The 144,179-nt window shown below is 38.3% G+C and overlaps 4 protein-coding genes across 12 annotated transcripts in view; 3 read left to right on the top strand and 1 right to left on the bottom strand.

Annotated features, from left to right (window-relative positions):
• The first annotated feature begins 12,075 nt into the window (after positions 1-12,075).
• On the top strand, positions 12,076-35,667 carry LOC129768600 (molybdenum cofactor biosynthesis protein 1). Of its 3 annotated transcripts, XM_055770350.1 has the most exons (8): positions 12,076-12,219; positions 12,526-12,783; positions 24,199-24,742; positions 24,816-25,250; positions 28,328-28,337; positions 29,044-29,075; positions 31,576-31,590; positions 34,845-35,667. In XM_055770350.1, exons 2-8 carry the CDS (start codon positions 12,631-12,633, stop codon positions 35,456-35,458), a joined length of 1,803 nt encoding a protein of 600 aa, XP_055626325.1. In that variant the 5' UTR covers positions 12,076-12,219; positions 12,526-12,630; the 3' UTR covers positions 35,459-35,667. The 3 variants fall into 3 exon arrangements, 2 of the variants coding, with proteins under 2 accessions (XP_055626325.1, XP_055626324.1); XR_008741696.1 differs by lacking the exons at positions 28,328-28,337; positions 29,044-29,075; positions 31,576-31,590 and adding an exon at positions 25,316-25,475 and having other exon boundaries at positions 34,845-34,984; XM_055770349.1 differs by lacking the exons at positions 24,816-25,250; positions 28,328-28,337; positions 29,044-29,075; positions 31,576-31,590.
• An 18-nt stretch (positions 35,668-35,685) lies between these two features.
• LOC129768601 (B9 domain-containing protein 1) lies at positions 35,686-36,354 on the bottom strand. Its single transcript, XM_055770351.1, has one exon. The coding sequence runs from the start codon at positions 36,295-36,297 to the stop codon at positions 35,704-35,706; it is 594 nt and encodes a 197-aa protein (XP_055626326.1). The 5' UTR covers positions 36,298-36,354; the 3' UTR covers positions 35,686-35,703.
• Positions 36,355-49,790: 13,436 nt separating this feature from the next.
• On the top strand, positions 49,791-81,190 carry LOC129769441 (retinoblastoma-like protein 1). Of its 4 annotated transcripts, none has more exons than XM_055771723.1 (9): positions 49,791-49,886; positions 64,276-64,415; positions 64,475-65,792; positions 73,065-73,248; positions 73,329-73,559; positions 73,836-73,978; positions 74,042-74,536; positions 74,599-74,769; positions 80,743-81,190. In XM_055771723.1, the coding sequence occupies exons 3-9, from the start codon at positions 64,515-64,517 to the stop codon at positions 80,908-80,910; spliced, it is 2,670 nt and encodes an 889-aa protein (XP_055627698.1). In that variant the 5' UTR covers positions 49,791-49,886; positions 64,276-64,415; positions 64,475-64,514; the 3' UTR covers positions 80,911-81,190. The 4 variants fall into 4 exon arrangements, with proteins under 4 accessions (XP_055627698.1, XP_055627695.1, XP_055627696.1 ...); XM_055771720.1 differs by lacking the exon at positions 49,791-49,886 and adding an exon at positions 50,352-50,772; XM_055771721.1 differs by lacking the exon at positions 49,791-49,886 and adding an exon at positions 50,352-50,772 and having other exon boundaries at positions 73,356-73,559.
• A 23,612-nt stretch (positions 81,191-104,802) lies between these two features.
• Positions 104,803-144,179, top strand: part of LOC129765169 (synaptic vesicle membrane protein VAT-1 homolog-like) — a 127,774-nt gene continuing 88,397 nt past the window's right edge. The window contains exons 1-2 of one of the 4 annotated variants that reach the window (XM_055765088.1): positions 104,803-104,959; positions 105,341-105,808. The gene's annotated coding sequence lies outside the window, so the exon portion shown is untranslated. The remainder of the gene's footprint in view (positions 104,960-105,340; positions 105,809-144,179) is intronic. The other 3 variants (XM_055765091.1, XM_055765089.1, XM_055765092.1) reach the window with 3 other exon arrangements.

The following is a 144,179-nucleotide window of genomic DNA, read 5'->3' on the forward strand; positions in this document are numbered from 1 at the left end:
AAAAGAAAGATATCTATCATAGAACACTCATTGGTTTCACGCAGAGCGACAGATCCTGCCGAAAAAAGGTGCCGTGCGTTTGGCGTTTTTTCTTAGATCTGCCGTCTTCCTTTGCCTTGGAAGGTCCAGAAGATTAATTGGAGATGCGTGACTGAGGATTGATTCATCGGGTGACTAAGAGAATGCACATATGAAACAAAGTCGGTTCTCATAGATTTGGTATTTTGCCGTTAACCCATTTTAGGCCAAGCGTTCGAAAAATCGAACAGCAACTTTGATAATTTTTCATGTCTTTGGAAAGGAACCATATGTAATGTTTTTGCACCAAAAGATAGCTTAATTTATTAGCTACCTCTTATATCGATTTCATTCAATTTTGAGTAACTTTATTGGATAATAAATTCGATTTAAAACAAGTATGTTTGGGAGGTGTTTTCAATTTCAATTGAAAAACCCAATAAAATACAAAAATATTTGAACTTTTCTACAGCTTTGATAAAAGGACATACATTGTGATTATTATGTGATTATTCGAAAATTATTCGATTGAGCCACCTACAGGAAAATAACAGCCGGGGAAATTGAGTGTTCGAAAAATCGAACGTTGGCCATAACGAGCATTTTTTTCTGCTGAATCAACACCAACACATCTAACCTCCGCTGCGCATTTTGATTTGTTTACTTTAGAAGACGGAAGTTTTTCATTTTCAAGATTTTTCATTTTCAATTGTGAATGTTTGCAAATATCGATTAATTTAGCAAATATTATTGAAAATCTGTATGATTTTTTGTCCATAATAACCTTAGGTGATGGCGTCCCGTAGAATTTCTTTTGTGGAGAAGCTGGAGGAAATGATCAGTACGTTTAACGAGGATTCTAATGAGATTGTTTGTGTGAATATTCTTCCGCCGGACCGAATATTAACCTCCCAACCCTCTATGCCATTGTTTTTTCGCAGTACTCTGGTACTTTGCAGGTTTTGGAAAATGTTCGTTTTTTCGGGAAATGGATAATTGGGGAGACTAATTTTCAAGCATTGACATTTCTTCACAGTTAACAATAAAAATAACAGCAGTTTGAAAGAAAAAGCCTGCCAGTAATAAATTGAAATTACATGAAATAAGAAATGCCACATCTCACCTTAGGTGGAATAATTTGGGTTTATACTTAGAGACCTCCGTTCTCCTGTTCTTGTTCTTCCCGGAATCCAAAATTGATGCATTTATGAATACCGTATATTTGCTAATTGAAGTGAGTTTTAGTTCGCAGTATGTTTGTACTTGCAAAAAAAGTGCGGGTTTCGGCCAATGTTCGATTTTTCGAACAGTGATTTCCAGGAAATGGAAGATGGAAAAAAAAATCTTGAACATTGGAGTTCCTTCAGCGTCAATAATCGAAATTACACCAATGGCTTTCGTCAAAAACATATTTTTTACAGCTTGGTCGTTAATGGGTCAGTTAATGGTTAATGGGTCATCAATTTTCTCATCGCTTTACGGCCTGAAAGTTGATATCAAAATGTAGTCGTTAACTATTGTTGGTGGTAACACTCCCGATATAATCTCCCTTCGCATTGAAGCAGGTATAATTTTACGTTCGATGAAACATGCCATAGTTTAGTATTTTTAATGGGGTCGAACAAAATTATAAAGTTAATGTACCTAGTCTTATAAAAAAAGATAGTTATCATATCCTACAGTAACAGCTGAACTCTATTATAGATGAATATAGGATACTCTAGGTAGAAGGAAAGCTTATGCATATGAATATAGATTTAAATGTGTCTTGCAAATATTGATAACGTGTCCACGTGGAAAGGGTTGCCGACTATAGTTTAAAAAAATCAGGAAAAATGAAAATAAAAATCAAGAAGATATCAGGATGGCTCATTTGGGTTTGTCGGAAAAGTTCGCGCAGATTTTTGGGAAAATAAAAGCATTATTTCTATAGACAAACTTAAATTCATTAAATTTTATATGCATAGTTTTGTTCCATGATCTTTCCCCCATGAATGTGCTTGCTTTCTCGTCGATAACGAAACGTATTCCCCCCGATTCTACATTCCACCAGATTTCGTGATTTTTAATTTTGTATATTCTGTTCCGAACGTTTTGAACTGTTCAAAGGAAATTCGATCAGAAGTAGAAATTTCAAAATAAGCAAAGCAAGCCGTGTGCTGAAATTTAAATTTATTTAAATTATCTTCCATTGGAATAGTCATCACTCGAACGAAAACAAGAATGAGTTTCACATTCGGGTAGGGTCGAAAGAAAGATGCAGAATCGAGCAGATTTTTTACACTGTCTATAGAGTCGAAGTTATTGCCCTTTAGAGATGTTTCCAGGGACCTGAAACTATATTAATCTAATTTTCCAGTTGCGAACAGTACTTTTTTGACTGGTTACTTGGTAGATGCCAATAATACAAAATTCATTCCCAATTCCATCAGACACAGAGTATGATATTCTTAGGCTGAAGAATGGTTTTGGGGTTAGTAAATGGCGGTTCATTTCACTTACCTCAAGTTCTTTGCTACTCAACATTGTTATGAATGAACCATTTTCATCACGCGATTTGTGCAATTCCAATTGAAATCGAACTAAAAATGCAGATTTTAAAAACTTGTATTTTTGATTCGAACGGAGGAAATATGTGTTTTCCACAGCATTTGAAATTTTTGTGACTTTTTCAATTCTTTCATATAAAAAAGAAGTCATGTAGAAAATTGAAAAAACGGGTGCAGGATGATAAAACTATTTTTGAAGAACTTTGAGGAACATCGAATTTTCGTGATTTTTGGAAACTTCGAATTTTTTTATGTTAACAATCATTTTTAGCCGCAAATTATGAATTCTGATATGATTTAGAATAAAAAAGCTCTTTATCAATCTCCTTATTCTCGAGATATTTGAAAAAAAAAACAATTTCTAATATATTGTCTTTTTCAATTTTATTTTTTTTTTAATTTATATATGTATTTTTTAATTTTTTTCAATTCATTCATATAAAATAAAAGTCATGTAGAAAATTTTAAGAATGGGTACAAGATGGTAAAACTATTTTTGACGAACTTTGTGGAACATCGAATTTTCATTATTTTTGGAAACTTCGAATTTGTATATGTTAACAATCATTTTTAGCCACAAATTATGAATTCTGATGTAATTGAAAACAAAAAAGCTCTTTATCAATCTCCTACTAAATGCAGCCATTCTCGAGATATTTGAAGTAACATTTCTAATTTATTGTCTTTTTTATAGTAAATAGGCCCTTTTAATATGTTTGTCCTGTTATACCGCTATGTTCATGAAATTTTATGAATTTGCTTATAGTTTTCAACAGGATTTCCGAATACATCATTATGGTAAAAATATATGTTTAGGAGTTACGTTGAAAAACATTTGAAGACATGTGAGTTGATACAAAACAGCGAAAATGTCCAACCCAAAGGAGTACAAACTTTCATTCGAATCAAAAATACTCATGTTTTGTCATTTGTCCATTTCATTTGGAATTGCTCATTTGCTTCAAAACGGCATCTTCGTTTCGTTTATTAAGCGAGTCGCAGATGCAAATTCATACCATTGAAAGTTTTTCGGTCGAATTGTGTGGAACTGTCACAATAACTGATTCCTGTCGATTCGTATCTTAATCAGAATCGACTCTTCTTCCGAAAGCGTCTGACTTGGAAGATTTCCTTTGGTTCGAGACTAAAGAATGAACTCAGCTTCAATTGCAAAAAAAACATGCAGAAACGCCAGACTTTTCTCAAATGCCTGCATTTCAACTGTGTGTTTGAATAAGAATATTACATATTCTTATGTGGCTCTTAAATTATATACGCTAATATATTATACATATAAAATTTGCAAAATGTAAATGCCATCCTTGAAGCTAAATTCTGGAATGGAAGGAAAAAAAACCGCAACACTCTCATCAATGTACATTCTGACGCGTTGACGATTCGTGTTAACGGCATTGAACTTCGTGTTCTGTCATAATAAAGGAACATGTTCTTTCGCAAATTGCATCAGAAACGAAAATTGTATCAGATAATAAAATAATTATAATGATGAGTTTTTGTGGAAATATCAGAAAATTTGTAAACGAATGGTTATGTAAGAATTTGGACTACGTGTTTTATGCATTCCAAAATCTGATGCTAAATTAATAGAGTATTTTCCTTTCACGCCTACTTCAAACTTTAAGAAATGTCGATAGTGTACCGTGAACGTCAATTGCTTCAAAATGGATGAATAATAAACGAAATAATGATTTAGCATTATACAAGTGTTTGGAGCTTTTCGAGTTTGTGGGTTTTGGTCGCATATCTTCAGAAAATTATAGTTTGTATTGTTTGGATATGCTTTTCAAAATCAGATTTACCTGCAATAGTTCATCGTTGATATTATTACATATATATTGACATATTGATATTAAAATTCTGTTTCACCAAAATGACAAAATGCACATACCGCTTTTGATCACATGTGCACGCTTAGCCTTTTAATCATTACGTCCTTCTGGGAAACAAAGGAACTCCCGGCGTAATTCGTCCGTAAAATTACATTTCAGTTTAGGCATTTTAAAAATCAACTTGGAATATCAATACAAAACACAGAAAAAAACACCGTGGCAGGTTAAATGAAAACAGATCGTGGAAGTTACATCTGTCACTCTTTACACGCTTGTAAAATTTCTGTCTCCAATTGAAAGGTTTTTACTCAAATACACTAAGAAAAACTATGATCCTTCAACAAAATTTAATTTCTTATAAAAATCAGGACAAATGCTAAAATATGGAAAAAAAATCAGGACGCTCCGAAAGGATTTCAAAATCAGGACATGTCCTGCTAAATCAGGACGAATAATATCCCTAGTGATAGGGAATGTATCGATTTCTCGATTCGATTTACATAATAGGGCCTTTTATGTAGGCTTTCATGACAGTTTTCATATCTATCCAGGAAAACTTTGTATATTTATTATGGATAATTTTCATTTTGATAAAATAAAAATACAAAAATCTGAAAAAATCAGGAACATTTATGAAAATCAGAATAAATTCAGTTTTTGTTAGGATACCAGGGAATATGCCAGATCTGAGAAATCCTTAAAAACCAAGAAGGAAGAATCTGCGCACCCCCTTATCTACGTGGGATGTGGACAACCGTTTATATGTTCGAATCAAATGGTAAAATGATTTGGGAAAAAACTGTACTTATATTTGTGTTCAACCGCATAACAAAAAACTGCAAAAGCTAAGTGAGTTCATTCTCAATCTTAACGAAAACATTCACGTGTGAGTCTGATTTTTGATACAGATATCCAATAGTGAAACTTTTTTACCGTGTTTTCCACTAGTTGATGTGGTGTACAAAAGGTAGGGTAAATGATTTTGGTTTGTTCGATTTGGGGTGCTTTCACCTAACTGGTAAATGCAAATCGATTTTTCTTCATGAAAATCACATATAATCAAGACGAGTTTGAGTTTGATGCAAAGCCCCAAGTCTCTAGTTGCTAACAATACCAGAAAGCATTCAAATTATCCAAATTTTTATGTTTCTTAACAATTTTCTTCAACGCGAAATTATGATCATGGTTTGTCCATTCATAATTTAGGCTTTTTTCAGAATATAGTCTTTTCTTGGGCATTTTCAAGGTGAACATCACTCAACACAGAGAAACTTTATTTCTGCTACGCACGAAGGACAAACTGCAGCGCGCCAAGCGCCACCGGTCGGCCCAAGACCACTCTCCCTTACTTAATTTTCAAATTTTTCGTCTTTTCAACCAATGCAATCATGTGCTGTGAGCGTCTCCGTTAAAGCATTGTTTTCGGTTACCGTTGGCTGTTATTTTTTTTTTTATCGCCCGGGTGTGCTTTTTTCGCGCGTTTTCGAACTGTTCGAGATATCGTAAAACGCAGTGTGAACTCGGAATTAGTGAGAAAAGCAGAATCATCAAAGCCTGGCAAGGCCAGCCGGCTTTCAGTTTTCGCCGATTTGTCGCCATCGCAATCGAAGTCGGACATCGGTGCTCAGTTGCACGCACACAATACCAGCGCGATTCGCTGTTCACTTACAGCAGTGTGAAGGAGAGCATCACTTCTTAGTGGTGTGTGATAGTGCCGAGCGCTCAAGCGCTCCGATTGAGAAGCAAGCAGCGGTTGCCAGTTCATCAGCACTGGGTGCATTGTGGTGAATAGAAATAAATAAGATATAAGATTTTTTTTTAATTTTTTTTTTTTAATTATTATTATTATTAAAACAAAATATTAGATTATAAGTACCAATTACAGAATGGCAGAAGGAGGGGGAGGATCTCCAGATATGGAGATCTCTGATGATGACTCCCCTCTGGTTGAAAAAACAAATAAAGGAACAGCGAAGACACTTAAACGCGTTCCTACATCAGAGGATGTTTCGTCCGGGGACGAGTCTGCTAACTCTAGCAAGCCCCCCTCTAAAAAACCTGCAAATATCTCCTCTCCAACCCCCCTCGCTCCTACCCCAGCTCAGATTTCGCCTCCCCATCCTGTTGTCCCCGATCCCCTTCAATCCTCGTCATCTCCTTCTCCTCCTGTTGTCTTCTCTCCACGTGTCAAGGTCTATCCTGAAGATGCACCTGGAACTGGTCCGTGGGTTGTTTTCTTCAGGCCTAAGCCAAACGGAAAAGCACTTAATGTTATTCAGATCATGAAAGATCTGGCAAGATACTCCTCCGTGACAGAAATTACGAAGGTTAGACCGACCAAACTGCGTGTTGTCGTGGCTGATCGGAAAGACGCAAACGGTATTGTCGTCGACCAGAGGTTTACCCTGGAATATCGTGTCTACGTGCCTTCCCATGACGTAGAAATCTCGGGGGTGATAACCGAAACGGGTCTGACGTGCAAATCAATTATGGAAGGAGATGGCAGATTTAAAAAGCTGCCTTTGATTAAGGTTAAAATCATAGAATGCCGACAACTCGGCAAAGTCTCCCAGGAAGGAAAAGAATCAAAATTTACGCCGTCCGACTCGTTTAGAGTCACTTTTGCTGGCTCCGCCCTCCCTGACTACGTTATGGTGGACAAATTGAGGCTACCGCTGCGACTCTTCGTGCCAAAGCCCATGACTTGCCTGAAATGCAAGTCAGTTGGTCACACAGCAGCTTACTGCGCCAACAAGGAGCGCTGTGCCACTTGCGGAGAGCAACATGTGGACAAATCCTGCAGTGCGATTGAGCAAAAGTGTCCATATTGCGGAGGAAATCCGCACGTGCTCTCGGCTTGTGAAACTTACAAGAGTCGCTGGGAGAAGCAGAAGCGCTCTTTAAAGGAACGCTCGAAGCGCACTTTTGCGGAAATTTTGAAGGGCGCTTCTCCATTGGCCCAACAGCAACAACCTTTAACCGCAAACAATGTCTTCGCTTCGCTGCCAGTTGACGAAATGGAAGCGGATACAGCTAACGAGGGCACACCGTACATCTTCCAAGGGAATCCCCGGCGCAAAAATGTGACCACTCCCAAAGTTCAAGGACATGCCCCTCCGGTTATACCCTCTGTTAGCATGCCTAAAAAATCGAGTGCAGCGGACAAGCAAAATCAGGTTCCTCCTGGCTTCCGTGGGAATAATTCACCTTCGAACGACCCAGCACTCGAAGGGACATCAAAAACCCCAACTGTCCCTATTTTACCGTCCAGTTCAACTTCCCAATCGGGATTTATAAAGTTGACTGACCTTGTGGCTCAAATCTTCACATGCTTTAATGTTTCCGACTCCATCAGAACCATTGTCATATCAATGCTTCCAGTATTAAAGACAATTTTGCAACAATTGATGCAAACATGGCCCCTCCTTGCAATGATTATCTCTCTTGATGTCTAATTCAAATAGAGAGGTCGGAGATATCACTGTTTTACAGTGGAATTGTCGTAGTCTTATCCCTAAATTGGATACATTCAAATTTTTAATTCATAACTTCAATTGTGATGTTTTTGCTCTGTCCGAAACTTGGCTTTCTTCGCGAGATGATCTCTCTTTCCACGATTTTAATATTATACGCTTGGACCGTGATGACAGATACGGAGGGGTGCTATTGGGGATCAATAAGTGCCACTCATTTTTTCGAATTGACCTTCCACCGATTGGAGGGATTGAAGCTGTTGCTTGTCATGCAAACATCAGAGGAAAAGACCTCTGTATTGTCAGCTTGTATTGGCCTCCGAGAGCTGCGGTTAGCCGCAAGCAACTTGTTGACATGTGCTCACTCCTTCCTGAGCCACGATTGATCTTGGGAGACTTCAATTCTCACGGAACTGCCTGGGGGGAACAGTACGACGACAATCGTTCACTGTTGATATATGATCTTTGTAACAGCTTCAATATGACACTTTTGAACACTGGGGAAACAACACGTGTACCTAAACCTCCTGCTAACCCAAGTGCTCTTGACCTCTCGCTTTGCTCGAATTCACTATCGTTAGATTGCAAGTGGAATGTAATCCAGGACCCCAACGGTAGTGATCACTTGCCAATCAAAATTTCCATCACCATTGGGTCGAATTTTTCTGAATCTATAAACATGGCATATGACCTCACAAGACACATTGACTGGAAAAAATATGCGGACGCGATTGCTCTAGCCATCAATTCCAGGGATGGTTTACCTCCATTGGAGGAGTATAACTTCCTTTCTCGTTTGATCTATGACAGCGCGGTTCGCGCTCAAACGAAACCCATCCCAGGCTCCACTATTCGTCGAAGGCCTCCCAATCCATGGTGGGATAGCCAATGTTCCAAGCTTTATCAGGATAAATCGAACGCATTCAAAGCTTTTCGGAAACGTGGAACCCCTGAAAATTTTCAGACTTATTTGGACCTTGAAAATCAATTTAAAAACTTGATCAAAGGGAAAAAACGTGCTTATTGGCGAAATTTCGTGGGAGGTTTGTCACGAGAAACGTCAATGAAAAAATTATGGAAAGTGGCTCGAAACATGAGAAATCGCTCTTCATCCAATGAAAGCGAGGAATATTCACATCGATGGATTTTTAATTTTGCACGGAAGGTTTGTCCTGATTCCGCTCCTGTGCAAAAAATTGTTCGAGATATACCCCAAGATAGGTGCGATCTTGATTCCGAGTTTTCGATGGTAGAATTCTCTCTTGCTCTGCTTTCATGTAACAATTCTGCTCCGGGATCGGATAGAATTAAGTTCAACTTGCTGAAAAACCTCCCTGATGTGGCGAAACATCGCTTGTTGAATTTATTCAATCGGTTTCTGGAACATAATATTGTTCCAGATGATTGGAGACAAGTACGAGTTATAGCTATCCAAAAACCCGGAAAACCCGCGTCCGACTTCAATTCGTACCGCCCAATAGCAATGCTGTCTTGTATACGGAAATTGTTGGAGAAAATGATCTTGTTTCGCCTTGATCGATGGGTTGAAACGAATGGCCTACTCTCAGATACACAATATGGGTTCCGCAGGGGCAAGGGGACGAATGATTGTCTTGCGTTGCTTTCTTCAGAAATTCAAATGGCTTACGCCGGAAAAAAACAAATGGCTTCAGTATTCTTGGACATAAAGGGGGCCTTTGATTCTGTTTCAATAGAGGTTTTGTCAGACAAATTACACTATCGGGGTCTACCGCCTCTATTGAATAATATGTTATATAACTTGCTTTGTGAGAAGCATTTGAACTTTTCTCACGGAGATTCGGCAGTAAGTCGGGTCTCTTACATGGGCCTCCCCCAGGGCTCATGTTTAAGCCCCCTTTTGTACAACTTCTATGTAAGCGACATCGACAATTGCCTTACACAAAATTGCAGCCTAAGACAACTTGCAGATGATGGAGTGGTCTCTGTCGTAGGATCAACAGAATCCGACCTACAAGAACCCTTACAAGATACTTTGAACAATTTTTCAACCTGGGCCATTGGGCTAGGAATCGAATTCTCCACGGAGAAAACAGAGATGGTGGTTTTTTCTAGGAAGCATAGACCAGCAAAACCAAAGCTTCAACTTTTGGGTAAACCGATCACTCATGCTATGTCATTCAAGTATCTTGGGGTCTGGTTCGACTCCAAATGCACTTGGGGGGCCCATATTAGGTATCTGAGTAAAAAATGCCAACAAAGAATAAATTTTCTCCGTACAATTACCGGCACCTGGTGGGGAGCCCATCCCGAAGATCTTATAATGTTGTATCGAACAACTATTCTCTCAGTGATGGAGTATGGCAGTTTCTGTTTTCAATCAGCTGCCAAAACACACTTAATTAAACTCGAGCGAATTCAGTATCTTTGTCTCCGTATTGCGTTGGGATGTATGCCCTCAACGCATACCATGAGTCTCGAGGTTTTGGCAGGCCTACTCCCACTAAAAGATCGCTTCAATTTATTATCTCTTCGGTTCTTCATCCGGTGTAAGGTCATGAACCTATTGGTGATCGGAAATTTTGAGCGGCTAATCGAGCTAAATTTTCACTCCGGATTCATGAGTTCATATCATGAATTCATCTCCATGCAGGTTGATTCTTCTTCGTATATTCCCAACCGTGTTTGTTTCCCTGACTACATCAATTCCTCTGTGCATTTTGATCTGTCCATGAAGCAAGATATCCATGGATATTCAGATTACCAACGATCGAGGATCGCTCCAACGATCTTCGATGAAAAATATAGGGGTATCAATTGTGATAATATGTACTTTACTGATGGGTCCACTATAAATGAGTCCACAGGATTTGGAGTGTTCAACGAATTTTTTAGCACCTCACACAGTCTTCAGAATCCTTGCTCAGTGTATATTGCTGAATTGGCAGCAATTCATTGGGCGCTGGACAGCGTCGCCTCACGACCTGTTGAACACTATTACATTGTAACGGATAGTCTTAGCTCTGTCGAAGCTATCCGTTCAGTGAGGCCGGAAAAGCACTCGCCGTACTTCCTTGAGAGAATACGAAAAATTTTGAGTGCTTTATCCAGACGCTGTTATGTCATTACCTTTGTGTGGGTCCCTTCTCATTGCTCAATTCCGGGTAATGAGAGGGCTGACTCATTAGCAAAGGTAGGTGCGATTGAAGGCGATATTTATCAGCGTCAAATCGCCTTCAATGAATTTTACTCTTTAGTCCGTAAAAATACCATCGCTAACTGGCAACGCAAATGGAACGAAGATGAATTGGGCCGGTGGCTTCACTCGATTATCCCTAAGGTTAGCCTCAAACCATGGTTCAAAAGTCTGGACTTGAGTCGGGACTTTATTCGCACCTTCTCTCGACTCATGTCCAATCACTGTTCGTTAGACGCGCTACTCTTTCGTTTCAATCTGGCCGGCAGCAATATCTGCATTTGTGGCCGAGGTTACCACGACATCGAACACGTTGTTTGGTCGTGTGAGGTGTATCTTGTTGCCAGATCGAATTTAGAGAACTCCCTTCGGGCTAGAGGAAGGCAGCCCAATGTGCCGGTGAGAGATGTGTTGGCTCGGTTAGACCTTGATTACATGTCCCAAATATATGTTTTCCTTAAATCTATCGATGTTCGTGTGTGATTATCCTTATATCCTTATACCCTCCATTTCTTCCTTTGTGAGTAATTGGTCCGCTTGCTATAAACAGAAGAATGAAATGTAAATTCACAACTGATGTACGAATAGATTTAAGAATTGAGTGTGTGTGATTATCAACATTGTAATAATTTCCTTATACCCCATCCTTTTCCTGAGAAAATGTCACCCTTTTAATCTCGAGTCCACCACGAGTAATCGGTTTCCCACATTACTAACCATAGATTTAAGAAAATTGTTCATATATATAGTTTTAAAAATATATTTAAGATTTCGGCTCCTTTAAACTTATGTAACTGAGCCTGTAAAAATAAACGAATTTATAAAAAAAAAAAAAAAAAAAAAACCAATGCAATAGATTGGAAACGATCCGTAATAAAGCTGTAGTATACATGCAGGCGTCATGAGCGATTGATACTTATTTCTTGATAGCTGTAATCGTGTTTATAAATTTCCATCGATGACTTCGCTAATACGCGCTGTTTTTAAATAAGCCTATGTTTGTAGTAGATTCATTCAGTAACTAACTAGAATTCAGACAGTTCGTATCGTTTCCATGCTGCTATCTAGCGTGCACATTTAGAACGTGCGTCAGTATCAGTTCGTTTCTTATTCGACCATGAACAGAGTGAAGTGTGTTCGAACACATACGGGAGGTAAACATGCTGAGTAATGAATGGAAGAATACGCATCAAATACAGTCAACTTTATCAGTTTCGGAGATAAATGATTGGTAGTTTATTCGTGGATAAGAAGTATCTTCTTCGTTTACATTTTCTTTCCCTTTCAAACTGTGGAACAATTACCAAATGTTATTGCGTGTAATCCAACATCCGGTTAACAAATACAATAACATGAAAGCTACTGTTTTTGCGCCAATTCTCTAGAATTAAAAGACTGAAGGCCACTGCTGGTACTCAATGTTTATTATGACGTTTCCTTTCTCTCCTCGTTCTCAACAGGTGCCACTCACTGAACTCGGATCCATAATTTGTTTGTGCTGGCGGTGTGTGGGTTAAGAGAGCTCGCGTAATATTTTTCAGAAACAAACAAACATCGACACCAGTATGTTTCGCGTATTGAGATTGCCCAGGAAAACAGAACATTTCCATCAAGTGAGAAAGTTTTCTTGTATCCAGCATGGAAACACGGTGGAAAATCCAACCAACTGCAGTGGGAGACGATTATCGACTAGTGCTTCAAGTGATAGTAAATGTGAGGTATGTAATATGTGAATGATATAAACGTTTGTTTTATCTTAATACAGTTTTTGTTCACTAACTCGGCTGGAAAGGCAACCCAGTTAGTCATCGAATTCCACTCGCTAACTGGGTTGACATGTTAAACGTCAAATAAAACTGATTGGAACTCCAATTAATTGTTTGGCACTGGAAATAAAAACTCATGTAGGGTAACACGGAGTGAGTTGGACATACGGGGTGATTTAAACCACCCCTTTATCTCGAGAAGTACGGCTCAACTTGAATTTTGACGTAGAACTACGTCTTTCATTAAGTGTGCCAAATCAGAAAACAGGTCACGTTTTTATGAAATAAAGTTAATGTTAATAACTATTTTTGCCGCGAACGGATTTAAATCCTCGTTAAATTTCGGACACCAAGATGATGCCAGTAAAACAAAAATTCACGTAATACAACCAAACCGATTCTTTATTTCAGTAAAATTGACTTATATCTAAAACAAGGAAAGCTTACTTCGATGTTAATTACGTTGTCTGTAAAATTCACGAACTTTCTTGGGAACATCTGCCATTAGGTTCCATACAGTATCCTCAGATATGCTAGCGGCGGCGCTTTTCCATCTCCTCTTGAAATCATTAATGCCATTCGTTTTCTTCTTAGTTTCGAATAGTTTTCGCTTAATCAGACCAAGTACTTTTTGGGAAATTTAGACTGCTTCTTGGTCCGGAAACACTCGGCTACGGCATTCCTTCGCATTGCAGTATAAAAAGCGAGACCCGGAAGCTGTTTGAAGTCTTCGAGTACATAAATTTCATCGTCCATTATGGTGCATGAACATTTTTGCAAAAACTGGATGTAGTGCACCTTAGCACGGCTTTTTGCGGTGAAATTTTGCTCATCATCACGATTGGGCACCTTTTTCACTTTGTACGCCTTCAGTCCATGCCTCTGCTTCACTTTTCGTACATATGATTTTGATTTTCCAACCTTTCGAGCCACATTCCTAACTGAAAGGTTGGGATGTTTCTCAATAATGGCAAACACCTTTCGATCCATCTGTCGGGAGCATACTTTTCGATTTGTTCCGCTTCTAACCTCCCGATCCACAGTTAAACGGTGGTCAAACGATTTGCACACACTAAACACGGTACTCTTCTGCAGTTTTAGCTTTTTGGTGAGATCACGTACCGACAGTGTTGGATTTTGCTGCCGTTCGCGCAAAATGCGTTTGCGTACTTCGACTTGATTCAACGCTATTATACCAAACTGAAGAAGAATGTACATATGCTGGACATCCAAATAAAGAGGAGGGTTTCAGCTGTCATGTAAGTGGAATATTTCATTGACTAGTGAAATATTTTATAAACTAAACTGAGAGAAAAGTGTCCGAAATTGACCGTGGACATGCTGTAGACGATTTACATACCAAACGAATCGGAAATTACCTAAGATTTGTTCTTATGCTATATATTATAATCCCCTCATGTGTAAACGGTTTAAATTGATGAAAACTAAAAGCATTTCCATTTTCCCATACATTTGCTCTGCTCATTCGTGAGCTTCCCTAGCCATGCCGTCAATAACGAGCAATTTATCTGCGATCAACGATGGGGAATGATTCAAAGTCACCGTGAACAAAGAAAAGAAGGACGAAGTGGAATACTTTCCTGGAGCATAAATATTTGAACTCGCTGAGGCAAACTTTCACCATCGTTCTAGATACGATGAACAATGCTACAATGAACAATGAACATCGCTTGTTCTTCCTTGATTTGCATTGACATGATTGAGCTGTGGACGTGATCAAATTATTAATGGCTGATGTCTCTTGCATTGCAATCATTACGTCAAACTGACGTCATTTCATTAAGGTTCTGAACTACTCAATTGTGTGGGGAATGATCAAATTAGACCATCATCGGCTCACCAAGAAAATAATTGTCCAGGAATTTCGTGTGTGATTTGGTTTCGCATGACAGTAGCAAGACTATTTCCACCAAGGATTACAGCTAATCGATGCCGGAAATATTAATAGAAAGAGCTTCTGTTGAGAAGAGTGCACATCGGAAATAAGTTTGTGTCTGTAAAATAATATCTGAAGTTATTAACGAGCGACTTGAACAAAACAACAGCATAGTTCTACGTCAACAAAGTAGTCGTGTCTTGGACACAACCTCCTATATTTTTTTTTTTAAATATCATTTCCTTCTATCGTTGAACTGTACGTACTCAACGTAAAAAAAACTTTGGTCAAATTTAACAGGTGGAGGAAAACGGTAGCATGAACACATCAAGTACTTTGATTGTCAGAAATTGGGAGTTTTTCGATCGTGGTTTTGAGTTTTTTTACGCTGATTAAGCAAACTTTTCGTGTATTGTGCAGTAAAGTTCTGTTCGCCTACAGAAGAGGAACAATCTGGTGCAGCGAAACTGTGAGTTTGGTGAAAATTAATTAAATTAACTGCATTTTAATTGTTGCATGTTGCGTGGGGTGACATAAATCATAGCCAAAAATGTGCTTCGTGCGATCCTGCGATAGTGATTTGAATTGCACATCACCAAACAAAGCTTCAGGATCGGTATTCAAACATCATTACCCAGAGACAACTATTCAATGGAATCGTTGGCTACAGACTATTGCAAATTCTGAACATATTTGCAACAATATTGACTCCAAACAATAAACAATTTGTGAATCCTGAGTGTGAGCCTAGCTTCATGCTGTCTACGCTCAATTTGTATTGGGTGGGATAGCCCTAAGAGCTATTGCTAAGGTTTATGCTCAATACATTATATACGGAAAAATTCATTTTTTGACGTTGAATTACGTCTTTCATTAAAGATACCAAATCAGAAAACAGGTCACGTTTTTATGAAATAAAGTTAGCGTTAATAACTATTTTCACCGTGAACGAATTCTCATGATTTGCATACCAATCGAATCGGAAATTCTCTAAGATTTGTTTGATATGCTATACATTGCAATTCGTTAATCTTTAAACGGTTTAAGTTCATGAAAACTGGAAGAACCTTCTTTTTTCCAATACATTTGTTCTGCCGATTTGTGTGCTAACCCTGCCCGTATTTCGAATGCTTATAACTCGACCATTTCTTAACAGATCGGAAAGATGTTTGCATCAATTGACCGGAAATATTTCTGCGTTAATAAAATGTAATTTTTCATTCGATAAACAATTGAATAACTGTAAAATGGAAAGCGTTATGTAAACCCCTAACTGTAGGCTCTTGTCCCTCGGTGAACAACATACCTGTAAACGCGATAACTATGCTACGAACGGTAATGCGAAACGAGATGTCAAGGACAAGAGTTGGTGTTGGTGTGGAACGGTGCGGGCGCGTTAGTGAGCCGCGGTGATTTATTGTCCAAATAAATATTGATAGTGCGAATCAATTTGTAGTGTGCTATTGTTTATTAAAGAAGGCCATCCCAACACTAACTGCTAAGGGTTGATTGGCCCGATTAACGGTTTCCCCAACACAGACTTCAAAATCGATGTACCTGTGGAGATCCGCATTGCAAATATATATGCAAGTCGAGGGTATTCTTGTTCCCATAGGGCTGTGTATCCCTAACACGGACTTCAAAATGAATGTGTCTGGGGGAATCCGCTTTGCAAATACATGCAAGTCAGAGGTATTTTTTGATGTTGAGTACTTTTGTACTCGCTTATCGTAGTGCAGACCGGAATATGTTTCTCTAAAACGTACTTTTAAACTGAGAATGTTTGGGAAAATCGTAATTTCAGATACTAGAGGTGAATAAACTTTCGTGGTTCGAGAACTACGTGAACATGAGATGTGCAATATTTTTAGAGGGAAATTTAAAATACAATGATCGTTTGACAGTTTTTCCGTTCACATATTTTGGTAGTTCTAGGCATCATATCAAACGTAAAAGGACGTTCATCAAATTTATTTGTAATGAAGAACATAATCTATTACAAAAATTTCGATGCATTCTAAAATAATATTCGAAGTGGTAAACAAGTGGATTGCATAATATGCGATCGTGTCCTAGATACAATCATTTACAATTTTTCTTTAGCAGCAGTCAATCTTCGAAACGTTACGAAATTATTTAAATAAGGAGAAACTGAATCATAGTGTTCTTCCCCTAACAAGGTAAATTTAAAGTCTACGCAAAAATCTGCAAGAAAGCACCTTTTACGCTAATTGACAATGGATACTTTATGATGTAAGCCTTTTTATCTCTTTCTTTTATTTCACTAATACTCAATAGCATTATCAACAGTAATCAGTGTTTGCCGAATGAACAATTCAATTTCGTTTGTTGTTATGTGCTACGAATCATGACACAAACGAGAACGAAAGAACTCTGCCTTGGTTAGCACTTCATGATACACAGTCAGGTGAACCTAAACGCCATGAGGGGTTTCGGTTATGTTCCACTTTGCCTTTCATTCGCTACATATCGAGACAACCCCAATTATATTTCGCTGGCGCCGAAAATATGTTTAAGTTAAATAAATGCGAACAAAAATAACGAATAACTCCATTAGTATCATTGATAGTGTGTTATTAGCTAAAATCACCAGGGAAAATAAATTTTACTAACGTTTGTATGCCGCGAACAAAATTAACTTTCGCGTGTCAGGCAATAGAACCACCGACAACTGTAGTATCTCTCTTGCGACACTATTTGTACTCATGTAGACCCAGTGGTGTCGAGATGTTCTTTCGCACCCGGCGTGGAAGTTTCTGGTTGCACTTCTGGAAATTTTCTTTGTATTGTGGTTGTACAAAAAAACTCAAATAATGGGTAAAAATTCAGCACATTAAAAACTTATCCAAAATCTACTGAATGGTTCAAAATCTACGCTCTATTAAAATGAGTTACAAACATATCAGAATTGTACTCTTCCGGCCTTAATTGACGCAAAATTCTCAATAACAATTTCAAAATCGATCACCTTTATTGATTCGTTTTCATCAGACAAGATCGACAATTCATTCAGGCGAGATTGCGACATAGCCGATCTCAAACAGTATCTAATGAGCTTAGAAGCTGCTTCAGACGTAGTGCTAATGTTTCTAATAGAGATGTGCCATCGGCTCATGAGCTGCTCATCCTACTCGCTTCATCATAGTGAGCGGATTTGAATCGGTTCGCAATAAAAAAAAACAGCTTTTTAACTCATATCGGAACTGTTGAATTGCTGAGCTGATGAGCTATTGAGCTGAGATGATGAACTGATTAGCTGCAGAGGTGTTGAACTTCCATGCGAAACAAACAGACTTTTAGAATGAAACAAATAGGGTAGATAGGGGCAATATGGTCCCCCTCGAGAATGAAACATCCTCAACCTACGTGGTTTATAAATTATGCTACATGTTAAAACCTCACGATTTGAAACCTTATTTGATCGATGTACATTGTATGAATATGCTTTAAAAAAGATTTATGTGAAAAATTTACACTTTTAAAAATGTGTTCCATTTCCGTCGATCGAGAACACTACGGGCAAAATGGGCCACTATGCGGGGCAATATGACCATGTTAGTTGATGCAATCTTTTACGCATGTTTTCGCTAGGAGATAACGTAACAAGTTCAGAAAAGGCAAGTTTATTCTGTTTTGCATCTATTACGTATATTTCGTTGGATTTCATTCAGTTTACATGTACAAAAAATTACAATGTGATCAAAGTGATTGAACTGCAATTTTACGTTACTCAAAGCAGGAACAGAAAATATCTGTGCAGTTATGTACCCACGAGTGACATGGATAACATTCGTTACATCCATCGCCGCCCGTAAAGGAACTGAGTTGTGCCCCACAGTAGCAACATATGGTGTCCTGCGGAAGATTCCATAATCGTCATACTGTGCTCAGGCCCCAGCGCTCAGCTGAAGTTCTAGAACTCATCTGCCTTTTCCCCGCGTTGCAAGGATTTTGGATTTTTTGGTCTGCACCTGCTGAATAAAGATAATAATATTTAGTTTACTTGTAGCAGCTTGGAAAAACTGGATTCCTTGATGTCTCATCGACGTTGTATTTCTGCTGTACGTCATCCAGTAAATCGTAGAATTTCCCGACTGCAACGCGATTGAATCCCTGTGCCCTGGCGGCGGAAGTTTCTTCTGGTGTCCGAAGTGAGGGTAGCGCTTTCCAAAACCAGCAAACTAATCTATTCCGGCTAATTGTTTTTGGCTATTGGAAGAGTGATAAATACCATTTCATACAGCCAAATCATACGCCAGCTTCCGGATTTCTTTCATCGTAACACCATAGAACCGTTGTTCCATAGAGAGAATATAATCTACAAGCTCGATCTCATGCTCAGTCGTAAAAACATTACTAAATGATCCGAACAGCTGGAGCTGAAAAGATCTGCGCAACGTAAATAACGTTTAAGTGTTTCGCGCGGGACACAATGCACTAAGGTTGCATGTCGCACTGACGTACCACTAATCACTGCTACAATGTTCTGATGTTCTGATATAATTCCGCATAATTCCACATCTAGCTATCTCCAACTATGTTTACAAATTTCAACAGCTGTATTTGCAGGTTATGTTGAAAAATACCTGGTCATACTGCCCCAAGCAGGTATGACCATTCCGCCTCTTGCATTTATGCTCAATAAAAATGAACAGATCTTTTACTTTTTTTTTCCGACAATTTTTTAGTTTTGTCGAATCTCCTGTTACGAAGTAAAATGAGAAATTGTAATGAGGAAATTCGATAAAGATGTTGAAGTCATGCAATTTTTAGAAATTAGTGTAGTCACAATTGACATGTCGTCTTCTTCCCTTACCGTATTGCTCCGTATTCCGATTTCCATATTGCTCTTTTAAGGCCAAGATCATCGGAAGTCGGAAGCGGTGGCCTCTCGCAAGCAAACCTGTGTTCCACCGATTGCCCGATTTGTTTGAAACATAGGAGACGATCCTTTAGTCAGATCCGACCGAGCGTTATCGAGCGTCGGACGACATACGTTTACCTGGTGCATTACGTTTGCCCGGTTAATAAGGCGTGTCATGTATTTTGATCTCACAATAAATTTTATTGCGAAATAAAAATTCATAATAAAAATTGCACTTCAGTGCCATACGTACATACTTATCCAAAATTGTTAGCTTTCATTTAACACGCGCAGGCCGCGTCAGTCACCGGTGACTAACAGCATAAACTATGATGAAAAACGGTAGAAATTTTTTTTTTCGCAGAATTTGTTACATTTGTTACATTCGGGTAAGTGGAATTCGGGTGAATGTCTTTCTGGTATCTGTCTTTCGGGTGAGTGAGTTTCGGGTGGCACAATCGATAACACATTTCTTGTTTCTATTCCAATGAATTATGAAATCATTAAGTTCATGGAACACTGTTCTAAGGCCAACGCATCATTTATTTTCTTTTGCTCTCTATGAGATAAAGTTGCGAAATATTCCAGCGGATAAACGGATGTTTCTCGACCTCGCCACGGTTATTTGCCATGTTTTTAATTATTTTCCCAAACATGACAACAACCGGCACCGATGGCTATATATAGCCGATGAAATGTGAGTTAGTAACGTGGTAACTTTTGCAATCTATCGAATTTTGCTCTGCATATTAACATGCTGATGACAATGCGAAGGAAGATAAAAGTGATAATAAACGCTATTAAGAAAAGAAAACAACATTGCAAGTCCCCCTTGTTGGCCAGGGAGAACGTTTGATGTGGATGTATGTTTACAAAATGCTGAGGGCGTATGAGCCGAATGTATCAGCGCGTTCAATGGCTGAGTGAACTGTACAAATCAACGCATACATCTTCGGGTTCAAAAGGACGTGATGTCAAGTAAAGATGAAAAATAAAAAAATCGCTTGTATTATCAGAATGAACAGTAAAAAATTGTTGCAATACGTCTAAATCCAGGGGATTGGGATGCGGTGATGATGCAGGCCATTCTTGTGATGATATGAAATAGGATAAATTATGATATCAACATTTTTATGTTGCTTTTTACTGATGAGAGTACCAGAATTCTCATTCACTAAAACGCGACGCGAGTCAAGATGAAACACTTATTGTTTTTACTATTTAAACTTTCTGTAAAAATCTGTTTAAATATTAACAACATTGAATGTTTTGCCTTGTTATGGTATTATCTCCAGAAGCTTTGACAAAACTAAATCACATGGTTGTTTCGTGATCAGGATTTATACATTCAGCTAAAAAATACAGTAAAAACACTGGTCTAACTTTTGTTTTTACTCTAAGAAAATGTATTCTTTAATTATCATTTAAAGCTCATTTGATACATTCTGTGTTTTTGTTCTTTTCCTTATGTAGCGTCTCAAATGCAGTGAACTGTAAAACTGACGGATAAAACCGGATTAAGGGCTGTGCGATTCCAAAGCTTATGGAGCACACTAGAAAATCTTCCTAGGTTCAAAACATCTTACACAACAGTTTAAGACAATTTCGAATCTGTCAAGCGCTCGAGCAGATGCATTCAAAAGTTATATATCTTCATACATAAAGTAAGGTAGAAGTAATGATTTAAACAACCATAACTTTTTTCATTGATACAAAATGATTAATTCGAAAATTTACGGTTGGTTAAGTGAGTCAACTTGACATCATTTATTCTTCAATAAATAGACTGAATTGGATAGTTAATATCATGTGTAATTAATAATTATTAATATCGATTTCAATGATAATCACATTTTCGTGAAAAGTGGTCGTTTTTTTTTACTTATCACAAAATATTAGACCCGTGTTTTTTTTTAATTTTTCCCCTTTTTCCAAAAATGACCTTTTCCAAAAATTCATATCTTTTGGATTTTGTTTTCGTTATCATTGATTGTATGTATTTGTTTTTGTCGTTTACATGGCTTTGGATTAAAGTAAAGTGGACTAAGGTTTTAAATTATTTTGAAAGCTGAGGCATTTTTACATAACATTCCCATAACATTCAAACTTCAGAGATGTGATTTCTGCCGTTTTTTTAGTTATGATTTGTCAAAATTAACCGATGGTTCGGAAAATCAGTTTTACCCTTTTTTACCTTTTCAAAAATTGATATCTTTTGAGGTACTGGACAAATTCAGATGATCGACATATCAAATTGAAGCCAATGAGCTAGTCTAGTCCTTGACAAAATATTACACTCGCAAAAAAATTGAACTTTATTTTGGTATTTATTGACTGTATTTGTATGGTCTATAAAAATATAAATACAATCTCTAAACCATAGAGATAGAGGGCGCCATATTTTTTGAATATTTTTTTTTCTTGAAAGCTTAGGACTTTTTACATAACATATCTAAAAATCAGAGATGTGTCGTGGAAATCAGGCAAGGAATTAACTCCAACTTCAGAAAACATAATCCTTTCATGAGGAAGAACACATATTTATCTAATAAAAATAAACTATTGAAACATTTAAAAAAAATAATAGTAACCTCACTTTATTGCGTCGTTTGTTATGCAAAAATTAAAACAATATTTCTGGTGCAGCGAAAAAAAAACTTTTATATATAGACCTACAAAGAAAAAGTAAAAAAAACAGAATTTTTCATCAAATACACCATTTATTTTATCGGAATAGAATTCATGATCTTTCACAGTAGTTCATAAATAATTTCAACATTTCAGCATTTTCAACGAATTCAAACAGAATTTTCTGCCGGCGCTCTAAAATCGCGGTTGTTTTACATAAAAATATAAATTGTTCTACTCCCTAATATATTAATATCGTACATTTTTAGAAGACCTAAAAAAATTGGAGTATTCCCAGATACCTTTAGAAGTTTTTGGTTAAGCAAGATATTGAAATAATATTCCAAGTGTGGCGAAAAAATATTTTTTGTGGGTGGCAATATAGGGTTAATGTGAAATACTTCAGTTGAATCGTAACAACGGGTAGAAATTCGTTTAGAATCTTACCCATCCCACGTTTGTCTCAATTGAGAAACACTGAACAAATGTCCAAGATAGAGTGGTCGATTAAAATAATCGCTAGGGCTCACCTGGGTCGTGCGAATGGAATCAAAACTGGTCGCCAAAAAGAATTCAATAAAAATGTCAAAAGAGATCCAATAATCAAGAGGGGAAAAAGTGTTACTTTTCATATAATAATCCACTACGTAGAGAAAGTATTGTTATCCCAGGTCAAAATAATCAAATTAAATAAAATAAATGAACTACACTTTTTTTAATGCAAGCGTTAAAACCAAAGAAGCACAACTGATATTTTGGTAGATATCAGTATTATTGACTTCTAAACTTCTCTAAACTTAATTGTAATTCAATTTTACTTCTAGCAAAATGTTAGGTTTTCATGCTTCAGAACACTAAAATTAATTATTTGATCTTTTTTCTTTCATTAAAATAACTTAAAAATATGAATTACATAAATTACAACATTTATTTCAATTCAAGTTCGGTCACAAAAGATAAATTAACAAAGCTCGAGTCACGGAATTTTTTGCTAATTTTATAGCAGAAATGTTTGACAGCATGGGAAAAACAAACAGCACGGGGAAAAAAGATTTTTTTTTTTTTGAGCAAAATGCAAAATCGATTGAGTCCGCATGAGACAGGGGTTATCTAGGAGGGTATTTCAAGCTTATTTCCTCATAACCTAAAAAAAATATTTCTCATATTTTTTTTTTGAAGAAGTCTTAAAAACCTTTACTCTAACACCTTAACATTTCAATTTCATTAAAACTCTCCCGAGATAAAACTGTTTTCTGCATTCAAAACTCAACTGAATCCAGTTTCATTTTAGCTACATTCTTTATTGTTGAATTCACCACAAATTAAAAAAAATAAACTTTTGAAACTGCATCCAGCTGAAGATCTAAAGTAAAATGAATTTCAGAAGTCTTGAGATTGACTAAACGATCAAATAAATTCACTGTGTTTTTTTTTTTTTCAAATAACACCAAAATTTATTCGTCGATGGATGACTTGCGTAAGGTTAACGCCGGTCTCAAAATATTCCTATAAGAAGAAAAAAAAACAAATAAATATTAACACCAATACTAACAGACAACTTAATTCCAACTCGAAACGTACTCACTCTAAAATCGTAAATACCGTTTGCTTGAAGTTGTGTGACTACGTTAAGATATCTCATTGATATATTGCAGCGATATACAGTGCCGTTCGAAAATATAATACATACGTAATATATAGCAATGAAGCATACACGCAACTTTTGCTGAGGAAGAAATTCGGCTCAAACTGATAAGGAACAAACTAAGATTGCGTATTTAACACTGCGATTAAGATGATCCAATTCACTACATCTGTTCGAGCATTCAATATTATGATCATAGAAAACTTAAGTTGTCAACGGTCGAACACCATTGATCATCACTGCTCGCTCCGTGAGCAGCGAACCCACGTACTTGAATTGACACTGTATGTGTTTTGTATTTCCTACTTCCAGATTCCATCGAACGTTGGCAATAGCGGGGAGGAGGGAACCAGCAGCAAAAACAGTTCGCCCCTGATCGACAAGTTTGGCCGATTTCACAGTTACTTGCGAATCTCGCTCACGGAAAGGTGCAATCTGCGCTGCAAGTATTGTATGCCCGCTGAAGGGGTACAGCTAACGAAAAAAGATAATTTACTCACAACCGACGAGGTGCTGAAGCTGGCCGGTTTTTTCGTCCAGGAAGGTGTCCGGAAAATTCGGCTAACCGGTGGTGAACCTACGGTTCGGAGAGACCTCAACGAAATAGTGGCTGGACTGAAACGCATTCCTTCGCTGGAAAGTGTTGGTATCACAACGAACGGCCTCATGTTGACTCGACAGCTAGTGGGTCTGCAACGAGCCGGCCTCGATGCGCTCAACATAAGTTTGGACACTTTGAAGGCAAACAAGTTCGAGCAGATTTCACGGCGAAAGGGATGGGAACGTGTTATCGCTGGAATCGATCTTGCCATACAGCTTGGCTACAAACCTAAGGTCAATTGCGTACTTATGAAAGGTGAGCATATTGTGATCTAAATCAAGAAAAAAATATCTGATGACCGGAGTTTGTGTTTGTGAATTGATGTTAGGCTTCAATGACGATGAACTTTGTGATTTTGTCGAAATGACTAGGGATCGTAACGTAGATATTCGGTTCATAGAGTACATGCCATTCACCGGGAATCGATGGGATACCAGCCAGATGGTTCCCTTCCGCGATGCTCTTGCCACAATTCAAGCCAAATATCCCGAGATTGATACCCTTGAAAATGGCCCAAACGACACTTCTAAAGCATACCGCGTGCGAGGTTTCCAGGGTCAGATTGGCTTCATCAGTTCAATGACGGAACATTTCTGTGGTACTTGCAACCGCTTGCGTATCACGGCAGACGGTAACTTAAAGGTGTGTCTCTTTGGCAATACGGAGGTTTCGTTGCGCGATGCGCTGCGTAGCGGATGCTCCGAGGACGATTTGCGCTGTTTGATCTCGGCAGCAGTTCGCCGGAAAAAGAAACAGCACGCAGGTTAGTGTTTGTGCGCGTCTGTCGATGTGTGTTTTTGTTTGGTTTCACAAGAGATTCTTTCGTAGGTATGCTCAACTTATCCCAGATGGAAAATCGGCCCATGATATTGATTGGGGGATAGTGAGAGAATTGTTTTTACAGTACCCACGAGACCGATATCAGGCAGAGTGCAAAATGATCGGAATAACAATACAGGATGTACACTAACATTTAAATAGATTCAGGGTAAGCGGAATAATTTACTAGCAACTAGATTACATAGTGACCATTTGCACTCTGGTATAGAAGTTATTTGTCCACGACCCCGGTCAATGGCATGTACATGTTAATCATCCGTTGGTAGCTAATTAAAGCACACAGCTTGTTTGCAATTGCGTTTTCCACAGTTATACTAAACTTTATAATGTCTCACCAAATTAACAGTGCAAGCTTCAGTTATGAGATCGTTTTTGACGACTGATCATAAGCACATTCCAAAGTAAATAGCACTTTTTGAAATAAGCACAGTCCAATGGTGACGTTAATGGATACTTGATTTCTTTTTTCTCAATATCAGACGATCAGAACTAGGGTTGTTGCCAGCTCCCTGCTACCGCCTATCTCTCCCCAAGGCGGTATAATAAGGTGGAACGTTATGTCAGAATTGCTGTTCAGCCATTACTTGAGTTCGAATTGACAGCGGCCAAATGAACGGCTAGCGTTTCCGAGAAAGAGGATAACAAATGGCATGCAATGAAGAATGCATACCGCTATGTGTTTGTTTGTTTACGCTGTTGGCATCATTGTTGTGTTTCGGTGACTGCTGCAAGTTATTGTCTTCATTGCTGTTTTACGGGACGTGAGGGTTGTTCCCGTTGCTGCTTGGATTGGCAATTCAGCGATTATGGGAGCTGTGCTAGTGGGTATATGAAAGAGCCACTACCGGCGGGCTTGTACCGTACTGCTCCTAGTTCCATTCGCTTTGATCACATTAGTCGTTGACGACCCATTACGATTGAGTGAGCGCAACGGTACGGTTTGGATATCCAGGCATGTCGTTTCCCGACGACTGCTGCTTCAGCTGGAGACTCACCTGATCGTGCGGGACACAACAGCTAGTTCGATTGAAACCGGTCCAGCGTAGGTAATTGTTGGTGTGCAGAAAACGCTATGTAGCATAAAAATTGGACCTGGTTTATTTATAAACAAAAATAGTCGCTGTCATTTTTCATCCCCTCTCGCATCTTCCATGCCTTATCCTCATACTGTCGAAAACGAACCACCTGTCAATTCCAGCTCCTTGTCTCTCCCTAAGTGTTCAGATAGTGCCACCATCTCAGGGTTCAAAACTTTCAAAGTGCCTGACAGAGCTGTCAGTAGGATATAAAACCAAGGGATTGCTAAGATGGCCGCCTTTTTGTAGCCAGCATAGAAGATCATGAGCATAGAAATAATAACCTAAAATTAAAAATGAAGTGCTCCGCGCGATTCTCCGGCAGTGATTTTAATTGCAAATCGCCAAGAAAGCTTCCGGATGGGTATCCAAACATCGCTTGCCAAAGGAAACTATCCAACGTTATCAAATATTAAAATACAAGACTCCAAACATCAAACAATACGTGAGCCCCCTAAGCGCGAGCCCTGTTTTATCCTGCCTACGCTCAATTTGCATTGGTTGGGATAGGGTTGCTAGAGCCCCGTATAATACCTAATACAGCCCCATGACAGGAGGCCAGGTTTTTGGTGCCAACATCTCAAGCACACCAAACGTCAAAATCTTTGTTTTGGTCGTCGCGTTGGAAAGAACAAGCTCTCCGGGAGTTGCTGAAACGCCTTCGTGGGCAAGTAAATGTGACCGAGAATTTACGTAATGGGCTGTAAATATATTGTTTGTTGTGGATAAGTTGGATATTCGCTGATATTTCACGTGTGCTCTCAGCTTGAACACAATAGAGCAATTTCTGCGGTGTGAACAGGGCCAGCACTCTTCAGATGGAAACACCTTCGCGAATCGATATTTTTAGTAGCGAAGAGCAAACGTAAATAACGACATCAACTGTTTTAATGGTAATTACTGTAGCGGCCGGCACAGCTTAGACTAAGCTGACCATACGTTACGCGGGACAGTCCCGCATTTCAATAAAATGTCCCGCATAAGATTACGTCTCGCGAAATGTCCCGCATTTGGCAAAAGAAACGAAAATGTTCCGCGATATCAATATATTTCAATATCACAATTTATTCATGTTGATTTTCTTAAATGGATGAACCTCAAAAAAACTTTTATTTAGCAGACTGTTCAAGAACGCTTCTAATGCATCCAAAGATTAATACGTTGAGCTGGTTTCATCTCACCGACAGTGGGCTTTTTGTTTAGAATATGTCAACTGGAAGCGACAGCAGCAAAATTAGAAAATTATTTTTATAAAAGTCCCCCATTGATCCACAGTGACCAACGTGAGCCGGACGAAGAGTTCATTTTTGTTCCCCTAGCTTAACGTTTTAAATAAGCCGGAAGAACTAGTGTATTCTCGACAGGAAAAGGCAGGGTTGTTTGCTGAAGTAACGTAAACGAAGCGCTGGGCAGTCTTACGGAAGTTGGCCGGAACCTCACCCATGGCCGATGAAAATATGTATGTCGACGTGTTCTTTTACCTTTTCGTGGCTTTGGTGGTCGACTGTCTCTCCATTTTGGCCATTCGCCCAAAAGTTTTCTATCGGTCGCAGCTGGGGAATGTTGGGAAGGTAGGCGGTCTTCGCGACATTGTTTATCTCCAGCCGATCCATCCTCCAGTGATCTTTTGGCATAATGGGTTGATCCCAAGTACAGCATAAAGACCACATCACCTTCTCAACTTCCGGCAAGCACTTCGTACTATATATCTCCCCGTTCACCATATGACTCGAAAGAAGAGCGACTTGGACATTCCCTTCACGCCTGTCAGAGAATGACCTTCGAGAACTTGATGTGGATGATATATTCGACATCATCGTTCACCTGGGAAACGTAAAGTACCCGGACCACTGCCATTCGTTGAACTCTAGCATCAAGTACGTCTCATCTTTCATTATGAGCACTAAAAGAAGTTTTTCACCAGTGAAAAAGAAGTTTATCACCAACACCTCCAGCTACTCCTTCTGGATGATTGCCTGCTGCTCAGATACTGTCGGTTTTCCGCATCCGCAAAAAAATGTCCATTTTAGCCAGATTCTCATTTACCGTTTGGCCGGTTGCTTCGATCTCCCGGTTGAGGGAGCTGCAGGGAGATGATGTTGTAAATACCAGATCGGCTATATCTGTCGGACACAAAGTGCCTCAGGATGTCCAACTCCTTCGCTGTGGGGTGGAGCTTGCAGTATGAAAAACTCATCAAGTTGCTTGACAGTGCTGCATCTGCGAATCAACAGTCTTGAATCATTTTTTTTTGTAGGCTTAATAAACGTAAGATTTATGGAAAATATGTTCCATTAAATTGTCTTCCATCGCCATCCGAAATTGGTCCATTTTTTTGAATGCATACGTTAACACTAAAATCGATGAAATATTATATTGAATTTTCGGTAATTTGAAGAAAATTGTAGAATTTGAATCGTGCTTACCAGGCGTAAATGCTCTGATTGGGCGATTGATTTTCAGGCGTAAACAAAATATAAACCACCGAAAAATCACAACTGAGTGCCGATACTTAGAAAGAAATAATACAGATCAGTTTAGACTTGCTAAACTTTGGTTTATATTAACATAACGTATATACATAACGTTTTGTTTTGTGTCCCGCGTTAGCCCTCTGACCATCTGGTCACTTTAGCTTAGACACATTCAACTTGAATCATTTTATCTTGTTGGTCATGTCTTTCATAATTTTATTTGACAGTTAAAAACTAAGAAATGAAATGTACAAATATGCCGTTGATTTGTTGATTTGAGTGGTTTGTTTACAAAACATCAACCCTATTGACACAAACATGCTGGCACTTTAAGAATGCAGGCAGTGAGATATGCAGTGCAATAGAACTGCACAAAACGCAACTCATCATAGCTGAGAAAAAAACGGCCATTTTCTGTGTTTAACTTTCCAATCAGATCCACACTACTTTTCCTGTATCATGTTTCAATTATACTCGACATATTATCGTACCGGCTGCGCCAATTGTAGAGTTCACCTCTGAATGCAACTTTTTTCGGAATCGATTTGTTTAATAAAAACAGGAAGTGGGTTATATCTATGGTATAACTGCAATGGTGACGTAGGACTATCGTTGATTCAGTGATCATTTGTTTGAAGTTTAATCTGAATCCATTCTGAATGAATGACCAAATGGATATTTGAGACACTTCGAAAACGAGAGCTCTTTCGCTTGCATGTTATTTTCAATGCCAAGAGGAACTGTCAGATTATTTTGCAGCAGCGATATCTTTCCGGATTCTTCTCGAAGTCCACCACCAGTGGTTAATGTTAACTCGATAACCACCTGTTAATTGCACATGATTGAAAAACCACAAAATCAATTGTATTTGGTCGCAATATTATATGGATAGAAAACGTTAAAATAAACTCTTTCGCTTGAATGTAATTTTCAATTCCCAAGGGATCTGGCAGATTATTTTTCAGCAACGATAATATCTTTCCGGAATCTTCTCGATGCTGGATGGGAACCAAACAAAAATAGTTCCGCGCGTGTATGTGTGTGTGGTGGCTGCTCCGATGTCTCAATCGGAACCGTTTTTCGGTGCTGATACTCTCTTGGTCACCTTCTTTTCTTCTCCTGCCTCCTGCCTCCTGGCTTTTCTGCCCTCCCTCACAGTTCCAAACAAACTGCATGTCTTTCAGGTCAGGTCAGGCTAGGCAATGAATCCCTCGATCCCTTGATTCCTCGCCGAAAAAGAATAATTTTCAGAAGCTTTCCTGTTAATTGCGATCATTTGAAAAATCACAAAACCAAATGTATTTGGTTGCATTGTTATATGGATAGAAAACATTAGAATAAACTCTTTCTCATCAATGTAATTTTAAATTCCCAGGGGAACTGACAGAGTATTTTTCAGCAACGATTAGTTCTTTCCTGATTTTCCTCGATACTCGAAGCCCACCAGTGGTTAATGCTAACTCAATAACCACCAATAAGCAAATATTGGTGGTTATTGAGTTATATATTTGGTCGCAGCGTTACATGGATAGAAAACATTAAAATGAACTCTTTCGAATGAATGTATTTTTCAGTTCTCAGGGGAACTGGCAGATTATTTTTCAACAACGATTGCATCTTTCCTGAAATTTCTCGATGCTGAATGGCGTCCAAACGAAAATAGTTCCGCGCGTGTATGTGTGTGTGTGTTGGCTGCTCCGATGTTTCAAGCGGAACCGTTTGTGGCATCACTCTCCTCCTGATGGATTCCCTTTCGGCCTAAGGTGCGATGATAAACGAAGAGCTTCACCACAACAGCGACAACATGCTCCAATCACTGTTCAATTATAACTGAGTGAATTTCCGAGTGGCGCTCGCTTATATACCGATTGGTGATTTCAATAGCCTGTTTTGAAAGCAATTTTAAGACTATTGAAACAAGTTTTTGGATCAAAAAGTAACAAGTATATAACGCGTAGACATTTTATCTTTAGAATGAAGTGTTAATCATACTATTTCGTTCAGCTGTTTAGGTGCTATTAACGCTCAAAATCTCGGTCTCCGGCGTAACGCTTTCGTTTTCGAAACTTTGATTTTACACCCCGGTATAGAAATGAAAGACGTAGTCCTACGTCAAAACGCCTTTATTTCGCGTTCAGCGCACTCGTAGATTTGCTCGTCCGCTCTCACTCACGTTTGCTACTCTACTGCCACATACATCAAAATGCTTGTCCCTTCTTGCAGCCAATTGAAATCTGTATTTCTGAGCTAAAAAATCTTTTTTATCTGTAGAGAAAATATAAAATCTGTATTGCGGATTCTGCACCTGATAACACTTTTGCGTTAGATTTAAGTACGAAGTAATAATTGTATACTTGTAGTAAAGTGTATATATTAGTGATGAAACGAATAGTAGTTTGGCCGGATACCGGATACCGGTTATCAGGTATTCTTCGAGGCCGGATAGCCGGATATCTGGCGGCCGGATATTCGGTTTTTTATTTGCGAAAAAGAAACTGGAAGAAACAGAAGGTGTGCATGAACCAAATAAATTATTACATTTCAGGGAGATAGATCGACACATTTTTGCATAAAAATAATAAACAATGATGAAATTCCCCGTTTATAATCAATATCTTTCAATAGAGTATCAAGTAGTCTACAAGGTATATTGAACAGATTTTTTTTCTGAAAATGATTTTTCTACCACAATGATGAGATTTTTGTGGAATGTGTCTTCATTTTGCTGCATAAAAAAGCATTTGGACTAAGACGAGACTGCACATGGAACACCGAACTAACCTCACATGAAAGTATATTTAGCATTATATTAGGAAGCTATTTCAACTATTTGGGAAAAATTCAAATTACTTAATGCAACATTTTTGGACCCGATGATCATATCAGACTATTTAGAAGTTCTTGAAACTAAGCAAAAAAGACGAAACCTTACACGACCAGCTGATGACACCTTTTTAGACTGTTTCAACAAAATCGCAAACAAAAATAATAGTTAGTATCGAGTTCAGAGAAACTATTTCATTGCAAACGAAATCGACTGTTATTTGAAAACATTTCGAATCGATCGCAATCACGATTCTTACATTTGGTGGCAATTCTATGGAGTATATTCAATTGTCAAAATTTGCTAGAAATAATGTTAATTCAGTTTTGGAAAAAAAATCTGGCATTTCAGTAATCAAACATTACTTTTAATTATGTATGAAGCTATTTGAGCTATTTTGTTATTTTGTCTTGTATTAATTAGAAATATTAGAAATATTGGCCAGATAGACCGCATACCGGATAACTACCGGATATCCGTTTCATCTCTAGTATTTATTTTGCTTAACCATAGTTTTAAGCTCGTGATCACTAGTAGCGCTTACCAGTAATTTTCAGAATAAGACTATTATCCAATTTTCAGGCCAATGCAAAAAGTTTACTGTGCAATTCTTTCTCGCACATAGGTCTAATTTGATCAGAAATGTGTAATATTTTAGATTGAGAGTTTGAAATACATAAAGAATTATGCAAAATAAAAAACATTTTCAAATGCATTTTTAGGGAAAACCGAATGAAAAAGTTTCTTTCAATTAGTTTCGCGTAATAAACATTCATTTAATCCTCACTTTCCTCGTGTTGTTTATACCACGATAGATACAATACGGTAGCGCAACTTATGAAAAAGGTCTTTCAGCCATCTTGGAATTTGTATGTAAACAATCTGCAATATTTTGCAATATGTTTTTTGCTTCTTGTGTGTGGAATTGTTTTGGTGGCAATAAGAGCATTCAAAAGTTGAAAGGTAAGTCTTTTACGATTAAAGTTAGGTTTGCAATATACTCTATCTTATTATATGTTTCAGCTCAAGAGAATAAATCGACTCTCGGTATCGGCTGGTGATGGAGATATTTTTCCCGCATTTTGCAGTTAGAGACGTCGGTTAATCGTTTGATAGATGCAAATAATCGAATATCGAAGGAGTTTTGTATCGAATAACGAAAAATCAAAATATGAATACATCGAATAATTATCAAAGTAATCGCGATTAATGAAAAAGGGAACCATTTTTTCTAAAAATTCAGTGCAAAATTTCTTGTAGCGTGTTTTTAGGGTCTTTTTTGATGAGAATAATGTATCTTCTAGATAGTTACTAGAGGATTTCTAGAAACTTCCTGCGTCTTGTTTTATTGTCGATATTGTTCCCGAAGCCCGAAGCTGTAACTGTAAAAATAACCATAAGCTACCGATTAATTTATAGTTTACAGTTTACAATTCTTTCGCAAGTGTAATTCTTTCACAAGTGTGTATATGTGTGGCTATTGTATTTAGTGAACAACTATAAGAATGTCAAACATTTGTACATTACTTTTGCACGTATGAATCTAACGACAAATAATGTATGAATCTGTTCAATCCGGTGACAAAAAGGACTAAAATCAAATAATAATAGTCCGAAAATTATATTATGCATTTTATTTAATAAGTATTCCACCCCACTGACATTAATTTATACATTTCATTGAACAATATTTTAAAATAGGAAAAAAAGTCACTTGTCCAAAAAAGTTACTCCTGTACGCGCGTCGGTGTCTCAGACCGAAGGTGGTGAAAAAGTGATATACGTCCCCTTTGTACCAACTTATACGATACGCTAAACGATAACGAACAACGAATGACGAAGCTAGAGAGAATCGCAATGTCGTAGTGTTGATGTTTTCTGAGAAATGAACGAATTATTGATTTCTTGGTCTCTCAGACCTATGCGCGAGTATAGGTGTGTTAACCGTCATGGTGTTTCGTCGAAATTCATCGGATATGCTAAATCATGTACGGTTGAACCATAAAAATTATTCCCTGGTGGTAGAGGAGACTGGGAAGAAGAATTCAGGGTCTGCAGGAGTAAAATGCGGACTTAAAGAAGGTGGTCTCAGCTCCCGTTCTAAAATAGTAGTATTCAAATTCAGAGTGCCGAGGAAAATATACCATACTAGTGGTCAATGATTCTATAAATGTACCTCTTTTGTACTAGTAGCTATAATGACCAAACAGAAATATTCAAACAAATCAGCTATTTCAACAACATTCAAAGAACAGGTAATTTTAAACAGAAAAATTTTTATGTTGGTGCAATAATAATGTTGTGCATCATTCTCATGGTGTGCTTTTTTTTCAATCGTCCTCATATGAAATAGTAAATTTATCAATATACTAAAATACCACTTCATTCAAAAACAATTATTCTGCACCATGTTTATTTCAAAATTATATTTAATGCAACTTTTAAAATTATGACATCATACTTTTTTATTATAAATATGGCTGTTCTTTTTGATTACAAGAAATAAATATTCGCTCGGTCAATCAAATACTGAAAAACAATTATTCGAATGAATCGAATATTTAAAAATGACCCCACGATTAATCGTCAATTGTCAATAAACGCAAAATATATTTATACCGTTTCCCCTCGCGCACTTATTGACGACTCGGTCACACCTTTATTCCACACATCTTGGTTTATACATGGTCTTCCTGAATTGACACAGTAGACAGTAACAAAAATAGTTCAGTTCAGTACTGTTCGAATTGTCTGATTGAGTTTGTGAATTGTTGCGTAAAACGATCAATTTAAAAAAAGTCTTGTTACAAAATCTGTACAAAATCTGCAACGATATCCAATAATTTGTAATCTGTATATACAGATTCTTGGTCAAAACACGTGCTGAAAATCTGTATCATTGCAGAAAAATCTGTATATGTGGCAACACTGCTTGCAGCCTCTCTTTCATTCGGTTGTCCGCCCAGGGGCGAGACAATACTATTTATGTTTATCTCTATTCTACACTATTTACTCAGGATACCACATTTATCTAGGTAGTTGTTTGTAAAATTGTTTGTCGGAAGAAATTCACCATAAATTTACTTTCAGACGGTATGAGAGAGAAAGTTATTCAATCTAATGGTATTTTTTATTGCTTTCAGCACCACCACGCACCCTAGGAATACGTCACTTCAGTTCCTTCAGTCACGTGGATGAACGCACTGGAAAAGCAACGATGGTGGATGTGGATGACAAGATAGCTTCGAAGCGAGACGCCAAGGCTCAGGCAACAATCTACGTGGGTCCTAAAATCTCCTCACTGATCGAGAACAACGAACTGAAGAAAGGGGACGTTTTATCAATATCGCAAATGGCTGGAATTGTGGCCGCCAAGAAGACTTCCGAGCTGATCCCACTGTGTCACAATATTCCTCTTTCGTCCATCAAAGTGGAGACCAGTCTCAACGCCGCCACTCACGAGGTACACATTTTGGCCAAAGTAAAATGTGATGGGAAAACTGGAGTCGAGATGGAAGCACTAACAGCTGTTACCGTGGCTGCTTTAACCGTTTATGATATGTGTAAATCTGTGTCACATGAAATGCTGATCAAAAATATTATGCTAGTGGAGAAGACTGGTGGGAAAAGTGACTATTACAAGCCATCTACGAGAATAAACAAAGAAATAAAGACCGATGATCCACCGATAGTGGTGCAACGTTATAAGACTGACCCAATAACCACTCGTGAAGAATTCGTTCCAGTACATCACTGAAATCATTTTTTGTTGCCTGACGTGCCTTGAATCTATGAAATATAAGTAAAATCCTACTGTCAGCATATGTTAGAACCATCTGGTTTGGCTGAAAACTACATCGGAAAATCAACTTAAAATATATATATTTTTATTATACAAAATAGGAAGCTACTCCAACTAATATTGTAACTCGTTTATGGCTATTAAAGGATCTATTTCTCTATTAAGCGCAAAAATTAAACACGTTTGTTTGACTGATTTATTCAATCATAGGATTGGCCCCAATCAAGGCCCATTTTACCACAACCACGTGACATCGCTTGCAGAGAAATCACAAGCTCTCCATAGCTCTCCAACGCCAGGCCTTTGTGTTTCGATCCATCTGCTAGTATTTTCGGTTCTCGCATTTCGGGATTTATACCCGTAATCCAACTCATTGCCGCCGACCATATGTTGGTAAACTTCGGAACGAACAATGGCGCCCGGATGGTGCGCCTCAAACCGCTCAGCGGACAATGGATTCTAGCGTATCCCCGGTTAGTCTCGACGTTCCAGAAGTTATTACCATACAGACAAAACACTATTTGTGGCCACCCATGTGGGTTTGTCGATTTCATAGTGAACTCAATTGGCATATTGAAAACAACCAACCTATAGTCACGATCGACTTTAGCGCTCTGGGTGATTCCCGATCGTAAGCCTGACACCAGCTCCCAATCAGGTCCCGCCACAATGTCGTAACGGCAGAATAAATTGCTTCCATCGGGCCCTAATGGGAAGCATGCCGCTTCCAACTCTCCCACTACGGTCAAATGGAAGTAGCTTTCACTGTCACCGCCACCAGAGATTTTCTTCATTTTATTCAAACTGAGAAATCTTAGAAGAACGCTGGACAGCTGTAGATAATTGTTTGCAACCTGGTTGCTAATGGGAACCTAACTATATGAATGAATGCAATTCTCCGTTGCAAACTTGTATGCTACATGTTACATTTGTAATGTTTCATTTAGCGAGAAACGCATCCTAGCGACATTAAAGTGCGATTCACATACAACATCCACGTCACGTTCACGTTCCGTCACGTCACGTTGCGTCAATTATTCTTCCATGGAATTCCTATTGAAGCATTCACATACACCAGCAACGGCAAGTCGAAGATCCCGTTGCCGGTGCATGTGAATGTTTGCATAAGAACTGCTTGGAAGAATAATTGACGCAACGTGACGCACTTAATACTGAATTTTTTGTTGCGTGACAAGGTGTGGACCAAGATGGTGGAGTTAACAGGTGGCTCGTAATTTACACTATTTAGAAAAGACGTATGAGGAATGGCAAGACGAAAAGTTTGGATTTGTTTATGTTATTACTTACGTTGGTATGGTTACATTTGATTTCGTCGAAGGTATTCGAAGCAGTATAATAAATAAATAGTTGTCGTTGAAAATAGTAACCTAGTAACCATTATGCATATGCTTCTACCAGCTGGCTCGGCTAATGTGATATGATTTATTCAGGGAATGTTTTGATCGTGGTACCGCTATTGGCGCATAATTTGCAGCTTTGTTTTTTGTGCTGGTTCAAAACGGCAATCAACCGTGCCGGCGAAACTGTAGTCAATGTTTAGTGTTGTTTGGATACCATCTATGTAAATAAATTCAAACTTACGGGATACGTCCAAACGGCAATTCTGACATTACGTTTTACCTTCCACTTCACTTTCCTTGGTGTGGACACGCTTGATATCCGAAAGAGGGAAAGACTTTGATAATGTTCTGTATACACCCGATTCTCTTTTTACACGATTACTCGAAATGACGCGTTTTCCCATGGTTTCTCAGAATTGGCTTTCGGGATGTTGCAATGTATGCATTTTATTCGAGAAGTAGAAGTACACTGAAGCCTTTTTTTACAAGGTATGAAATAAAAAAAATCAATAATATATTTTTTTTAGCAATGTTCCACAAAACTATGTTTCAATGTTGCGTCACAACCAAAACATCTGATAGCATTGACTGACCTACTTAAGCTCATCATCTGTGCAGAAGTGATCAACTCTTTTTGCATCGTCACATTGGCTTTTATTTGGCTGTGATATTGTAGGGATTTATTATTCATTGACGAATTTGCCGTTTTTTCATAATTGTACGGCGAGTCGCAGATAACGATAATTCAATTTATTTCGGTCAAATAGTATGGCGGTCAAATAGATGATTGTCATCAGTTGCGGCATAAGCATTCCGGGTCCCAAAGAAGTGAATTCCAAAAATTCCCTAATTCCAATGAAGAACAGCATCCCTGCTAAAAACTCTCCTCCAGAGATACGGCCCATGTGCCTTCAAAATAATTAGTTGTTCGTCTTCCATTCCCGCAAAATCTTTGAAGTTCTCGAGAGGAAGTGATTTTTACATCATGAACGGAAGCTGGAAGCCCACAACTAAGGAAACGACGTCGAGTATTTTTCATATTACAATACTAACAGTATTATGAAAAATTATAATTAAAAAAAAAACCACCTCTCTGATATTTGCATAAGTTATGTAAAAAACCTCAGCCTTCAAGAAAAAATACAAAATAAAATAGCAGCCTTGGTCCCAAGAGCATGTAAACTATAAAAAAACAAATACAATCAATAATTATAAAAACAAAATCCATTTTTTGCAAGTGTAATATTTTCTTCAAAAAGGCTAGCTCCCTGTCTATCATTTAAATCAAAAGTAGTTCAAAAGTTATGAATGTTAAGAATTTTTGAAAAGAAGTCGTTTTTGGAGAAAACAGAAAAAGTTGATTTTTCGGACCACCCGAAAATGGAAATGGGCACTCTAATGAAAAAATAAAAAATTATGGTATAATATTTTACGATGAAGAACAAAACTACCAATTTTCACGAAAATATGAGAACCACTATATCGGCTTGGCATAAAATGGTTGTATATACAGATCAGAAGCAACGTGTTCACGTAGACAAGTGTGTACATTTTCGTAACACCTGACAATCACTGTAATATGGAAGATCTTCGTAGCCTAACTTGTTGCATGTCAGCTATAAGCGGAGGGTCGTGAGCTCTAAACTCAGACCCCTCAACCTACCACCTTTGTGTGTTATTTTAGTTACTTCGTCCATGCAACAATTATCAAGTGACGGTGGTCTAGCCTCTCTCTGTTCAAACTCGCTCTGCTGCTTGCATCAAGAAACATCAGTAATTGGTGCGCTTCGTACGGTCCAACCATGAACAGTCGAATAATAGGAATACTCTTAGGCAGAAAAGTGACATTGTGTAAATTGCCATATGTTATAAAATAAGATATAAATGTACGTGAATAAATCTGGCTCTATTACAGTTGAAGAGCCAAAATAAAACAGGTGGGATAATAAAAATCAGTGTAATGTTGAACATACATATAAATATAATTGAAAGGGAAAAATATAAATTTCAAAATATTCTTATAAAAAAAATACACGCATCTTCAGGGGTCATTGACCTTCTCGAAATGGCTGTTCAATTTATGGAACAATCGGATTGATTTTTTTAAAACATTTAATTTTCAGTGAAATATGTATTTGTTCCAATTGGTTAGTATAAATTCTTTTAAGACATATTGCGGCCTGAGAAAAAAGTTATAGAAATGAAAGGATCCTAAAAACTTCAAATATTTCATCTCTGCCAGTGCAAGTACGTTCATTTTTCTGGTCAGTTTTACAATTACTGTAAATCTATGAAAACTGCTGTTAGAAATGCATTGAATACGTGATAAGAGTTTTAATACGATTTCAGTGACTCAGGCAGTCATCGAGGCTAAAGGAGGTTTCATCGCAGACTTATTTGAGAAATTTTCTAGGGTACCTATAGATAATGACAAAACGCTACTGGTGGTGTGTTGGTGTCCAATGATCATATTTCGAAGACTTATGATTTTTCTGTAAAATCATTATTTCATTTCAGATCATTTTCCATTTCCTATTTATTCTAAAATCAGCCCATTAAATTGTCAAGGCATCTTTTATCTGAATAAACGTACAATCGATTATTTCAGGCACACGTCCAGCAGAGCTAGGATAACGAAATAGCGTGTTCTCAATATATCCAAAAACATCTGGTTACTCGCGAGAAAGATGTGAAATTCACAATTCCATGTCCTAAATTTCTAGTTCATGTCCTGTTTTTGGTTTTATGCCGGCTATCTTGTCTTGAAAAAGTTTGAAAACATTTTATGCATGTTGGTTTTATGAATATTTCTTATGTGCAAGGCTATTTTCTTCAAATTTTCGATATTCCGTAAAAGCTTATCATTATAATATAAAGTTATCTTCAGGTACAATCTTCGTATAAAATTTGGTTTCATACTTGCAGAAAGAATACATATTGTGTACGGGAAAATGAATTTTCATCCATAATTTACATTTAAAAATTGTCGCTTCCCAAAAACGGGACACGAAACGCAATTAGATGAATATGAAGCGGTTGACAAATGTCGTCGTTCCAGAAGTTCAAAAGTGTGAAAAGAACATAAATACCATAGATCGTGTGTATGCCACTATCTTCTTAACCATACTTCAAGGCCTCGAAGCTCTGGCACTTATTGGTACTAGCCTTGAAGTCCGGAGATCGGACGGGTGATTGTTTGATGATTTTGACGTAGGATTACGTCTTTCGGGAACATATTGGGGTACAAATTGAAAATCGAAAATCGATCGCACCGTGAAAATTGTCCAATTTCAAATGCTTATTGCTCAGTCATTTTATGATGGATTGATGAGATTTTTGCGTCATTCAATTTCGGCACTCCATAACAATTTTTTACATTGACTAAAACAATATATGTCATGAAACTAACTATCGAACAATTGAAAAATCTCAACCCCTATCCTAACGGAAATACCCACTTCTGATAGGTCGAAATTGACGACACATGCGGCGGGTCCCTAACAGAGACATCAAAACCATGCTGCCTGGGGGAAATCGGCATCGCAGATACATGAAAGTAGGGGGAGCTTTTATTCTCACCGACATGTATTCCCTAACAGAGATTTCAAATCCAAGGTGTCTGGGGGAAATCAGCATGTAAATACCCTCGTGGTCGATAGTTTAACTAACGACGCGCACAAATTGATAGTGCTCATTGTAACTATCGTGGGCATTGCTGATTGTATACGTGCTGGCGGATAAATTGGGAGCGATGAACGAGTGTTTTTTTTGTTATTTTCGTTCCAATAAGAATCTTCCGATGGGTAGATTGAAGAATGATGTTTCAATGAGCTGAATAGAACTTATGCTAGATGGAATATAAATAAAATTAAAATTTGGAACTTTTATGTTGGTTGCTTCGTGAAATTTCATATCAATGACCGATCATGTATTTTGAAACTTTTAGCAGAACTGTAAGCGTAAAATTATGAATGGTAGCTATTGTGTTAAAATGACTTGAAATATGAAACGATTTTTTTGTTCCCAAGGAAAGTTCATGCGACGAGCAAAATTGGAAAAATGAAGGAGTATTCGAAAAAGTGATTTCACATATGCTCTATATATCGTATTGGGTGCTGTTAGCTCAATTGAAATTCGCCTTGAGGAATGTAGCATCGTGTTCCATTGGGTTTAAAGCAAAAAGGAAATGGGTTGAATAAACACTCAGAAAAAAATTATAAATGAAATTACCTTTTCCATTTCATATATATTTTCTCTATACTAAAGTAACACTTTTTTTCTGGTGAGAAAACTTGTGTTCGATGATGATTGATGAGCTTTTTTTTCTTTATTTCATCCATACATCACACAGGAGCCATCTCGTCCAGGAATACAGAGGGCGGCTTTGGTACGTGATACGCTCTATCTAATGACTAATCACCATCATTTTATCATTTATCATTCATTTATCATTATCATTATTATATGGACACTGGTGGAGTGAACAAACAGTACCTAACAACCAGACAAAACGGACCCAAATCATTATCGAAGAGTTTTACAATTTATCCAAAATCAGCATGCAGCAGATAGCCTAACGGAATCCTACGTCAACTATGCGGTCGTGTCTTGGATACAACCCTCCAGTGACTTTTTTTTATTTTCCAAAACATATTATATATTTTTATCAAGGCTCACATGGCGTTAGCCTGACGGGGCCGGGAGTTCAATATTTTGACAGTTTTTCTTACTATCTATGTTAGTAATATGTAACCGATTCTCGCGGTCGGCTCGAGGTTAGTGTTACAAGTGTTCTCGTAGTTGGGATGATGTGTTCTCCAATGCTCTGTACGTGTGCCCGACACGAGATACTTCCTATTGAGATGCAGCTGATCATTAATCAGCAACGCCCTCCTAGTATGTACCCCATATATAGCGTGGTGCGTCTTCTCGACTCGAGGAACCCAGGATAGAATGGTCACTAGCCTTGTCACTTGTTTGGTGATAATGACACATGGAACGTTGTTTTCAGCCATTTTTGAATAACAAGCAACTAATAGAGCGTAACCCTGTTGGAACGCCCATCTTTTTTCACACACATGGTCACGAGTCACGTTTCCATCCCATGATCACAAGTACCTCGTGCCACGCGAAGTGTACTTTAACTACACGGTTCAATAATACCAATGAAGGCAACATTGGTAATTGAAATGTCCTCCTTCAATCATGAGCTGCATATGCATATGTTACGTATAACGATATTTATGTGAAACAGTACTTTTGGTAAGTAATCAAATAATTTTTATCACCGGTATACTTTCTAACTTTTGTTTGAACTCGTCATCGTCTGCAAAATTCGAGTTTCTTATTTTATGAAAATGGTGTTATTATTATTATTATTACCATAATTTTTTGTTTTTTTTTTGGATTACATAAAAACTGTAAAAAATATGAAAAAGTCATTCATATTTTGACGTAGGACTACGTCTTTCATTTCTATACCGGGGTGTAAAATCAAAGTTTCGAAAACGAAAGCGTTACGCCTGAGACCGAGATTTTGAGTGTTAATAGCTCCTAAACAACTGAACGAAATGGTATGATAAACACTTCATTCGAAAGATAAAATGTCTACGCGTTCTATACTTGTTACTTCCTGATCCAAAAACTTGTTTCAATAGTCTTAAATTTGCTTTCAAAACAGGCTATTGAAATCACCAATCGGTATATAAGCGAGTGCCGCTCGGAAATCTACTCAGTTCTAATTGAACAGCGATTGGAGCATGTTGTCGCTGTTGTGGTGAAGCTCTTCATTTATCATGAAAGGGCGGATGAACGTTGTCACCAAGAGCCTGTTTGTGCACCTAAGGCCAGAAGGGAATCCATCAGGAGGAGAGTGATGCCACAAACGGTTCCCCGGGAAGATCTCGAAGCAGCCGCTACACACACACATACACGCGCGGAATTCTTTCCGTTTGGATACCATTCAGCATTGAGAAAGATCCGGAAAATAATCTGGCAGTTCCTCTGGGAATTTAAAAATACATTCATGTGAAAGAGTTTATTTTGATGTTTTCTATCCATGTAACACTGTGACCAAATATGTTTCAATCAAGTGCTATTAACAGATGGTTATCGAGTTAGCATAAAACACTGGTGGGCTTCCAGTATCGAGGAAAACGTGGAAATATCTAATCGTTACTGAAAATAATCTGCCAGTTCCTCTGGGAATTTAAAAATACATTCATGTGAAAGAGTTTATTTTAATGTTTTCTATCCATGTAACACTGTGACCAAATACATTTGGTTTTGTGATTTTTCAATCAATCGCAATTAACAGGATAGCTTCTGAAGATTATTCTTCTCCATCAGTAGGATATTTCCGTATCCAATATTGTATGCGCCCGCAATCGATTATTGCTCAGTCGCCGAAAGTTCCGAGCTCAGAGAGTTCATTCCCCTCTGGTTTGCCTTCCAAATTGCCATCGTAAACCACACCTTCTTTCGATTCAATCACGCACAAAAAGCATACTTAAGCGATATTCTGGTGGTGAGACGCATTCATTTTTCGTGAGGACATCGACAAGACAACATCGTTGCTGAGGGTGCTGGACGGCGAAGGATCGAGATCTGCCCTGAAACGCAAGCAGTTTGTTTGAAACTGTGAGGAGCACAGAGAAGCCGATCCTTCAGGAGAAGAGAAGGTGACCATCGAAGCAGCCGCTACACACACACATACACGCACGGAATTCTTTCCGTTTGGATGCCATTCAGCATCGATAAAGATCCGGAAAATAATCTGCCAGTTCCTCTAGGAATTTAAAAATACATTCATGTGAAAGAGTTTATTTGAATGTTTTCTATCCATGTAACACTGTGACCAAATATGTTTCAATCAAGTGCTATTAACAGATGGTTATCGAGTTAGCATAAACCACTGGTGGGCTTCCAGTATCGAGGAAAATGTGGAAATATCTAATCGTTACTGAAAATAATCTATCAGTTCCTCTGGGAATTTAAAAATACATTCATGTGAAAGAGTTTATTTTGATGTTTTCTATCCATGTAACACTGTGACCAAATATGTTTCAATCAAGTGCTATTAACAGATGGTTATCGAGTTAGCATAAAACACTGGTGGGCTTCCAGTATCGAAGAAAACGTGGAAATATCTAATCGTTACTGAAAATAATCTGCCAGTTCCTCTGGGAATTTAAAAATACATTCATGTGAAAGAGTTTATTTTAATGTTTTCTATCCATGTAACACTGTGACCAAATACATTTGGTTTTGTGATTTTTCAATCAATCGCAATTAACAGGATAGCTTCTGAAGATTATTCTTCTCCATCAGTAGGATATTTCCGTATCCAATATTGTATGCGCCCGCAATCGATTATTGCTCAGTCGCCGAAAGTTCCGAGCTCAGAGAGTTCATTCCCCTCTGGTTTGCCTTCCAAATTGCCATCGTAAACCACACCTTCTTTCGATTCAATCACGCACAAAAAGCATACTTAAGCGATATTCTGGTGGTGAGACGCATTCATTTTTCGTGAGGACATCGACAAGACAACATCGTTGCTGAGGGTGCTGGACGGCGAAGGATCGAGATCTGCCCTGAAACGCAAGCAGTTTGTTTGAAACTGTGAGGAGCACAGAGAAGCCGATCCTTCAGGAGAAGAGAAGGTGACCATCGAAGCTGCCGCTACACACACACATACACGCACGGAATTCTTTCCGTTTGGATGCCATTCAGCATCGATAAAGATCCGGAAAATAATCTGCCAGTTCCTCTAGGAATTTAAAAATACATTCATGTGAAAGAGTTTATTTGAATGTTTTCTATCCATGTAACACTGTGACCAAATATGTTTCAATCAAGTGCTATTAACAGATGGTTATCGAGTTAGCATAAACCACTGGTGGGCTTCCAGTATCGAGGAAAATGTGGAAATATCTAATCGTTACTGAAAATAATCTATCAGTTCCTCTGGGAATTTAAAAATACATTCATATGAAAGAGTTTATTTTAATGTTTTCTATCCATGTAACACTGTGACCAAATACATTTGGTTTTGTGATTTTTCAATCAATCGCAATTAACAGGATAGCTTCTGAAGATTATTCTTCCCCATCAGTAGGATATCTCTGTATCCAATATTGGATGCATAAAACCTTGTGCCTCCAACGTAACGCTCTCGTTTTCGAAGTTCTCCAAATATTCATTCATTCAGAATGAATTCAGATTCAACTTCAAACAAATGATCTCTAGATCAACGATAGTCCTACGTCATCCTTGCGGTTATACCATAGATATAACCCACTTCCTGTTTTTTTCCATTTGCTTTTTAAAGATTACTTCAAGTAAAAGTAAATGTTTTAGATGATCCATACTTTTGAAGTCCATTTTCAAATTACTTTCTAGAGCATATCGGCTGATATCTCAACGATAACTATAAACAGTACATTTTTCGGGATGCATTAGCAACATATTGGGCTATGTTATGCAAGTACACCACGAGTGCGACTCGATGCTGTACGGGAAAAGGTTAACAATCCAAACAAGCTGTGGAAGAATTATATGCTTTTAGTGAATGTGGACATGTTCGTGCCCGATTTGACCGCTCCGAAATAACGTTATCAATGCCTGCATCGAGCGCATACGCGACAGAATCTCTGTGATATTCGTCCACCGGCAAAACAATTTGCAACACTAGTTCGTACCTTAGCGCTCCAAAGGAGTTTATAGTAATTTTCTGCACTTTCTCCCATAATTTAGTAAGGAGAGGAAGAGCTATCAATCCATTGTGCTGTCCATCGACAAAAACGTGCGCTTTTCCAGCGGGAATGACGCTACGTTTTTCCCGAACAACGAAAAGTTTTTCCCTCATGGTGATGTGCGAATGTGGTACATTTAGCGTGTTTCAACGAACGTGTTTCATATGAATTGCGAAAAAAAAGTGATAGTTGAGCATAGCATTTTACGAAAAAATGAGTGGGTTATATCTATGATATAACCGCAAGGTTGACGTGGAACTACCTTAGCTTAGCAATCATTCGTTTGTATTGATTAAATTCTTGATTGAATGAAACAGTTTCCAAATTCAATTGAGTTCAATATATTTGCTCTGTGAGTGAAAAAAATGAACAAATGCCGTGTAAAGTCAATTCATTTATTGTGATTGATTGTTCTTCGTTACAATTAAATTTAATGACGGACCTTTTACGTTTGGTATGATGACTAGAACAAAATATATGTACGGAAGAATTATCAAACGTTTGATGAACCAGCCTAAGGCTGAAAATCTTTCCAATAAAGACAAAAAAAAATTATCAAACGATTATTTTATTTTACATTTCCCTCTGAAGTTTACATCCCAAAAGTGTACATACTTCTCGAATCTCGAATTTGCTTGAAACTGGGAAGTTCATTCGCTTCTAGTGTCTGCACGATTTTCCCAGGTTCCTAAGTTTAGAAGATCATGTTAGGACAGACATATTCCACACTGCACAAAGGCAAGCGAGGACAAAAGTACTCGCAGTTTTTCATTTATTTGCAGAGCCGATTTCCCCAGAAACCTCGGTTTTGAAGTCTGTGTTAGGGAAACACATTTCAATCGGAACAAAAATACCCCCGATTTGTATGAATTCGCAATGCCGATTTCCCCACGCGTCATGGATTTGAAGTCTGTGTTAGAGAAACACATTCCAGTCGGAACAAAAATACCCCCAACTTGCATGAATTTGAAATACCGATTTCTCCAGGCACCTTGGTTTAGAAATCTCTATTAGGGAACACATTTCGGTGGGAACAAAAGCTCCCCCTACTTTCGTGTGTTCTTCTTCTTCTTTTTGGCTTTAAGAGGGTTTAAACTTTTCAGTTCACTCGCCTCTAGGCTCTTTCGTGTGTTTGCAATGCCGATTTCGCTGCTTGGTTTTAAAGTCTGTGTTAGGGAACATTTTTCGATGAGAACAAAAGTCCCCCTACTTTCATGTATTTGCAATGCCGATTTCCCCAAGGCTGCTTGGTTTTGATGGCTGTGTTAGGGAAACCGTAAATCGGGCCAATCAAAACGATGCAGTTAGGGCGTTTAGATAACGCCTAATATTTTACAGTTATTCAATTGTTTATCTAATGAAAAACAATATTTTGTTAGTTGCGATAGATGCGTAGAAATATTCCCTATCAAGTGATGCAAACATCTCTCCTATCCAGTACGAAATGTTCGAGCTATTAGCATTCGAAATCTTTCATTTTTTCCTGCATGTTCTGTGTTTAGGTTTTCATTTTACCCTCCATATATTCCGGTTAGACGTAGTCCCACGTCAAAAAAAGTGATAGTTGAGTATTTTACACCAGCAAATATGTAATATGCAATATATGGCCATGCACTATAATCGCTGGTCCCTTAAGCGTGCATCGGAGCTAAAACAACATTCTAAAGCTAATGTCGAAAGAGTAAATCTTACCGAGAAAGAATGAGACTGGCTGTATCTAACAGCATTTGTTCTCCTGCTTGAAATTCATCCTTCGTATATACTTTTTTAACTCCATCCATACAGAACGCAGAAGCCATCTCGTTTGAGGCAACATACCCAGGTAACCAGTCGGCACTTAAAAATGGTCTTAAATCAGCACTGTATCCACATATAGAATACCGAATAAATGCTTATTACACTCTATAAACCAATATAGGGTGGATACAGTCTTCAGAATGCAACTCGGTGCTGATGCGCAACAAGATTTTTGTATCCAGTTGAGCTCCCTCTCCTTGCGCACACATGTGCTCTGGCGAATGAGCACGCTCCGAAACACAGATGAAATGTTTAGTTGTCAGCGCCTTAGGCGCAAGCCCAGTTTTAAGCTGAGTTTTACTCTGAGTATTACACTGAAATTTGTGTCGTGCTGCGCGCTTGAATCTGGATTGCTCTCTCTGTTGAGATATTTTTCTTCACACAAGCGTATACGGTTCAAATGGGGCGCGCTGTTGTTTTTATGCTTTGCTTAGAACGAACGAAGACATAGCGGGTGCTAGAATTTGATGTGTATGTGTGTGTGTGTATATAGAATGAGACGCGCATCACACAAAGGTGAAGGAATGTTTAGTATCTGAGTTCTGCGTCGGGTACATTTTGCGCTGAATTTTGTGCGCTTCGCACCAAGATAGAATACGAGTGTTCTATGAGCGCGCGCTGATGAAAATTTAACTCAAGCGCAGCGCTGTGTTTGTTTTCTGAAGACTGGGTGGATATAATGCTAAAAAGGCGAAATATAGGGCTTTTTAAATGCTTCAGTTACAGCCTTAAATAAGCATTACTAAAGCTTACTTAGGGCTAATTGAAAACGTCACTTGTGATGGCAGACTTTACTAAGCAGCGTTTTTTTTCTGGGAAAAAGTCATGGAATCGATCGGGACTCGACAGAAAAAAAAAGATCATGTATTTAGTGGGCCCACACAGATTTATTTCAGCCATTTTATGGATGATATTGATATATCATTTATTTAGATTTACGGCGCACTGTTTGGAATGAGAAATAATTGTTATGTGAAAATTACCTCGCGAGATTCGAACCGAGGTACTTCTGCAACATGTATGTTTCTCTGTTGTGTCTTTGCTATCTGAACTACTGTTGATACATATAAATGAATGGAAAATAGTCCTATTTCAATAACCGCGCTCAGAGACCTACTCGAAAAAATCATGTATGTGTGGATCTGGAAAAAATGGTAGCATTAAATGCGCATATAGGGCTTCCATTAAGGCCTACTTTCATATGTTTTATCCTAATGTTTGTAAACATTATATGGTAGCACTAAATGCGCATACAGAACTTTCATTAATGCTTATTTTCATCAATGTTTATATGCATTAATAATGTTGATATAAGGCATATAAGCATAAAAAAGCTGATATGCTGCCATTTGGTATTAGAGATGCTGAATTAGTGCTATAATAGAGCTATACGTTAATGCTTATGGTTACTTGGGTATATTATTCTACTCCAGCATCTATTATCGTAATATGCATCGTTCTAATTACCAGCCTTCTGCCATCATCGCGCGATTGTAACACTGATGGAGTGAACAAACAATTCGTCACAATCGAGCAAAACTGCAATTTCCAGGGCCACCAAATTATTATCAAAAAGTTCATCAATGTAGTTTTTCAAACATGACCAAAATCAGTATGCAACAGATAGCCAAACGTTATACTAAGTCAACTATGTGGTCGTGTCTCGGACACAACCTTTTTTGTAAATTTTATCAACGTACTCATTCAACCAAAAATGTGCCCTCTAAAAACAATTCTTCGATATGACAGAAAAGACATTTTTAACCCAGCACTGATTTCTTGATAAATCAAAATAATTTGGTGTCCGTTCATCACTAATTAATTCGAGCACGGAGCAACGAATTTGGAAGTCATTACCGGGTTTGATGCGTCTTAGTCTGCATCAGGTTTATATGCCAAAAACAACTATGGGGATCATTCGGAAAGTTGGAAAATTATAAATTTATAAAAAAAATTAAAGAAAAAATATTTGAAGGTTCTAATTATTGATAGAGAAAGGGTGTCATGTTCGTACAAATCTTCCATGATTCTTTCCAACTCTGTCAAATATTGTAGAACATTGCCATTAATTTATGTTCATTTTTTTCCCTTGAAAACATGCTCGAAACCCATAATAGACCCAGCAGACTCAACATGTTCGTTGAGTATCAAAATGAGAAAAACGAATCGAACCCTTGAGCACTCGACGCTACAATCACTGCGCTGTTGCACACCGACAAAAATCCCCTCGTTTTTCGAACAGTTGGCGGGCTTTAGCGCGTGAATTTTCCACCTCTCATCCAGCCCTGCGACGACACTTGACAGAGCACATGAGCTGGCGCGTCGACCCCACCGCCACCCAACCCGCTTGAACCTGATGAAATGATTACCCTTACACAATACTTCGTCTTTAAACTCGTCTAATTTCCAGCTCCCGATAAGATGATTCCTGCTCTAGACCCCAATTTACACTGATTTTGTCCCCCGAAAAAGGTACGTTGTACGATTAATAGCGCTAGCGATGTTGCAAATAGGTGAAATATGCAGAAAATTTGAGGACGCTGTGATTTTCCCGCCAGATTGTGGTAATTTTCGCGCGTTTTCTGCCGCGCCCAGTCAGAGATGACGTTTTGGTTCGTCCCGCTTCCCCGCACCCATCGGATGGTTGGTTGTTTTTATTTTCTTGCTCGGTGGGTAAATTCGTAGTTTTTTGTTGAAAATTGGATACGGTAATTTGCTATAGTCTGAGCTGATGGATGTTCACGGCTTCCAGATGAAAAAAAGCGGAAACGTGTTTTCTGTTACTCTGATTGATTCCAACTTATTCAGGGAACATTTTTTCGAGGATATAACAGGAATTTTCATGAAATTTTTCAAAGCTATCCATCTATACGAGTGCCGTTGCCCGCCTCGCGCCTTTCATTGTTGGCTCGGAAAGCTGTCAAAATAACTGGATTGATATCACACGCACAGATTTCATTTGCCGTTCGAGGCAGAACGAAGTCTAGTTCAAGAGTGCGGAGAAGTTTTGGTGTTTCAGCCTGTCGGCGTTAATTTCGACCATTTTCGTGGATAGTTTTCGATTGGTGAAACTACTGTGTAGTGTGCAGGTGTGCTTGCCATTGTACCGCATTCCAGATTGGTCCGGGGAAAATCCGATTTCTCGGGGGCAAAGAATCTGGTTGGTGATTCGAGCTTTTCGCTTGGCTGAACTTGAATCGTTCTCAAACAGTGAAGCGTGAACATGACGAACCAGAGCGACGGTGAAGCGCTCCGTGCCGAGCATCGAGCGATTTGTGAGAGGCTCAACATCGATGGCCCCACAGAGGAACGGTCCTGGAACTCGTTCCGCGATATCCGGAAGTCGTACAACCTGGATGTAAGTAGTGAACAGTGGTGCTTGTTTGGCGAGTCTAGTTTTGTTTACTAAGTCGTAGGTGACGACGTTTTCTTCGTGAATTTTTCTTCCTCGCAGCACTCGTTTATAAATAAAGCGTAGGAGTATATTCTATTGTATTTCATGTATTCGGTCGAAAAAAGACGATATTCGATTTTTCAAGGGCCTTGTATTGACATTCATACCAGGAACATAGAAGTTTGTTTGCTGATTAGTTCCATACTGATAATGGTTTTAGAGAATACATTCCTAATCATTCTCCACATTGAAGTGCTGAGACAAATCAAAGGTACATGTGCGAGTTTTCGATGTTTCTAACGCCGCATGCACCTTTCCCCAATCCACACGAACACGTTCGATGGGTAAGATGCATTTTGCGATAGTGATGCTAGCTGTTTTCGAGATTTCATGAAATATTGCGCAAAGGGTTGATTCGAAATATCATTTAATTCGTTTTTCTTAAGATTAATTTGAACTCACTGGTTTGAACAGATCCATCGGCAGTTTATTCTTCATCTATAGAATGCGTTGCAACAGGAAAATTATTATTGATTTCTGGTTTGATGCGTGGTATTGACACGCTTCAACATGTTTTTTCAACGTATTCAAATTGCGTAGGAATAAAATGTTGCTATCCACATTGTGTTAAGTGTGTTCATTGTTCAAATAATTTATCAATTTTGAACTATTTCCCCCAATCGGTTTTCGTCATGTGCAAAGTTCGACAAACCCTACCATGGTTAAATTTTAATAATTCCAACCTGTATTTTAAATAAAACATATAGAATGTCAAGCCAACTAACTTGAACTATTTTTTAAATATAGAAATATAGATTTGAAATGCTGAGCGATTTTAATTACTGCTCATCATCAGAGGATCCTTGTGGAATTTGGATAACTTGTTCTTGCCGTGGGTTTTCTTTCTGTTCAACAATGGCTTTGACAATATTAATTTTTATTGTGAGAGCTGACTTGGTGAGAAGTGAAAAAACGAACATTGCTTTAATGGACGCATTGCACTCGAACAGATGCTACCCAACCCAATTAATATAATTAGATTTGTTCTATGGATGCATAGAAGATACTTCGTCATTCTGTTTTCGAAATAATTAATATTCTCGCTGTCAGCATTGTAATATTTATAAACGCCCAAACTGTAAAAAATACATTTTGACGAAAGCCATTGGTGTCTTTTAAGAAACCTCAATGTTTAAATTTTTCCGCACATAGTTGCTTTGAACCGATTTCCTTGCTCCGTAAAGTTATACAAATTTGAATGAAATTGATGTTTAGTGGAAGCTCATGAATTAAGCTATCATTTGGTGCAAAAATCTTATCATACGGATGGTTTCCAAAGAGATGAATAATTTTCAAAGTGGCTGTTCGATTTGTTGAACAGTTGATCGTTAATTTGTTAACCAACAATGAATGATTTGAAAATTCTGTCCTCTCAGAACAGGTTTGCTTTCTCGTATTTTTCATGCTGGGCATAGAGCTTCATGAAATTATCAGGCACTGTTTTGAAAAGTCTCAAAACATTTGTGCGTAGTGCAAAAAATCGTAATTATTTATCTGGAAAACTTATTTTTTCGATGCAACGATCATAAATATGCCAAAAAAGCTTCGTTATCAGGAGAATTTAAGGTAGTAGCCCGGTGTGACGACCGAAATTTCGACGCTTTTTAATATTTTTTTAACAAGAAAATTCAAAAAATTATTTCATTTTACATAAATTTGTTTTTAATATTTAACGTCAGAGTGGAGTCCTCGAAAAGAAGATGAGCTGGTTCGTGGAAGCACACAGCCTTTCGAAGTCATCTGAAATAAAAAATTCAAAATGATTATTATTCTGCACACTTTATTTTAATGAACTAACCTATAATATACATAAAACAATAAAACAAAAAAAAACTAAAACAAAATGGCCGACTCGTGAAAAAAGTTCTCAAAATCAATTTTTTTTTGGTAAACTGTTTAAATAAAATAGTTTGTTATTAAAAAATTAAATGTTTTAAATGTTACGTATTTAGATACGTGTGTCTAGAATAACGGGTAAAATGTTTTAGCCTAATCGGTTGAATAGTTTTGAGTCAGTGCTTCCCCGAAATTTCGAAACGATGGTTTTGAGAAAAACGCGTTTTAAGTTTTATCACACGCTTTCATACACACTACGGCGTGCTCTCTTATATAATATTAGCTATAACTTCAAAAATATTTAAAATTTCAGGCAGAAAATTTTCGGTGTTTAAGATGTTTTTTTTTCCGAAAAATGTAAAAAAACGATTTTTTGAACCCGTCACAACGGGCTACTTCCTTAGCTTAATGTAAGCATTATACATGTGCGGATCGGAGAGATATTATGACGGTTCTCACTTTCAACCAGGAAATCTTTGACAGGGATTCCAGGAGGTTATGGGTCCGGTTTTGGAAATCACCATTTTTGAACGAAAAAAATCGAATTTTCAAGTAGATGTTGCATTTCTCATTGCTTGAGTTTACTGTCGTCTTATTGATCCATTCATAATTTAGGCTTTCTTCAGAATATTGCATTTTATTGGGCATTTTAAAAGTGTTCACCTCAACACAGACAAACTTTATTTCTGCTATGCGCGAAGGACACAATAAACAAACTGCAGCGCGCCAAGCGGATGTCATGGAAATCATGTGGACAAAACAACATTAGTGCATTGGATAACTAATGATCAGAATTGAGGTCATGGAAATGCGTTAATTACATGGTTTAGCTATGTAAATCTAATACAAATGGTGTGTAAGCATGTTTACCATATTCGTAAGTGTTATAATCCAGAAAAGGTCTGAATACGTACCAAATAATCATCTGGTGATTGATTAAAATGTTCAAATGAGGGGCGCATTGACGCCACTAGAAGGTGGATTTTATAATCTCTTAAAACATGTGAATCACTAAAAATATATCATAAAACTACAGTAAATAATGAAAAAGACCATTTTATTTATATGTTTTGAAACATAAGAATACCTGATTCGACATAGGTGCGCTGAAATAGAGCATCCAAAAAAGTGGACAAACCATAATCATATTTTCGACTGAACAAACCAAAATCATTTACCTTATATTTTTTATGGATAATTTTAAATAAAATCAGGAAAATACAAAAATCAGGAAAAAACAGGATCCTTTCAGAAAAATCAGGCAAAATTGAGTGTTTGTCAGGATATCAGAGAACGTACCAAAAAGTCTGGGAAATCCTGGAAAAATCAGGAAGGTTGTCACCTTTGCCCCTATCCCTTTATGAGGCATAACGGATATTTTTCACCTGACATCATGTTTCCTGAAACCATCGTTTTACAAGTACAGGTCGTATTCGATTATATACAATTCTAGACTCGAAAAAAGTTATAAAATTATTGGGAACAAAAATATTATTATTTAAAATCAAATAATTTAAATGTTTCACAACTATAAACTGTACTGAATTTCCTTATCCTTCGAATGATAACAACAGAATCATGTTAGGTAGCGTACTTTTTAAAGCAGAGCCAATTTAAGGCAAATAAAGCCCGATAGAAAAAAATCGATAGATCTGTCATTGGACGAATTTCACCATTTGCGCAGAAGTATTTTTTCCATCTCTCATTCTGAGATATTCTGGATAAATTTATTTTTTTCACACATGAAATTGGCGTTTTCAAAATATATGAATTCGAGATCTACTGTCGTCTCGAAACATTTTTTGCTGTCAAAAATCGACTCTCTGGGGCGTAGTCGCTTTTCCGGAAAACGAGGCAAAACGTATGGTTTAGGATGTCAATGAAAATACAGTAGTACCCCAATTATTTCGCGTTTACATCTCATTTTGAGACCATTATCGCGTTATTCGCGGTGATCTAGCCAGACTATTTTGCGGATAAACGGGGTTCTACTGTAACTATCTCGATTTTTCATACGAAACTTGCTGCGAAATGCTGATTTGCACGATAATTTGCCCATTGCAAAATATTAGCTCATTCGGACTTCATTAACTAGTGTCGCAGAAGGGCCGGTGATTTCATAAAGTCGGGGGTTGAAAAAAATGTATGCCAAATATCTTAAAATTAGATGAAACCTCGAGATTTACTGTTATCTCAAAAACATTTTTGTCTAATTGTTTTTTGTCAAAAATCGACTTTTCAGACAGAAAACAACCAAGTGTCAAAAAGTCATTTTTGACAAAAAAAATTAAAAAAAGAAAATTGTGTTATCAAGTCTCAAAAATCGAGTTTGAAAAGTGTTTCGGGGACGGAAAAAAGCGCTGGCACAAGTGCATAATATCTGAAGAAGATTACTTTTGAGGAAACATTAAATGAAAATATTTACACATTAACATAAATATTGATTACAGAACCGACTCGATTAAATATAGTTAATTTTTTTTTTTATTTTTCAAATATGACTTATTTCAAGCGAAAATGAAATATATCAATATTTGAGTGAAAGTTAATTGGCTATTCAAATACAGTGAGGTAAAAATCGTGATTTTGGTAGATTTTCGAAGATTCCTCAGGAATTGTTTAAAATGATGTTGCAGCGAACTTAAAAAAGATAAAAGTTGAGTGTCAAAGAACGTCAAAGAACAAATAATAGAGCGGTTATAGAGCATCAATGTGATTGTTAGAAACATTCTACTCTATTATGTATTTTTGGATAAAATTAAGAGTAACACCACGAAACTTTGAAATTTTTCACTTCTAAAATGTTACATAAATCCACTAATTTGGAAGCTCCTTAACTGTATCCTGTATAAAATTTTCTTATCTTTCAAATGGAAATAACAGAATTGTCCTACGTAGCGTAATTTTTGAATTAGAGCCTGTTTAAGGCAAACAGAGCCCGAAACAGAGAAAAAGTTCAATAAATCTTCCATTATTGGAATTCGAATATATGCGTAGAAGGATATTTATCACCAAGTATAATCCTCTATCACCTCCTGAAACCATTTGGATTTTTTATATGAGAAAGGTGTTTTATAGCTTTAAAGGGATGAATCAAAAATTCAATACGGAAATATTGAATTTCCGGGTCCCCTCTTAACTCAGTAACGACCAAACTGTAAAACATTTTTTGAAGAAAGTCACTGGTGTCTTTTTGACTATTGGCGTTAAAGAAACCCCAATGTTAAAATTTTGTTACCAATCTTCCGAAAAAGAACGAGAAATCGAAAAACCTCCTCTTTTCATGAATTGAAAATTCTCGTTATTTCCACTTGGGAATTATTAAGTCATTTAAAAAGTATACGCGGTTTTTGATAGAAGAATTTAGAATGATTTTTTTATTGAGAATCTATTCCAATCAAGAACAGTAGAACCTCGATTATTCGCGAGCGGATGACCCGCGGTGTGAATTTTTCGCGAAAGCGGGTTCCATAGCAATTCTCCATATGAGCAGGAATTATAGGTGGAGCAAATGGTAGAGTTTGCGACCGTAGTGTGCCATAGCTACTTCTCGAATCGTGACGTCAATATTTGTGTTTAAATTCAATTGCCTTCCACATTCATGTAAAAACGCTATTTTCAGTAAGTTTCTTATCAATTAAAAACATATATTTTATTGGAGTTCTCGTTCAATATGAGTACAATGTGGCATTATGTAGGAGATATTTTTAGAATCATGTCGAAGAAGATGAGCAAAAGCGATATTTTTGTGTGTATTTTTCACTCACTAACCTTCATTGAAATGAACAAATTTTTATTATTTCCGCGATAACTTGACGATGTTTTGAAGGCTCACAGTGTGATTTGAGGAAAAAATGTTGCTTTTCCAAAGGTCTAAAAATACGATTGTTGGACCTTTTTATTCCTTAAATTATGAAAATAAGTCACAATACAATTGTCATCTTTTTTTTCGAATTCATTTATTTGTAAGGCTCAATCGCATGACCTTTGCGGAGCCACTAATTCATGATTTGTTTATACAGAATTTCAACTTAAATCTATGTTTAGTAGGTTTCGACCGATTACTCGCGGTTTACTCGAGGTTAGAGGGGCAACAATATTTGTGGGACGGGTCAGGTTAGGGATATGGATATGAGGTATCGTTGTCTCAACCGAGAGTTGCCGCACGCACTGTAGCATTGTGCATAATGACCAGGGATTGCATCTGGTGTTCGACTAGCTGTCAAGGGGGGGCGACGGTGAGATGAGGGGACAAGACAAACAACACGTCTCTAACAGGAACATAGGGTTGTCTCCCTTGGGCCCTAAGGGCATTTCAAAGGGACTCTCTGGCTGCGTAGTTATCCGTATATTGCCAAACTGCGTAATCGATGTCATCGTAACCGATTCTACACCGACAGGCATTGCTTTGAACAAGATTTATTCTGTGGAGATGTACATCTAGCGATTAGTGGTTGGACATAAGTCTACTTAGTTACACGTTACACGAATGAAGTTACGACTTACGTCCAAACCTTTGAACCGCGCTCTTGAAGAAACATTTGGAATAATTGAATATATCCACCGCCCAAGACTTCCAGCGTCCCAATCGGATTGCCAACTCAAGAGGGAACTCTGACGCAGTAATTGGAAAAATCTGTCTATCAAACAATTCGCCTTCCTGGGTACCCACTTCTGCGAGAGTGTCCGCCTTTTCATTGCCAGGAATTGAGCAATGAGAGGGGACCCATACAAAGGTTATCTTATAAGATCTTTCGATCAGTGCGCTCATCTGCTGCCTTACTTTTGTGAGAAAATAAGATGGGTGCCTACTAGTTTTCATCGACTGGAGAGCCTCAAGCGAACTGTGACTATCCGAGAAAATGAAGTAATGGTCTGCAGGCTAGTTGGAGATCATCCCCAATGCGAAGTCGATTGCTGCCAGCTCAACAACTAAAAGTTTACGGAAGGCTCTCGAATTTTCATTGAAAACACCGAAGCCAGTGGATCCATTGAGGCGAGACCCATCAGTGAAGTATCTTTTCATGCAATTGACTTTTTGGTACATTCGGTTAAAAATACGGGGAATGATAGTTGGTCGAAGCTGATCTGAAATCCCAAGTATTGCTTGTTTTACGACAGATCGTATTCAATTGAACAATTGTCATCTATTAAAAACACAATCAGTCACAAGATTTCAAGAGCAATTTTGCTCATGGATATCTCACTATGTCCTGCTCCACTTGGTCTAACCAAGTTGAGTGATTTTGGTGGTTTATTCCAGTGATTTATTTGCCTTCCGATATTTCGCATCATTTATGAGTTTAGAAAAAAAATGAAATATTGCCTTGGAATATGGCTTATGGTGTAAAATTTATCGCCTCTATTTATATAAAATCAACTCAAATGCCGTTGAAATATGACAAATGAATAGTTATCTAATATATTCCCGTGATCGAGTTATTACCGTCATATCGGAGGTTCGGGTTTGATTCATGTTCTGACGGGGAATTTTTCGTCAAAGAAATATCTTCCGATTAGCTGCACTGTGGCCACGTTTGCCACTCAAAATACATTCGAGGCGAGGCGAGGAATACATTATCTGAGGAACTTTCGACGTCTCAATGTTAAATACGTCTTTTATTATTACTTAGTTTAGATTTCTTATGCCACTAATGTTTTCTGAAATAATGCTTATGGAGCAAATGTTTCTGGAGCTGTAAACAATCTCTCGGAACAATGAAAATGTTTTGACAAAAAGTGGCGGCAGATTCTAGCAAAACTCCTCAAGCAAATTGGTTCCAAATGATAATAAAATTGTAAAATGTTGGAAACATTATATAAATTCAAAAACTATTTCTGTTAAAAACATTGTAAAGCTAACATGGTCAAAGCAACCAGAGAAGACCCGCGCGTCAGAAGTAGCGCCACACGACGGCACTTGTTTTCCATAAATTTTTAATCAAATCCAATTATGTCATCGGCTCTTCAAGTAAGTCTTAAATGAACGCTTCAAACTTATGTAGATATAATTGGTATTTCAGCAGAAATAGCAAATAAATGAGAGAGGACACTTAAAACATTTTAATCAAAATGTTGTTATTTCTCAAATACGCTATATTCGAAGCTTAGTACTGATATGCTTGGACTTCTGAATTTTCATTATAAACCTGTATTATTCTAGACAGCGTTATACGTTATATATTTCCACCTAATATTTGATTTAAGATTTGAGAATAAGAAAGAATTCTAATGTTGGTTATGATGATATCATCATGATAATAAAAAAAAAGATACTATCGATTGAGGATATGAGGATATACTTGGAAAAAATCATGCCATTTACTACGTGTTTTTTCTCGAATAAGAACAAACTAATATAGCGATTCATCTGGAAAGTACCTGAAATACGCCCTCATCATGTGGCGAGTTGGAATGTCCCGTCCGGCTAGACAAATTTTGTCTGCGCACATGTCACGTCTCCGGAATGCGGCTATTCGCACCGATCATGTTTCGATAGCTTTCATCAGACGACGGAGGCGGCTGAACAGATGTCCGCAATTTGACCTTTTATTGTGCATAATCCCTTATATCCTTTTCACGTTCTCCTCGATATGCCATGGCAGGTATATTTCCGTACGTGATCGCTCCATGGAAACCTACACCCATTTTGCGTTTTTCCTTTTACTTCCACTTTCCACACGAACTTTTTTGGCGCGGCCAAAGTTTAAAGCGCTCGCGCGACAGCTGATACTTTATGATGTATTGTTCTCTGGTCCCTTTAAAAAGAAAGAAGTCCATCCATGGGTGTATCTCAATGAAAGGTGCCGTGCACCGTTGAATGTATGTATAATCCGTTTCGGAAAATGAATGGGATGTCACGAACACCATGCACTCGTCAGTTGGCAAACAAATAATTGGAACGAAAATGACCTACGACGATATAGTCACACGCGATCAATGAATTCGAAGGAATCAATGAATGCATAGATCGAATCGAGAGATTGATTGATTGTTGTTTTTTTTTGTTTTTTTTATATAGTTTGGAGGCCAATAAAACATGATTGTTTCCTTTTCGATGGTCCTTTTGCCTAGAAGACTGGGCGAATAAAATGGATGTAAATCGAGATTTCATTTGCACATTTCTTATTATCATTACTCAGATGGGCATCTAAAGCTTGACTCATTTAGAATCCGGGATCATAAAACCAGCTGCATCTTGGGATTGATTAAAGGTACTCGGATGATACTTTAGTTAGAGTTGTGTTTTTTGGAAATGTAGTCGTAGAGTCTCGGGTTTGCCTTCCTAATACTTCCAACCTTCTGGTGGTAACTTTGTCTACGACGCGTCCTCAATAGCTGCAGGTTCAGCACATCATACACGGTCGATTTCAATTTAGCCACTGCGATTTCGCGATTTTAGTACCTAACCACGCCAGATTTTCAATGTGGGTGTCCAAAATCAAATTTCTTCTCTCGGATTCCATCTCGTACAACTTTTTCAAAACAAAACGGATCAACGTGATTTTGATTGGAAGAGGGTCTTTGTAGCCTAATTGGTTGCGTGTCCGCTTTTAATCGAATGGTAATGAACTCATAATTCAGGGCCCTCAATCTTTGTGTGTTATTCTAGCTACTACGTCCACGTCCAATGGCTACTGTGTAATATACAACAAAATTATCGTTAGATAATAATGTAAACTAATAAATTCTGCTCTGTTACAGTTGAACTGCAAAATGAGCCTAATAACATAAACAGATGGTGTAAAAAACCTGATTTTTCTACCATCAGAAGACACAGGTTTTTCAAACAATTTGCTTGGAAGCATTCCTATTTTCCTATAGATTTGTTCTGCCAATTTGTGTGCTTACCTATCCATGCTGTCATCCACCAGCAACTGATATATCAGCAAGGCACATTATTTGTATACCACTGCGAATCCGATGCGCGTGAATCGCTCGCACGAAATGAAGATGCAGCGTTCGTTCAACGGACGATGTTGATAGAGAAAGTATTACAATTTAAGCTCCGCCCGTTTTCAGTTCATAGTATAAATAATCAATCCGCGATTTCAGATCACAACATTCAAGATTCATCAGTCATCTAGTTAGCGATCGGACGGCTTTTTTGTTTTTATAATTGTCATGCGATTGAACTGGTATATTTTGAAACCTCTATAATTTAAAACATCATTTGTGACTTAACTTGTGATTTGTGACTCTCGCTTCAGCTAGCAGCATGCAGTCTTTCTCAATGCTTATGTCACACACAGCGGTTTTACTGGACGCAAAGAAAGAATAGAAGATAGCTAGCGCACACTGTAGTGCAATTTTGTTCAGTTGAGGCACCGCATCGATGTTACTGCCGTCTAGTGGACAGTGGTTTCTGTATTTTTGCATCTGTACTGAGGTGTAAGTTTGAAGTTTCAAAATAAGAGCGTTACGTATAGGGTGCGAGATTTTGAATGTTATTACGTCTTTCTCTGCTGAACGAAGTGGCATAAAAATTAGTTAATTCGAAAGATAAAATGTGTATGAGTGATGTTTGTTACTTATTGTTCCAAAAACTGTTTCAGAAGCTTCAAAATTGCTTTGAAAGCAAATGATTGATATCCCAAAATTCGGTAAATATAGATGTAGCGTCTTAAATGCAGTGGACTGTAAAACTGCTGCTTAATCCTGCTGCGCGATTCCAAAGCTGCCTCAATGTACCTTGCCCATCGAGAGAAACCAATTTCCCCCCGTGGGCGCGATACTGACTGCCTTCATTGCTTAACACTTCCTTATAGCCATATGGTGGGTTGAGGGACTCGTTGCTTCGAAGACTAAACACAACACACACTTAAACTTAAACTATGTACATTTCATCTCTAAACTTTAAAAAATTCGAGGAGTTGTATCCGAGACACGACCGCTTGAGACGTAGGACTACGCAATTTTTTTTTTAATTTGTTGGTTTATCATTTCGGATATTATTTGCGAATACGCCGAAAGTGCATAAATAACTCTTTAGTGAAAAGTTCCGGGGACTCTGAAAAGGTTTAATGGCTTGCGTGGTTTTGTAGAAACATTTTGAGAAGCAACGATTCTTTCTTGCCTTTGCGAGAACAATACACTAATTGTTCATATGTCGCAATTTGTTTCTTTATATCAATGCACGCATTGCACTGAGTATTTAACGAGAGGCATCTTCCGTACATCGCCATTCAACAATCATCAAACACGCGTCTAACAGATGCACACAGTTGCAGCGATAAACTTCAAGTGAAATATTCGCTAGCGTTCACAACTCGAGGGGAAACATAAAACTTAAAACGAGCAGAATAAGTGATCTTTGTTGTTTCGAGCACAGAAAGATTCTAAGAATTTTCCTCAGAAGAGATGCAATACATATACGCTAGCGACAGCTTACTTACTTCGCAAATATTCTCTTTTCGCTATCCCCCTTCGTTGTTTTTATTTTTCTTCTTCTTCTTTTCCTTTGATTACGGAGACTTTAAAACCAACGATTCATTCGTCTCCGACTGTTTCTATTCCAGCGGCTGCATAAGTTGCTCTTTATTGACAGCTCTGTTCGGGAAAGCACACAAATGGACAGAAAAAATGTATGGGGAAATGGGAATGCTTCTAATTTTCATCAATTTAAACCATATACAGACTATGGGATTGTAATGTATAGCATATCAAACAAATCTTAAAAAGTTTCAGATTCGATTGGTACGCATATCGTTAAAATCCGTTCGCAGCAAAAATAGTTATTTACGTTAACTTTATTTCATAAAAACGTGACCTGTTTTCTGATTTGGCACCCTTAATGTAAGACGTAGTCCTACGTCAAAAAAATAATACATGAATTATACAGAGTTATATCACTTAAATTTCTTCTTAAATTCTGTTTCAATATGCCATCGCTGTTTACGCTTCGCTATTTTAATTCGAACTGTTGTGCTGTTCTCGTACAGCAAAACTATCATCCAACTCTTTGGCGGAGCAAGTTTGATCCTGTTTGCATAAGAGCGATGAATTGCACTTTAAGGTGTGGCGTCGAGGAATCGCATCGCATGCATTGGTTCTCTCTTCAGTGCCCTTGCGATTGAACAATAGGTAATCATATTTACAGATTTCAGGGATTTCAATAGTCTGCTTGAAAGTCCATCTCAGTCAAGATTGGCCTGCAATATATGCTTGTCATCCTGCCAGTCGAACGCACTATAAATATTGTGTGTTTTCCTGGCCATCCTCAATTCCCATTTTGCTACTGTGTTGAGCGGACGTGCAGAGCTTGACGGCCAGGAAAAAAGCAGAAAAGAAATGGTCAATAGAACGTATCGCGTCGGTTCCCATGCCGTTAGTTGGAGATTGTTTGTGTATGATTGAATCACACGTACGAATTGTTGATTGTTTGCGTTATCAAGTAGATAACGGTAAAGGTATATAATCTTCTGGGGCAGCACTGCGTGAGAAGAATTGCATTGACAATTGTGTATTATTCTCGCAAAAACAAGGATGAAGCATAAATCAACCATCTTCAACTGCTTCTACAAAACTACCCATCGGCCCTTTTCAGGGCCGCCAAAACTTTCGGCTAAAGAATTATTTCAAAAATTTCCATGTATTGAAAAATACTATCCCAAGTAATAAAAAGCGAATTGATGTTTATATTTTTTTTGTTGGAAGAGAGCTTGTGTGAATTTAGGAATATGGTCGGACTTATTGGTGCTGATGATCATGAAGTTTAGAGTAATAAAGGCTTCTAAATTTCTCAGTTCATTCGCCTCTAGCCTCGCTGCAGCTGGCTGGATGACTGATAAATCGTGAATGACTTATTGGTGACTTTTTTCCGATCGACAATCTAATTTTTGTAAATTCAAACATTGTTTCCGGGTTAAATGTGGCGACAAATTGCAGCGCATTTCAAGCCGGATGTGAAGCAGGTATTTTTCGGTGGTGGGACCTGTATTCTTCGGTGGAAAACAGAATGTGAAAATTTATTCTGCAGCGGATACCATCGCCACTATCACCACAACACAACCGATTCCGTTCGGATTTTCTGTTACCGTTTAGCGTGTTCTTGGAGCGTTGATTTTGGAGACGCTGAAGATGTAGCTTTGCTAAGAGATACTAAGAAACTACGTGAATATTCAATAAGTTCAGTGTTTCAATGTCGCTCTAGACAGCGAGCAATCAACAGTACATGTAAATTATTCGCTCAAATTAGCGTTTTATTGCTTCGCGAAACGTTCGCGTCCCTTTCTCAGTGAAAGCATTCATTCATCGGTCCTGCCAATGCTACCAAAAGGTTGTACTGAAGATTTTCGTTCTTAAGTTTATTTTGTTCTCGCCGGCAACAATTTCATAGCCTTACGATAACAGTGCCGTCGCGTCTTGGACACCACCTTTCTTTCTTTTTATTTTTTGCGGCTCGCTCGCTCGCATCATGATTAACGCGTAATTGATTGAACTACTAGAATATAAGGTGATTTTTAAAATAAAATAACCAAGCTACACGCTTTTTCCTTCAACCAAATTTTCAATTTCACCTTTTAATATTTGTAAAATATATATAACATGTCATTTTTTTTTCAATTCCAGGGCGAACAACTACACTGGCTGTGTTGTTCACTGTATGTCACCTGTAGACAGACCGTGACGCCCACCGTAGGCAACACCAACTCCGTGTTGCGAGGTAACTGCGTCTCGTTGACCCGACTCCTTCGACTGTGTAACATCAAGTGAGTAATTTGCTGTTCAGACTCAAACTTCTAACTCACCAGTCCTCACGTCCTTACAGCTTACACGAGTTTTTCAACAAAATTACACACTGGATCGAGATGGCTTCCCTGCCGGAAGAGCACCGGAGCTCGATTGGACATCTACAGCACAGCTTCGCAGTATCCATGTCGATCTACAACAAATACTGTGAGGTGTTCACCGGTGTGTTTCTTCCCCCAAACGCGGATGAACAGAAGCGCAGCAAGAAATCAAAACCCCTACCCTGCAGTCCGAATCGGCTGCACGAGTTCTGCTGGACGTTGTTCATATGTGCCAAGGCGGAATATCCAGAGCAGAGCATCGATCTTGTGACATCGTACAATATGTTGTTGTGTTGTTTGGATCTTGTCTATGCTAATGCGATAGCAGCCGGTCGAAAGGATATCGTGAACCCCGACTTCGAAGGGTTGCCCAAAGGGTTCGCAATATCAGGGGAGGCGCCAGAGCAGCCGGTCTGCATCATTGAAGCCATGTGTGAAGAAGGCTGCAGCTCGGATGTAGTAAACACAAAAAATACCAGCTGGAAGGATGTGATTGAGAAGCTGTTTCACACGAAAGTCCTCAAGGGTGATGTCAACAGTTTCATGGAACTTATTTCGGTGACAAACTTTGACGATAATCTGAAAGCCCTGAATGGCTTGTACGACACGTTCATCCTCAGTTGTGGAGAATTTGACGAGAGAATTGCTCTCGGACAGAAGCTCGTGGAGAATGCGTTGGCTTCGCGAATCAAATCGGAACAACCTGCATCGACCGGGACTCCGGAACGTATGCCGCTGTGTCGACAAACGCCGCTGAGCGGTCGCAACCGGATCAGCAGCAATGAGTGCAATAAGTTCACCCCAATTTCTACCGCAAATGCCTCGGTCAACAAGCTACGCATGAAGCTTATGGGATATGACAAAGAACCTCTGAGGGAACTGTTCAAATCTTGTGTCCAGGATCCGAAGCCTATCGTGATGGGTCGGGTTGCAGCGGAAAGAGAAAAGTTCCTCAATCGAATGCGGGGCCAGAACTGGAATCAAAAATCCACAGCGGCTAAATTCGATATGATCGAAGCGCTGTATTACAAGCTACTGGAGAATATCATCCGCGCGGAGATGAGACGTCGTCCCAATAATATTGTACGGGAGTTATGCTGTGAGGACATGTTCAACAAAACGCTTCTAGTGTGCAGTGCGGAGATCGTCATCTACGCGCACAATCTGCAGCAAAATTTCCCGTGGATTTTGAATGCCTTCGACATGCCCCCATTCATCTTCTACCGGATAATTGAGATGGTGATTCTGAATCACAACGATTTGCTGTCCCGTGATTTGATCAAGCACCTGACCATCGTAAGTATTTGAAATTGACTCGTGAACTATTGATTCAATGATAATGACACTTGATCTGATACTAGTCTAGATTCAGCTTGAGCTTTGTTCAGTTTTTGTAATTGATATGAACTAAGACATTAGCAAAATGTTATCGATGATGAGTTTGTGTTTTTTGAAAACTGAAAAATGATCCAAGGAGAAAGTGAAGTTAATCGGGGTTTTCGAAAAAAGCTAAATGTATTGTATTATTTTTTTCATTCTGAATTAGAAGCGCATTATCGGTTATCGGTAGTTTGGTTGTTTTATTGGGGTGTGTAGAATTACATATTAATTTTTCTAATGAGAGGGTAGATGCAAGTATCGTGTATCTCCCTCAGAAACACTGCCTTCTGGGTTCTGGCTTCTGGGTTCGTTGGGCTGGCTGGTATGTAACGCTAAAATGCGGTTTTTGGACCTCCTCCCCTCTCTATGTAACCATATGTAATGCAAGACAAAGTCTGTACAAAATATTAAGCAACATCATGACCGTTTTTGCCCACTGCGAACAACATCACATCAACACAGAAAACAGTATACAATCAGCGGATCCTCAGTATGGCATATATCAACTATATGAATGCATTCATTGCTCGTTTCACGTCCGGGTATTGGAGATCCATAAAATAAAATCTATAAAATCATTAGGTTCCAGCTAGTGATCCCCAATTTTTGAAATTAATCATCAGCTAATCGAATACTTTTCAGCAGTTTGTTATTCGATACGATTAATCGCCGCAAATAATCGATCAATCGTTACACTGAGAGCGGAATAATTAGTTAGACTAATATTTCTCATTTGTTAGAGAGCCATCTGGAATCAAAAAAGTGTTCATTCCATCTGAAACCAATTATTATCTTTGACGCTCCCCTCCCCTAACGAAGCTCAACGTCACCAACGCTTCGTTTACGAGTTTAGGAGAGCGTCAAAAATAATGATTTATTTTCAGGATAAAACTGCAGCAGCCGTACGTTTTTTTCTCGGGGTTGGATCGATTAATCGACGTAAATTATTCGTTCGCTTCGATTATTGGTTGCGCAGTATTCGTTCGATTAATAATCGATTTCTGTAGGAAGTATTCGAATAATCAATTAATCGAACGATTATCAGGGATCACTAGTTCCAGCAGCGTGCGATGAGGCAGTGGAGTACGTCTCGATACCTGTGGTGTTTCACAGTCTAGAAGGCTGCAGATAAAGAGGGGGCTATTCCAAGGCGACTCTTCCAGCTTACTTTGGCTTCGTCTGGGACTGAACCCTCTCAGTAGGACGCTCAAAGAAAAGGGTCATGGCTATAAGATAAGGCATGGCGACGTCGCCCACGAAGAGGTGACCCATACCTTCTACATGGATGATCTCAAGATCTACGCTGATTAACGTCAGCGTCTAGGTGATGCTATCCGGGTTGTCAAAGACATAAGCAGGGACATGTACATGGAGTTTGGCCTCGACAAGTGTCACTGTATACATCTGCTGTAAGGATAGCTCACCGAATCCGGAGGCTGCGAGGTCTATGACGGCGAGTTGATGAGGAATATAGTCCTAAAGACAAGCCCGGTTTCGTGTTTCTTCGATAAGCGTATTTTGGTCTTCTTCTGACCGTACGTCCTGCATGATAGATTGCCTTATTATGATTCTATAGGCATTAGCACGTCTGGATATAGTAGCACGTGGCTGCTAGTTAAAAAAAATCATGCAGTGATTAAAGGCAGGTACGAACTCACGTGTGTGCTCGATCCAGAAATGCCAGGTTTGAAGACATTTGACTTACAGTGAAGACATTTTATTTTGTGAAGACATTATAAAATATGCGAAGACATTTCAGCATGATAGCGTACTTGGATTTCGAGAGATAATACTTCCATAAATTTTCCAAACTATTGGCCAAAAATATCGTCAAATTTAGTAGGGTTTTGTCTCAGTGTCATTCGATAACTTTGTTATCAGTGTCACTTGTTTACTTTTGTTCTTAGTAATCAACGAATACTTTTGTCAACATTAAATAAGCTTTCAAACTTTATTCAAAAGTAAGTTATGTGGCATCCCTGGTTCGATCTTTTCGCCTTTTCCCAACTGTTGAGTCAAAGGTATTGCAATTTTTGCGAAATCTTTGATAAATTTTCGGTATTTACCGACTATCCTGAGGAAACCTTTCAGCTTCTTCTCGTTTTTTGGAAGCGGCCATTATCTGATCGCCTTGACTTCAGGGGGTTTGGCTTAACTCCTCGGAAGTAACCACATGCTCAAGGAATACAACTTCTCTGCGAAGTAATTCGTATTTGTCAAGTTGTATTCTAATTTTTTCAGGGCTTCTAAGAATAATTTTGAATTAACCAGATGGTCCTGTGGGCTGGTAGAGAAGATGATAATATCATCCATATATACCAGACAGCAGACTCCGATCCCCTAAGAATGTTATCCATCATCCTTTGGAACGTTGCGGGTGCGTTCATCCGAACCATCATCCGAACCATCATCAGGGTGCGAAAAGGCATCCGAACGAAATCATAGGGCTCTCCGTCGACACTAAACACTGTTTTTAAAAAAAAAATACTGACACTTGCCCCGCTTGTCAGTAATGTTAGGGATGGGGTATCGATCATCTATAGCGTTTTGATTGATTAAGCTTCCTATAGTCAATAACCAATCTCCATTTGTTCATGCCACAAACATAAATCTTCTTTGGTACTATCCAAATTGGTGAAGATCAGAGACTACTCGATGGTCGAATAATTCCTTGATCCAACATTTTCACAATCTGTCACTGCACCCAGTGTTGCCACATTTTAATCTGTTCCTTCTTCTTCTTCTTCTTCTTCTTCGTATTCTTCTTCTTTTTAAGCGGCACTAACGTTCCTAGAGGAACTTCGCTTCTCGAGTTAATTTGTGAGGAACGGACACCAAATCATTTTTATTTATATCATTTTTGACATGTAGACCTGACGCAGACTAAGGCGCATCTATCCTGATACTGACTGTTCAAATCCGTTGCTCCGTTCTTGGTTTGAATCGTGAGGAACGGACACCAAATCATTTTTATTCATACAGATTAGTTGAAATTTCTATGACGAATAACACGCCTTGAATGCATTCTGAGTGGCAAGCTCTAGAATACGCGTGATCACAGTGTATGTCGGAGGAAATTTCTCTGACGAAAAATTCCCCCGTCCAGAACGGGAATCGAGCCGGAACTCCCGGCATGTTAGGTGTGACGTTAACCACTCGGCCACGGGAGCACAAATCTGTACCAGAGAGGTTAAAAATCTTTCTCATTTGTACTTTTTCTTCCAAAAATCTGTACCATCGAAAATATTCGTTGTTGAAAAAATATATTTTAATGTTCGTCTTATAGTTGCTGAGCCGATTTCGAAGCTTATTTTTTTCTGATTATATTCAGAAAAAAATTGCCAAGGAGTGAGACGTAGTAGAAACGTGACAAACAAGAGATCGAAGCGCCAAAAATGCGAGCGAACCGCCAATTCTTTTTGGACATCAAATTTTTGACCACCGATCTTGCACATGCACGTTTTCTGAAACTATGATTCCCTTCCGAAGTAATTTTACCTTTACGGGACGGAATTCATTCTCCAGATCTTTTATATTCCCATCCTAGGAGCCTCGAAACGCCTCTAACACAACGATTTTCGTCCCTACGAAACTGATCAATTATTGCATTGTATGCAAAATTTTAGTCAAAGAATGAAATGTAGGAAATTGCTTAGGATTTTATTAAAAATTATCAAATAATTTTTTGGGAAAAAAAATCATTGTAAATTTTTTTTTTTGAAAATTGAATCATTTTTCTCGAAAACATATGCTTTTAAAATTCTGAAAAAATAGATATAAAAAGCCATTAAAATTTCCAACAAGTTTTCCATACTTTTGAGGATGCCCACATTTACATAGAAAAAGTTTTTCGAACAACAATTTTTTCATTTTTTTTTTTTGAAAAAATACTATTAATGTTTAATTCGTAACATTTTTATTTATAAATTATCGCAGTTTAAAGCTCTGCTAATTTTTCTCTATTTAGAAACATGTCAAACGTGAGAAATTTAACACAAAAATGTTACGAGTAAAACATTATTTTTTTCGGGAGCCTTCATACAAAAATGACTTGTATTCCAAAAACTATAACAGATAGAAAGTTGACGTCTTCGACAAAAGTTCATATATATCTAATACTTTGTCGAATACACTATATCGTTATCTTGACTTCAAACAAAATTGGGATTAGTTGTATTTTTTTTTTCAAAGAAAACATGAAAAAGTAGTTGTTCGAAAAACTGTTTTCCTGTAAAAGTGCCCATCTTCAGATGTATGGACGACTTGTTGGAAATTTTAAGGGCTATTCATATACAGGTCGGACTCGATTATCCGGAGTATTGATTTTTTTTCACTCCGGATAATCGAGTCAAAAAAAATTATTTTTTTTATTCGTGTTTTTTTCATGTATTTTTTGTTTTTTGAATATAAAAGAGGAATTTGATTTTTGATTCATCCCCTTAAAGTCAGAAAACACCTTTCTCACATGAAAAAAATAAATTTATCCAGATTGTCTCAGGAGGTGATAGGCGATCATATTTGGTGAAAAAAATCCTTCTACGCATATGTTCGAATTTCAACAATGACAGAGTTATAGAACTTTTTTTTAGTTTCAGACTCTGTTGCCTCAAACTGGCTGTACATTAAAAAGTACGCTACGGAAGACAACTCTGTTGCCTTCATTTGAAAGATGAGAAAATTTAGTATAGGATATAGTAGTGGAACATCTAAATTAGTGTATTTTATCAACATTTTGGAAGTGAAAAACTCAAAAGTTGATAATTTTTAATATGTTATTATTACTTTTATCCTAAAAATTGTACTAATTGGATTGTTCCTATCAATTAAATTGAAGCTCTCAAACCGCTCTACAATTTGTTCTTTGACACCCAAATTCTATCTTTCTTAATTTGGCTGCAATATCGATATAAAGAATTCCTGGTGAAAGATCAAGCAAAATCTCCAAAAATCACTATTTTTACCCCACTGTACATGTAATAGCAAAAAAAAAAAAGTAAAAAGTAATCAGTTATTTGGGAACTGCGGCCATCTTGGATTTGTATTTTTTATGATCTACTGTGTTCTACTAGTCAAGCCCTTACATTTGATACCCATATTGAAGGGGTTGGGAAAAAAATATGGCACCATCTTGTGGTGGCGTCCATCTTGGATTTGCATTTTTCATAAATAACTGTATTCTACTAGTCAAGCCCTTTCATTTGATACATATTGATGGGGTTCTGAGAAAATATGTAATCCGCCATCTTGTGGTGGCGACCATTTTGGATGTGCAGTTTTCATAAATAACTGTATCCTACTAGTCAAGCCCTTTCATTTGATACCCATATTGGCTAATCAATATGGAATTATTATACAAATTATTCAAATTTATTCCGAATTATTCCGAAAATCAAAAATAAAATACTCCGGATAATCGAGTCTAAAATTCCGGATAATCGAATCCCGGCTAATCGAGTCTCCGGATAATCGAGTCCGACCTATTTCAGGGAATTTTAAAAAAATTCCCTGAAATACATTTTTGAGAAAAACGAATTTTAATTTTTAAAATAACTTTTTTGTCAGCGAAATTTTGTTCAAAAAAATGTTTGGTATTTTTTTGTAAAAATTTAAACAATTTCCTACATTTCATCCTTTAACATGAATTTTGTAGGTATCATAGTTTTTAAGCTACAAAATTTTGTAAAAAATTAAGAAAAAAAATTGCCTTTACCAAAAAGTAGTCTAATTATTTTTCGAATATTTCAAGTATGCAAAGTTGCTTAAGTGACCCATTTCTTTACACCCACAACGTTTCTCTGTTATCTGAAATGATGCTACCAACGGCCAGTCGAGTTGACATGAAATTCGTCTTATTTCAAATTTTCACTGTCTAGGATTTTGCAAGTCAAGTCCGCATTGATAGATTTCGTATAAATTTTTCGGCATATAAATCCTTGTCACTGTGAACAGTTATCATGGCCTCCTAGATGACGTTTCGTCAATATTAAGAAGCAGCTTCTTACATTCGTGGTAATAAGATGTACATCCTGATTTTACATTTCGATCGACTAGAGATATTTCGATCGTCTTGATAAAATTCCATTCTGTATTCCGTTCGGGTTTATTTTTGCATTTCGTTAGATCTGTTTCTCTTCGAACATTAAAGGGGCAGAACGTTAGAAATAGGGAATGCAAAATTATAACTCAACGAAATAACGGTTTCGAACGAAATGTAATTCCGACGGAATGCAGAATCGGGGTGATCGTATCCTGACTGCCTTGTTCAAGTTGTGGAATTTTGGAGCTTAGCGTTGCTAAGTAACGCTTGTCTCCTAATTCTTCTTTGAGAGGTAATTTAATTTCATCCCATTTTAGATTTACTTGGTTCACTTCAATTGTTATTTTGTTCCGGATTGCTAAGAGCTATAACGGCATGACTTTTTCCACTACGGTCGGATCATTCACTTATTTTACGCTAAATTCTATGTTTTGATCGTATGTCGCGATCCTAGACGATAATTTTTCGTGTTCTCCCGCAACCTATCTGAACCTGTCAACAGTTCTGCCCTAAATTCTATCTTTTGATCGTATGTCGCGATCCTAGACGATAATTTTTCGTGTTCTTCCGCAACCTAAATGAACCTGTCAACAGTTTTGCCCTGAGGTTGAGGTACATGGGCTGGTATCAGCTATTTTAAGGTTTTATGTCTCTTCTTTAGAGACTAAATTATCAGCAATTTTCTGCATATCGTTGTTCATTTTGCCTTCGGTGACGTTGTACTCCCGTGTGCACCCGTGGCCGAGTGGTTAGCGTATCACATTATCATGCCGGGTATACGGGTTCGATTCCCGTTCTGGCCGGGGGATTTTTCATCAGAGAAATTTCTTTCGACTTGCACTGTGGTCACGCGTATTCTATAGCTTGCCCCTCGGAATACATTCTAGGCGTGTTATTTGGCTTAAGAAATCTCAACTAATTATTAATAAATGACGCTAGTTAATGCATACGATGAGACGGCAAAAGTTTCATAGGTAACGTTAACGCCATTCAAGAAGAAGAATACGTTGTACTCACGTTCCTTTGGATCGCGAACAAGCTACACAGCACATGCAACTCTTACGCTATGTGGTTTTGTTGTAGTAGTAGTTCTTGAAACTGCTGTTGGATGTGGCGGTAACTCACATATTAACCGAAAAATATCTTTACAGATCGAGGAGCAATGCTTAGAGACACTATGTTGGATCAGTTCATCCCCGCTGTGGGTGACGATGGATAACATAAGCTACAAAGTACCAACCAGTCAGGATGTGGAATCCTCCACGGATTTGTCAGGAATAACGCCCCACAAGCCAGGAGACAGTGTCTCCAAATCAAATGACCATGTGAGATTAGGTGAGTTGCTGATTGTATAATTTTTCTCTCGACATGAACTCGACAGAGACAGTTTGCGAACACAATTGATTGATCAGCAGATAATCTGATGCTCTCACAATCGTTAGACTCGACACCTTCGACTTCAACGGTAACGAATGCCGCTGGTTCAACTGGAAGGAAAATTCCAAATCCCGAATCCGCAAAGAAACGTTTGTTCAAAATGGACGACGATGAACCGAAGCCAACCACTTCCGGAGTGGCACCGGATGATCGCACCGGCAATAGTACAGATAGCGAAAGTTCTAAGGAAAAGAAGGAACAACCGAAAGGTTTGTGCGAAAGCTACAAATCATCAATCCGCTTCTGTTTCGACTATCTGCATAACAATACACTTCGTACATTAGAATGATATTTTACAAACTAACACATCCATAATTCTTTTCATTGCTGTCGGGAGAAGTTATATAACAATGTTAAAAATATCATCCCCCTTCAAACCTTCTAATGTTGTTCGAAAAGTTCATCAAATTTATTTCCTCACCTCTCATATTACTCATTTTATAATAAAAAGACAAACTGGCTTCAAAAATATTTTATATTTCCAGAAAGTATTGGACCCCGCTCAAACCTTAACCAACCATTCCTCGCTACGCTCGGATTCAACTCACCACTGAAACTTCCTGTTCCAAATGGTTCTCTCTCAAAACGTCGTCCTGGAGCTGGTTCTCTAGGGCTTTTCTTCAGGAAGGTACCTCATCCGCCTTTTGTCGCACAGTACAGTTGAACTGATCACTTGTATTCTATGTCATAGTTTTATACGCTGGCCGCAGTCCGCATGAAACATCTATGCGTAAACCTAAATCTAACGACGATGGAAATCCAGAAGCAAATTTGGACGATCTTCGAGTACTCGATCGTACACTGCACGAAGGATTTGATGCGCGACCGTCACCTGGATCAGATGCTGATGTGTGCAATTTATGTGTTTGTGAAGATTAAGAAACTGAACAAAACCTTCACCGATATTATGAAGTATTACCGCAGTCAACCGCAAGCAAACAGCCACGTGTATCGGAGTGTCTTCATCACGCGTCTGACCCCCGAGCAGGTTGAACAACAGCGACAGCAACAGAACGGTATCAACGGCAATCCGAAAGAGGAAAGCCATCGCATACCACCGACTGATCTGGCGGGAGTATCGGTGCAGCACGGTGTCGAGGAGCGAGGTGACATTATTCTGTTCTACAACACAGTTTACGTGAAACTGATGCAAGATTTTGCGATCCAGTTCGGCAATGTTGATGAGGTATTGATTGCTGCCTCGAAGTGTTGTGTAATTCAACATAGAATATATCATTTCCGTTTTAGCGATCCTTGATTCTGTCTCCACCGCCGAAAACGCCCAACCGAAGCGTACTGCTGTCACCGAAGCAGGTTGACGGACGAATTTCCCTCTATGTGACGCCCATGGACAGGAAATCTGACCTGAAAGAATCTCCCAACTCGATCACATTCATGTTTGATCGTAGTCCAGCTAAGGTAGGTGATCTGAAACTAAGATCAGTCATTGTCAATTCGCTATCGTTTTTGTTTAAATTCAAAATAGCGATACAGTGTCTTCGACAAAGTTTTAGATCTTATTAAAATATTAACTTTTGTCGAAGATGTATAGAAATATTCTTTATAGTTTATTGAATGTATGACATTTTTGCGTGTCAATTCTCGTGTTTGACATGTTCTTGACATGTTTCTAAGAGGAAAAATAATTTATACATAAGAATGTTATGAATTAAACATTAATAGTATTTAAAAAACTACAAGAAAAAGTTGTTGTTAGAAAAACTCTTCCCTTATAAAAATGCCCATCTTCCGATGCATGGGGTGACTTGTCGGAAATTGTAAAGGCTATTCATATAATTTTTTTTCACAATTTTGAAAAAAATTGAGAAAAATTAATTTTAATTTTCAAATTTTTTTTCAATCAAATTTTTCTTTAAAAATTTGTTTGATATTTTTGGATGAAAACATAAATAATTTGCTACGTTTCAAAAAACTAAAATTTTGATGGTCTTATAGTTTTTATTTTTAGGAGCCTCCATACAAAAATACCATCTATTCCAGAAACTATAGAAGATAAAAAGCTGACATCTGCGACAAAAGTTCATATTTTAATAAGATCTGAAACTTTGTCGAATATATTACATCGCTATCTTGAGTTTGAATGAAATTGGGATTAGTTGTAATTTCTTTCAAAGAAAACATGAAAAAGTAGTCTAATATTTTTTTTGAATATTCCAAGTATGAAAAGTTCACAATGTCTTTACACTCACAACGTTCATCTACAATCTGAGATGTTGCTGCCAATGGCCAGTCGAGTTGGCGTGAAATTCGTCTATAAAAAATCTTGGTGAGAATCCAATCAAAATCTTCAAAAATCGCGATTTTTACTCCACTGTGCTTATAAAAGCCAATTGAATTTCATCCTAACGTTTTTTTCTTGAAATAAGTTATACAAGTCGGACTCGATTATTTATATACAATGATGGTCCCAACTCATTCCCCTACAAAGGTTTGAGCTGGACCAGTTATCTTAAAGATAATTAAATGTTAGAATTTTCCTTTATAGCATCAAAATGAACCAGTAAGCAAGATAATAAAAAAATAAAAATAAAATTTCTATGTCACAGACATAGAAATTTTACCAAATGAACATTTTGAGGCATTGCGTGAGCGCATTTCATCCATGACATGTCAAGAAAATTTCCAAACCGAAAAAATCCTTGACTGATCGGGAATTGAACCCAATACCTATGTCCTTATCAGCCGTGAATTTACAAGGGTCTTCCCGCTTTACTAGATTCCCGATAACGGTCTGCTAATGCGATCGATATCAAGTCCAGACAGCTGAGCAAACCTAAGCCTAATTCTAGCCGATAATTCAGGCCCAGCAGCAAAACCCAAGGCATGTCAAGAAAATTTCCAACCCGAAAAAATCCTTGACCGATCGGGAATTGAACCCAATACCTATGTCCGTATCAGCAGTGAATTTACAAGGGTCTTCCCGCTTTACTAGATTCTCGATAACGGTCTGCTGATGCGATCGTTATCAAGCCCAGACAGCTGAGCAAACCCGAGCCTAATTCTAGCCAACGCTTCAGGCCCTTCATAATCGGGGTACAAACATGTATACTGGAACTCGCAATCAGATCTGCCACAACCCAGAAAAATCTCGTTATAAGCATCTACTTAACAGATAAGTTTACGAGTATTCTGGTTGGGCTATCCCCAACATTATCCCAGCTTCTTCATTAGACCCTTCAAATGAGTTTTACTGACGCTTCAGGTTCTACATAATTTAGGGACAAACGTGTTCATCGGAATCTGCAATCAGATCTGCCACAACCTTGAAAAATCTCGTTGTAACCTTCTACTACACAGAAGAGTTTACGAGTATTCAGGTTTGGCTATCCGCAGCTTCATTCCAATTTTCACATTGGACCCTTCTAAATGAAGTTCATTACTCTTGGAAGTTAATTTTCTTTTGCATTTGTTCAATCTCAATTTTCTATGCCTGCCAACGCGCGCGTTGCTCAAACTTTTGTAGACTTCACAATATTTTCAAATTAACTAATAATTAAAAAAAACTAGAAGTAAACTCAATACCATCATTATTTTAGTCAGACAAAAAAAAACAAAAACAAATGCACAAACAAATACAAAAGTAAGATTCTATCCGTCATCACTTCGTCAATTTACACAATAACACTGACTATCGAACAGGTTACAATTCCAAAACATTCTTTAAAAACTCCTTACAAATATTTCGAAATATTCTGAGGTTTGTTGTTATTTCTGCTTCACGGGGCAGTGTATTATACAATCGGTACCCTCTATAAAAAATTGAGTTTTAGGTGCAAGACATCCGGAAGTTCATAGTTCTCACTTGCTTGTCTAGTATTGTATTGGTGTATATCTCTTCCATATGTTATAGTATTCTGTAAATAATTCGGTGTCGTTCCATTCGTCATTTTAAATATAAACGTAAGCGTGCAATATTTTATTCTCTGACCTATTGACATCCATTGTAGGCACTCTAACATAAATCTCCGTGGAGTTCGCCGATCACATTTTAATATCAAGCGCATGGTTTTGTTTTGTAGCATTTGCATTCGTTGCATTTGTCTCTTGTTTGCAAGGAACAAAACGGATGCACAATAATCAAAATGCTGAGCAATCAATGCTTTGTAGATCGTCATTTTACTTTCAAAGGTCAGAAATCGATTTATTCTACAAACCACTCCGTATTTTTGAGCTGCTTTCTTTATTGTGTAGTTTATGTGTTCATTAAAGTGTAGTGTTTCATCTAAAATAACACCAAGATATTTTATTGATGACGCCCTCTCCACTGATTGTCCATCAATAGTTATATTAAAGTTGTTACTTTCAACAACACGTGTCGATACAACCATGTACTTAGTTTTATTAATGTTTAATTTTAGCTTCTTCCATTTCAACCAGTCATCTAGATATTGCAGTTCATGGTTAATTTTTGTGTAACAATCTTCCAAAGTATCTGCCATAACGAATATTACTGTGTCATCAGCAAACAAGTTCACATCGCTATAGTTTAACCCCTGTTTAATATCATTTATGTCTAGCAAGAACAATAATGGCACCAGAACACTTCCTTGAGGGACACCCAAATCAACTGGTTCCGCCGAAGATATACACTCTCTATACCTAGTGATCTGTGTTCGCCCGTAGAGGTAACTCTCAAACCAATTTAATGCAGATCCTACTACAAAATAACTGGAAAGCAAATCTATTAATTTTCGACGATCAATTGTTTCGAATGCTCTTTTTAAATCAATAAAGACGGTCAGAACAACTTTCTTTTTCTCGATAGCTTGCTTCCATTTCAATAGCAACAAATTCAGAGCCGTTTCACACGAATGGTGTTTCCTGAATCCAGATTGTTCATCAACCAAAATCCCGTTTCTAGTTATATGCTCCAAGAGCAGTTCTTTAACTACTATTTCTCGAATTTTCTCGTACATTGGAAACATGTTAACTGGTCTACGGTCTTCTGGCTTAGACGAATTTGGGATTTCAGGAATAGGTATGACGATAGAATTTTTCCACCTATGCGGACATTCGCCCCGGAACATTGATTCATTTACTATGTAAAGAAGATGCTCCTTGATAATATCAAAAGCATCTATCAACACTTTTTTGCTGACATCTTCAACTCCTGCACAGCTTCTTAAATCCATCACCAACTTCCTCAGTGCTTCCATGTCAATGGCTCTGAAACATCTCAACTGGGAAGACAGGATTAAAGATTATATGTGATTCGATTATATATTTTTTTATTTTTCAAATATGACTTATTTCAAGGAAAAATGTTACCTTTTAACGTTAAGGTGAAACTTAAGCGGCTTTACAGTGGGGTAAAAATCGTGATTTTTGAAGATTTTGCTTGAATTTTCACCAGAATTTTTTATATCGATATTGCAGCGGAATTAAGATAGATAGAAGTTGGGTGTCAAAGAACAAATTGTAGAGCAATTAGAAAGCTTTAAATTAATTAATAGACACAATCAAGTTCAACATTATTTTTAGGATAGAATTAATAATAATACATTAAAAATTACTAACTTTGAAGTTTTTCACTTCTAAAATGTTATTTAAGTCCACTAATTCAGGTGTTCCACAAATATATCCTGTACTAAATTTTCTCATCTTTCAAATGAAAACAACAGAATTATCTTCTGTAGCATACTTTTTAATGTAGAGTCAGTTTGAGGCAATAGAGTTTGAAACAAAAAAAGTTCTATAACTCTGTCATTGTTGAAATATATGCGTAGAAGTATTTTTTTTCATCAAATATTATCCTCTATCACCTCCTGAATAAATTCGAATTTTTTATATGAGAAAGGTATTTTATGACTTAAAGAGGATGAATCAAAAAATTAATTTTTCTTTTATATTCAAAAAACCAAAAATATAAGCATTAAAAATGATTAAAACATATTTACTTAACTCGATTATTTACAGCATTCGATTATATACAGTGAAAAACAATTCAAAACTGTATATAATCGAGTCCGCCCTGTACTTGAAATATTTTTAAAAAATCATCTATATATATATATATATATAAATGGATTTCTGTCTGTCTGTCTGATTTTTATGGAAGCTACTGAACCGAACCGAAATGGTATATAGGGGTTTTTGGGGTCGGGGAAGGTTCTTATGATAGTTCGAGACCCCTCCCTCCTCTCTAAGTGGGGGCTGCCATACAAGTGAAACACAAATTTCTACATTACTCGAGAATTAATCAAGCAAATGAAATCAAATTTGACATTTAGAGGTTCTAGGGGACAAGTAACATTTCTAATGTGGTTCAACACTCCTCCCAAGGGGGGGGGGGGGTGTCTGAACACAAATTTCTGCATAACTCTAGAACTTTTGAAGCAAATGGAACAAAATTTGGCATATGGAGGTTTTAGGGAGCAATAAATGTTTTTATGTTGGACTGTCACTCCTTTCCTCTATCTAAAGAAGGGGAGAGGGGGGGGGGAAGTTTGGAAAACTCGGAAAGAAAATGGGAAAATTCGAATATCCAATTCGCATGTGTTCTACAATTACATATTGACAAGTGTTGTTAGTCCATTGGATGTTTGCGCTAATGAAATTGATCTTCGTTCGAAAGTGGAAATGGATTTGAATGTGATACAACGCACTCCTATATCGTCTTCTATCTATATAAATAAAAATGGATCGCGGAAAGAGTTGATGAGAGCAAAACTCGAGAAAGGAATTGTCCGATTTAGAGCTGTCTTCATTCTAGCATATTTTCTGTATCATACATTTATTCCATGTAACGGAGAAACATGTTATTTGCAAGTGGACGGAAAATCTTGAACGAGAATTGTGTCTGAAAATAAATTGATATTATAATGTCGAATTTTGCTGAAAGTATCGAAATTTTATAGTAAAAAATTAATAGATTAGAAGATCAATCAATGAACAGTTCTGCGATTGGGTCCATGAACGTGCGCTTAGTAAGAAAACGTGGATGTAATAATGAAAAATAAATTATGGGTGGGACGAAGTTTGCCGGGTCAGCTAGTATTGTATATAATCGAGTCCAAAATTGTATATAATCGAGTCCGAATTGTACTATGGAATTCGCTTTCGCGGATAATTCGCACCGCGGATCATCCACTCGTGGATAATCAGGGTTCTACTCTATGTATGTCGACTAGAGTTGCAGAAAACTTGCAGAAAACATGGTACTCTATTACATAGAAGTTTATTTAATACCGGAAAGATGAAATCCACCATTATATTTTGCTTCATTCACACTACATGTTTCTCTCAGCTTCATAGTCGCGAATAGTAGAGTCCTTCAAAGAAGGGGCTGATGTACTTTTGTAGTGCTACAATGTTGAATACTATGTAAAACTTCAAATTTTGTGAAATAATTCCTACTTTCTCATCCACCAGGACCTGGAGGAGATCAACCGTATTGTGAAGAACACGAACATCAGCAGTTGCAAGCGCAGCCTCAGTGATCCCGACTCGTACGACCACCCCGGGTCGATAAAAGCGATGCGCAAGTGCAAGAAATGGGACCGACTTATATCGGATCGCCAGCAACAGGAGAGCAAATGAACACAGCTCCCACTCACGAGAATTTCGTGTGGCGCACACTTCAATTATGAGTTTTATTTTATTTTAATGCGTAATGAGAGTGATGAAGTTTATTCTTTTTTTTAATCGATGCCTGAGATGCACTGGGACACATGAAATTAAGTTATGTGTGCACATTTCAAAAACTTTCAACGGTCGAAGCGATTTGACTTTATTCCTTAATGGTACAATTTTAATTCTATAACACTAACCAGTGTTGAAGTAAATCTAACAATAAAACACATTTTATTGAATTCGTAAATTAACGGTTTGGTTATTGAGTTGAATCCCGCTCACACTCGATGCTGACATTGGTTTTCAAAGTTACAAGTTGCATTGATCTCAAAATCGGGTCTTTTATATTTAAGCTCTATTTATTTATTTAATTAAAGTGAGATCGAATTTGTTTAGTTAAAATGTTGTATCGCGAGACTCGTTAAAAAATATCAACCGAGCCACGCTCGCAGTGTTTCGTGGTTGAGATTCCGTCGTTGTCTATCATATATAGCAGAAACATTTCAAGCGGCCATCAACCTTTTCCCATAACGTGTTCGGCAATAGAAGAAAGGAATGCAAAGCCCATGCCCGCCATGAAAAATTGTTAATATCCGTGATTTGATGTCGAGTGTGAAAAGGGATTTCGAACGAGAAGTTAGACGAATGCATCGGTATCGATTGGCACCTCCCACTGTGTGATCTGAAATGAACGCAGTTGGAACGTGTTCAAGCATGTTGGCTATCTTTAATTATTCATCTAATTTTTTTTTGTTATTTTGGTTTATATTTAAGCGATAAAATTGTGATTTTTATTGAATAACGCTGCACACTTATTCGCTACATATTTTAATCCAGCAGACACAAATTGAACATTTTTATATTTTATATCCAGAGTCGCAGCAACCATATATTTTCCCATAATCCAGAATTAAATATAATAATCGAGAAATTAATATTGTACTGATATGGATGTTCTGTGTAAAACGTATTCGAAATCAGTTCCAATTGAATGGTACGCATAGGAGAAGGGCGGTAAGGATGGACACCTTAAGTAAACTTTTTTTTTCTGGAAATTTCACATAAAATATATAGCTATCTAATCGCGTAATCGACAGTCCAAGTCTAAAGACGGACATCTGAAGGGGAAGATGGACACTAACTGAAATGTTATATTTTGAAATTCAAGTTGATGTACTCAACATATTTTGGAGTTCTTCAAATAGGCCTTATAAATAATTGAACGAAAAGGCTTGAATAAAATCACCTAGAAGGGCTTTTCAATTTTCTATTTTTTTCATATCTAAAATAGCTTGCAGCATCCAGAATGATAGATTCGGATTACGCTTTAAAGACCTCTAAGCCTGGTTTCTGAGTGGTCATCTGAGTTGGTTTATTGAACGAAAGCTTCAGTCCGTTTTCCGTGACTTTCGTCGCGGACTTCTCATAGAATCTCCTCTCTAGGTCGAAGGGATGTCGATACTAACAACGATTCCGTCACATCCATTTAAATTATCTTGTTCCTGCTGCCAACTGAAAACTGTCGGAAATGGTTCTAGCTGTGGTGAAAAATTTGAATTTTTGAGGTACCGTATAAGTGTTGTTCTTGGAATGTTGGAATTCAACGCAGCTGTGTTCACAGGGCACCCTCCCTTAACAGCTTATTCCATCCGCTTGATCGTCCATGACTTCCGGTTGATCTTGCAAACGAAGCTAGTGGTCAACTGTTGAAAAAAGGAGAGTATAATCAAATTGTTTTCAAAACAACATGTTCGTCTTTCCGTTCGGCGGAGTGTCCGTTTCAGCAGATGAAACTTTACGTAGAATTGTTATTCGCAATTCTCTCGATACACTGTATTGCAAGTTTAAACATCATCAAAATTTAAAATAAAAATGTAATTGGTCAATCAGAGGGAGAGAGTGAGAGAGAGAGTGAGAGAGAAAATGAGAGAGAGAGAGAGTGAGAGAAAGTGAGAGAGAGAGAGTGAGAAAAAAAAGAGGGAGAGCAAGAGAGAGAGAGAGAGCAAAAGAGAGAGAGAGAGAGAGAGAGAGCAAAAGAGAGAGAGAGAGAGAGCAAAAAGAGAGAGAGAGAGAGAGAGAGAACAAAAGAGAGAGAGAGAGAGAGAACAAAAGAGAGAGAGAGAGAGAGAGAGCAAAAGAGAGAGAGAGAGAGAGAGAGAGAGAGAGAGAGCAAAAGAGAGAGAGAGAGAGCAAAAGAGAGAGAGAGAGAGAGAGCAAAAGAGAGAGAGAGAGAGAGAAGCAAAAGAGAGAGAGAGAGCAAGAGAGAGAGAGAGAGAAGAGAGAGAGCAGAGAGAGAGAGAGAGAGAGAGAGAGAGAGAGAGAGCAAGAGAGAGAGAGAGAGAGAGAGCAAGAGAGAGAGAGAGAGAGAGAGAGAGAGAGCAAGAGAGAGAGAGAGAGAGAGCAAGAGAGAGAGAGAGAGAGAGAGAGAGAGAGAGAGAGAGAGAGAGAGCAAGAGAGAGAGAGAGAGAGAGAGAGAGAGAGAGAGAGCAAGAGCAAGACGGGCTAACCCAAACGTCGGGTGAGGCTCACACCCACCAAAACCAAGCTTTCTACACGTTGCCTCATTTCCCCCGGGGCCACATCCAGGCGACTAATCCAGGTGGCGGCTGTCCGTGGCTGTCGCGCAATCCGTTACAGCGGGATTTATCACCTGTCGAGACGTGCACCGATTAAGAAGCGCCAAACAACGTGACACGTGCCCTATCACGGTCACTCTCGCAGGATTTATCTTCCCGGAGCGCAAATTAGGCATTGTCCTACAGCATGACGCGCACTCCGTCACAGCTACTTACCTTAGGGTACCAACGTTTAAATCAGGCATTGTCAGCACGCTAGACGGCCCTCCCCCTCCGCTGCAACTTAGACATGATTTGTGTGATGGCGCTGTTCACTGCGTTCCACGTGCTCTTCACGACACATTTCTTCCGCGATGTTCCCCGCATGAAGGACAAGCAGCCCCTCGCGTCTTGCAGTGAATCTGGGACATAAGAAAACGACGTGCTCCGGTGTTTTCTTCAACATCTGCACACTCCTGGCAGAATGACGACCCTGCGTGCTCGAACCGATGTAGATATTGCATGAAGCACCCATGTCCAGACAGGAACTACGTCAAACAAAAATTTACCTCCTCGTGCTTCCTGCTCAACCTGGTCGACAGTACCGGGATGAGTCTGTATGTCCATCTACCGTTCTCCGCTGTATCCCATTCCGCTGCAATTTGTCCATCGACTCTGCTCTCATCTTTTTACGGATACCTCTGATTACCCTGCATTTGTAACACTCGCTGTGAGCGGTGCAGAGCAGCAGCAGAGTGATGCAGATGGGAATCATCCCGACGATTACACACACAGCATATGTCGACATGGTCCTATAAGCGCTTGCGACTCGCATGGCCATGAGCTGGAATGTGCTGTGCAGCTTCTTCCGATTTCGGCGAGTTTCCAGAGCCGCCAACCAGGCAGAGCCACCGTACCTCAGTATCGACGAAGATACGCTTGCCAAGAAGCGCCTCTTGCTATTGCTTGGACCAAAGCTATTTGGCATGATCCTCGCCACCACGTTGATGGCCTTTGCCGCCTTTCCACATGCATAATCGACGTGCTGGTAGAAATTTAACCGGTCGTCATCATAACTCCAAGGATGGTTTGTCCTCCGACCGAGACTTCTGCCCGCAGCACTGCTTTGCGGTTGCTCACTAAGAGCACATCGGTTTTGTGATGTGCCATCTGGAGCTTTACACTGTCCATGCAGCTACCGATTGTGTCTACCATCTCAGTCGCCAACATTTCCCACTTCCTGGAGCGTCTCACCGATTACCGTTGTTATAACGCTACAATGAAGCCTACGATCTCTACACCTTTGCCTAGCTTCAGGTTTAGTACACCGTCGTACGTCGTGCATCAAAGCTTTGGACCTTGGACAGAGAATGAGAGTGAGAGAGATAGTTCATTCGTCTTTAGTCTTGATAAATGCCATTTCGGAATAATTTACCTACACTTCGCTCATGCCTGCGGAGATTATGTGCAAAGACTGTTTAGTCTAGCTACGAATTTCTCAAAGAAACAGGAACTATGATTCAAAGCAAATTAGAAATATATATAGTTTTGATTACTTTTAGAGTACATTCATGAAAAACATGATCTTGTATGCAAATTCGCGAAATTATTCGTTCACCGAACGGTTCTTTCAATTAATCAATTGTGACACTCGCGATTTGTCATGCTACATGTTCTCGTTGAAACCACAGCTTCTCCACATTAAAAGCACTGAGTTGTGGTACAAAAATCGGTGATCATGGCCAGTACTGCAAACTATCAAATCGTTCATTTGATTTCGAACGCTCAATTACCATCAGTCAAGCTCGACAGAACTTCTATTCATCACGGATATCGAGGACTCATGAACTAATGTTTCATTCAGACGGAACTCTTCTCACTATATCCCTTTAAATCGACTGTATAATTGCTCCTTCATTCAAGCCGCTTGTTATGTTGTTGTTCGAGATCTACTTCTGTCTACTGTCTGTCTGTATTAGTGATCAATACTTAATCGACATTAGATCGACGATTTGTCGTGATATTTTGGTTTGTTTCCAGAACCTAATACAAGACTAGACAATAGGGGCTCGATTTCGGACCGGCTGCTGATTGTTTTTTGGGCCCTATTATAGAAATCGAATCGAGGATTCGATACAATCACTATCACTATCACACCGAGTAAAATTTGGAATTATAGAAATCGAGGAAAACTGCTCGATTCGTTATGTATTTCCAAAAGTGTTAATATGGTTATGTTTTGGAGAAAACTGATATTCCCTCAATGAATGAAGCTTAATAGGCGTAATGCATGCATGGATGTGTAATAAAAACGATATCATGGAACAATTTGCTTTACAAAAATATAATTATTAGAAAATGAATCTTTTCATTTATTTTCACAACTGCAATCTATGGAATTCCGTAAGGAGTCACACATAAATTCCACTTTTTTAAGGAAAACATTTTTTTTTATGTAATTCTCTTTTAGCGTCGATTTCTTGTTGTAGCGGCGTCAATAGTTTTATTGTATTGGGCCACCACCTTTGGCCCTGAATTCTCGCTTGTTGTGTGCTAGTGTTTATTTACTTTTCACCTCATGTCAATCCAAATCTGTAAATTAAAAAAATCATTAATGTTTTGCAAGACATTTCAGCTTTAGCTTTAGTTTGGTATAGTATAGCAATTAAAAAGAAAATTGCTGACAAAAGTAACACGTACTAACATATGCTTTCAGGAATAAGACATTTTTAGGTAGGAAATTCGTTTGATAGTAATTCAAATAATATGATGAAATTTACTTATGAAGTTGTATGTATCGTAGAAGAAACACTTACTTTCCGGCATTCTGAACCAAGACGCATTGATGGTCTCAGCGTATTAAGCTCCTCACTGAATTCCTCCCACGTTTCCTTAACCGGGATTTTATTTGAACTTCCTCCACAAATACCTCGAGCAATGTTTACATTCGCTTCCATTGGTTCAACGAGTCGTTCAAACAGGTGGTGATTTGTCTGTCCACTCGTTTTCAGCCACTGAAATATGTGCTGGAAGTAAGTTCTGCATTGTAAATTATAACATAATTAATATGAATAATGTTGGATTGAACACTTACCTTGTATAGACTATTCTGGCAGCACCGTAAAACAAATACTGATCAGAACAAACGAACATGTGTTGCGAATTGCATATATTCAAGCGTTTCTGAAATGTTTCCTAAAGGAAAATATCAGGGACGCAAACCAAAACAAAATAATTCTCTGAAGATATGCAACAAGTGAACCAAACAACTCGAAAAGTTCTGACACTTGCATCGATAGCTATCACTCGCTCGGTGCTATTGAATTGTTCGATTTCTATAATAGTAAAATAGGTCTAACGAGCAAAATTCTTATCGCCTCGATTTCTATAATAGGGCCCTTTTTTTCTATTTTAAAGTGACTTTCAACACTTTTGGCTGGTTCGTCACTTTTACCTTCCATTCTGGAAGAATGTTGGAAGTGAGAATTGAACTCGTGATATTTAGCGTTAGAAGTTTGGATGTTACCACTACGCCAGATCTCCTCCACAAGTTTCGATTGGTCAATTCTAAAGGTTTGTCTAAAATAATCAAAAATACACTTCTACATGATGTACTCATAGTAAACACTCTCAAACTAGTTTTCATGATAAAGCATTACAGTAAAGTACAATTTGTTGACAGTAAATAAACCGAAGATATTTACCTAATTGTGACAGTGAGAGTGATAGAGATAGTTCATTCGTTTCTAGTCTTGATAAAGGCCATTTCGGAATAATTAACCTAAACTCCGCTCATGCCTGGAGAAACTTCAACCATTTACAGCCTGAGGATTGTAATGTGTAGCATAACAGTAGACCTGGCAAACGTTGTTCTGCCATATAAATCATTTCGGGTGAATATTTTGGTTTTAATATAAAAAATAACGAATGTATTGTATGAGGCGATCTAGCAACAGTGGTTAGCATCCGTACCTTTCACGCTAAACCTAATAGATTTTTTATCGTCCAATAGTATGTATGAGTTATGTGCTGGATCGATTACACGAAAGCGATGGGTGACGGTCATCCATTGGATGGTAGGAAAATTGAAACTCGTTGGCCGCTGGTGATGCTGACATTCGTGGTTATGCTGGAATGGTGGCCTTAACGTATGAGCTCTGCTTCGCGGTTTGTAAATGAATGATCTTTTCTGCGAAATTTGTTTGATTTGAATGGCGGTAGAATTACATGGGGAGGGGCTTACGATGCAATATTTCGCTTGTATTCAAATTATATTGTTATTTTGGTTGCACCTTTTGGTCGGAATCATTTAAGGAGCACAAATTGGATCAATTAAAACGAGGCACTTAGATTTCGAATACATATATCTCGAGCATTTCTTAATATATCGTCGAGATGTTTGCATCAACTGAAAGGAAATATTTTTACGCATCAATCACAATAAATAACATTTTATCTTTCTTGAGATAAACAATTGAATAATTGTGAAATGTCAAGCATTATCCAAATGCCGGCATTTAGGCATTTTCTGATTGGTCCAATTTTGTGCTCCTCAAATGGTTCCGATTAAAAGGAACAACCAGATTAACAGCGGAATAAAATTTGAATACAAGCCGCCAGTCAAATCGAATAAATTTGGCAGTTGCTTTCCAAAAACATCATTCATTTTCTAACCGCAAAGCAGAGCTCATACGTTAAGGCCACCGGTCCAGCATAACCTCGAATATCATTATCAGCGGTAGCAGTAGCTGCGGCCAACAATTGTGTTGCCATCCAACGGACAACCGTCATTCATGGCTGTCGTGTAATCGATCCAGCACACAGCGCTCATACTACATGGGCTGAAAAGTCCCGTGATTTTTAATGAAAACAATCGTTTTTTAGGCAAAGCTGTATTTATTCCTCAACATAGTTTCCTTCGAGGGCAATACATTTGGTATAGCGAGCTTCCAATATTTCGATTCCCTTTCTGTAGTACGAAACGTCTAAGTCTTCAAAATATGCCTCAGCGCCTCTCAGCAGACTGCTTATTAGACTCAGGAGTGTGCTCATGGATCCACGTTTCATCCATTGTCACAAAAAGTCGATATAACGCGATTACGCTTTAACAACGCCAAACCGGCTGTTGAATCATCAACGCGTCGCTGTTTTTGGTCGACGTCCAGCAAACGCGACACCTATCGCGCGCATAGTTTTTTAATGACCAAAATGTCGTGCAAAATGTATCCCACTCGTTCTTTTGAAATACCTACTGCCTCAGTTAACTCGCGTAACTTCACTTTACGATCGTTCAAAATGAGTCGATACATTTGTTTTACTATTTCTGGACTCGTAGCCTCTTTTGGCCTTCTAGAGTGAGGTGCATCAGCGGTGCTTGTACGGCTTATTTTAAATTCACTAAACTACCGATAAACTGTTGTTCTCGAAGAATCAGAAGTGGAATAACATTTCGTCAACCACTGCATTGATTGTTCAGAAGTTTTTTCCTTCAAAAACAATGTTTGATCAAAATATGATATTTCACGCTTCCAAAACAAAAATTATTAATGCATATCAACTTCTCCGTAACAAATACGAATTTTTGTATTTGTAAATTGGTAAAATTTTTTTTTGCAGGTAGTGACAAAATCCCATACGAAAATTGTGTCTGAAGACAATTTTAAATAATAATGAAAAAGTCATTTTGGATTTACATTTTTCATAAATGACTGTGGTCTACTAGTCACGCCCTTTCATTTGATACCCATATTGATGGGGTTTTAATAAAATATGTAGTCCGCCATTTTGAAGCGGCCGCCATCTTGTATTTCAAGATCATAGAATACGCAGTTTTATAACGACAGCAGAGATAAAGGCGTGCTGCAAATTTCAGATCAATCGGTCAACAGGAAGGAGGTTAAATTTCTATTAATGTGGGACAACCTTGCAGATAAACATACGAACATATGTACAGTAGGTACATAATGCTAAATAAAACAGTTTAAAAGTATAGTATAAAAACTATATTTTTATGTTTTTGATTTTTTTTTATTATTCTACATAATCCATATTTACATTGAGGTAATTATTCTATCAAATTCCGTTTTAAAATCCTATTTAAATTGAACGAGAAAAGTGTCAACCAGATCTGGGTGAAGGGGCGATCAAGGTGTTAATTGAAGAATGAAAAATAAAAATAAAATATCTTGTTCGATGTAAATATATCCTTGTTCTCCCGGCCGTCCCAATAAGAATACAAGTAATATTTTAAATAGTTCATAATTGCAGAGATAACAAATAACAAATCAGTAGCAATACTCACGCCGGCCACACATCGTCAAACCGATTCAGAATTTGTCATGCAATAGCACACTAAATTACTTACAGCAAATTCTATAATTAACGATAGCCGTCCCAACCCAACTCTGCTTTCACTCCCTGTCTACCGACAACCCGCGCCAGTCGGACATCATCAGGTCGTTAAGTGTCTTACATGTTCAATTTCAAACGCATAGTTGCGCTCATTGAGGCTAAATTATCCTTAGCATAAACGTTCCATTCATTTTTCCATTCTTCCAACTCATTTCTAGGTGTATGTGAGTGGGTGTGAATGTGGTGGCGGAGATCGGGGATGGCATGTCTATGGAATTCAAGCAGTGACTTCTTGTCTGGACTCCCATTGATAATGATGATGATGGTGATGTACTCATAGTAATTGTGCTTGCGGTTGGTACAATTCGGTGAGTCATCGGCGAACTGTTTCTCCATGAAGATGACATGGGAGGTGGATAACTTAGTCACAGACCCAAAAAAATACACAATTTTCATTTAGTTCTGCTACTTGTCGCATCGTTATTCAGATTTCTCTCGAATTTTACATTGAATTTACATTCATTTTATCTCCCCAGAAACGATTTCGCATATGTTAATCAGGAGATTTACATAAATTCGGTGTTGTGTTTCGATGGCGTTACTTTTGTATTAACGCCTCGTATAGTATTATCATCCTAATTCATTTCTATCGTTCCTTGCAAAATAAGTCTATTGCGAAAACTCACTTTATGGGATTTATTGAATTTTCTCATGTTAAAAATACTGAAATAAGCTCATTGAAAGCGATAATCATATATATTGTAAATCTAACTGTTGACTATCGAAAAATGATTAAACATCTGTTACGATGTTTGTCGCAATTTCCATTGAGGAAATCGTATTTTCAAATGTTAGTTTCAACTGTTTATTAATTTGAAAACATGTTTCAAATAGTTACTGATACTTATTTTCATTACCATTTCATTTCCCGTTGAAATACTTTACACGCATAAATTACTATTGAATATTCATTTGAGGAGCAAGGGTGGAACACTCTTTTAAATTTCTCGCACTTTCCACATACACAATCATGTAGTTGCGAAAGGATTAGACGACGGCGGTGCAATCGGAAGTACTTGTTACCATACGGACAGAGTCGTTTTTCTTTTCTTACTCTCCACGCGCTTGCATATGTTTTCCCCGTGGAAAATCCATCGTCTCATGCACTCTGAAGTATTCACCCGATAGTAGAAACCGAGCAAAATCTGGAAGTTATGACGTGGCTGGCAATGACTGTACACCGGTGTGGAAGCTTTGGTTGGTGTGATCATTCTCTGGAGAGTCTCGCATACAGACGGTGCCACGAGACCGAAAAAGGGCGCGGTAGGCTCTATGGAAGGAACAATATTCTGGATCCTGCGCAATGATCTGCTCATACGAGAGTAAGAGAATATCGAAGGAACTCGCAAAACATCTGTTTATATGTGTAGGAATCACATTTGAGGGCCCTACGCGTACAAATCCTCACAGTTCTCCATCACGTTTCCCCGTTTTTAATTTCTGCTCATATGGAAATTACAAATCCCTAATTCCTCTTTGAGGCGAGGAAGGTGTTTCGCCACTCTTGTTTAGAGTTTAGTTCCCATTCATCAATAAATAAAGTCATGGTATGTTTATCTGGCGTCCCGTCGTCGTATCGCACCCCACAGAGAGGAAAGGACGGTTTTGGCGGCCGGTTGGTTTGCTCAAATGTTTGCCGTGTAAACAGCGGCCGCACGCCGGTTTACACATCGATCTCTCTGCTGTTCGGAGGTGTTTAGACGGGAACACTCCGTTTTGGAGAGCGATGCCATACGAGACGTCTCGGAGAGGAGCACTCTAGTGCTGCGTTTGTATGAATATTTGCATACATTGATAAAGTTAAGCCTGTTTTTTTTCTATGCACGAACGGGGTGCGTTCGCAGATTTGGAGATTATGTGCAAATATTGTTTAGTCTAGCTGCGAATTCCTCAACAAACAGAAACTTTGATTAACACTCCTATACTCGCGCAAAAGATCATTACCTGACTATTCTTATTTGATTTTAGTCCTTTTTATCACCGGATTGAACGGATTCATATATTATTCGTTGTTATATTCATACGTGCAAAAAAAAATATATTTTTTTATATATGGGCTGAACAATATCGACAGGAAAACAAGTCGCAGGAAGTTCCTAGAAATCCTTTTATGTCTTCTTTTTGTGCTCCATCAAAAAAACAAACATCAATTCTTAGTTTACCAATAACAAAGAATATTAGAAATATGAAACTTGAAATTCCAGAACTTTTATCATCTAGTAACTATCTAGAAGGTCGTTATACATGCTTTTTTTTTCGAAAAAAAAGACCCGTAAAACACGCTACAACTGCATGAAGTGTAAGAAATATGTTTGCCTCGAACATGCAGTTATAGTATGTTCTTATTCTCACACCAATGAAACCACGATCGATTAATACGTTTTTATTTTATTTTCTAGCTCTTTTATTTATTTATTTATTTATTTGGAGTGAGGGAAAAGCCCATTTAAGTGTGGCTCATACAAGCCTTTTTTCTTAAATGGGCATAAAACCTCCTCTTTTTAAGCATCAACAGATTTAAATAATCCTAATGACACATACTGTACTTACATTGACCATCAAATATCTTATTCTACTTAATGGTAAACCTAGACTAAACTAATGGGACACAATATAATAAGCTAAACTAAACTAACGGAGCACTTCACGAAACCTACTTTTAATAGCAGAGCGGAACAAATGGAAATCAAAAACACAATAACAACGATTAAACACACAATACATATTACTAATTGGCTCATTGTGGCCGTAGTTTGTGCGGAATGTCGGAATTCGAAGGAAATCGTGCGAACGAAGGGTACGACGACGAATATCAAAATTGAACGCGTTTAACAAAGCAGAGCAGTCGATGTAAGATTGCAACATATCAGACACAAAGCAACCCTTGGCAACATTTCTTCGATTCAAAGTAAGATCCAGATCGATTAAATGGCAACGATCCTCATATCGTGGGAGATTGAAAGCATCGTTCCAAGGCAAACGTCTAAGAGCAAAGCGGATAAACTTGCGTTGAATTGCCTCTACTTGTTGTATACCGTTTTGGTAGTGTGGAGCCCATACAACTGCTGCATACTCCAGTGAGGATCGAACCAACAAGCAATACAAAACCTTCAGGCAGTGGACATCAGTGAATTGTCTCGCAACACGAAAGATGAAGCCAAGACTTGAGGCTTCAGTGGTTATATAACATACGTGATCTTTGAATGTTAGGCGTGAATCTAGGAGAATACCCAAATCCTTAACGGTGGTTTCACGTTTGAGAGACGTATTGGCGATGGTATAACTGAAGTAATATGGGGAGCGTTTACGAGCAAATGGAACATTTAAGTATAAGGTTCACATCATTCAGGTACAGTAAAAATGAGAAAGGTCCGATATGGCACAGGACAGCCGAACACCCGATGTGACTGAGAATGGTTCCGATATAGTGTCACCGATCTTGACAGACATTGAGCGACCAACCAGGTAGGAATTGAGCCAGCCGAGTAGAGTTCTAGAACAACCGAGACGTTCGAGTTTTGCTATCAAGATTTCGTGATTCAGTTTATCGAAGGTAAAGGGTGTGTCACATCAAATTGCATCACGGAAAAAACGCTGTAGAAATTCGCCCAGTAGACCGATCCTTTTGAAAATTTTAGACAGTAAAATAAAAACTATTAAACAACTTTTGGCATTTTCTTTTTATTCATACTTCGAGCCCAAGCCCGTATGCTCGCACCTTCCTCTTTACCCCGTCCATAAGGTTATGTACAACGTCAGGTTGTAGTTTTTATTGAACAGAAATCCATTTTCTCTTGAAGTCCGCCTCCGATTTGACAACTTTTGGGTTCTTCCGGAGGGCCTGCTTCATAATCGCCCAATATTTCTCTATTGGGCGAAGCTCCGGCGTGTTGGGCGGGTTCATTTCCTTTGGCACGAAGGTGACCCCGTTGGCTTCGTACCACTCCAACACGTCCTTTGAATAGTGGCACGAAGCGAGATCCGGCCAGAAGATGGTCGGGCCCTCGTGCTGCTTCAATAGTGATAGTGAGCGCTTCTGTAGGCACTCCTTAAGGTAAACCTGCCCGTTTACCGTGCCGTTCATCACGAAGGGGGCGCTCCGCTTTCCGCAAGAGCAGATCGCTTGCCACACCATGTACTTTTTGGCAAACTTGGATAGTTTCTGCTTGCGAATCTCCTCCGGAACGCTGAATTTGTCCTCTGCGGAGAAGAACAACAGGCCCGGCAGCTGACGAAAGTCCGCTTTGACGTAGGTTTCGTCGTCCATTACCAGGCAATGCGGCTTCGTCAGCATTTCGGTGTACAGCTCCCGGGCTCGCGTCTTCCCCACCATGTTTTGCCTTTCGTCACGGTTAGGAGCCTTCTGAACCTTGTATGTACGCAGGCCCTCCCGCTGCTTGGTCCGCTGGACGAATGAACTTGACAAATTCAGCTTATTGGCGACATCCCGGACCGAACTTCTCGGATCACGTCTAAACTGCTTAACTACGCGCTTGTGATCTTTTTCACTGACGGAGCATCCATTTTTGCCGTTCTTCACCTTCCGGTCGATGGTTAGGTTCTCGAAGTATCGTTTTAGCACTCTGCTGACCGTGGATTGGACGATTCCCAGCATCTTACCGATGTCCCGATGTGACATCTCCGGATTCTCGAAATGAGTGCGCAGGATTAATTCACGACGCTCTTTTTCGTTCGCCGACATTTTTCCAAATTTACGAAAAATTGACAGTGAAGCATGGCCAACGTGATCTATTCACTCTTATCTGATTATAAGCGAAAGCTGAAGATATAATTCCTAAAAATTAAATTTCTACAGCGTTTTTTCCGTGATGCAATTTGATGTGACACACCCTTTAGCTGAAAAATCGGTGTAGATAGCATCGACCTGTTTGCGATCTTCAATGGTTTTGATGATGAAGGATGTGTAGGTGAGCAGATTGGTGCAAGTGGATATTTTGGGCATAAACCCATGTTGAGTTTCAGACACGTAGCTTAGACAGTTATGCATGAGAAAGACCAAAACATTTAGCTCAAATAGCTTTGACGTGACACACAAAGCAGCAATTCCTCTATAGTTGGAAATCTGACGTTTATCACCTTTTTTAAACACTGGAAAAACGAAAGATTTCTTCCACATACTCGGGAATGTTCCTGTCGACAGAGAGCGATTGAAAATAGTTGCCAAAGGTTGTGGAATTGCAGAGCAATACCTTTTGACGTAGGATTACGTCTTTCGGGAACATATTGGGGTACCAATTGAAAATCGAAAATCGAGCATTTTGTATTGAAGAAAATTTTTTGTATTGAAGAAAATAGTATATGTCATGAAACTAACTATCGAACAATTGAAAAATCTCAACTCCTATCCTAACGGAAATATCCACTTCTGATTGATCCCTAACAGAGACATCAAAACCTAGCTGCCTGGGGGAAATCGGCATTGCAAATACATGAAAGTATGGGGAGCTTTTGTTCCCACCGAAATGTATTCCCTAACAGAGACATCAAAACCAAGCTACCTGGGGGAAATCGACATTGCAAATACATGAAAGTAGGGGGTAGTGATCCCCGATTTTTGAAATTAATTGTCATCAGCTAATCAAATACTTTTCAGCAGTTTGTTATTCGATACGATTAATCGCCCCAAATAATCGATTAATCGATTAATCGTCGCACTGAGAGGAATAATTAGTTAGACTAATATTTCTCATTTGCTAGAAAGCCATCTAGAATCAAACAGTGTTCATTCCGCTTGATAATAAATTATTATCTTTTATGCTCCCCTTAACTCGTAAACGAAGCTCAATTCGTGTTGACGACATTGGGCTTCTTTGACGTGTTCAGGGGAGCATCAAAGATAATGATTGAAGTTCAGGATAAAACTGCAGCGGCCGTAAGTTTTTTTCTCTGGGTTTGGATCGATTTATCGACGTAAATTTTCGATTATCGGGTATCACTAGTAGGGGGAACTTTTGTTCCTACCGCAATGTGTTCCCTAACAGAGTCATTAAAACCAAATCATTATCAAATTTAACGATGTAATTCATTAAACATAACTGAAATCAACAGATAACCTAACGGAATCCCACGTCAACTATGCGGTCACAACCTTACTGTGACTTTTTGAAACAATAGATGGAATACCATCTGGACCTGGATTTGTTGAACATTTCAAACGAGCGCAACTGGATTCAATATTGTTAAGCGATATCTCTGGATGTGGGCCGAAGTGGTACGTTTGCTGCCGCTTCAGACACCTGTTGTGGATCAAGCATTTCATTTGTGGGCACAGCTGAAAATTGTTCCCTGAAGAGGTCACCAATCGATGCGAGAGAAGCAGCTTCCTTTCTGCCCAGACTCATGGACACAGGAAGACCTACCTCCTTTCGTTGTTCTTCGATATAAGACCAAAATTTCCGAGGGTTGAGTGTGAGGTTCCGTTGTATCCCGTACAAATATGAAGTGAACAGCTTTTTATTGAGCCGTTTGTATAGGCATTTTGATTTCGCGACAGTTTTTTGATGGCTGATCTTTTAATCGACTTGAGACGTTTGAGAGTGGCATTTGACCAGGGAGGATGTAGTGGTCTTCTACTAACTAGCTTGGGAGTTGTGTGGGACGTGAATGTGATCCCCCTATTACATCCAATGTATTTCACTTGCAATGCGTTGCGTTGTCCCTTTTATACATACCGTGCCTATGCGATGCAGCCCTGCCGCCCATATTTCGCCGGCTATAAGGTTTGCTCCAACCCTGCATCGCCCAACCTAATTACGCAGCATGAGATCTCGCCCCTCTCGGCATTCTGGCAGCGGTAAAGACAAGACGTGTGCTCTGCGGATAAGGTTAAAACATCTCCGAAATGGCTCGACTTTTGGGGGCTAAAATCACACAGGAGTGAATTGGCCAAATGCATACATTAGGACGAAAGTAAAAATATCAACCGATGCTTCAACGGACAGGTCGCATAGCAAGCCATTCCAGTTGACAGAGAACAGAAAATGTTTCATTCTGTTGAAGTCCGTTTTCTTAAAGTTAAAACGTGCAAACAATTACTCGAACGGCGGCTGCTGTCGTTTAGCGCACGGGTAACATTAATTTGGCTCCCTACTAAGCGTATGATAGATGCAAGGCGTGCCAAGATCAAGTTCAGTGCAGGATTGATTGAGCGAGTTCCGACAAGCGGGACAGAACCACTCAGCGCCGGGAAAGTCACGGAGAGCTTTGTACTGCGCTGCTGCCAATCCGACGCATTTCAGATGGAATGGCTTCCTGCATCTGACACAAGTAATTTTGCTGCTCCGGGACGATGTAGTGAAGCAGTGAGAAGCAGAACATTTGTTCGTCATAGTTTCCTCACTAGCTTGCTACTCGAATGCAGTGTTTTATACTTTCATGAATCATATTCAGTTGCCTACTTTCAATTAATAACAGGAAAAAAGTCGAATTTTGTTATTTCTGTTGGAGTATCAAAAATTACTCTGTTTTGAGGAGACTGAATTAGATGACTATTAAAACTGAATAAAGACGAAGAAAACATATTTTCTGCAGTGAAAATAGTCGAATTAATAAAAATGAACAAACTACATTTTTTCATTATTTAGCTAGCGTTTCAAATCATAAGGACCCAACTGACATTTTTGCAGATGCTGAAACTTCAGTATTATTGACTTCTAAACATACATAAACTTAATTATGATTCAATTTTACCAAATGTTAGGTGTATATTATTCTGAACGATAGATTTATATCATTTGAACATTTTTGTTTTATTAAAACAACTAAAAAATACGAATTACACAAATTACAACATTTATTTCAACTCTGGTTCGAATAAACAAGGTAAATAAAAAAGCCCGAGTCACGAAAACGTTTGCTCCTTTTATAGAAAAAACATATGACACTACAAAAAATGAAGGAATTCGAATGCTCATAACTCGAACGATTCTTAATAAATCAGAAAGATGTATGCATCAATTGATAGGAAATATTTCTACGCATCTATAACAATTAATAAAATGTTATTTTTCATGAGATAAACAATATAATATCAAGCTATACAGGGTTTTCCAACTTTAAATTCCGAAAGTAAATTGAAATAAAACACACTTTTCGAATTCTAATTTCGATGAAACTTTTATTTCAAATTAAAGTTTGGTTTACGCCATTATGTGTGAAATACAACATCATTCAAATGTCCACCTAAGGCTTCCTCGCACACCTTGATCCGGAACAGGTAATTTTCGATGACTTTTCGGCACATATGGGGCGGTATCTCGGTCATAACTTCACGAATGTTGTCTTTCAAATGTTCAAGAATTTGCGGAGAGTTGGCATAGACACGGTCTTTTGCATAACCCCACGAAAAAAAGTCTAGCGGTCGCATGATCTGGACGGCCAATTGGCATCACCAAAACGCGAAATTATGCGTCCCTCAAATTTCGTTCGCAATATGGCCATGTTCGGTCGTGTTGTGTGGCACGTGACGCCGTCCTGCTGAAACCACATGTCATCCGTATCCATATCTTCAATTTGTGGCAAAAAAAATCGGTTAACATGCGGCCATAGCGCTCACCATTCACAGTTACCGTCTCGCCGTCCTCATTTTCAAAGAAATACGGCCCGATGACTCCACCAGATCATAATGCGCACCAAACAGTGACTTTTGGCGGATGCAATGGCCTCTCAACAATCACGTGTGGATTTTCTGAGCCCCATATACGGAAATTTTGGGTGTTCACATAATCCCCGAGCTCGAAATGTGCCTCATCGCTGAAGAAAATTTGATGCGAAAATTCAGCATTTTGCTGCTGTTGTTCGTTCACCCAATCGACGTATGCCCGACGCATTCCATGGTCACCACGCTCTAGTTTTTGTACCAGTTGGACTTTATATGAATGTAGGTGCAAGTCCAAATGCAAAATTCGCCACAATGATGTGTTTGACAAGCCCAATTGCTGAGCACGCCGTGAAATCGAAACATTCGGGTCATCCTCCACACTGGCAGTTTTCGGCCGAACGCACATTACGATGATGCACAGGTTCCACAATATCCGCTACGGATCCTGTTTGTTCGAATTTACGCACTACATTAGCGATTGTGTGCTCTGTAGGCCGTCCATGACGACCAAAATCCGTCCGTAATGCTCGAAAAACATTTACCGGTTTTTAATCATTTTTATAGTATATTTTAACAAAAATAACACGTTGTGCGATGCTAAAACGATCCATATTGTAAAATGGCAGACATTCAACTAACGATATGACGCTTTGGTTGACAGCTATCAAACGGTTGTCAGCGCAGGGCTGTATACTTTCGGAAGCCCGAAATGGAAAACCCTGTATATGAACGCCTTAACTTCCACGTTTTGATTGGCCCGATTTGCGGTTCCCCAACACAGATTTCAAAACCAAGGTACCTGGGGGAATCCGCTTTGCAAATACATGCAAGTCGGGGGTGCTCACACCGTAATGTGTTCTCCTAAGATGTATATAGCGTCATCTGCGAGATATCGTTGCAAATCGTGTGTGACACCAGCAATGCAACATTGTTCAGATGTTCATCGTAGTGCTACCTTCACCTTTCGATCACCTCGTCAAGATGCCTCTTTCCTGCACATTTCGGCCCGCGGTACAAAGTCTTTGTGCGAGGCGTTTAGTTTCTTGAAGAACTTCTGCGATTCTCGAGAATCCATTTCCTCACACTTTTGACGTAGGACTACGTCTAACCGGAAGATATAGGGGGTGAAATGAAAATCTAGGCACTGAACAAGTAGGAAAAACTGCAAGATTTGGAACGCTTATAACTCGAGCATTTCTCAATAGATCGCAAAGGTTTTTGCATCAATTGATAGGAAATATATCTACGCATCTATCATAACGAATAACATCTATCATAACGAATAACGAATTTTTCTTGAGATAAATAATTGAATAATTGTGAAATATCAAGCATTGTCCAAATGCACTATGTACCCATTTTTGATTGGTCCATTTTGTGCTCCTCAAATCGTACCGACCAAAACGGTCAACCAGAGCAGCAGCGAAATACAATGAAGCACGATTGGAAAGGAAAAAGAAAAAATATGAACGAAACATTGGTCGCAGTCTCACACATGCGTAATTCTCGAGCCAGCCAGTCAGCTTAAAAATCCCCGCTCCGCTGCCGTAACGATCATTCTTTGTGTGGACACCGAATTGACAACATCGTTGCTGGACGAGCTGGATGGCGAGGGATCGAGTGCCTTTCTCAAGGCAATGGGGGCGGAGGTGTAATGAAGGAGTTAGAGTAGAGTTTTAAGGGCCTTTCTCAAGGCTAGAGACGAATGACTCAAAAAGTTTAAAGTCTCTATAATACAAAACCACCACCACCACCACCGTAACGATCATTCTCATCCGAACCGTACACCACATCGTTTCGCATGACATCACATCAACAAACCAACACAAGCAGCCATGGTTGGATATGGCAAAGGAGGAAAAGTGAAGGGAAAGGCAAAATCCCGCCTGAACCGTGTTAGTCTGGAGTTCCACGCAAGGGTAGCTAGGCCGAGCGCGTTAGTACCAGTGAATCAGTCCACCTAGCCGGCGTTATATAGTTTCGGCCGCCGAAGTGGAAAAGCTGCTCGTGACGATAAGAAAACCCGCATTCAGAACAGACCACATTCGGTTCGGTGGACATCAAGACAACACAACAGGCAGTTGCAGCGAGTGGCGAGTGGCAAACGCAATCGCAAAACGACATCAGGTAGCAGAAGAAAAAAGTTTGTTCTTTATACAATCTGCTTTGGTGGCAAAACCAGAACAAGGCGGCATCGAAGGCGTTCGAAATGGTTTTTTTTTAAACCACGAGTACTAAGTTTTCTAAATTGGAACCATTTCATAAAACACGGCGCTTATCAGGGCCATTAAACCTTTCAAACAAGAGTTTACGAAATACAGTTCAATGCATTCTAAAATAATATCCAAAATAATAATAAAACACAAATTGATTTTTTTTATAATTTGTTTGCCAGGATATGATGAGTATGTGAATTTGGCAGTTGTTCTGAGCTTATTGATGGTTGGGGACTTTCCCGATTATTCAATTTTCACCAATTCTTAAATTGCTTCTAGATTGAAAGTACAGTAATTTATATTTAGCTCGACATTGAGCTAATTGGATGGATCTGTAATGCGACATTTTTGTAAACATAGAGTTCGGGGTCCAAATTATGACCCCACATTGAAAGTCGACACTGTACCACTGTCATCGGAAATGTTCAATTACAGGTTTAAATCGCCTCAAATGCGACACTGAGTGTTTCTCCGGCACGTCGCATTAAATGTAATTTACTAAACAACATGTCACAAGCTGGATGGGAAGAAATTTTCCAACTGTGAAAGCTGTGGCGAGTGGCAAACACAATAGCTAAACAGGAAGGTTTAACCGAACAAGATGGGGATATCGAGTGATTAAACAGTAAACTAATCCATTTTTCAGGTAGATAGGTAGGTATTCACGTAGGAGAAGAAAATAAAACAATATATTTAAAATATATATTTAACAAAAGCTGTCCCCTTTGTATAGTCCTACGTCACTCCGGTTATGTCCCCGACATTACCCACCCGTCTTTTTTTCTCTTCCAGGCGATCCATTTTTCCCGGAAGAGATGTGTTTGCTGCCTTCGCTTCAGTCTGTTTCGTTCCACGTTTTGTCGAGTCGCTCGTTGCAGCATGGCTGCCCGTGCTGCATCCTTCTCGTTCTGGAGCACTCGGCACTCGTCGTCAAATCATTTGTTCCGTTGTCTTCGTTGTTCATACCCGATGACGGTCTCTGCTGTGCTACTAATTGCTGCTTTCAAGAGGTTCCAGTATCCATCGAGGTAAGTAGCATCCAGTTCGTTTATCCCCGGTAACGCAGCGTCAAGACGCTGCGAGTATATTGCAGCAACGTTCGGCTCCTGCAGTCGTCGTAGGTGGTACCGCGGTGAGCGCTGGTGTCTTATGTTATTGACGACTAACAGTTTAGAACACAGTTTGACCATCACCACGTAGTGGTCTGAATCGATGTGATCGATGATAACCGAGAGGTGCAGACCGTCGATTAAATCGTATTCAATTTGCGAATCTGTTCAATGAGGTGATCTCCACCTGTAATAGTATTGGAGGATGTGCAGGAAGAAGGTGCTAGGTATGGTCATGTTCTTGGAGGCGGCGAAGTCGATAAGAAAGGCCGTTTTCGTTGGTTCACGGATGGGCTCTCAATCTATCAATTAACGGTCTAAACTCCTCCTCTTGACCAACCTGAGCGTTCAAATCACCAATGATGATTTTGATATCGTGTTTAGCGTAGCGATCGTATTCACGATCTTCCTGCGCGTAAAATTCTTCTTTGTCGTCATCGGTGCTAGCCAGTTGAAGGCTGTGGACGTTGCTAATGGTGATGTTGGAGAAGTGTCCTCGTATCCTTAAACTGCACATTCTTTCATTGATCGGCCACCATCCAATCACCCGTTTCTGTATCTTCCCATCACGATGAAACGATGTTGCCGCAGCTCTGGTAGGCCTTGGAACGATCGCACCATCGAACCTTTCCAGCACAACTCCTGCAGCGCTTCGAAATATTGCGGGCTCTCAATATTTCCGAAAGAACTCGGGTGCTAGCAAGAAAGTATCAGTTCCATGTTTCAATTTTCCAATCTCTAGTCCGTGTTCTTTGCGTGGGTCTAGTCCGATTGTTCTGTCTCGAATTTCTTAGTGAATTTTCCTATGTGCTTCATTTCTACGGATGGCTTGCAGGATCCCCTGTCTAGCCGAAGGAACATCGTGCAGAGCTCTTTTTAGAGTCCCCGCTGGCACGAAGACAGTGATCAGCCGTCCCTGAAATGGAAAACAGACGCTGTTTTAAGCCGCACCTCGGATAGGCCCCATTCTCTGTCAGCATACAACGAAGATGAATACCGGATCTTCACTATGGTTACTCGTACCACAGTCGGCACCGCGGGCAGGTATTAATAGGAGTTACTGGACAAGAAGCTAAGGACCACGAATGGGGTCTATTTTATGCCTCCAGGTACGCGAAGTGCCGATGCTACGCTTAGTATAGTCGTTTACCAACCATGCATGTAAATCACCTTTGATGGACCTCCACATTGATGTTGCAGAAATAATGGGGTCCTTGATCACTTTCCTGATGGCTGATGGATCACGCAAAATCTTAATCGAATTACCTGGTTTTTCCTATTTGTATATCTCACACTACAAGTTTTGGCAACTTCGAACGAATTAGGGCACAATATTGGACTGTTATGCAGTGAATGTTTTTGAAATGCTTTGTGGATCTAAACATAATGATTCAGTTTGTGTGGATATTACATATACAATATGATCCTGACAAGTCTGGGATCGAGCATGATTTATTAGGGCACCTGTTTGTAATATATTACTCCTAGAGACGTCAGTTAATCGTTCGATTATTTCAAATAATCGAATATCTGAAATTATAATGGATTAATTTTGTATCGAATAATTTGAAATAAAAATATGAATACATCGTATAATTGTCACTGTAATCGCGATTAATGAAAAAAGGAATCTTTCTCAAGGTTAATGCTTTTTTTTAGGCTAAGAATTAGGCTATATATTATTTTTTATCCAACTTTTTTATCCAGCCATCTAACATCGACGACCCGATAGACCACGCGACCAGAATGACAACGTGATACGAGATTATTTCAAGAAATAAATGTTCGTTCGATTAATCGAGTATTGAAAGACAACTATTCGAATGAATCGAATATTGAAAAATGCCCGAACGATTAATCGACAATCGAATAAATGAAAAATTTAGACATCACTAATTACTCCGTAGCTTTCGGTGACAGTGAACTGCAAAGCATTTACGAGAGGAAAATATTATTCAAATTATAAGCACACAGAAAAACGGCGTTTTGTGTCATCTTCAGTAACAACGTCTTCTGCTTCTTCTTTTTTGACTTCTGCCAGTTCATATTTTCGGGTCAAATAATTTTAGGTGCTTCCAGTTTCTACAGGTGTTTTGCAAGTTATAACGAAAACGTAAAATGTAATTGGCATGTGATAACGACAGGAAGTTGTTACTGAAAACTGCCCAAAAAACATGCACAAAACCAAACAAAACGTAATCCATTTCTATCTTCCTAGCCCTATTTCAAGACTTATCGGTTGCAAGAGGAAATAACCTTGAGCTTATCTCGCACTATCGCATCTACTTTGTAGCAATGGAATTTGTCATTCATACATTTTCTCCTATTCTTCCTTGCAATTCCATTTCGGTGAGTGCGCGCCTCTATGAATGTAATTCTGTGAACGGACCCTCAGCATTAAAAGCTATAAAAGTATCATGCCGGTTGAAAAACTATCTAATGGATTATAGCATGGGCGCTCTCTTTTTCGTGTGAGTTACAGTCGACTCTTGTACAACAGTTTGAGTTACAGAGCAATATTGCATATGCAGCTAGGGGAAATTATCCCTTCTTCAGCGGGTAACAAACACACCGAAAGAAGCTTCCTTTTGTCATCGATGCATCGGAAGACCGTGTCCTGGCATATGTTGAAGCAAGTTCGCCTTATTTACCATGAAATATGTGATTTTCTCATTGAGAATGAATTGTTCCTTTGTTTTGCCTGGCAAATTGATTCCTTTCCGTGACCAAAGACGATATTGGGCGACTTTATTCGATCATGTATACGACCATTCAATTGTTGCATGGAAATGTTGGTGCCGCTAATTATACAAACACTACGCCTGTTGAGCATGCAATCCTTCCATGTGTGTGTGTGTATATGTCCCGCCGATTATCCGTATGTATTGCTGTGCGGCTATCACGAGAAGACGACACACCAACAAGGGCGGAAAGCGACTCTCCGCAAGGAACAACAGAAGCGGTTATACGACACCCGCTTTGGGTTTCGATTGGGATCAATCATTTCACTTTGGATTTCCGTAGCGTTCAGTTCAGTGTGAGCGATTGGAGGATCACTTCTTGTCCGTGTTTGTTTGAGTAGTCCCGTGTGTTAACTATTGTTAAGTGAGTTTCGTTGTTTTATTAAAGGATATAATTTTGAAGTATTATTTAACAAACCATTTTTTTCATGCTTTGTTAGCTGCGTAGGGTTTTTTTTTGTTTCAATGATTCAGTGCTTCAGATGCAGTTTATAAAGTTGGAATGAGTTTGGGAGTTTGTGAGATATAGCAAAAAAAAAAGACTAAGGGCAACCATATTTCCGCTGTCTGTGAAGTGTGGAAGTGTTCTGAACCAATTTTTGCACACAAAAAAGAGTAGTTGGTGTTCGCCAGTTCGTACCCGACCAAGAAGAAGATCGAAGCGATCAAGTTTTGTACATTTTGCTTTCCCTTCCTTTAATTCCTGTTGGCTAATTATTTGACCGGTTCGTTCTCTCTTCTTCAGCAGAGTCCCTCGACTTCGTTGCTTATACGCTCAATATTGCAACCGCGCGCGCCTTTCCTTGGACGTTCGATTATAAAGAGTAATATTATATTTGCTCTCGTATATTCCGGCGTGGTTACGCCAATCTGCAGCAACAAATAATAAAAAAAACGCGACAGCGACGACCATCACAAAGTGCGAGTGTGTTATATTGCAGAAGAGAGCTGCTAGTGTTGTGTGGCACAAGTATAAAAAATATATATAACAAAGAAAAACGTATCATCGTCTGTCCGGCTTCTCTTCGATTCCGTTTAGTCGCATTCGAGTCAGTTCCGAGAGTAGTGCGTTGTCGGTTCCCCGAGGCCAGTTGAACATACGCGAAAATTCGAAAATTTCATGCTGCAAGTGACACACACGGAAAACTAGGCGTGATAAGTTTGCTGCCGTTCTGGAACCCCCTTCTCGACAGCCCAGGAGAAAACACATATGGTGAGTCATAGTTGCTGTTTTCCACTCGATTTTGTTTTTTATCCACCAAGCCGGGACAATCCTGCCGGCGTACGAATTGCTCATTCTGAATTATCAGGCTCTAGACGCGGCTAGACCGATATTTCTCGGTTGATACGATAAGTGTGGTGGTTCCGGTCAATTCGATAGCGCTGAGTGCCAGTACGAACAACATTCTTGCTTAGTGTTATTTGAACTGTATAATCCCGATGTTTTCATTTGCAATTCTGTCAGTAGCCAATCATGTTTGCATAATGTGAAAATTTCTGTGCTTGAACATATGCCTCGTTATCTTTGTCGGTATGATTATTTCTAGACGTATTGACATCAATGGCAAGGGTCTGTAAACATATGTCATTGTATGAAAACTTATTTTCTAATAAATTCTCAAGGGATAATTAAATACCTTAATCGTAACTACTTCGTTATTATCTGTTACATTTGCGTTTTAAACAGCATTGTTAGTGTGTTCGAACGGTTACTCGTAGTGGTATTATATATTTTTCTAGTTTCGAGAATTACAGGTACACGTTGTATCGATAGTTCTTGAGAATATATTATTTTGTTCAATAAAAAATTCCCATTTTGAAGCCAAATAACAGGCGTGGTCAAACTGTGAATTAAATATCATAGCCGATTCAAAAATACTGATAGTAATGATGCTATGCAATCAGGAACAACTATTCCTAATGTTTTCTACAGACTTAAAAATAACTGGAAAAATTACAAAAAGTGGAGTTTCGAGAAAAAAGCATTCGTGTAAAATTCAATTCATCAGTTTCTCGTCATCTCGTTATGATTTATTTAAATGTTTATATTGATTATTTTACCATATATTTTCCAAGAGGACGCGTGGTAATTTCTTTCCTAGTTTCAGTATATGTGCGTCCAATTCAGCTATAATTAACCTGCGGCCCATCGGGCTCTTTTGGTTGATCCGTCTGGCCCATTACCATTTAGTATGTGTAACAATCATGAAAACTTAAAAAATCATCTAGGAGACATGAGATGAGGATATTCAAGTTTGACAAATTACACATTACACATTACGCATTTACACATCAGTTATTTGTCTGGTTAAGTGGAATCAGTAGATTAAATATCTATTAAATATATTTAATCCGATCATTATGGCAACTCTTGTTGACGTTAGTGAATAAAACTGGAACAATGAATATGAAATTATGAACTATTTTTTGTCATAAGACTATGTCTTTCAGTAATGGTACCAAATCAGAAAAATTCGTTTTACGAACAGTGGGGATATTGCAATTTAAGCTCCACCGTATTCTATAAACAATTCATTCGCGAATTCAATTTATAGTATTCACAATTCATCAGTCATCTAGCTAGCGATCGGACGGCAGCGAGGCTTTTCAAATGACCATTCTCAAGGCCGAGTGTTTAATTTATTTTTCCAAATTGGATGTTTTGAGGCTAGAGGCGAATGAACTAATGAACTTCAAAACTTAATTCAAAATATCATCATCATCAGAATCATCATTCAAATCGACCCGCTCCATCTACCATTCTTTCTCTATGCTAATGTCACACATAGCGGTTTGCTCGATTCTAAGGAAAATTAAAGATAAATATTGCACAGTATGATGCAATTTTTTTTGTGGGGGTACCGTGTCGATTTGCATGCCGTCTGATGAAGAGTGCCTCTGTATTTTAGCTTCACATTATATTTGAATCTGTAGTGGGGTGTAAGTTTGGAATTTCTAAAACGAGAGCGTTACGTGTGAGGGCAAAGTTTCTGGTATGTCAATCATTTTGTTCGAAAAAATAAGAGGTGTATGATTGATGCTGATTACTTATTTACCGAAAAACTAGTTTCAATAGCTCAAAACTGCTTTGAAAACTAACTATAGAAATCACAAAAATTTATAAATATGAGTACCTGCTTGATAGTCCATCGTTTGCTTTTAATTAAAGCTCTCTAAATATTGTGCTCGCTCTGGCCAACTTCAATTTCTATTTTGCTATTGTATTGTACAATAATTCTTCTTTTTTTTATTATTTTTGTCTAAAGGGAGCTTCTGTGAATTCAGGAGTGTGTTTGGATTTATTGGTGTAATGGTGTTGTTTTGAATTATAAGCATAGATTTTGAAAAAATCCAATTTAAAAATAAAAACTAAACAACTCGGTCTTGAGAAATACTGTTTGTATAGCCTTGTTGATTTCCTGTCGTTAGCTGGATGACTGATAAATCGCTAATGACTCATTTGTGATTTTTGTGAAAATTGAATGATCATTTCGTGATTTCAATTATTGCTTCTGGGCAGAGTTGCCAACTACAATTTTCAAAAATCAAGAAGAATGAAAATAAAAATCAGGATAGCTCATATTGTGTTCAATTTTATTCTGCCATTATTATGCCATTATTTTTTTTCAATTTTTCGTCACATTTAACACATCTTAATATTCTATCATGTCAAAACATGTTTTGTCTCACATTTTTTTAGGCTGGCATTTTTTTTTATTTGCAGCGATCGTTAGATCGTTTATATATTTTTTTTGTCTCAAAAATCTACAGCTTCACTACAGTGAATTTCATAGAATCAATATTAAGAATTTCTTTGAATTTATTATCCATACTTTGGAATGAACCTTTACTCATCAAATGAGGAGAGCATATCAGCAATGAATGAGTTGTTGAAAAATTCTTCACGTTTTTGAATGTATTTCGATTAAAAATCGATTAAAGATATATTTATTATGGTTTCGACATTAAAGTTGATTCTACTTTGAATCCGACGAACAAATGTTATATAAAATCTCATTATATTGGATTTGAAATCAAAAAGCTTCTCTTGCGTAACATTACACTTTGAAAGGTATTCTTTCATCATTAACTTTGCGGCTGCTCGTATCACTGCATCACGCAAGGCAGTGTTGTTCATTCCTCTGGCGCCTCTTGCAAAAATCTACTTGACTATCACAAAGCACCATCTTTCAATGGATACGTGTCAAAATTTGACAGCAATCGGTCGATTGGTTCGTGAGTTACAGCATTGAGAGTGAAGCAATTTTTGTTATTGTGAAAAAAATAAAAAAATCACAAATCAATGAAAACGATGGCAAAATTGCATGAATTGGACTTCGAATTGCTTCCGCATCCACCGTATTCTCCAGATCTGGCCCCCAGCGACCTGTTCGCAGACCTGAAGAGATTGCTCGCTGGCACGAAATTAAAGACCGTTGATGAAGTGATTACCGAAACTGAGGCCTATTTTGGAAAAAAACCGAAAGAGTACTATAAAAATGGTATCGAAAAGTTGCAAGATCGCTATAATCGCTGTATCGCCCTCGAAAGCAATTATGTTGAATACCAAAATTGAATTTTGCGAAAAAAAATAGTTTTACTATGTACCTTATAAACTTTTCCGCCAAACTGTTATGTGTGGACCAGATAACTATTACGACAGCTCTCATTTCCAATCAGAAAAATTTTTACAGGCATCCTTGTATATTTTTCTACGGATACTTTCTATTCTGATAAATTAAAAATTACAAAAATCAGTGCTCTAGACAGCGAACAATCAACAGTACATATTGATGCTTAGGATGAATTTGACAATCTACTAGAATTGCTTCGCGAAACGTTTACGCTCATCACTCAGGGAATCGGTGTAAAGGTTCAGTACCGCAGGTCCAATTGGTCGACAGTGTTAATCCCAAAGTTGTCAAGGAGTGGTTTATCTTGATGTTTAAAAGAAAACTTTTGAAGCCATTTTTATGATTCAACAATCGTGCGAAAATGTAAGGTGAACATTTTTCGCATTGCATTGAAACCGGTCAAATTATATTGCATAATCTAAAATTTAAAAATAAATATCTAATTAATCGGAAACCTGAATTTATTTTATAAGACTTTCTATGGGTTCAGCATCGCTACTTTTAGGTTTGGAATTGTATTGATAAACGTTAAGTGAAAGAATTGTATACTATACAGCAATTCCACGCCAAAACAGCCCAAACACAGCAAATTGTAATCCGACCCTCTCCGTTTCTTTTTCGAAACTTGATACTTATGATGGAAAATACCCAAAGTCACAATTTTCATTATCATATGACCAATTCAAATTACGGCTGATTTTTAAAAAGGGCGTGTTCAAAATTATTGATCTTTCAAAAAATCATAGGTCAAAATCTAAATGTATGATTAAAATATGATGTTTGACAAAGATGAAAAAATTACATTTGAAATGCACATATAAAGAATCTAAAAATTGAATAAAATAATAACCACAATAATAAACACATTGTAACACTTTTGTAATTTTTGTATATTTTCAATAGAATACCCTTCCAATGTAATAAAGTTCTACATACTGTGGTGCTGTGGTAAGCTCATGGAAATGGAGATATGCATTTTGGGAAATTTATGAATCTTTATTCCTTTGTGAAATCTCAACCATTTAAGAAAAGTAAAACAAAACATGAAATCATGGAATCTAAATGGAAAGTTTTATCCTAGAACTGACCGTTCTCGAGATATAACCAATTTAATATAATTGAAATCTTGTTCGTGATTTTGAATACACCTTTTTAAAAAATCAGTCATAGTTTAAATTGGTCATATTAGGCTGTCAAAAAAGTCCTGCGGTATTTCCGCGAGGTGTCATTGTAAGCGCGTAGTTCTAGTTGTATTCATTGTATCGAGTCATACTATAGCTTGTTGAAAAGGTATTTTTACGCGCTATAGTATAGTCCTTGACAGTGTTTTGCTTGGTTAAGTCGTTCGTGAGTTATAGTGTCGCAAATATGGAGCAAAATAAAGAGAAAATCCGACATATTTTACAGTACTACTATGACAAAGGCAAAAATGCATCTCAAACTGCCAATAAAATTTGTGCAGTTTATGGACCCGATACAGTTTCCATTTCCACCGCACAACGATGGTTTCAACGTTTTCGTTCTGGTGTAGAGGTCGTCGAAGATGCGCCACGCTCCGGAAGGCCTGTCGTCGAAAATTGCGACAAAATCGTTGAATTAGCCGAGAAAGACCGGCATAGTAGCAGCCGTAGCATCGGCCAAGAGCTGGGGATAAGTCATCAAACCGTTATTAACCATTTGAAGAAGCTTGGATTCACAAAGAAGCTCGATGTATGGGTGCCACACACGTTGACGCAAAAAAACATCTTTGACCGTATCGACGCATGTGAATCGCTGCTGATTCGCAACAAAATCGACCCGTTTCTGAAGTGGATGGTTACTGGCGATGAAAAGTGGGTTATTTACGACAACGTAAAGCGCAAACGGTCGTTGTCGAAGCCCGCTGAAGCGGCTCAGACGGTGGCCAAGCCCTCATTAACGACCAGGAAGGTTCTGCTGTGTGTTTGGTGGGATTGTCAAGGAATAATCTATTATGAGCTGCTTCCCTATGGCCAAACGCTCAATTCGGACCTGTACTGCCAACAACTGGACCGCTTGAAGGTAGCACTCATGAAGAAGAGGCCATCTTTGATAAACAGAGGCCGCATTGTCTTCCATCAGGACAACGCCAGGCCACACACTTCTTTGGTGACGCGCCAGAAGCTCCGGGAGCTCGGATGGGAGGTTCTTTTGCATCCGCCGTATAGTCCGGACCTTGCACCAAGTGACTACCACTTGTTTTTGCCATGGCGAACGAGTTAGGTAGTCAGAAGTTAGCCACAAAAGAGGCCTGTGAAAATTGGCTATCCGAGTTTTTTGCCAATAAGGAAGCGAGCTTCTATAACAGGGGTATTATGAAGTTGGCATCTCGTTGGGAACAATTCATCGAACAAAACGGCGCATATTTGACTTAAAACAGATGATTGTAACTAATTTTATGAACAAATGAAAATTCAAACAAAAAACCGCAGGACTTTTTTGACAGCCTAATATTATAACGAAAATTTGGATTTTAGGTAGTTTAAGTACGCCAACGGCGCAAGAGTTGAGTATACATAGTGATGAGGTTTTTCTTTGACGCTGACATTGTCATTGGGCCCACAGATTTGGCACATCAAACAAAAAGAACTATTTGCATAAACTTTATTGGATAGTTCGCGATGACGGTGGTACGGTGTCGACATCTGGATACAACATTGGTTTGAATGAGGCAGACTATTCTTTATCATATCAGTCGGCCCGAAGGCTGTTTTAAAATGTGACTAATTTTCTTGGCGTTAAAAATTTCTTTGGCCGTTGCGAAATGTTTTCGCTAAAATCATTCACAATGAATCACAAAACATGTGATTTAGTCTTATGAAACTATCGTCCTCTAGTGACAACTTATGATTTTTTATTGCTTTGCACAAGTCCGCTTCCTCTATCACAAAAATCGAAGGGTAAATCTATAGACGACAAACTTTAATCCGCGTATTAGAAATGCGAGAAAGTAAAACACAAAAATCAAAGAAAACAAGTTGTACAAGATTGGTGAAACATCATCATGTCACTCGCAACCCACATTTGGATAACTTAAAACTTGATACAATTCAATATTAGATGACTTAGTAGAAAATGACTAGAAAATCAGAAAAATATTTATTATCATGCAGCAATAGCCGGTCAGCTTAAATATTACTTTCATCGTTCCATCGATGTGAAGCTGAATGACAATTTTGATTGTATCTTGTGGCACCTACAGTGAATCAAAAAATTGCCCGTACAGTTACTGTTCTAATAAAAAATAAGCTTAAACACATATTTAATCAATCAACAGAAATGTCATATTTATTTCGTTTTATAGTAAAACACTCCCTTATGCATATGCATCATTGAAAGCATGTTAGAATTCATTCCACTTATTGAAAAACGATAAAAACAAAAAATTGTTAAATAAAGACGCCAAAAAATTGTCCGTACATCTTGAAGAATCGTACCAAGTCGATCGGAAGTACCAAGTCAATACTTGGTATGGCCTCCTTTCGCAGCAATCACACTCTGTAGACGCCTTTTCATAGACAGTGCCAACTTTTGTGTTATTTCCGGAGAGATCTTCTGCCATTCTTGCATCAGAACCTCTTTCAGCTGGTTCTGGTTCTGAATCTGGTGCTCACGGATCTTTCGCTCCAAATGGTCCCACAAATTCTCGAACGGATTGAGATCGGGTGATTGGGGAGGATGGGGAAGTGTTGACTTGACGTTGTAGAGGAGCCATTCCTTGATAAGACGAATGTTTTGGATCAATATCTTGAACGAACTGAAAATTGGATCCATGACCCAACTTTTCCGCGCTAGCCTTCAAATGCGTCTTCAAAATGTCCAAGTAAACCAATCGATCCATAGTCGATTCAATAAACGTCAGGTTTCCAGGACCACTTGCACTAAACGCACCCCATACCATAACATGACCGCCACCATGCTTGACTGTTGGTCGCAAATTTTTTGATTCCAATTCGGTATTCGGTTTACGCCACACTCTTACTTGTCCATCAGAACCAAAAATGTTAAACAACCTCTCATTCGTGAAAATCAGGTTCTTCCAGAACTTCTCTGGTTTAACCACGTACTTCTGGGCATACTCCAGACGCTTCTTCTTATTTTTAGCTGATATGAATGGCTTCTTTCGTGCAACGCATCCTCGATACCCTTTGTCATGGAGCACATTCCGTATTGTTTGAGGGTTAACCTTGATGTTGGCGTTTTGTGACAAGCTGTCAGCCAACTTAGGAGCACTCAACTTTGGATTTTGTTTGATTTCCCGCAGAAGTATGCGATGGTGACGGTCTGTGGGCTTTGGCTTGCGGCCTCTTCCAGGAGTTGTTTCCAAAGAATTAGTTTTCTTGAAGTTCTGAAGCACATATTGAACAGACGATCGTGGTCGATTCACAACATCTGCGATTTCGAACAAGCTTTTGCCTTCATTTCTCAGATCCACGATCAGTTTGCGAATCTCAACTGGGATTTTACTGTGGGAAACAGCCATTTTTCTAAAAACAAACATAGAAATCGTATTGTAACTTAAAATAAACACCAAATTTTGAAGATTTTACTGTTTTTGCAACTAAAAACACTGGAGCGCACTTCTTTGCTACGTAACGGATGCTGTTTGTGCTGAGGGACAGATTTACATTGCTTATTTTTGAAAAAGTCGTAACTGTACGGACCATTTTTTGGCCCGAATTTTTGAACTTTTTAAACTATATTACGATTTTATCGAGCTCAACATTTTTTTCGGTTATTTTGATGGCTGGGCAATAAAATAGACATATTTGTTTATAAAATGAAACAGATAAACTGCTGCATAGATTATATTTTATACATACATTTTTGTGCTGCAATATTTGAGGCACTGCTGTACGGACAATTTTTTGATACAGTGTATCTAGAATGTCTTGTTCCAATTGAATGATGTGTGCAGAGCCTACTATCAAAACAATTCGAATTCGTACTGAGACATTTTATCTTGTTTTGCTTTTTCGCAAGTGATCCCGTGTTTCGTTCGGATTGGTTGGCGGAAAAAATACTCAAAAATTTGTACAAATGTTTCTTTAGGGTAAGGTGACATTGGCTCGGAGTACGCACGAAAATTTGAATGTACGAATAGAAACAAACAATTTTGTTCGATAGAAGCTGACGAATTCGAACGAAGCAAGGGGGAAGCAATGTAACCACACTAATCCAACTCAATGTGGTTGTTTTCTTCACTATTGCATACAATTCGTACGATATTAACTGTATTGATACATTTTTTTTACACCCAGGTTTTTTTTACGCGGTACATACCTCATAAAAAAACCGTGTTAATTGGAAAATCCGGTTAATTCGAAAATCCGCGTAAAAAACCGCGTTGCTTGGAAAATCCATTCACGAATCGCTGCCCGTAAAAACCGTTGTACAGGCCGGTGAGCTACCTGTTACCTAACACCTGAAATCCACGTAAGAACCGTGATAAGGTGCGGCACTAATTTCCTTCATAAGCGGTAAGCTCCGTTACCAGCACTAATTACCGTAATATGCTCTGAGGGAACATAAGAAAAAAATGTGAGTTGAGGGGGAGATGTGATATTGCACTGGTCTTTTTTCACCGCATAAAAAAATGCGTTAATTTAAAAATCCGCGTAAATAACCGCGTTAATTGGAAAATCCGGAAAATAGTCTTATAATTTTTTGACCCGTTACCAATAGCATTTCTGTCCTGTATGATTCATGTACATAATTGCTGTCCAAACAAAACATGAAACTAGGTTTTTGAAAATCAACAACATTTTCAGAATTTAGTCCTCAAGCCGGTAGAAATCTTAATAACTCACTTCAATGCTAACTTGGCCATTCTAGCATGTATCAGTTTCCGCACATCCTTCCTTTTTCTGAGAAAAGCCTTCTGGAAATTTATATTTGCTCTTAACCTTTTGTAAGGCCGTGGCAACTATATTGCCACCCACGAAATTTTTTTTTTCTCTGTACTTGGAATATTATTTCAATATCTCATTTCACCAAAAACTTCTAAATGTATCTGGCAATACTTATTTTTTTTGGACTTTTTTTTATGTAACAAAACCACTATTTTAGAGCGCCGGCAGAAAATGTTGTTGAAATTCGTTGAAAATGCAACAAGTTGATAAGTTTTTCACTGTAAACGTACTACTTAGGATGTACTGTGTAAGATCATGCAGTTTTTCAATAAAATAAATTGTGTATTTGATGAAAAATTAAAATTTTTACTTCGTTGTCTAGTTTCCCATGACCTTATAAAAGGTTAATGACACTCCAGACTTCAAGGGGCTTGATAACGGATTGAGAAGTATTCAGGATCCTTTCGTTAACCACGCCAACAGTCTGTAAATCCATCGGGTTCATTTTAATTACATTTTTTCCCATCAGGAAAGAAAGTTACAGTGCTGAAATAAACATCAAAATGATCAAAAACTGAAATAAAATGTAATTGCGATAATTTGTAAAAAAATGGGTGGGTTATATCTATGATATAACTGCAAAGTTTACGTAGGAATTGATTTAGTAATTATTTGTTTGTATTGATTAAATTATTGATTGAATGAGCATTGTGTTTCGTAGTCCGTGTTAGGAAAACACATTTCGGAGTACAAAACTACATGTGGATACAGAATGAATACAGATAGAATGAATTCAACAACAAAGCAACTTTTACATCAAATTCTGGAGAACTTCTAGCAGTCTGAGTACAGTTTGTCTCTAGAAGACATTATTTCATTTGCGCTCGAGAATCCGAATGATGGTGACTGGTGGATCACACGCATTGAGGAAGATGGCGATTCTTTCTGCTGAAGGAGGCCAGAATGTGATGATAGCTCAGGAACTTAGTTCGGATGTGGCTTGCACACTGGATAACTTCTATACACACATGGATTTATTCACTCGATGTAACACGGTTGATGGTTGGATTTGGAATAAAAATATTGGTAGGGATCTTCTAAATACACGTATTTGTTTCGGTGCTTATGTTCGGCATCGGGATATGCTGCTGCTGCTCGGGTTGTAGTTGTGTCAAGCACCACACATTGCTTTATTATGGGTGGGGAGTGGATTGGATGGGAATAAGGATAGGGTTGGACACGGGAATTTGGAAATAGGGATACTTGCTCCTTTTTTGCGCTGCCGGTCGGTTTTGTGCCTTTACTATACAATAGATTAACTTGGATCTTAGAAACGATCACTTCACAAATCGAAGGTTTTTCGGTTACATACCGTTTCAATAATTAGTTTTATGGATATAGTTTTGAGTTACAACCAAAATTTCAAAGCTGGAATAAACAAATTTAGTAATCACAGTTCCGGTTTTTGTGGAAGAACTGGGGCTATCACTCAGTCAATGGTTAATTAAGCCAATTATCATTTCTAAACTCATTAAATGTAGTACGCAGTTGTGCAATATATTCTTTGTTCACATTTATTGAAATAAACTTTAAAATCTTAAAATAAATATAATGAAATGCGCTATATAACAATACCAATTAGAATAAACATTGAACAGGCCTATCAAACTTTGTTCAAAAGTAAGTTACGAATTCCAGTTTCCTCCGATATGATGGCGAAGAAATTTGAAGACATTTTTTCGTACCATGTGAGAGCATTTGAAAAAACCAACTGGCATCCCTGCTTGACAGAGGTGTTTGCGTAAGCAGAAAGAAAGCGATGATTATTCTAAAAGTGCGTTCTGGTGCGCGTACTGTTCCGCATGTGCCTGTCGAACTGTTCTCGCACATAGGCTCTCAAAACAGCCATTTCATTCCAAACCGGTATAGTGGTTCTCAGGCTTTGTTGAAAAATTGGAAGTTTTGTTCGCAAATTATTAGACCTGCTTTTTTTTTATTTATTTTCTCGTCGGGATGGCCATTTCTATGTTAGGGTCTAGAAAATAAATGTTTTTCCCTTTTTTTTCCAAAAAATGACTTCAAAATCATAACTTACACATACATATCAAATATCAAATCATATATCAAACATATCAACAAATTAAAACCAGTTAGTCAGTCTTCTTTGAAATAATATTACACTCGCAAAAATTAAGGATTTTATTCTTGTAATTATTGATGATATTTTGTACATGTAACATATACACGATTAAAATCAGGCTCTGTTACAGCTAAAATGGTAATGAGCCAAAATAAATAAACAAATAGGATAAAAAAGCAATTCTTCAATTAGATTCTTCCAGAACCAGGTATTTTACTCCACTGCACTCATAATAGCTAATTAACATTCACTTTAACGTTGAAATATTTCATGTTCGCTGGAAATTACTCATATTGAAATAAAAAAAAATGTGAGCTGTATATAATCGAGTCCTGGATTTGTTTTATTTTTTATACGAGAAAGCAAAACAGAGCAGAGAAAATTTAGTTCCACAAAGCATTTTGGTCACAGTTTGATAATCTTGTCCCAAAATAAGATGGATCTTTGCGTACTTGTAAAGCTCTGTTGAACCAACACATAACCTCTAAGGCAATAGTCTAGCAATATTATCAAACCTGTTTATGACTAGAAAAGTATTGTTTTCATTCGTGTGCACTCTCGAAAACAGTTAACACTATACTTAAACATTATCCAATAGGAGTTTAAGAAATAGTCATTCCACCCAATTTATTGAATGATTTCAGTCGCTTATTCATTTTTCGAAGCATTCAATTAAAAACATCCATATCTGCCGGGAGGAGAGTCTTCACCATCTCACCGGCAAGCATACACTTCTGTAAACCACACGTGTGTGGGCGCCAGTAAAACTTGTCGTGCGCATGCTCGTAATCTTCTGTCCTGCCTCGTTACCTCCAGTGCTCGGGAGACGAAGGGCCGATGATACACACGAGTCCTCCATCGCACATTCCCTTCACTTTTGCACCGGTTCCTTGTGGCTTTCCAGTGGTTCCAGTTGATTGTGCCCTGGCACCGACACAGCAGGTACCCTTAGCTCCAACGCCAACGCCGTGGAAAAATCACCGATTGTTACAACGTGGGCAGCATCATGTTGTCCTCATTGCAAGCAAAAGCTCATGGGGCTTATGTATATAATAATGTATGCGCCCCATATGCAGTGTGTTGTGGATAGTGTCCTCTCGGGCAAGTGTTGTGGATGACAAATACGTATCCCCTCTTTCTCGCTCTGTTTCTAAGGGTGGGTTTAGACTAGTGATATATTCATGTGAAGAAATATGATGAGATTTATAGAAATCGCATCAACCGTTTACACTAACTTGAACTTCTATAATGAATATATTCATATCTTAGGTGAATTTATTCACCTGAAGTAGAACTGCATCCAACTTTAGTGATTTCTCACCAGTGAGAAATTCACAAGCGTTTACATATGCTGAATTTATTCAAGTTATATATACCTCGAATAAGTGTATCATATTTATTCTCACCCGTTTACACCTATTTTCACGTGAATAAATCCATCTCTCCCTAATGTAAACCCGCCATAATAATTTCCGAGTGCGAAAATTGACCCTTCCATACACAACCAATCCGAATGCACACAGCGTTGACACAAATCGTGGCCTAGGCGATGATACCTGCACTCAGCTTAACGTGTGACATGTTTGATTTATGGTAACTACCACAGCCGTATCTGATAGCAGCGAAACCTCCAGACCGTTTCTGTGCAAACCATGTTTGGCAGAACAACAGAGCTTTTAGCTGGAAGGTGTTAAGCGATAAGAGAAACGTTTTCAAGTGCACCACCGGTGAAATGCATTTCTAAAAAACAAACCATTTCGGAGAGATAACAAATTGATTTATGTCATGTTCCGTAGAGCAAACTGTTAGGTCACTTTCTCTTCATTTCAAGAGAACAGAAATACATCAGAAATACAACGCGTAACAGGAACCTATTTATATAAATTGTGTATTCGCATCTAAATTGAACAAAATATCTCTTGCTACCAATTTTTGTGTTTAATCGCACTTGTTACTTCTTCAAGCGGATGCTCTTCCGAAGTATGACACTGACACGACTAGCGAATTATTCGCGTTCCTAAATTAAAAAAGGACTGACTGCTGATACATGTGAACGGGCAACAATCGGGCAATATCCCCCGGTAGCTAGCGGCCACTCTGAGGAGGGGAATGCAGAAGAGGTACTGAGTGGCACCAAATGACGTCAAATTGAATAGAATTTTAAATGCGTTTGTGTTTTCGTTACTTTCGCGCATTGGCACCAACAGCGTCCCTCCGCCGCACATAAATTCGCCCCTTCAGCATGTTGTGGGTGTTGGATGTGCCTGTTGTACAACACACAGCCAATCGGAGTGTCGAAAATAAAATTACAATGAGTTTGATGATAGCCATCTATCAAAACAGATAACTTCCGGACAATAATTTAAATTCTATCGTTTTTTGGCTTAGTACACACGTCTGTCATTCAGTGTCTGGCGTTACGTCGTAAATCCACGTTTACTATCGGTAGTTTTATGGGTACTCCCGTGGAATCATTCCGTTGTTGTAGTTAGAAACGTGAATGAATAGAAAATATTATATGTACGAACTGAATTCAGTTGGTTCTCGTAACGCAACACAACAGAATTTGGTTCCAACCTGTCAGCGCTGTTTGCCGTTTTGAGTGTAATTAACACATTCACCCATGACCAACAACGCCGTAGTGGTACCTAATTAATGTCTGTGAAATTCCAACACCATACCACCATGCAATGTTACTTCCGGAGGTACTCAAAAAGGTAACAAAAACTGTGAGTATGTGGGGGAGTCGTTGAAAACTCAGACAATGATTGTTGACCATTTTCGTTGCGACGACGATGCACAATGCTGCTGCAGAAACATACACGCGTATCAGGTGTCGTCAGTCAGTCAGTGGTCTAATTATTCCGAAATGGGCCTCACATTTCGTTGTCCTCCCTTGAATCAACCCCGTTCGTTCGTATTGTGCGGCCTGAATTCGCCACACCGGATATCTTGACTTAATGCTTGCACTTCCATCACATTCGGGACTGGTTTTTGGCAACGGATATTCGGACACAGAAGCGATATGAGTAAAATATTTATTGGTTTTCCTGTTTGTGGGTCATTAACCTTCTCTACGGCAGTACGTGAGCGCCATTGTGCGGGTTTTCATGACCTATTGACATTTTCTTCTCATACTACAATGACACTCTCGTTCTTAAAAAGCTTCGTCTGCACAACGTTTTATTGCTTGTAATTTTCATCATCTCTTTGATTTTTATGCCGAATAGAACACAACAAATGTATATCCTCAGATTGAACGGAAATCAATCACAGGACTCCAACTACGATATGTGTAATCAGTATTAAAGCCACTTACACCTCCCAATGTAGTCTCTGGCAACATAACTTTCCGCCCGGATTATTTGTATTATTTAGGGTTAAACTGCTTGAGAGTGCTATCAGGTCGAATACTCATATCTCTCTCATCTCGTTAAACTTCTTCACTAAAACTCATCTCAATCTCTCAAAATTTCAAATAAAAAAATGGTTTTTGTAGATGCTTCGCATGAAATTGTAGTGAATTTTATTATGTTAACTAGCTGACCCGACGAGCTTCGTCCCGCCCAAAATAGATTTTTTGATTTAAATACTTTCAAACATCCACGTTTTCTTACTAAGTGAACGTTAGCGAGTCCAATCACTGAACTCTTCATTGATTGATTCCTTTTACTATAAATTGTCTAGTACTTCTACAAAAATTCGTCCTTATGATATAAAATTATTTTCAGACACAATTCTCGTTCAAGATTCTTCAAGCATTTGGAAATAACATGTTTCTCCGTTGCATGGAATACATGTTTGATACAGAGAATATTACAAAATAAAGACAGCTCGAATCGAACCATTCCTTCCTCGGGTTTAGGGCACATCAACACATTTGGCCTTCCATTCTTGTTTATATAGATAGAAGATATAGGAATGCGTTGTTCCGTCTGAAAATATTTTTCCACTTTCGAACAAAAATCAATTTCGTTAGCGCCAACATCAGATGGACTAACAATGCTTAGCTAATTGTAGAACATATGGGAATTCAATTTTCCGAATTTTCCGATTTTTCTCTCCGCTATATTGATCTACGGGAAGAGACGAATACAACGAAATATAGATGACTCAAATTGAACCATTCCTTCCTCGGGTTTTGCGTTTACCAACACAATTGGCCTTCCATTTTTATTTATAGATATAAGATATGGAAATGCATTATTTCGCCTGAAAATCCATTTCCACTTACGAACAAAGATCAATTTCGATTGCGCAAATATCGAATGGACTAACAACGCTTATTATGATGTAATTTTCGAACATGTGGGAATTCAATTTTCCGACCTTCCTTCAGAGTTTTCCGAAAATTTTCCGGTTTTTCTCTCCACTATATTGATCTACGGGAAGAGACGAATACAACAAAATAAAGAAGGCTAAAATCGGACCATCCTCTCTTCGGGTTTTCCGCTTACCAACAGATTTTGCCTTACATTTTTATTTATATAGATAGAAGATATAAGATACAGAAATGCGTTATTTCGCCTGAAAATCCATTTCCACTTACGAACAAAGATCAATTTCGATAGCGCAAACATCGAATGGACTAACAACGCTTATTATGATGTAATTTTCGAACATGTGGAAATTCAATTTTCCGAATTTTCCTATCTTCCTTCAGGATTTTCCGATGTTTCTCTCCACTATATTGGAAACCGAAATTGGAAACGAAAACCACAAAAGCCACTTCACTTAGAATGAGTTTTAGATATGATGATTAAAACTGTTGGATTGCCCGAGAAGTAACTGCCGATTTTTTTTTATTACAAATGAAATACAATGTTGCTATACATAGAATGAACGGATGAAGCTGGAGTGTATATTATTCGAAAGCTTTAACTCAAAAGTTGTGGAATATTTTACAAGCTAATTTTTATCTTGGTGTGTGTGAATGTAGTGGCTAAAAATATCGGGAAGAAATAAAAAGTCGATTTCTTTCTGTTTTTTTTTCAAAGATTTTGTGGACTATTATATTTTTTTGCCAACTTATTCAAAAGCAAATCCAATTAGCCTTATCAACCAGCTTTCATTTGATTCCTATAACGTTCCTGTAGGATCTTTCAACACAGAGATATTTTTGCTGGAATGAAAAATTCCCCTTCGTCTTTTACGTTGTTTAATAAATAATGATCGTATCGCATATCGGAAGGCAGAAAAATCCGGTAAATACTTTTCGAGCAACTCAATACAAACATTCGAGGATACTGTGATGGCTGAGATTACATCATACGCCTAGTAAATTGATTCATAAAATATGATTCCCTTTCACGCCTTGAAGGATTCTTCTACGCTACATTGCATTTCACCAGGGTTTCATTGAAAAGACTCGTTTCTTGTTCTTGAATGGCTCCAAATATTTGATTGAAAGTAGTGGCATTCCTTAGGAAATTTATGAATGCTTCTTCAGAAAAAATCTTTATAATGGGCCTGATCACGAATGCCACTTCACGGTGAAATCGAATTGAAGTGTGTATAACCTTGCATACAATTCATTACGTTTTCACCGTGAAGTGACGTTCGTGATCAGGCCCAATATGAAATCTTTATTTTTTTAAGTCAAACCAGCCATTTTCGCACATTTTCGTAAAAATTGAAGTGCTTCTAAGCGAGTGCATATCCCATTGACGAAAGCCGCATTCAGTAGTTGATCCCAATTGTGTAGCTCAACTTATCCCCGGGTCTCTCTTACTCGGTGTGACACGGCATTGTCATCAAGAAAAATCATTTTGTATTGCTTTTTCTAAAGTTTCGGTTTATCAATTGTTTTCGGGATCGTTCATTTTCAACAGCCGTACCAGATTATACCTCGTTGGTGGTGGTGATGGACGATGAGACCCTGGATGGCAACGATTGGTAGGGCATTTCGTATTTTACTTCCACCACGGAGAAAGTGAGCTCCGAAGTGAAGTTTATTCCACAGGTTTCCAAGAAGGTGCTGCTGTGGCTGATAATTAGCGAAAAGGGGATGTCAAAGTCGCTCTACTTTAGCTCCGGACTGGCCGTGAACGGGAAATTTAAAGTACGAAGTGCCTGCCGGAAGTTGCGTCGTTCATCAGGAAATACCACAAGGGCGAAGACGCGGTGTTCTGGTCGGATCTGGCGTCGGCCCACTACTCGAAGCGATCGTTAGAGGAGATGGAGCGGCTGAATATCGATGTGGTACCCTAGTCGGCGAACCTAGCCCAGCTGCGTCCCATCGAGAATTTCTGGGCAAACCTGAAGCGTAAGATCTACTCCAACAATTTTGTCTCGAAAACTGAGAAGGAATTGATAAATAAAACCAAGAAAGAACTGAAAAACATGACTATACGCATGTTTTCGGCTGCCATGGCGAATGTTACGGTTGACTGCCGAAGGCCGCTCGCAAGGGAATAGAATTTTTTTTTAAGTGAGCTAATATAATTACCTTCCATGAGAAATTTTTCAAACTCAATTATCTGTCCTAGTTTTTTTTATCACCATTCGGGATTTTTTAATGCAAACGTTAGTTTTACGAACCCCTTTAAATTGGGGTTTGTTTGAGAAACCCCATAAATCCATGTTTTTAATGAAACACCATGGTCAACGCTGCGATAGATATACAATTTCATTCATTGTTTACATCCGATTTCATAAGAAGCATGGGCAACTCAACATAATCGGAATGTCTTCTGATATGGATATGACCCAGACATGACCATGACCGCGAAACGTAAGCGTGAATAAGCTGCAACACGAAATGCGGTAGACTTATTATTGAGTGACACTTCGATATTGTTTATTCCTGTATTCGGTGTATTCCTGAATATGCCCATCAGAATACAATCAAAATATTTATTTGGCAAATATAGCAAATTTAGAAACTATCAATATAAGACGGCGAGGAGAGTGCCAAATGTTTAAATGATTTGCCAGACCTGCACCTTTTGGTTGAATTTTTCACCGCAACAGTCGTATCCGCAGTCGGTACAATCTTCTGGCAGATCTTTCAGTTCTCAAATCGATCATTTTCAAATTGATGCGTGACATTCCTCTAGCATCATTGATGTTAGTTTTCTTATTGTGACGATGAAGTCTTGCCTGGCACAGAATGCAATTAATCTACCACTATATCCATACATAGTTATACGCGCTTTGGTGCATGCCAACAACCCATTCAGTCATCTTCAGTCATTACCCCCTTATTATACATACGATTAGGGTATAATTCAATATCCGGACGAGAAAAAAATACTCTAAATTAAAGTTAGCAACAACAGTGTTGGTGTTCTTTAGGTAACCTAGATGAAAAAAATTATGAGTGAAAAAAGGAGCAGCGTCAGACGAATACGTCCCAAAATAGAAGACGAGAACTGGGTATCAAGCAACTGAATGCCATCTACAGGAAGCTTCAAACTCCAAACTGTGCCATTCCAACTCATTGATTCATTATGATACCCTTTTGCATATTTTGTCTGCGGGTAAAAGGACTCAATAGATAATGATGATCCAAATCAAAATGTTAAAGGAGCTATCGGAGTTCTTCACGAAAAAAAAAAATCGAAAAATGGTCCTAGACCCAATCCAGATTTTCATCTTGTATCTCTCCCCTGCAGCAGCAGCTGTTTCGTTTAAGAGTGGTAGAAAAATCACAGGAAACTGCAGTAGCAGCACAACGCGCTCGTTCCCATGTTTAATTTCAAAATAATTCAATCAATTATCGTAAAGTGTTTACAGAAAGTCAAATAAACCAAAACAGAAAACGGGAAAAGAGAAAGTGTCCGAGAAAAGGAAGCACGTGTAAACGGTGTTCTAATGATGGCGAAGAAGCTGCCGCGGCAGAGAAATGTGTGCGAGAGTATTATGAATAAACGAAATTCAATCTGTGGTAGCAGTGTGCCGCGCCTGTAGGTTGGCAGCTGAACATTGTGGGGCTGTGTTGGATTCTGTTTATTATTTCAGCAGATATTTATTCTACTAGCACGCGTTAAGTTGAGTGGCCGTTCCCTTCCCACCTATCGGACCGTATGATAGCAGCCGATAGAAAACCAATTGATCGGGATAGGACTGATCATATCGATCATATTAACAGTGATTCGAATATAGATATTCGATAATCGCTCTCGTGGCACCCTAAGGTTGGGCCCCACGCGGGATATACCAAAGTAAAACTTGAGCAGTGTTGTTTTGGTTTTGAATGTGCTAATTTTAATATTGGAATAATATTATGGGACCTAATCCGTAATTCTTCCAGAACTCTAATACATAGATCACTGGTTAAATCAGTGCACGGAGACGTCAGTTTGACAGTTTTGTTTATTTTGTTTCAGCTCCCATTTGTTGTAATTTCCACATATTTCTATTTCAATGAATGGAAGCTGAAACAAGCCACATAAAAACGTCAAACCGTAGGTAAGGTTAGGTGCCGTGTATTGGATGAGCGTCACCCAGTTTTTTCATTTACTTTTTTTTAAACATAGCTATGTGGTACACTACCCTTTTTGGCTACATCATGAGTTCAAACGTTTGGATTCCATCAAAATTTGGCTCTAACCGCTCGGTCCGTTCTGGATGCTAGGTTTGTAGTTTTTTTTCTCTATTATAGTGACTTTCAACACATTTCGGCTGGTTCGTCACTTTTACTTCCATTTTTGGAAGAATGTCGGGAGTTGAAATTGAACTCGTGATCTCTGCGTGAGAGGTACGGATGTTACCACTTAGACTACGTTTGTAGTCTAATGTCAATCGGAACCGTTTGGAATCTCTCGAAATGGTTGAATTGATATTTTGAACCTTTTTTGCAATTGAATAACATTTTCGCGCGCCTTTTCGTTATTTTTCTCGCATATCCGCGTATGTACCAATTGGCAGCGTAAAAACAATGCACTACAAAGAGCAACTATATCAAATTTCCTTAATTTTTGTTAAGTGAGAGAACAGACACAGCTGTTTGTCATTATGGCAATAATTTCTTAGTCACCCTTCACTTCACAGGATTTTGATCGATAAACTTGTATTTTTGATTCTCTGTCTGAACCTTTGATGAAGATTGTTTATTTATCCATAGTTGTGTATCGGAGAATCAACACGGATTTTTTCCGTTAAGGAACGTATGACTCGTATGTCTTAAAATAGCATGAAACATACTGCATACTGTCATCTTGAAATATTTTTTTTGCCAAAAATCGACACTCTGGGATTCATTTTTTTTTCCGGAATATGAGACGAAATGTATGGTTTTGGGTGCCAATAAAAAAGTTATCACGATTTTTTCTTCGGAACTTGCTGCGAATTGTTGATTTGCACGATAATATAGGGTTGGGAAAAATGAAATGTCGTATTTCTGATCGAAATTTGACGCTTTATTTAACATACTTAAAATTATCCAATTTAAGTCAAATATGCGCCGTTTTGTTCGCAAACTTGTTGCCATTTAGAAGGCAACTTCATTATTCCCCCCTTATAAAACCCCCCCCTCCTTATTTGCAAAAAACTCAGACAGCCAGTTTTCACAAGACTCTTTTGAGGCCAACTTAGTATCACCAAGAGCGTTTTGCATGGACCGGAAGAGATGATAATCACTTAGAGCCAGGTCCGGACTATACGGTGGGTGCAATGGGACATCTCATCCGAGCTCCCGTAGCTTCTGGCGGGTCATCAAAGATGTGTGAGGCCGAGCGTTGTCCTGGTGGAAAACAACACTATTCCTGTTGATTATTTCTGGCCGCTTCTGATCAATCGCCTGCTTCAAACGGTCAAGCTGCTCACAGTAGAGAACCGAGATAAGGGTCTGGCCATAGTTGAGCAGCTCATAGTGGATGATTTCCTTTCAATCCCACCAAACACACAGCAAAACCTTCCTGGCCGTCAATCCGGGCTTGGCGATGGTTTGGGCCGGCTCACCGCGCTTCGCCCACGACTTTTTTCGCTTTAGGTTGTCGTACGTGATCCACTTGTCATCACCAGTCACCATCTTCTTCAAAAATGGGTCGAGTTCATTTCGTTTCAGCAGTGCATCGCAGGCGTTGATTCGGTCTGAAAGATTTTTTTGCGTCAACTCGTGTGGCACCCATACATCCAATTTTTTTTGGAATTCAATCTTCTGCAAATGACTACCCAGTTCCTGACCAATCGAGCGAATGTTCACATGCCGGTCTACTTGGATGATTTCAACGATTTTATCGGTTTCCACGACGATTGGCCTACCAGTACGGGGTGTATCTTCGTCAGCCACTACACCAGAACGAAATCGATCAAACCAACTCTGTGCTGTGCAAATCGTTACAGTATCGGGTCCATAAACTACACGAATTTTTTCGGCCGCCTTCGTAGCAGTTTTACCTCGCAGGTAGTAAACGTAAAATATGGCGAATTTCTTGCTTGGGGGACTCCATCTTTGACGCGCTATAACTTGAGACTGAAAAGGACAATCACTACACTGTCAAAACGACACATTGACAATATACGAAATTTCTTTTTCCCCAACCCAATATACCCTTAGGAAGACTTTAGCTCATTTTGGACTCCGTTTACTAGTGTCCCAGATGTTAAAATTTGAGTTTTTTGAAAACCGTAAAATCACCGAAAATCGGGGTTTTCAAAAAATATTTTTGATGCCAAATATCTTGAAATTTGTAAAAAAAAAATTTATTGGCGCTCGGTCGCTTTTCGTCAGTGAAAAAGTCGATTTTTCACAAAAAAAATTGTAAATCTCTGTAAATCTTGACGTGTCATGCAATTTTAAGACATTTGGCATAGATTTTTTTTTTAAAAACTCCGACTTCCGGCGATTTTCGAATTTCAAAAAAACTAAAATTTTAACGTCTGGGACCCTAGTTAATGAAGTCCAAAATGAGCTAATATTCGATTTCCTTCACTCCCCCCCTGGGCGATTTTTCGATTTTCAAAAAACTCATACTTTGATCGCTTTGCGCCAGTCTCCCTTAAATCCGATTGAGCATGAGCGATTTGGCGCCACTCTCCCTTCAGTTCGATTGAGCTGAAATTTTGTATAGGGTGTTTTTTCGAGGTGGTGAACATTTTGTGTAGGGTAACTTTTTGAAATTTTAGGGTCGATTTTTTCCCATAAATTCACTCTAATGTACACACTATGTCTATCCTCAGTTCCAGTTGTAGGTTTTGGAAACTCAACTTTCTCGCAATCCAAAAGTTGTCTACTTGTAAGTTTTCGCGTTTCTGCAACTGTATACTTTTCATCATCGAGAGACGAGCGCGTGTTTTCGGTTCGTTATGTGATTTACAACCACGTTCCGCGGTGGCAGGATGAGAAGAAGCCAATAATTACATCTATGGGGTCTGTACGATGATACATTATTGTTTTCACTGCTGGCCGCGGCGCCACATATTCGAGCAAGCATGGAATTGTTACAGCATTTTTTCGTGGTTGGGATAGTTTTGTTCCGAGTGCATGAGTTTTAAAGAAAACCGAGCGCTTATCGATAAAAAGAAAACAAAAATTGTGAGTTTCAACAAATTCTACTGCGTTTTATTTTTATGTGTTACAACATTCCTTATCAGATGAGCTGTTGCGTGAAGAGGTTAACCTGGCTGCAACTCGTCGTAGTGGGTGACTACCGTGAAGGTATCAAATACATTTTTAGCTATTTTTCTTAGAACTTGGCGGGCTGAGATTAATAAACAGCATTCTTCAACCTTCCTGAAAGGAGCGACTAGTCGAGCCTACAACTGTTTCTGGATACTATAACGTGTTTGGATGATAAGTATATGTGGGTATATTTGTATGACCTGAGCTTCGTCAGAATGAATTGCTATCGGCAGAGGGCCTATATTTCTTATCCAATGTCAGAGTGTCTATTGAATATTCTTAAAATTTGCCTATCAGCTGGTCAGAAGAAGGCGAATGTAATTTCAAGAATTTGAATCAGACATTTTATTACTTGGAAATTCAAGCGTTGAAATTCTTCGATTTTCTCTCTCTCTCTCTCCTGTGGTTATTACAGGTCGGACTCGATTATATATAATCGCAATTTCACTTTCAACGTTAATTTTCGAATCCAATACATAATCGAATCACAAAAAAGCTATTTTTCTATTAATGTTTGACATTGATACATTAATTAAAAAACTGTTCTTTTGAGATTCGATTATGTATAGGATTTTAAAATAATTGTTGAAAAAGAATGGTCGACTATATATAATCGAGTTCGACCTGTATTATACCTGATCGAATGACGAAAGTATTTGTCCTAGGTTCCGAGCGGAGAACATGGTGTCTCTATCAATTCACTAGAACAAGTAAACTGCTTCCCTTTAACTGCATATGAACATTCGCCGCCATATCCAGCACACGATGGCAACGGAAAATCTGTGTTCAACTTTCATTTTCAATTTCAATGTCAATAGCGCAACGAACGCGTGTGTGCTGTGTCACGCTTCGCTGAAGCCCTCTCGAGTGTGACGTTACACCTATTTAGCGATTTTCTTTATCGTTTACTTTCCCATATTATTTTTGCCGTTTCCTCTCCACGGCTGGAATTTGTTTTTCCATCCATTTTTACGTTACCCTCGACGCCAAGAACCAGTTATCCCGCATTAGGGGCCATTTAAACGTATTGAAGTCGCGTGAGTCAATGAATCGTGGCTGTATAAAAATTATGTTACTGTCATCTCTCATCATTGGAATCGTTGATTAAGGATGAACCATAAATACGGGAAATGTTTTCTATTATCATTTTTTTTTCTTATATTATCATCATATCCGCATTTCCCTTGCTCCAGCCGCAATCTATCATCCCACAAATACCGAAATAAAACCCGCATTAGTTAGGTGGCTTTCGGATCAGTGGGTGGTGAATTTATGGGCCAGGTTGAACCATAGCCAGGGTTGATGATATAGAGTCAAGCTCGTTATCACAGCTCAACGTGTCAGACACCGCAACGCATCTTTTTCTGCAAATTGTGGGTAGGTTGTGAGGATATTTATTGTGGTTTGTTGATAAACGAGTTGCTGTGTGAAAGGCGATCGGGAGCGGCTTTGCAAATAAGAGTGAAAGTTGCGAGGAAAGTGAATCTTTCGGGCAAGGCGAATCATTCTCAGTTCATATTGATACAATTGAAATTATTGAGGGAGGAATAGTCTAAATCGTTTACCCCATCGATCTCAGGAATGGTACTACCTACCAAATATCGAGAACTGTCAAAGGGAAGATTAACAGTTTGATTATATGGTGACAATCATGTGTTTTCAGCAGGGCCCAAAATCTTCGAAGGTGAAAAATGAAGACCGACTCTACTCTCAGTAGCTTCGCCTCGACTAGAACTGCTTTGGCAGTCTCCCACAAGAAAAAGTGACTTGACTAGAAAATGAATTGACTAGCAAGGATGACAGGTGAACTAGTCCAGTCAGTGGCTAATTCAACTGACTCGACTAATGAATACAAATCTGTCTCTTCATTCAACTGACTTCAACCCACTTTTCTACTCCCCTAGGAACGAGATTTATACCCGCGTACGCAATCTTATTTTTACGTCCATATAAAGAGGAACGAAAACGTGATTTCTGATGCAAAAAAGAAATTACCCCATCAATGGACGGTTTATTGTCTACCCATCGTGAACTCAAACCAACGAACTTAGACATTTATCAAGTATGCTATAAAGGTTCTCGCGTTAGTATTAGTAAATAGCGTGCAAAATAGCGCACACACACACTGCACGCTATTTTATACGTGTGAGTAATTTTCGTGTACGATACAAAAGAATCTAGTTCACCTGTAGCGTATGTCAAACCACGTTGAACTCAAACATCGATGCATGCTTACGTACATGGGAGAGAGAAAGAGAGGAACGAATTTGTTTTGGGGGAATTCACTTCAAAATGCAATGAGGACAATTTGACTGGGAAGAATTCAATGATATAGTCGAGTCGGTAGAGGGAGATAGCGACTAAACGCCCGACTGACTGTTTAGTCGTTTTAGCGGAGAAACTGCGTGAAGAAGCCAAAAGTCATTACTAACTGAATACGGATATAGTCAGTCAGGTAGTCAGCTGACTATCCTCAGTTGACTATGACTATGCAGAGCCCTGGTTTTCAGTGCTTCAACAAAGAGTCAAATTGATTTTGGGCCTGTATGAAACATAAGGTAAATGTGATGTTGGTAATTCCGAACATTGGAATCATTGATTGCTTATGGTTTGATAATCAAAATACGCTATTTGAAATTGAAGTGTACCATTATTCAAAAAGATGTGGTGACCCTGAATCGCCCATCAAAAGGTGGCCTGAAGTCATGAAATAGGCCATTTTTACTGTGGCCCTGGTGGCTGGTAGCCCTGAAAAAGCTTAATGATTTGTATGGTTTTCTTTAGAAGCTGAACTGTGGTCATATTTCATTCACAACACACTATCGACATTCCAAAGCGATTCCGCTTTTAGATTTCGCATCGGGCAAAATCTCTTTGCTTCGCTGTTGGCTGCTCGCTATCTGAAGTGGGATTAGAATAAAAACCACAAATGAAATTCCCTTTGTGCCAGGTGTACAAGTATGAAGTCTTTTCTTAAAGAAAACACGTTCATTGCATTGAAATGAAAAATTTACTTTATTCAAATTATTTTCCATCGATAACTATATTTTTTCCATCTCTCTTGCAATTTGTGGTTGCCATTCCAAAAAAAAACTTCCTTCTCAGAAGCAAACCATTCATCAAGCCATTTTCTCACATTTTTTTCCCAAAATTGAAGCGCTGCCCAGCAAGTGCGTGTCACCGTCCATGCCGATAGTTGGTGGTCGGAAAGGAGGATGTCTCATGAGTAAGCAGCATGAACTTCCCAACCATTTGACTCAATCGTTTTCTTGACCGGTTTTGCAGTGCGTGATGGAGCATTAGCATGCAATAAAATTATGTTGTGTTGCCTTTTTACTACCTCGGTCGTTTTTCACCCAAAGCTCAATTCAAATTGATGATTTGTTGACAGTAACCTTCGGTATTCCCGGTAACACGGCGTTCTTCGACATCTTCCGTCTATACTGCCGTAATCTCGCAAAGTGACGCAAGCGCCAACATTGACATTTTACGTTTTTTGTTATAGATCGATAAAGAATACCAAATCCTTCCAAACAACTGTGAAAATTTACAGAAATGTGAAAAAATGACCCCGTGAAAGCTTGAAAACGGAGTGGCGCAAGCGCCATTTCCACTGTGATGGGGCGCAAGCACCATTTTCTCTATGTTGTGACGTAATTTGATAGTGATGCGATGTGATTTTTTACCTATTCTGATAGAGTACGATGAACGAGCAGGGACAGCAATATTCACATAACAACTTCTTCCGTAATGAACGTTTAGCATAATAAAACTCACATGCCTTCTTTCTTGTAAAAAAACACTTCCGAGAAGCTTGTCATGCCAAGTATTTTAATCAAAAACAGTCCATCCCCATGTAATGTTACTTTTATAATAGCAATTTTGTTTCAGAATTAGAAATCATGTACTAAGAAGCTCACAAAACCATGTACTTTAAATTCATAAAATCTAACTCATCTTAAAGTACAGTTATCCTAGATTGAAGTGTATTGCTGTTCTCACATATAGCTCATAAAGATTAGAACTAAATAGTTCAAATTCATCAATTTAATTGTTGATTACAAGGATTCCCTAATATGTAGTGTCTTTTTTCTTCAGGCATCAAGGGAAAAAGCTTCTTGACGATGTTTACTTTCCTTGAAGCTGAGTGTTGATTGAAGGATAAATGTCGGATTTGGTGAACAGCTGCACTCTTCTAAATGCTCGAAACGAAACGAAACACATCTTGTAACAAAACTCAAAACATCCTCGCGTGAACTGAATCTGTTTTACTTCGGATAATTTCGGACGGCATTATGTTATTTAACACGGATGGTTTCAATTGCATTTTGAATTCGAAAAAATCGGTGCTGTCCATAATTATTACAATCGGGTTCTCAACTACGCTAACCTGCTCGACTCATGCTACAAAGTTGGGTAAGTATGTGAATTCTTCTCCCTGATGCTTCGCTGAACGGCAGCATGTTGGAGAAAATAATTGGAAACAGATTCTCACATACTTTGATGGATGAACGCCAATCGGTTGTGGAGACAGCGATTTAAATTTGCTGTTTCCAAAACAAATTGGCGTTGGTGGCATAGCTTAAATAAAACTGCATTTTTTCAAAAATCAAGCCGATGGCAATGTTTTTCCATCAACAATACACATTTTGCACAGATCAGATTTTCGTAATGTACGCGTATGCTGATTATACATGCAATTTTACAAAAAGTCTCGTACTGAAAATTCTTACCTCCGGCGCTTGCGTCACTTTGCGAGATTACGGCAGTATAGCGATGTTGATGGTTCCCAAATCACAATTTTTAATTTCCGTGGACCACTCGAGGCACTGTGATTAATTTTCCGAGAGCATTTTCGCCGTAAGCTACGACAAGCATTAAGTGCGCTTCTGTAGCGGTTCCCCAAATTAGCAGCAGAAGATCCTAAAACCTATGCTGCAGAATAAAACTTGTTTTGTTTTAAGTTGAAATCTTTTACCAAATGACAAAACAAAACAGTGTTGCCTTTCTTTCTTTGAATGGCGTTTACGTTTCCTGTGGAACTTTTGCCGTTTCAACGTATGCATTAACTAGCGTCATTTATTAATACTTAGTTGAGATTTCCTAAGCCAAATAACACGCCTTGAATGTATTTCGAGGGGCAAGCTCTAGAATACGCGTGACCACAGTGCAAGTCGAAGGAAATTTCTTTGACGAAAAGTCCCTCGGCCAGTGTTGCCTATAATTATGATAATTATGAGGTTATCAAACGACCCTCGTATTGTGCTGCTTATAGCTACGATTAAGTTCGCAATTGTATTGATAAATTCTTCTTCTTTGTTAACGAAGACTTTAAATCTTCCGAAACCTTCGGTGTGCGTGTCCTAAGGAAAATAAAAAAATTCTCAAAATTCATGATGCTATGACTATGAGTGTTTTCAAAGAGTCGACACATGAGGATCCAAAAGCCTTCGCTTCAGCAGTCTTCAGGGGTAAAATATCCGTTCGAGAATTGGATCCTTAGTCTTCAGGGGTGAAATATCCCTTCGAGAATTGGATCCTTAGTCTTCAGGGGTAAAATATCCGTTCGAGAATTGGATACCGGATCAATCGAAAATTTCTAATTTCTCATCTGAGTGAGAAACAACACGGTGATCGGTCGAACTGGTTCTCTTCTTCGTGGATTGTTGTATATTTCTGAAAACAAAAAATATAGAGTGGTTCTATAATTATGAAACGGAGTGTGTTGATAAAAAACGATTGTCACGTATACATTTTGGAAGTGTTGAGAACAAATGAAAGTACAGGAAAACCTGTTTTTGTGCGATTTTGGTTTTTGTGCGGTTTTTTTTGTGCGATCTATTTTGTGCGGAATATGAAAAGAAGCATATTCGACGAATTTTTCGCCCATTTAGTTTTTTTTCGATGGTTTATATGTATTTCAGTGCGAAAAAGCATATTTGCATCTAAATTATCCACTACTCAAATCATTCCCATCCTTCCATCAAATGCTCTAAGTTGCGCATGACACGATCTCCAATAGCAACAAATTTCGACGTGCAACTAAAAGCACAAATAGTCGCGCGCAACCGAATGGACAAACTGTCCCATCACAAAGCAGGGAAACAAAAGAAAATCGAACGGTGAACGGCGTGGATTTGAGTTATTTCCTTGGGATAAATTTTTTTTATGCGGTCCCTATCTACCGCACATCCCTATCTTCCACACAAAAAAAAAGGTTTTTTTTTAAAAATTGTGTACCGAACACAATTTTTTAAGCTACTGGTGAAATTTTGCATGATTTTTTGTCAAATTTTTGGGTTCGTAAACAAAGCAATGTTCACGGCTATTGCGGAAATAATGCCGATAAATGGGATAAAAGTAACCCTCTATCGCTAAGTGCAAAAGAGTGAGTTTGTCTTTTTTAGGTTTTCGATATAAAGGATAATAATTATTCACTGTAACTCCTGCAGCTTCGAAATTCACGGCCGCCTTGATCCTTCTGGACGTACCAAATTAATGTAGGAGGAAATTTTGGTAGAGCTCAACCAACAGTTTCATCAGTGTTCAATGAAATGATGCCACTTTTGGGAAGAAGTTTATGCGAAAAATGGATCGAATTGGATACAACATCGTTTAATGAAACAAAGCAATATTTCTTCGACAAATTCGAGATACCCGGTGTAGTGATGGTACTCGTATGCCCATTCTAAGGCCTACGGAAAATGAACACATGTACTTTTTCCCACAACGAAACTTTCCGCACCGGGGCGTCAGGTGCTTTCATTAAACTTTTCCATAATTTGTGAAAAGTCCTCTTCGTATCAGGGGTATTCAGCAAATTTCGGGAGGGATCCGAATGTTCCTCCATGAACTCCGTCAAATGTTCATCTTGGGAAGTGTTGCTTGTGGTATTTCTTTGTGATTCCATTGTGCTAAAATGAGAAGTTATTGATTATGCAACATACTAAAAGAATTGTATTTATACTCACATACTGGTACAAAAAGACGCCAAAACCAAACGAAATACAATTGAAATTTTATTTGATGTAAGGTTTAGTACTAAAATCAACGTTTAACTAGCATTTTTCCATATAACGATCAACCATTTGTTGTCGAGACATTTGTTCTCGTTTTGAGTCAAAAAACGCTCGAACACAATGTTACGTAATGCCAAACTCGAAACTCTACTACTGCCTTATTCGTTCCACGCGTTTCGAGCTTGCTTCGAGATTCATAATGGCAAAACAGGTCGAAACGAACAAAAATCAATCGTTTCGAAATGCGAAATTCCACCCCTGTACTGTGGTTTGTCCAATTTCGCCATTACAGCATCACTGACTTGGGAAGATCTATTGTCATGGTGATGGATGAGTCTTCTGCAGAACAGGTCCTTTATCAAGATTTTTTTTGATCTGGAACTAAGGGCTTCAGTGAAGGTTCCGAATAAAAAAAGACGGGTGGGTAATGTCGGTGACATAACCGGAGTGACGTAGGACTATACAAAGGGGACAGCTTTTGCTAAATATATATTTTAAATATATTGTTTTATTTTCTTCTCCTACGTGAATACCTACCTATCTACCTGAAAAATGGATTAGTTTACTGTTTACTCTTTATGAACATGTTGCGGGTTCTGAAAAGAACCTTTGGTGTTGTGTTTTTGCGTTTACAAACTTTCTCAATTTTTTCTCACTATCTTATAGTTGATTCTTGATTTTTTTTCTGAAGGCCTTGTACTTATTAAATGTTCAACGCCGTGCATCTTTCGGCGTATGCACATATCGTACAATCAAAATGATGGGGAATGCATAGGTGGTCATCAGCTCATTCACTATCATATATTTCATTATTGAGCACGTTACCGTACCTTAAACTGTGGTTTCGGAGACGAATTAATTGTAAGATTTGTAGTCTCCGCAAACAAAATAAATAAAAATGAAAAAGAACTGAAGGAAAAAGGAAAAAGGACTGAGGTAGAAAAAGGAAAAAGAAACTTTATTTCACAATTATTCAATTGTTTATCTCAAGAATGAAATGTTATTCGTTATGATAGATGCGTAGATATATGTCCTATCAATTGATGCAAACACCTTTGCGATCTATTGAAAAATGCTCGAGTTATAAGCGTTCCAAATCTTGCATTTTTTCCTAACTTGTTCAGTGCCTAGATTTTCATTTCACCCCCTATATCTTCCGGTTAGACGTAGTCCTAAAAAAAAACGTCAAAAAACGTGTCACGTTGTTTTGAAACAGTTTTAACGTTGATAACTATTTTTGCTGCGAACGGATTTTGATGTTTTTCATACCAATCGAATCGTGAATTCTCTAAGATTTGTTAAATATGAACTTCTTACTCCCCATACATTTGTGCAGACCACTGCAAGCGTTACCTGTAACATTATTCGAAAAAAATGTATGTATGTATTTGAAAATTACTCAATCCATAAAATAATTATTCATGAATTACGATTTTTCCGCTAATAATGGCTTTAATTCAAATTGCTGGCGAATCATCAAGGCAGGTGAAACACGAAGGAAAATATCCATGAATTGAATTATTATTACTCAATGGAAGAAGCTTTAAAAAACTCCTTTCGACAAACAACGCATCCACCCTGGAGCGTATAATAGAGCGACCCAAGATTTACATCTTCGAGCCTTTTTTTGCGGCAATATTAGAACACATTGAGATGCATTGCAGAGTTGAAGCCGGCAGCTGCATCATCGGCAGTGAAACTCCGCGCAAGGAAACAGTATAAGTAGAGATCCAGATCCACAAACCACATTACAACAACAAAAAAATCAGAAAAAAACATGTGAAGAGAATCGAAAGTATGCACTTGTAGTGATAGCTATGCAACGCGCGTTTGCGTTGTTTCGTTTCTTCATAAACACTCTTTTCACTCTCGATTTATCTGGGTATGGGTGATATCATCATGCAGAGATGTGTATCACAAGCAGGAAAATGTTTGCATACACATGGGTACAAATGATTCTTTTCCTTTTTGGGTTTAATAAATTTCATTAATTTCTGTCTGGCGAAAATGGATTTCACCGTGTGTTGTAGTTTACGCAGGCGGAGTGGAGGGAATGAAAAGCTGTGATCTATATGTGCCCACGATATTGACATACAGTTTTCATGATCGGGCGAAGCTGATAAACTTGAATTTGTTTGTGTTGCTAGGCGAATCACTCGCCATTGCCTGCGTTATGCATGTACCACCATAATAAGGAGATTTACAATCTTGAGCCAGGCCAATTATGCACCGGATCGGTCCGGAGTGGAGTTGGTCATAAGCTACTGGCACAAACCACACGATCACAAGACCGCAGACTGAAAGATCCGAAACCCCAAGTGCACGTATCTCATTATTACTGTTATTACTGTCATTACTAATATTGCTTTTATTGGTAAAAAGGCGCAGTCGTAACCGTATCATTCTGGCGCAAGTGATAGGCTATTGCGCATGTTGTTTGCCGTTTTCTTTCCTTCCGAGATACCCGCAATCTGCTCTCTGTGGCTGATGTTGTCGTGAGACAGCGGGCATCTCAGATCACTCGGTCGGGGACACGGTGCACGGAAGTGATAACGTAATAAATTTTATCTTAATTATATTGTTGCATTTCTTACACGGCCATTCCTCTTTTTTCTCTCTGTCGCTCGCTCGCTCGCTCGTCGCAAACCACGCAGGCTTCGGATTATTACTTTCTTCTGACGAACCGTGTACTTGAGTTGTTATGTGTGGTTGAGCCGGTGGAATAAAACGGCGAAATAAATCTCTCCAATTAAGCCGATGATGGTAGGTATGTAGACACTGATTGTGGGGAGCTTTGTTTGATTTGATAAAGACATTGTAGTGAATCGCGTCGGTGATATATCGGTACTTGTAAGAATGAAAGTGAATTTTTGAGGAGAAGTATTCGATTTTGTTAAAATGGATTCGCCAAATTTTCTGATGATTGATAATTAACAACAAAGATTCTGCTTGGAATGGGTGGTACAGGGCGGACTCGATTATATAGAGTTTTTGATTTCTTTTCACTGTATATAATCGAATCCTGTATATAATCGAGTGAAGAAAAAAAAATTATTCGTTTTTTTGCATGTATTTTTCGCCTTTTGAAAATAAAAGAGGAATTTGATTTTTGATTCATCCCTTTATAGTCAGAAAATACATTTCTCACATGAAGAAATAAATTTATCCAGATTATCCCAGGAGGTGATAGACGACCATATTTGATGGAAAAAATCTTCCTACGCATATGTTCGAATTTCAACAATAACAGAGCTATAAAACTTTTGTTTTGCTTCGGACTCTGTTGCCTCAAACTGGCTCTACAGTAAAAAGTACGCTACGGAACGCTGCGGTACGCGGAACAACTAAATTAGTGGATTTTAATAACATTTTGGAAGTGAGAAGCTCAAAAGTTAATAATTGTTCATGTGTTATTATCCTAAAAATTTATATTAAACTAGATTGTTTCTATCAATTAAATTGAAGCTGTAACCAGAGTTGCCAACTAAATTTTCAAAAAATCAGGAAGAATGAATATAAAAATCAGGAGAAATCAGGATAGTTAATATTGGGTTGTCAGGAAAGTTCGTGCTGGTTTTTGGGAAAACAAAAGCAACATTGTTTTTGTTTCCAATTGTATAGGTACAGTTTTATTCCACAATAAATAGCCATCTTTCGCGCAGCATAGATTTTTTTCATCCCAATGAATGATGATGGATTATGCTGTCCATAGGTTCGAAATTTTCCCTTGAGAGAACATTGTAGGGCCCCGGTTTTGGATTCATATATACTAATGTTTTATACATATAAAATCTGCCAAAGATAGTGTTGCGTATTCTTTTTTTTCACTTCTTACTACAAGGATGACATCTCTACAGACAAGCTGTCATCATTGAAGTAAGCAGTGAGAGAAAAAAAGGTCTCGGAACACTATCCTAAATGTTAATTTATTCAATTCGTGTTGACGGTATTGAGCTTCGTGTTCTATTATTATGAAGCGGAAATCATAATTGATGAATAAAACTTTACATTTCCGTATCGAATATCTATTCAGCGTAATAGAAGGTCGCTTTTTTAGAAAATTGTGAAGAATATTGAACAAAAACACTTTACAAATGGTGAAATAAGAGTCAGAACAACATTAAAAAAAAACAACAAATAACAATTTAAATATAAAATATAAGGATTTGAAACTGCTTTCGGCCATTCTAATCTGATAAACTATCTTTCTTTCACGCCAACTTCAAGATTTAATAATTGTTGACAATGTATTTCCGATAACGTGAACCACCTCGGAATAGATTATCTATTCCGAAGATAATCAACAAAGAGTAAGCATTATACAACTGCCGATCGAATAGTTTATTTTATGTAAGCTATTAAAGGGTGTGTCACATCAAATTGCATCACGGAAAAAACGCTGTAGAAATTTAATTTTTAGGAATTATATCTTCAGCTTTCGCTTATAATCAGATAAGAGTGTATAGATCACGTTGGTCATGCTTCACTGTCAATTTTTCGTAAATTTGGAAAAATGTCGTCGAACGAAAAAGAGCGTCGTGAATTAATCCTGTGCACTCATTTCGAGAATCCGGAGTTGTCACATCGGGACATCGGTAAGATGCTGGGAATCGTCCAATCCACGGTCAGCAGAGTACTAAAACGATACTTCGAGAACCTAACCATCGACCGGAAGGTGAAGAACGGCAAAAATGGATGCTCCGTCAGTGAAAAAGATCACAAGTGCGTAGTTAAGCAGTTTAGACGTGATCCGAGAAGTTCGGTTAGGGATGTCGCCAATAAGCTGAATTTGTCAAGTTCATTTGTCCAGCGGACCAAGCAGCGGGAGGGCCTGCGTACATACAAGGTTCAGAAGGCTCCTAACCGTGACGAAAGGCAAAACATGGTGGGGAAGACGCGAGCCCGGAAGCTGTACACCGAAATGCTGACGAAGCCGCATTGCCTGGTAATGGACGACGAAACCTACGTCAAAGCGGACTTTCGTCAGCTGCCGGGCCTGTTGTTCTTCTTCGCAGAGGACAAATTCAGCGTTCCGGAGGAGATTTGCAAGCAGAAACTATCCAAGTTTGCCAAAAAGTACATGGTGTGGCAAGCGATCTGCTCTTGCGGAAAGCGGAGCGTCCCCTTCGTGATGACCGGCACGGTAAACGGGCAGGTTTACCTTAAGGAGTGCCTACAGAAGCGCTTACTACCACTATTGAAGCAGTACGAGGGCCCGACCATTTTCTGGCCGGATCTCGCTTCGTGCCACTATTCAAAGGACGTGTTGGAGTGGTACGAAGCCAACAGGGTCACCTTCGTGCCAAAGGAAATGAACCCGCCCAACGCGCCGGAGCTTCGCCCAATAGAGAAATATTGGGCGATTATCAAGCAGGCCCTCCGGAAGAACCCAAAAGTTGTCAAATCGGAGGCGGACTTTAAGAGAAAATGGATTTCTGTTCAAAAAAACTACAACCTGACGTTGTACAGACCCTTATGGACGGGGTAAAGAGGAAGGTGCGAGCATACGGGCTTGGGCTCGAAGTATGAATAAAAAGAAAATGCCGAAAGTTGTTTAATAGTTTTTATTTTACTGTCTAAAATTTTCAAAAGTATCGGTCTACTGGGCGTATTTCTACAGCGTTTTTTCCGTGATGCAATTTGATGTGACACACCCTTTATGATTGTTCTCATTTTCAACTGTATTTATTACGTATAATTTATACTTCAATGAGACAAAAAGGACAAAAATCAGGAAAAATCGGGATCATTTCAGTAAAATCAGGCAAAATCGAGTGTTCGTCAGGATATCAGGGAGTGTGCCAAAAAGTCTGGGAAATCCTGAAAATCAGGAAGGTTGGCATCTCTGGCTGTAACAATATTCTTGACCTTAACGTTTGCAATAAATGTAAAGCTTAGTCCTATGAGTTTCATCTACCGCATCACTCAGTTTTGAAGTTTAGAAGATAATTCTTCTTTTTCCTAAATGACACCAACGTTCCTAGAAGAGCTTCGCTGTCGCAACGTAGTATCACTTGCGTCATTTTTATTAGTAGAGGAAAGGGGGGCAGTTTTGGATAATGCTCGTAAAAAAAAAGAGGTACAATTTTCAATCAAATTAAAAATGTAAGTAAGTTAGCAGCAGTTCCACCAACATCTGTTATATAGTTTGACAGCTCCTGGTCGTTTATTACTTACGGAAACAACACAGTGTACGTTTCGAAGCTTTTGAGCTTGAAGCTGTATTTATTTCCCCAATTCCTTTGTGAACTTTGTGAATTATATTTATTGAATTCTATACTTGTGAATTATATTTAGAAAATTTAAGTACACCATCTCAGTTAGTAACTAATATGAAATGGAAAAACGTGCATGCAAAGGTCTATTTATTAGATAAAATTATGATTTGTCTTCGGATGATGGTGGGGCACATTCGGACACTATTCAATACCTCATCAAATTTGTGTTTTATTGTTGTTAACTAACAAACTTCAATCTAGTTCGATTCTCAGGCCTAATGATGTTTCGAAACTACAAAAAGAAAACCGATAGAGCCAGTATCAACGAAGATGGGATGGAAAAAAGCTATCAAACTAGTTTCGAAAGGAATGTTAGCATGATTCTATGCTCGCAGGTGGTCCAACTGGGTCCATTGGCTTTGCCAATTGCCCAACTAGTTGTTGTGTGACGGGAAAATTGTTTCTCAATGTTCTGCAATATTTGAAAAAGGTAGCAGAAAAGTATGAATCAATTTTGCTATTGCTCGTCAATCACAAAAGTCATTGCACTTTGGAAACAATAATATATTGCCGAGAAGATCGCATAATTCATGTATCTTTTCCACCTTATGTCACACAAAGCTTACAGCCGCTGGATGTTTCAGTTATGGCCCCTTTTAAGCAAAAGCTCTCAGTTTCCCAGAACGATTGGCTACGTTTTTTTCGGACAAGGATTTTGAATGCTCAAATGATTTCACCCACTGGAGCAGAAGTAGCAACTGAATCATCGGGTAATACCACAATGCTGCAAAACATTGCGTCTACAGCACAGAACTGACTCTTCATAGCAAGCAGATTCCGTTCAGGCAAATACAAATAAACGGAAGAATGCAGAAAATTATGGAAATAAGAGGAAACGGAAGTAATTGTTGATAAACACAGATTTTCAAGCTTTTTTTCTCGTTGTCCGAAAGTGCCCCAGCACTGTCCGAAACTGACTTTTTGCATATTTGAACAAAAAGTCAATTTTCAAAAAATTCGAATAAACCATTCGTAATCGCATCAACGCACACACAACGCAACACGCTCGTATGATACATTGATGTCTAAATAACAACTAGGATGAATTCAGGATTGTGTTTGAAGTTTACTAAAAAATATTAAAACTCAAGGGAAAAAAGTGTCCGAATGTGCCCGCGGCGTAGTTGAGATTTTAATACTGAATCAATACAAGAGGTCAAGGAGTGGTGTGAATTTGATTCTCTGGCTCCGTTTTTACTGAGTCAACACTGAACGCGCCGATCTGTTGGTTGTCCGATGATAAACGACAATTTTCGACACGTCAATTATGTAGAAGAATTGGATTTTGCACATTTCTCAAGATAAACTATTTGGTGATTTTATTGGCCTTAAAAAAGAGCATGTTATATCAGAGGTGAATCGTGACCAAGTGAGCTATCTGTTCAATCAACAATAGTTTGTGTGTTTTCTATCGTTTCCATCGACTTCGTTGAACCTCAAATGTGTTATCTTTACTGCAAGTATTAGTAGTAGTGATCGCTTCATGCATAGCTCATTGCGTTTGGTTTGTCGCGCTTGAATATCCAGAAAAGCGTTTGAATGACGGCAGATTCAGAAGAAAGGTTTGAGCCCGGTACTCATTATTGTTTATTTCGTAGTGTTTTGTTATGTTGCAGTGGAGAATTTTCGGGATATTCGGGATAATATGGATATTACAAATAAATTACATCATCCATGTGAAATAATAAAAAATATATATATTTTAATTTTTTTCGGAGATTGTCTACCTGTCCCATAAACAGTTTGAACAGACGGACGAGACGCCACTCATATCACCGTTGGTGGCGAGAGTTTTCGACTGATGTGTTTAATGCAAAAAACCAAATTACACAGCGTACCAGTTCGACACTTGTTTTTTTTTGTTTAACCCTTCCATTTACACCATCGAGTGTCATTAGGGGTGAAAAGACTGAGCAATTCGTAGTTGCTCGAATACAAATTACAGAACTTCCGATCCGAAAATCATTAAAATTAATCAAATTTTATAGAAAATGTGACGTTTTTCGATTTGGCACACTTATTGAAAGACGTAGTCCTAAGTCAAAACGAAAGGAAAATTTATGTTTGTGGCACTCGA

The sequence above is a fragment of the Toxorhynchites rutilus genome, chromosome 2 (genome assembly GCF_029784135.1).
Source record: "Toxorhynchites rutilus septentrionalis strain SRP chromosome 2, ASM2978413v1, whole genome shotgun sequence".
Taxonomy (NCBI): domain Eukaryota; kingdom Metazoa; phylum Arthropoda; class Insecta; order Diptera; family Culicidae; genus Toxorhynchites; species Toxorhynchites rutilus.

Excerpts from the sequence above, each read along its gene's own strand:
- LOC129768600 (XM_055770350.1), top strand. The coding sequence starts at position 12,631 with ATGTTTCGCGTATTGAGATTGCCCAGGAAAACAGAACATTTCCATCAA. Across the intron at positions 12,784-24,198 it reads CAAGTGATAGTAAATGTGAG|ATTCCATCGAACGTTGGCAA; the intron begins GTATGTAATATG and ends TCCTACTTCCAG. Across the intron at positions 24,743-24,815 it reads CAATTGCGTACTTATGAAAG|GCTTCAATGACGATGAACTT; the intron begins GTGAGCATATTG and ends AATTGATGTTAG.
- LOC129768601 (XM_055770351.1), bottom strand. The coding sequence starts at position 36,297 with ATGAAGAAAATCTCTGGTGGCGGTGACAGTGAAAGCTACTTCCATTTG.
- LOC129769441 (XM_055771720.1), top strand. The coding sequence starts at position 50,638 with ATGACGAACCAGAGCGACGGTGAAGCGCTCCGTGCCGAGCATCGAGCG. Across the intron at positions 73,560-73,835 it reads AAAGAAGGAACAACCGAAAG|AAAGTATTGGACCCCGCTCA; the intron begins GTTTGTGCGAAA and ends TTATATTTCCAG. Across the intron at positions 74,770-80,742 it reads TTGATCGTAGTCCAGCTAAG|GACCTGGAGGAGATCAACCG; the intron begins GTAGGTGATCTG and ends CTCATCCACCAG.